Source organism: Oreochromis aureus, linkage group 11, assembly GCF_013358895.1.
Source record: "Oreochromis aureus strain Israel breed Guangdong linkage group 11, ZZ_aureus, whole genome shotgun sequence".
NCBI classification, from domain to species: Eukaryota; Metazoa; Chordata; class Actinopteri; order Cichliformes; family Cichlidae; genus Oreochromis; species Oreochromis aureus.
In genome coordinates, this window is record NC_052952.1 from 32,297,180 (window position 1) to 32,441,358 (window position 144,179).

Genomic DNA, 144,179 nt, shown 5'->3' on the forward strand with positions numbered 1-144,179 from the left:
AGTGAGTGATATCCTTTTCATTTTATATTTAGTCTGAGTTATGCAAAGTCACAGATGACGCATTAGATGCACATGTGCAGCTATTTCAGATATGCTTAGAACATGTGCCGGCTTCACGTGTTTATAATTCTTCATATAGCGAATGAACAGCTGCCTCTGTACCAGTGGGCATCGTGAGATCACAGTACATGCATGCCTTCTGTTAAAAACTAGATGATGTGTGAATATTTTAGACTGTTTTCTTGAAGTTAATATTTGGTTTGAGGGTGGGGTCTTCTCTTAATTAGGAAAGTAGTCCTTTTAGGATGTTTAAATAGATGATAAGCGTTCTTATACTTGCACTGTCAGTTATTCTAAATGCAGTACAGTAAAGGGTGATGACTTGGCTGTAGCACAACAGCTGAGACATCTACACTGAGGCATATTGGGCATAAAAGGTAAAGTTGAGGACTATGCCATGCAACAGGTTGTACATTTGCATTATCATGGTGTACACCTTGGAAAGGTTTTACTTGGAGGGGTCTTAAAATCTGGTAATGGGTTATTGTAAAGGGCAAGGAATTCACTCACACAGACCTCAAAAGGTTCACTTTGCAGGACATGGAAGGATGTATCCAGCCTGACTAGTATCAGCAGATCAAGTGATGGTATAATGGTGTGGGGGATATTTTCTTCAGTTTGACAAGTAATGCTTTACCCAGTCAAAGATCAAACTTGACTGTTTGCTTATGGTTAGAGTTAAGGGAAACGATGATTTAGAAATGTACATTACTCAATTAAATTGGCTTAAAATATGAAAAATGTTTACAAAGTTTAAATAAGTGCCTGTTTTGTGTGGCACACAAGTCTGGATTATAAATGATTTACAAATATTTTTCCTTACAAACAAGAGTTATTTTTTTTAATCCCAGTATTAATTTAAATATTAATTTATATATTTTTATATGCCAGTTCAGTTCAGAAAAGATGAATTTAGGACTTAAACAGTCTCCTCATGAATGATAGGATTTAACTGTTTAAACTGACATGTTTAAACACACTGATTTTTAAAGAGAAATGCAGCCCAACTACAAACTCCTTAACACGTTGGCATAAATGCAAACTGGAGGTTGTATTTCAAAGATGTGGTTGTGGTAGAGCCAAAAAAACAAATAAATGAATCAGTTATTCTCAATAGTTGGGTATGGGAGATTTGGATGTTGGCCTCAGTGCCTTTTGTGTATCCCATGTAGTACTTTAAGTTTCTACCAATTCAGAACGATAGTCTGAGATGTTTATGATGTAGTGCTGCCATCTGCTGGTACTTGGTGGCATCAGGATGATGCTTTGTAGTGCAGTGCATTTATCAAGGTCTGGTCTGGGGGAGAGAAAAAACTGTCCTCAAGAAACTAACTGGGTGCACATCAATATCTACACTGTAAGTTGGTAATGATATGCTTAAATACCCACATGGCTGAGTCAGTTTAAAATCGGTTTAAAAACAAAACTCCTGAATTTGTTGTGTACCTGGTATTATAAAGGATTTTCACTGATTATATAGGAATGTCAGCGAGCCAAATGCCCCATGCCACTTGTACTGTCTTCATGGGGTATTATAGGCTGCCTTTTAATGCTTTGGCTTCGATGATGCAGTAATTTCCCTACTTCATGTATGAGGGGGTTTTTTTTGTTTTTTTTTAACTTTATAAGCAGCTAGTTCAGGGGTTATGAATCTGTAGCTCTTTTGAGCCTCTGGATGTATGCAAAAGTTATATTAATTATCATTGCTGCAAGTGACTCTTTAAATTCTTCAGTTGTCAATTTTACTGAATTGCAAACCGTTCAAAATCAACTTTTTGTCTCATTGGTCCACAGCAAGGTTAAAGTGCATAATCAAAGAGGCATTTAGATGACGGCCCCTCCCGAGGCATTCTCGGGAGGGGCCGTGCTAACACCTGCTGCTCTCTGGCAGCAGCACCATGCCCTCCCTTGTTTTAAATGCACTTTAGAACAACACGCAGCAACACTACACTACACTACACACTACTGCAACTCGGTTCACTCTGGCACAGCTGGCTGTCGGCAGAGCCGGCGGGCACGCCGGTGCAGCCCCCTCTGGCTTCTGCTCCGTGGCTACTGGGTGACCCCCTCGTCTGGGGATCTCCTCAGCCCTTCCCAGGAAGGTGGCACGGATGCCCCTCCGGTGGTCCTCCTTGGGCTCTTGCACTCTGGGGCCTCTGGATGTCTGGAGCCTGGATCTCCTCCATGCCTGCTTCATGCCCTGGGGGACGGGGCTATGGGCCTCCACACCCTCTAGCAGACCGTTACATGGGGAAACCTTTTGTATACAAGCGCGTTGATCCACACAGGTGTACACACGGGTGTTCACTGTTCGTAGACAAACTACACCTTTCTTAGCTGCTACCTCAAAGCACATTGTGCGCTGTCTGTCCTGCGTGCTGCACAACAACTTTCAATATTTAGTATTTACTGCTGTTCACACTTAGCTAGATTAACGTGATGGTGTTGTGTTTAGTATGTTGCTTTGTTTTTGTTTGGGGGTGTTTTTTTGCTTGTCTTCTCCTTTTTCTCTCAACAGGTGATCCAGGAGATTTTTTTTTTTTTTTCTTTCTCTTTGTCTTTGTAAGTGCCCTTTCTCACTGTCCCTTTTCCCTTCTGTTTTTCTTTTCCTTCCTCTCTTTCTTTCTCCCTTTCCTATCCCCCAGTCATGTCTGTCCCATCTGTAACAACTGAAAATAAAATAAATAAAAATAACAAAGTTTGATCAAATGGACCAATACGGCAATGCCATGATGATCCATTTGGCAAAATAAATCCATTTGGTATCCTTGTTGGTCTTCAGACAACAATTCTGACGGCTAAAGAACCAAATGGGACAGGCAAAAAAAAAAAAAAAAAAAAGAGGCATTTAGTTATTACTAGCTATAAATAAAATGTTTAACAGTGTGTTGTATATTGAAAAAAATCTTTTGGGTTGTTCCTGAATATGCCAGTAGAGCCCTTTGCATGAGTATTCTTTCTAAATGGAGTGTACAAATTGTGGCAAAAGTAAAGAAAGTGTGTGTAGGTTCTCAGTCATCCAGGTCATAGTGGTCTAAGGAGGTTAGAAAAAAGAAAACAACTGAACTTCTGTAAGTTAAAGAAGTTCTAACCTAATCCTAAACAGTTGATGCAAAACTTTGCATTAAAGCACATAAAACTAAAGCTGAAAGTCATCACTCACACTGATTGATTACACCATGGCGCTGTTCAGAGGCTAACAGAAAAACTATTTCCAAGAAATTTATAGACCTTACTTAACATATTTTAATTCTTTAAATTTTAATCTCCTCAGCATCAGGACCAAAGCTATGCTGTAATGGAGTTATTTGATATTACAGTCTTGAATTGTTGTTGACTTTGAGTGCAAGACTTCCCAGGGAAGTTTTGGGCAAAACTAAACAGGTTCTATATTACAGAGAGCTTAAGTAAGGACTGTACTTTGTTATTTTGTTTTGTTTTTTAGGCTGGATGGAAAATCTGTTGTTTCTTTGCGCCATTTACAGCCCAAGGATTGGCGATACCTCATCCAGTATCTCCCGTCACTCACCAGCATTGTCGGTATAAGGGGACGACAGCCTTACACAAGTAAATATTTAGACTACTAGTCTGATTTCCCCAACCTGCAGGGTTTTGGAATATGAAATGCTGTCTGGGAAGAACCAGTGCTACAGGAGTGTCAGATTGAGCCTCTATCAGAGCGGCTGACTCAGCTGAGCATGTGCAACATCGAGATCCCAAACACTGCAGAGTTCATCAACACCGTGTCACACTTGGTCAACCTCCAGTACTTGCTATTCCACCAGCTTGACTGTGAGGGGCTGGGGATGTTGAAGCTGGTGCCCTGTGACGTCTTCCACAACCTGCTGTGGAAGCTGAAGAAGCTCAAACACTTATCCTGGGGAATAGAATAGAATAGAATAGAATAGAATAGAATAGAATAGAATAGAATAGAATAGAATAGAATAGAATAGAATGCCTTTATTGTCACTATACAGTTGTACAATGAGATACAGAGCATCTCCTACTCAGTGTAAACATGCTGGGGGGTACAGTTCTGCAGCGCTATATACATATGGACAGTATTAACATATGGAAGAAGATGTGTACATATATATATAAAATGTACAATTTACAAGCCGTAAGTAATATGTAATAAATAGTGTTATGTATGTACAGTTGAGTTATTGCACATGGAATTGGTATAAATAGTGTTATGTATATACAGTTATTGCACATAGAATTGGTATAAATAGTGGTGGTCCATAGAGGAAGTGGGAAGTGGGGGGCTGTGTTATCGGTGCATGTGTGAGTTCAGGGTGGTTATGGCTTTGGGGAAGAAACTGTTTTTGAGTCTGTGGGTTTTTGTGCTGATGCACCTGTAGCACGTCCCTGAGGGAAGCAGGCTTAACATGTTGAAGCCAGGGTGGGAGCTGTCCTTGATAATGTTTGCTGCTCTGCTGAGGCAGCGGGAGGAATAAATGTCCAACAGGGAGGGGAGAGGGCAGCCGATGATGAAGGGGGGGCCACTAGTAGTACAGTTGCCTAATGATTACTTCTATCCCTTGGACCCAGAAAAACCAGGTAAGCCTGATCTCAGTTAGCTCATGCAGCGGAACACTTCTGGGATGCCTCCTGATCCAATTTATCATATAAAGGCATTGTGTTCTGTGTACTGGTTCTGATGCAGGCTTATAGTCACCTTTTACACTTGAAAAGCTACTCACAAGAAAACACCATTAATTTGTAGAGGTTTATGTTCCTGTGTGCACTCTTGCTCTCGACACAAAGAAATCAAAGGTTTACTTACTACCAAAGCTTTGCGGTTGAACAGTCTCATCAGGCACTGTCACACAGTCTTAGTGAGTCACGTCTTTTTCTTTGGTTCTATAGGAGCATATGATGGCCCAGCACTGACTGCTCTGGAGCTGATGAATTACCCAGAATCCGTACTGTCTGAGAATGTGCTGAGGGGCCTGACCTCGCTCAAGTCCCTGTTTGTTCGCTATGAGAGCCTGAGAGAGAGCATCCAATGTCATCTGCAGTCCTGGGGCCCGTTCTTCGTACCTCGCTTACTACATCCAAGATCAAATGACACATCCAAGATCAAATCATCGCGCTAACCGTGAGCTCGCTAATCCGGTTCTCCGAACGCACCTGTTGTTGACGATTAGTATAGCTGGATGAAGTAATCTGAGATCACTGGGTGGCTTAAAAGGGGCTACGCATCGATAGTAGAAACATTGATCGGCAACCCTGTGATTGGTCGGCGAAGATGTGGAAGGAGCGCACTCAGTGTATTACGGCAGCAGACCAAGAACTCTTGAGTTTGGGATATCAGGAGTTTCAGAGTTTAATTAAAACGCAGGGGAACACTGCAAAGGCTGCAAAAGCAAGGAGAGAGGGCTGGCAGAAAGTTGCTGACAAATTACACTCGTAAGTGATCCATGATATTACATTATATCATGTGATATTATATTATACCACATTATATTATATTACACCATATCCTCTTCCACATTAGAGCCACAACAGGACCCACTAGAACATGGGAACACGTAAAAGTGAAATATAAGAATATTCTACAGAATGGTAATATTTATCACTTATATTGCTTTTAGTCTATGACAAGAGACCCTGGAATAATCTGTTTGTTTGTTCATAACAGCAACCAAGAAAAGGGCAGAGCACATAAAGACAGGTGGTGGTCCTGCACCCCCTCGTCACACCCCTTTACGTACTGTGCCATTTATTGAGATTGTGGGTTTTTTTGTGTGTAGTTTGACATAACACTCCATCACTTTTACCTGTTCCCATGCAAGGGGTGACTGAAGCATGCACAGTAAGTTGGGAGATATATATATATCGAGAGAGAGAGAGAGAGAGTGAGAGAGAAAAGTAAATAGTACCCTCACGGGAGAATCGATATCTCTCTATGAGCACACTGTCGCGCTGAGCTAAAGGATCCCGTCTATCCCGCAATCTACGCTGAATTCTGTAAACTCTCCTTATCAATCTTGCACCTTCCGCAATGGGTTGCTCGCGTACAAACGGACAGGACATGGCTGCGACAGACTTCCCAACTCCACCTTCGCTTTTGTAGCGTGGTCTCTGATCTTGATTGCACGTAGTAATTTACTATTACTACTCTAAAATATGAATTACATCTGACATGATCTACTACATGTAATAGAATGATTAATAATACATTTCCCTTTTTTTCTGAAATGACCTGTATGTATCTGTATGAAATCAATAAAGCATCAAATACTGCATTATCTTTAGTTACATTGATAATATTTATTTATGGTAAAACAGTGGCGAAATATCGCTGTTCCTTTCGATAAATGCAGCGGACATACCTGAGTGGCGCGATCTAATCCTGTTTACATAAAGTAAACCTGCTCCCGAGCAGGTTTACGCCACGGATCTGTTGCTATGACAGCAAGTCCCAGATGAGCTTCGGAGAACCGAACGATCCAAGATCACGCGAAATCGTCAACATTCAAATCCGGCTAACTTACTTAGCGAGGTACGAAGAACAGGCCCCTGGCTGAATCGTATGCAACAGCTGAAATCACTCACAATCATTGGTGAGTCACATTGTTCTTGTTTTTTAATTTTGTCTACACACTTGACCTGTTATACAAAATGAGTCATGTACATCAGCAACGGCTCTAACAAATCTAACATAAATTCTAGATTGTTTTTTGGGGTTTTTTTGTTTGTTTTGTTTTGTTTTTCTTGCTTCATTGAATGCATACTTATGTTATCCTGTTATCACTTGGATCTGCATGTTACCCTTGAATATTTATTGGTTTATGTTATTTATTTATTCATCCATCCATCTTCTTCCACTTGTCTGGGGCCGGGTCTCAGGGGCAGCAGCCTAAGTAGAGCAGTCCAGACCTCCCTCTTCCCAGCCACCTCCTCCAGCTTGTCCGGGGGAACACCAAGGCATTCCCAGGCCAGCCAAGAGATATAACCTCTCCAGCGTGTCCTGGGTCTGCCCCGGGGCTTCCTCCCAGTGGTACATGCCGGGAACACCTCACCCATCAGGCACCCAGGGAGCATCCTTATCAGTTGCCCAAACCACCTCAATTGGCTCCTTTCGATGTGAAGGAGCAACGGCTCTACTCTGAGTCCCTCCTGGATGGCTGAACTCCTCACCCTATCCCTATCTCTAAGGGAGAGGCCAGCCACCCTTCGGAGGAAACCCATTTCTGCCACTTGTATCCGTGATCTCATTCTTTCAGTCACCACCCACAGCTCGTGACCATAGGTGAGGGTAGATTGACCAGTAAATCGCTTGTACACTCAGCTCTCTCTTCACCATGATGGACCGGTTCAGCTACTGCATCACTGCAGCTGCAGCACCAATCCATCTGTCGATCTCCCGCTCCCTTCTCCCATCACTCATGAACAAGACCCAAAGGTACTTGAACTCCTCCACTTGGGAGAGGAACTCGTCCATGACCTGGAGTGGGCACTCCACCCTTTTCCGGCTAAGGACCATGGCCTCAGATTTGGAGGTGCTAATTCTCTTTCCCACCGCTTCACACTCGGCTGCAAACCGTTCCATTGCAAGCTGGAGGCCATCACCTGATGAAGCCAACAGAACCACATCATCTGAGCTCTATACACAGTGCAGGTAGAGCACCGCTTTCCCCTCCTGAGTCGCCTGACGGTTTGCCAGAATCTCTTCGAGACAGTCCGAAAGTCTTTTTCCATGGCCTCTCCCAGCACACCCTCACTAAACGTTTTGCTTCAGCCACTACCAACAAGTTAAAAACAAAAAACAAAAACCACTACATCGGCATTAAAGTTGGTTAGTGACCAAATTGTTGAACTGTATGTGGTGCAATATCCTGGTGTTAATTCAGAATGGTTTTCTCCAAATATGTTCCACATTATGATGAAACATTTTCAGCTTGTCAGTTGCAATGTGAGCTGCATTTATTGTCATGTACATGGATTTTAACCCTTTTTTGGTTAACTATTTTATTGTAATGCTATACAAGCAAAACTGTCTTATATACGAATGATAAACCCTTCATGTATTACCCCATTTTCTAAGGGTCACAATTACACTTTTTAAGCTTAGTTTTTTTTTTATTATTTTGTGTGTGTTTGGTTTTTTGGGTTTTGTTTTTTCTTTCATTGACTCAATAAATCTGACTTTGGACATTAATTTATTTTTGGTCTTTGTAGTTATTGGCCTACTGGGTGAAAACCCTCTTCTTCTTTTAAAAAAAAAAATATATTTAAAGATTTTATCTATACACTATGATCATGACATCCTGGTAAAAGCTGTGGAAAAACAAAATGAGCGTTTAAACCAAACTAATTTCTGATATGCATTTGAAGAAACGTTGAGAGAGGAGAGAGAATAAAAAGCCGATGCAGTGTTTAAAAAAAAAAAAAAGTTTTTAGACATTTTTGGACTTACGTTGTAAAAAATAAATAAATAAATATAACAAAGAAAATTCTGATAACTCGAGTTCCTGTTTAATTCTTACTGTAGCGTGTTTTTTTTAATGATAATAAAAGTAATTTTCAAAATTCCTAAGCACATTGTGTGAGGAACTTTTATTGAATTGTTTAATTATTTTGTAGTACGAATAACCATGGGTGAGATCTAGGATGCTCGTGATCATGACTATCTGGGCAAAGCGTAAATAGAATTGTAATTAAAATCATGCAATACTGTTTTACTGTTAGACACTTGGACAGCAGGTAAGTAAACATTGTTTATTGTATATTGTTTTACACTTCAAGTCGCTTAAAAATGGTAAAAGTGCCTTCAGTTGTCTGACATATGGTTAAGAATCCCAAGCATCAAATCTGCTCACTTAAGAATGAATAGTTTATTTTCCCCCCCAAAAAAGGGGGGAAAAAAGACTGAATTCATGGAAGCATTATTCCATTGAGCATGTGATTTCACAATCCACTCTCTCACTCATCACATCTGGTTAGAAAAAACAACAACATGGCAAAAATGCTCATTTCTACGATTCATAATGGAACTTCACAAACCCCTGGAGCATGTCATGATGGTTATAATCCATCCTTTATAGTGTCTATATTCCAAATGCAGGATGCCAGCAAAAGTGGGGCAAAAGAATTTTTCTGTGACTTCTCTGAGCAGTTTTCTGATTTACCGTTAGTTATTTAACTGAAGCAGTATATTGCTCCTTTATTCCTGCTAATCTGCATATTTTGCATTTTATTGTGCTCACTTCTTGAATACAACCAAACCATTTTCTGTCCCTTCTCCCATTGATTTTACCGTAGTGAACCAAACAGAGACCACTTCAGCATCACTGAGCTACAACAACTAGAGCAGCTGGAGCTGGGGCGCTTTCACAGAGACTGTCAAGGCCAAGGATGACCAAGTCGATCTCTGCAGAGGCCAGTCAGGGAGCTGTCTTCGAACAGCTTCAGGATCAACAATATGATGCACCAAAAATATTTTTTTTTAAGACTGTGACTGTGTTTGGGGGGAGTAAGGACACAGGACTAAAAACAATACTGGGATGTAAACATTTCAGAATCAACTGGTTGAACATTTAGAAATGCCGTGAGGAGGTAAAACAATTTTTATAACAGATCAGTTATTTTTAGAATGCCTTTGTTGACAAAAAGGGAATGAAAACAAAGGAAACAAGAAGCTGCTTCTTTGTTTTTGAAGTAAAACATTAGACGTGGTTATAATGATGTAATAGAATATCATAGTGTGAATTCGGTGTGCTTATTTTTTAATCATTTGCTCCAGCTGTGTTATCACAATTTTGGGGGGTTTGTGCATTTTCATCCAGAGTTGTAACGTTTTACAAATTTAACAAAATAACCATTGTTTTTAATATTTGGATGAAAAGCCTTGAAACCTCATTGAAAGCATGAGCTATCCTTTATCCATTTTGTCTGTGAAGGTCCATCTGATCAGTTTTGCAGCATTTGGCTGAATCTGAGCAGAGAGTACAACCCTGTGCACAATTCATCCTGTTTCCGCTGTCAGCAGGCTTATCATCACTAAACTAGTAACCTGGTTCACTTTCAACCATGCATGCTCATGCTATATCATGTCACATATCTCATATCGTATTTGATCATCTGTTTTATTTTCCATTTCAGAATAAGAAAATAAAGAGCAATTCTGGCTCATCCAGGGAAACACTGACTTTTCCAGAAGCTTAAATGAATTCAAATACCTGTCATCTGTTAAACAACAGGAGCTAGGACAAAACAGTGACCACAAAATGAAAACCTCACCTTTGGAAAACATGTTTGACTTATTTCTGCAACGAAAGCAATAGCACCTGTCCATTTTTTTTTAAACAGTTACAGAAAAATAAAAAGTACAGTCCTATATCACATCTCTTTGTGCAACACAAATGCTCTGTGTAAAAATAATATCACAAATACTAAATAAAAATGGGTTTGGTTGAGCAAATTACACTGGGAAAAAAAGTGCAACTGTAGTTAAAAAACTAATAATACGTGGATATTAATAAAGATGTAGCTTGTAGAACTTTAGGTTGTATTGAAAAGAGTTCAGGTTATTAACAACTTGGTATTTCTGCAAAACCAAATCAAATCCTCAGAACTAATAAATACATCATTTAAATTTGCTGGATGCACTCTTGATAGAAGGAGTCCACAGAGTGAAGCTGGAGATTTTCCTCAGTTTCAGCTGGACCCAGTTTCAGTTGGGTTACACTACTGTAAAATATATGGAATATGTATACACAGTTAGATACAGTGCATTATAATTAGATATTTTTTTTGTCTTATTTCTCTAATTCACCACTTTATTTTATGTTTTTTTGCTTTTTTTTGCTGTTTTCTCACCTCTTTATTCACTTTCTAGCTTGGTCGACCACCACTGCTCACTTTGTATGTTTTCCTGTGAGCATGAGTGATAAACTGCATGCAAACAAAACTGGTCATTGGAACTTAGATTCTGCAGATTCAAGGAGAAATGCATTTATAGAGGGTTAATAAGGTAATCAATAGCCATTTTTGGAGTTTTATTACGCCTCATTATTATTCACCCAGGCCCCTGAGTAACTTTCACCATATGGGTCGCTTCAACCAGGTGAGCTATAGTAGCAGCTACTTTGTACTAAGCGTTATTTTTTGATTATTTGTTCACAAACTTCTACACTTGCTCGATAATGCAAGCAAGTGCATTATCAAGCAAATGAATCAAATGCTAGCTTCTTATCAAGCCTTTGCCAAACTTGATGGCAAGCTGAAGATGTATTCCAATCATCTGATTCAGCTGTGTTGGAGTAGGGATGCATCTAAAAGCTGCAGGACAGTAGCTCTCGGGGACTGGAGATGGACACCCCCGCTCTAGCTGCTACAAATGGATTTGGAAGAAATTCTAATCTAAAGATTAGATCAGTTCTCACTTTAATTGGACTGTTTTTGTAAGTGATCATGGATAAAGTTAAAGTTCATAACCAAATAACCTACTGCTGAAAATAACTTGTGCTAAAAACAGATTTTTCTTTTAAATGGTAAAGTTTCCTGGCCTCTGAGTTAGCAGATATACAGTGATGGACTGCAGATAAGATCTGTGTAACTCTGATGTGATTACAAAACCTTTGGTGCTGTAGAACATTCAGTTAATACACGCTTGAAATAAACTCTTTTAAATGAAACATTGAAATATTCTTTACTTTGATTTATATTTAGCTAAGAAAAAGGGACAAAATGTGTGGCTCAGTGTGACTGGTGTTGTTTTCTAAGTGTGCTAGTTTAGCCGTTTTACACAGGAATTCTTCATGAACACATGCAACAGCAATATGTCATGATGGGCTTTCAGATGCATATGAGAAAGAGAAAGGACATGAAACGGTGAGTGGGGACTGGAGACATGTAAGTGATGTGATCAAGCAGTCTGGAACACAACAATGGAGTGATGAACTTCAGCCTCAAGTCACGTTTGATTGACTTATTGATAGTTGTTGAGGTGTAAAAGGAGTCATTGACACACCCCACTTGACTGATGATGTCAACAGCAGACAAATAACAGGATATACAGGGATTATTTTATTGACAAAGTCACATGTTAATTAAGTACCAGCAAGCTTTTTAAGGGTCACAGACCAGGGATAGTCACTCTGCTTTGGCCCTGTGTGTGTGCAGGCTGGAAGAGCTTCTCCATCTGCTTCTTACTGGATTTGAACTTTTCAGAGACTCCTGCAAGGTAAGCATTATTCTCTGCCACAAACTATAATTTGCTATGTAGTTCAAGTTTACCTGTTGTAGCATCTCTGCTGGTTAGATGTACTGCAATGCTGTTTTCGTCAAGTTAAGCATTTAAAGTATGGATAAATCTTTACTGACCTGTTTTAAGTGATTTTGGGAGGGAAAGTGGTTTTTCTGTTAAAACACATCTCAGATTATCCTTCATTTGTTTCTTTTTGGCTGGCTGTAGGGAATTAACATGTGCATCAAATGCTTTGTGAAAATAATCTAGGATTATAATGATAATATTACTTTTCATATCCACATTTCATGAAGCCAGACTGAGTCAGCGATTGATTTATTTGTTTAGCGATAAATACAAGGAGGCCATGTTTTCAGTGACTCACAGGCTTTAAAGCAAATTTCATATTTCTAACCACCTCAAAAAGCTTCTTTAAATTCACATGGCAACCCACAAGGACGTTGGGATAGTGAGGTGTTCTTCATTTTTTGTTTAGTCTGGGTTGTAAACTGTTGTTGTTCCCTTTCCAGGTGCTCCTGCCTTTCAGCGAATCAGTGTGATTACTCAGGGGCAAAGGACTATTAATTGTAGGTCTGCAGCTTCTGCATTGGTTGAATTTGTGTAAGGAATTGAGGTGCAATGGCTCAAACAGTCAACATGAAGGTCCAGGAGCTACCATATCTGCCACCTGAAGTTTGGGTTTTGGTGTTCGGCTACTTGAACACTGAGGAAAAGCACACAGCCCGCCTCTGCTGCAGACACTTCAGAGATCTCATCGACCACCCGTCCCTGTGGAAGGATTATACAGCAGGACTCTCCAACTTTCCCCGCTACACGTCTGGATTCTGGGACACCGTGCAGTGCCGTGGGGTCAGCCGTGCCACAGTGCAACATTTACGACCCAAAGATTGGAAAATCCTCAGCAAGTCCCTCCCATCGCTCAACACCATTGTCTGTGTGAGGGAACGGCGATATTACAAGATGAAATACTTAGACAACCTGTGTGAATTCCCCAACCTGACGAGTCTTGGGGTACGAAACGCCACCTGGGTTGGGCCGTTACTGGTGCAGTGTCAGAGTCAGCAACTAGCAGAGCGGCTGACTCACCTGAGCGTGTGCAACATTCAGATGTCCTACGAAGACACTGTTGAGTTCATCAACAGCGTGTCACGCTTGGTCAACCTGGAGTACTTGCTGTTCCACCAGCAGGGCTTGTGGAGTGAAGGGCTTGAGAGGATGAGGCCAGTGCCCTCTTACATCTTCCACAACCTGCTGCTAAGCCTGAAGAAACTCAAACACTTATCCTGGGGAATTAAAGGGGAGCCACCAGAGCCACTGCCCGACAACTACTTCTACCCACTGGACCCAGAAAACCCAGGTAAGCCAGTCTCCTGATTATATTTTACACTTGCATGCATCAGAACCAATACAGTCACTTTTTACACCTTTGACAAGAGCTTTTCATCAAGAAAATACAATATTTTCTTTACATTATGCTTTAATATTGGAACAAAACCCATCATATTGAAGTCAGTTGAGCTGCACACATGCTGCATGATATATATTTCACCTCTGTAATATTCTTGATGTTTATAATTGAGCGATTTGTATATATTAGTGCTATTTCTTGAAACTGTATTGTACTTGTAATATATTGTATTATTTAATTATTTTAGTCTATTACTGTTACTATCTTGGACGAACTGTAACCCACATAATTTCCTTAGGGATTATTATTCTGATTACATACATACAACATATTCTGATTAGTATTCTGATCACACAGTCTGTTGTGTAGTATTGTGTGACTATGCTAAACTTACCCGACAGAGACTAAATGTTTAACTAACTACCTCTTTTATCCTGTAGGAGAGTACGGTGGCCCAGAACTGATCTCTTTGGAGTTAGTCAATTACACAGAAATCATCCTGTCGGAGTACGCGCTGAGGGGTCTGACTTCGCTCAAGTCGCTAGCTGTCCACTACAGGTACCCCTGGGATGGTATCCAGTGCAATCTCGATTTATGGCTCATTCATCTGCAACAGCTGGAATCACTCTCAATCATTGGTGAGCCAAAACATGCATTTAATCTTTGTATTGTGTGTGTGTGTAGTAAGCAAAAATCTGTTGTCTTGCATGCATCCTTTTTTTTTTTTTTTTTTTTTTTTTTTTTTAAGTGAAGCTGTGTGAAGCTCCAGGCCAAAACTGTTTCTGTAACTTCTGTCCTGTCAATTCTTTCCTTATAGGAGGGAATTTTCTTGCCTCTTATACGGAAGCCCTTCCACCCCAGGTGACCAGTCTGACACTGCGAACATCCATATGCGCGTGCCAGATGAACTCCATTGCATTTCAACTCAAGCGAGTTGAGCATCTCGACATAGATCAGAACCGCTTTGCCGATAGTCTCTGCAAACAGCTTCCTACACTGTTTCCTCAACTCAAGACTCTCAGGATACGGTATGCCCAGCAGAGTTTTATTTTTATTACTGTTACGAAGTAAAAGTTCCATTTGATGGTTTATGTGTGACCTGCAGCATCAAATCATCTCACCTGAGAAACTGACGTAATTTACATTTTACTTTGGATGAAGCTTTTTTCTGTCTTGATTTCAAACACTACAGAAAATCTTGTCAACAATTTCCCATTATGGGCCTATCGTTGCCAACACACAACTAGAGCTGACGTTTTTTCCTGTCCTGTCTTCTGTAGATTCTACCGTGAGGAACCAAAAAGAGACCTGCTGTTCCTCAACAACCTGCGACACCTGGAGCGACTGGAGCTGATCAAGAGACAGACATACATTCTTATAAGTGACGAAAACAAAACTTGGCCGAGTCCATCTTTGGAGAGACTGATCAAGGAGCTGCGGCAGATCTCCAGGAACAGGTTCAGCATCATGACCACGATGCCTGAAAGGGTCGTTTTTCGAGAATGCGACTGCATTTGGGAACGAGAGGAAACACGATTCTAATCCTGAGCAGTGCAAAGTGAACAATACAAAAAAATTATATCATTATACAATTTTTTTTCCTCCAGTGCCTCATGTGACTAACTGATATGGACTTTCATGTAGATGCAGCAGGTCCTCAGTTCTGTAACTGTCAGTAAGCCAAGGACTCGCAATGCATGCAACACTACCTTTAAAATTAATGGAGGTCAGAGCAAGAAGCTGCTGCTTTGTTGCTGAACTTTACACATAGTTAAAATGATGTGATGAAATATTCGACTGTTTTTTTTAAAGGTTTGGTTCAACAATGTTACGATGAGAAATTCTCTGGTTCGCTTTTGTTTTTTCGATCAAATAAAAACTAGTTTTCATGAAGAACTGCGTTATTGTTTGTCAGTGAATTTAGTTTATTATTTCATTTAACAGCTTTCAAATCAAAAGAGGGAGAAATACAATGGATCTGGTATTGTGTTTGGAACATGAAGTCAGGAAAGCACAAATAAACAAAGAGGGTCGTGGCAGTGTTTTTTGATATAGAAAAAGCCTATATGACATGATGTGGAGAGAAGGCCTACTAATTAAAATCAGTAAATTGGGTATGAGGGGGCAGATTTTAAAGGGAAGACAAATACAAGTGAGGACTTCTTAGTTATTTTCTTTAATGATAAATGATGTGTTTAATGATATAGAGGGTGGGATAGGGCTTTTGCTTTTTGCTGATGATGGAGCAATATGAAAAAGAGAAATGTAGAGTATATTGTAAAGAAACTGCAGGGAACAATTGGAAAAGTCGAAGAGTGGTCATATAAGCCGGGTTTTAAATTCTCAGTTGATAAGGACAAGACAATGTTTTGTTTTTTTCTTTTTTTACAAGGAAAAGAGTTGATGAGGATGTCAAAGTTATATGTTGACCTGGCTATTAGTTTTGGTCAGGCAGAGATAAAGAGTATGTTCTCCCTGTCACAGTGACTCTGAGGTCTCCACCTCATATCTTCACTTTCCTACAGCTTCAAGATTCCTACTCTAGATATTACCCAGTGCCTGGTTCCCCCATTCCTCGTCGTTGACAGCTCAAAGAGTCCCTCATAGGACCCCCCACTTCCCTTTTGTGACTTTGAGCTCGAGCCCTAGCTCATGTGGTGACTATTGGTGCTTAAACTTTTTCGTTTCGTTCAAAGCAACACAAGGGTGGCCCAATCTCAGACAGAATTGTGAACTCCACTCTGTAGAGTTGGCAGTCATAATGAAGCAGTACACCTTAATTTGTCGATTCAAGCTGTTCTTCATATTTTTGGCCACCACATGTCACCAGAGAAGACTGTGTTGAAAAGCTTCAAGTAATGAACCATTTTTTAACCCAAGCTTCAGTGCTTCAGAAAGCTTCGTTTGGCCATCACTACCTGTGGGAGCCAAGTTAATATAGCTCTTGTGCATGTAGTACTTTAAGTTTCGACTAACTCAGAACGATAGTCTGAGATGTTTATGATGTAGTGCTGCCATCTGCTGGTACTTGGTGGCATCAGGATGATGCTTTGTAGTGCAGTGCATTTATCAAGGTCTGGTCTGGGGGAGGAAAAAAACCTGTCCTCAAGAAACTAACTGGGTGCACATCAATATCTACACTGGAAGTTGGTAATGCTTAAATACCCATATGGCTGAGTTGGAATTATATAGGATTGCCATTGATTATATAGGAATGTCAGTGAGCCAAATGCCCCATGCCACTTGCACTGACTTCATGGAGTATTATAGGTTGCCTGTTAATGCTTTGGCTTCCATGATGCAGTAATTTCCCCACTTCATTTATTAGTTGTTGTTGTTGTTTTTAACTTTGTAAGCAGCTAGTTCAGGGGTTAAGAATCTGTAGCTCTTTTGAGTCTCTGGAAGCTGCTGCTTTGTTGCTGAACTTTACACATAGTTAAAATGATGTGATGAAATATTCTACTGGGTTTTTTTTAAGTTTTGGTTTAACCATGTTACGATGAGAAATTCTCTGGTTCGCTTTTGTTTTTTCGATCAAATAAAAACTAGTTGAAGAACTGCATTATTGTTTGTCAGTGAATTTAGTTGGATGTATGCAAAAGTTATATTAATTATCATTGCTGCAAGTGACTCTTTAAATGTGGACGCTGGCGCGTTTGGCTGCCGCTGTGCTCTCTGCATACTGTCTATACTTACTGCTTAGTATAGCTAGAAAAGTTTGTTTGTTTTTATTCTCTGAACCTATACTGTCTGCCAGGTAAAGTGCTTCCCTGCCTTACCTGTTTGGCTGGCGTGCTTTGGACACATTTACAGTCAGCTGTTGGCATCAGCTGTTAGCCGCTGCGCTGTCTTCGGATAGCCGGTTTCCGGACTGTATCACATCATGACTACTGCTAAGGTGCTGCTCTCCCGGGCTCTTCTCGCTGGGTTTGTTCTGCAGTCCATACTCCGGCCCGTCTCCTCCACGCTAAGGTACTCGACATCAGAGCTACTCTTTCTGCACTTCCAGCACCTCTCGACCCTTCCGCCGGCTTCACTGCTACACCCTGACATCGCCTGGCGCCCACGTCGAAAGTATGTCCACCGCGGATCCAGATGGAATTACAGGATGGACAGCATGAACCCGATACCATCCCTGTGGTCATCTCACCGCCGCTCCGCTAGGAAACCTGGTGGACAGACTGCTGACCGTAGTGTGTTGACCGTAGTGTGCTTGCTAGCCCTGCCCGGTCGGCTTGCAAAGCTAGTGGCGACTGTCCCGTTTCCATCGAATTGCTTAATGTCCGATCCCTCTCCAGCAAGGGACCTCTTGTCTATGATATTCGTAATGATCATAATCTGGACTTTCTATGTCTGACGGAGACCTGGCAGCGCCCAAATCATTTCGCCGATCTCAATCTGACCACTCCGCCTGGATTTGTTTACACCTGCCAGCCCCGTGTGTCGGAACGTGGGTGTGGCCTTGCGATCCTGTACAACAGCAAGTATAAGGTATCCTCTCTTTCTGCTCCCGCCTACTCCTCGTTTGAATCCATGCTGATTCAAATTAATGGACCAACTCAGTATTAGTTGCTGTTTACCGTCCACCTAAAATTAATTCTGACTTTTTAAAACTTTCTCACTGAAATCCTACTCTTATCTCCAAATATACTACTGCTGGGTGATTTTAACATCCACATGGACAACACATCAAATTCAGCCACAAGAGATTTTATATCCTGTCTGGACAATTTTGGCTTACACCAATATATGGACGTTCCCACACACTCCAAAGGACACATTTTGGATTTGTTTGCTGTACTGGTGTCACCCCAAAGAACTGTGCTGTATTGGACATGCCTTTTTCAGACCATAAATTAATTTTATTCAGCGTTAGTCTCCCACTATACAAAAATAAACAAAACTGCTCAATTACTTTTAGAAATATTAGGGGCATTGATCTATCAGCTCTTTCCCATGGCATTAGTAATTTACCTACCATTGATGCCTCAGCTTCCATAGACGACCTGGTATCTCACTTTAACAATGAACTTATCAACCTCTTAGATACCTTGGCTCCCTAAAAAACTCGAACTGTGTCTTTCTCTCGCTCTGCGCCATGGTATTTATCTGAACTTCGCCAACTTAAAGCTACTGGACGCCACCTGGAACATCTCTCCAGGAAAACAGGACTTACTATTCACAAGGACATGTATCTCAGTCATATACAACATTATAAAGAAGCTATTCATCATGCTAAATCTGCTTAATACACCTCTGTTATTGAATCCGCTGAAGGAAACACTCGCACGTTGTTTACTACATTGCATAATATTGTTAAACCCCCAGATACTTTTGCCTTACATACACACTCTGCAGCAGTTTGCAACAAATTTATGGACTTTTTTTACACCAAGATTGAGAATCTTTATCAACAATTGCCCTCGTCCTGTGATATGGTCAATTGTTCTATCTGCATTTTTTGTCCTTCTTAGCTGTCATCCTCTCTATCCGATTTTGAACTTCCCACAATAACTCAGCTATCTTCCATAATTACTAACTTAAAGTCATCATCGTGTAAACTTGATCCACTGCCGACTAATCTTGTTAAACTCTCATTCCCGTCTCTTGCTCCACTGATTGCTAATATCGTACACTCCTCTCTTATATCTGGTTCTGTTCCTCCTTCTCTTAAAACTGCAATAATAGCCCCAATACTGAAAAAGAATGGTTCAGATCCCTCCAATCTAAATAATTTCAGGCCAATTTCAAATCTCCCTTTCTTAGCAAAAATTCTGGAAAAGATAGTGGCTGCACAGGTTCATCGTCATCTCACTGGAAATAACTTGTACGAACAGTTTCAGTCCAGCTTCCGTTCATGTCACAGTACAAAAACAGCTCTAGTAAAAATCACCAATGATCTTCTGCTTGCAGCTGACTCTGGATTTATCTCCATCCTCATTCTCCTTGACCTTACAGCAGCTTTTGATACTATCTCCCACTGCATCCTTCTTCACAGATTAGCATCTATTGGCATCAATGGTACAGTACTCGCCTGGTTTACCTCTTATCTCTCTGGCCACTCACAGTTTGTTCAATTACTCCCTCACAGATCAGTATCTACTCCAGTTAATTCCGGTGTACCCCAAGGCTCTGTCCTGGGTCCTTTACTTTTTATCATCTATCTCCTACCCTTAGGTAATATTTTTAGGAAGCATAACATCCAATTTCACTGCTACGCAGATGACACCCAGCTCTACCTATCCTCTAAACCCACAGCTACTCTCCCACCTACATCCATTTCTGACTGTTTAAGTGAAATCAAGGTCTGGTTTACTCACAACTTTCTTAAACTTAATGGCAATAAAACAGAATTAATTTTAATAGGCACCAGATCAAAACTGACTACAGTTCCAACCAGTCTTTCATTATCCATTGATAACTCTGATGTCACACCCTCCCCTCAGGTTAAGAGTCTTGGTGTCATCCTCAATAGCACTCTGTCCTTCACAGCACATATAAATAATATCACTCGGTCTTCCTACTTTCATCTCCGTAATATTAACCCTTTAAGTGGGTTGATTCAACATGCTGGACATCTGCACTACACAGATGCAGATGCAAAGGTACACCAACTAATCAACTCAGTCACTTTCAAACATAATGGTAAGTATTCACATCTCAACAGAAATACATTTTAATTGAAGTGATACAAACATAACCCGGGGCCTTCAAGGGGTATAGAAGCGCACCGACACTCCTTCACAAGCGCTTAACCTAATGAGATTGGTCCGTAATGTGGCCGTTTGTAACAGGTTTACAGGTAAATAACTCAGGCGAACTGCCTTAACCCCTCTCTTTACATTAACATGAGTGACAGCGATAACATCAAACAACATTTTTGGTTTGAACACCGTTTACCGACCTGTAAAAGCAGGTGAAGAGCGGAGTAATGAAGACACGATGCATCTCTGTTTTCCCCGAGAAAGTGAGGAAGCAGTGGAAGGTGAGCTTCCTTACAGGACCCCGAATCCCTGGAGCAACCACCAACGTTCCGCCCCACAGCTTTCCAACATAAAAGGACCGCCCCCCCTTTCATATGGTTTTCTATTTTTTTAAATAAACTGAAAATAAATACATATATTAGTGAAAAGTTTCCCCCCCAACTCATCTGTTTTACACAACTAGTATTAATGTGGCCATTCCCTCCCCGGGGTGCCACGGATGGAAAATCTGTTGTTTCTTTTTACAGGTGCAGCCAACCTTTGAACAAATCTGCATTTGAGCTTTTCATTACTTTCAACGTAAAGCGCTACTGGCTGGAAAGCTGCAGCCTCACCAGTGGTTGAATTTGCATAAACAAGTGGGGAGCTAGGCCAGAAGAACCTCAGACCCGCAGCTAAAGCTCAAACGGTTAACATGAAAGATCTACCACATCTCCCACCTGAAGTTTTGATGTTGGTGTTCAGCTACCTGAACACAAAAGAAAAACATTTAGTCTGCCTTTGCTTCAACGACCACAAAAACTCATTGACCAACCATCCCTATGGAAGAACTACACAGTGGTGCTCTTCAGCCTCCTACACTACACATCTGGCTTCTGGAACTAAACCAGCGCAAGATTACCCGGATTGCAGTGTGCCATTTACAGCCCAAGGATTGGCAATACCTCATCCAGTATCTCCCGTCACTCACCAGCATTGTCTGTATAAGGGGACGACAGCCATACACAAGTAAATATTTAGACTACTTGTATGATTTCCCCAACCTGCAGGGTTTTGAAATATTCAATTCATTATATAAAGGCGTTGTGTAACCCTTTACAGGTTCTGATGCAGGCTTAGTCACCTTTTACACTTCTTCTTCTTTATTTATTATTTCACACGTGGTTCAACAGTTTCAACAGTTTTGTCCTTTCATACACACAAACCATGCTTTTTCTCGGTATATCACTGCAACCATGCGTGAAAAGGAGCAGGAAGAAGAAAATATTCTCATTAAACCCTGTCCCCTCTCTGCGATCCAACTAAAACTACAAGTGGGCACGATAAACCAAGAAACACACTAACATTCATCTCCAGATCCTAACGCAGACCAAACATCAAATTTACATTCAGCAATATACCACTTCACATAATAACAAGGAGAAAAAATAAGTAAATAGAATAAAATAAGGCGAGAGAAAGCGGGAGAGAGGGGAAAAAAAAAATCCTTCTTCAATTAACTCCAATTTTGATCATATTCTTCATATTGAATTATCGTTTTAGACATATAACACTTTTTAAAACAATGTCAATTTGTACAATTCTTTAGATTATAATGAAGAGAATTCCACAGTTGTATACCCATAACCGTTGGACTCATTAATCTTTGTGTAGTCCTAGCTAGTTGTTGCTTAAAATTAAATTTCCTTCTGCTGTCTTCACCCCCCTAACACATTGAAAATAAGCTTTTTAACTTGAAAGGTAAAGTATTTGGGCGATCGTGGCTCAAGAGTTGGCAGTTCGTTTTGTAATCGGAAGGTTGCTGGTTCGAGCCCCGGCTCGGACAGTCTCGGTCGTTGTGTCCTTGGGCAAGACACTTCACCTACCGCCTACTGGTGTTGGCCAGAAGGGCCGATGGCACGATATGGCAGCCTCGCTTCTGTCAGTCTGCCCCAGGGCAGCTGTGGCTACAACTGTAGCTTGCCTCCACCAGTGTGTGTGTGAATGTGAGAGTGAATGAATAGTGGAATTGTAAAGTGGTTTGAGGGTCTCGAAAAGCGCTATATAAATGCAATCCATTATTATTTTTAGCCTTAAACATAATTAATGGTGTCTGTAGTTTCACTAAATCTCCTAATTTCAATCGTTTTGATTTTATAAACAATTTATTTGTATGTTCACACACTTGAAAAGCTACTCACAAGAAAACACCATTAATTTTGTAAAGGTTTATGTTCCTGTGTGCACTCTTGCTCTTGACACAGAAATCAAAGGTATACTTACTACCAAAGCTTTGTTGTTGGACAGTCTCATCAGGCACTGTCACACAGTTTTAGTGAGTCACGTCTTTTTCTTTGGTTCTATAGGAGCATATGGTGGCCCAGCACTGACTGCTCTGGAGCTGATGAATTACCCAGAATCCATACCATCTGAGAATGCATTGAGGGGCCTGACCTCGCTCAAGTCGCTGTTTGTTCACTATGACAACCTGAGAGAGCGCATCCCATGTCATCTACAGTCCTGGCTGAAACATATGCAACATCTGGAATCGCTCAATCATTGGTGAGTCACATTGTTCTTGTTTTTTAATTTTCTCTACACACAATTGACCTGTTATACCAGGGGTGTCGAACTCCAGGCCTCGAGGGCCGGTGTCCTGCAGGTTTTAGATGTGTCCTTGATCCAACATAGCTGATTCAAATGGCTAAATTACCTCCTCAACATGTCTTGTAGTTCTCCAGAGGCCTGGTAATGAACTAATCATTTGATTCAGCTGTTTTGACTCAGGGTGATATCTAAAACCTGCAGGACACCGGCCCTCGAGGCCTGGAGTTGCCTACCCATGTCATACAAGATGTTAAGAAAACTGAGGAAAAATCCTGTGAGTTCATTTTCTCATTTCATTTCACAGTGTTCTCTGATTCACTGCGAGTTATTTAACAGGGGTACTATCCTGGGTTGTTTTGTTTTTTTGTTGGTTTTTTTTTTTCCTTTCTTGGTTTCTAGCTGCCCCAGCAGTACCACAGCTGATTATCAGGAGTCTAAAATGGGAGTTTTCTGTGTGGTCTCCTGTAGATTTCACTGTGAGGAACCAAAGAGAGACTTGCTGTGCCTGAAAGACCTCTGTCAACTAAAGCATCTGGAGCTTCTTGTAGAGCGCTCGAACATTTTCAATGACCACAATAGCTACATCTGGCTGAACCAGTCTTTGCAGGGACTTTTTTCAAGAATGTGGCTGCAGGAAGGGGTGAACTGTTGGTAATCTAAAAGTAAGAAGGCAAAAATGCTTTGGGATGCAGACATGTCAAAGTCAATGGTACTGAAAACAAAATGTGCAGCTGTTACAGCAGTGGGGCTATCGGACAGTCAGATTACGAGTTTAGAGTAGGAGTTTATTTCAGTGCCTGAGATGACTACTTCAGTGTACTAAAATTTAACACAAGCAAATGGCAGAAAATCCTCTTTTGAGGTCAAGTTTCCTTTTAGAGAAGTGCACTGGTATATTGTGTGGATCTCTGTAATGGTTTATATTGACATCAGCAAATAAGACATTTTAGGCGTTCTTAACCTGTTATCACATTAATGTTGCTCTGACGGAATATTTAGAAATCACATGAAGAGGTCAGTTATTTTTTGCTCTTCTCTGGAATGGCTAGAGAAATGGAAAAACAAAAACAAGTCAACAAGTAAAAGAAACAACGTCAGCATTAAGTTGGTTAGCGACCAAATTGTTGAACTGTATCGGGGTAAGATGACAGTTGAGGGCAGAAGCTACTTTGTCAGTGCAAAGAAACGACACATGGTTAAAACGATGTGGTGCACACGATGTTACACACTGAAGGAAGACAAGGTTCATCCAGGTGCACATTGAGGTTTAATGCGCTGAAACACAGTAAAACAGCAGTTCTGTGTTACTGACAGCTTCCATTACAATAACTGGCCTGCAGGTACTTTTGTAAGGGATTATTCTGCCAGTCACCTGTTTATCTCAGCCGCCACTGTACACCTACAGAATTGTTGTCTGAAGACCAACAAGGATACCAAATGGATTTATTTTGCCAAATGGATCATCATGGCATTGCCGTATTGGTCCATTTGATCAAACTTTGTTGTTATTATTTACTTTATTTTCAGTTGTTACAGATGGGACAGACATGACTGGGGGATAGGAAAGGGAGAAAGAAAGAGAGGAAGGAAAAGAAAAGCAGAAGGGAAAAGGGACAGTGAGAAAGGGCACTTACAAAGACAAAGAGAAAGAAAAAAAATCTCCTGGATCACCTGTTGAGAGAAAAAGAAGAGAAAACAAGCAAAAAAAACAAAAAAACAAAGCAACATACTAAACATAACACCATCACATTAATCTAGCTAAGTGTGAACAGCAGTAAATACTAAATATTGAATATTGTTGTGCAGCACGCAGGACAGACAGCGCACAATGTGCTTTGAAGTAGCAGCTAAGAAAGGTGTAGTTTATGTCTATGAACAGTGAACACCCGTGTGCACACCTGTGTGGATCAGCGCGCTTGTATACAAAAGAGGCTCCAGACATCCAGAGGCCCCAGAGTGCGAGAGCCCAAGGAGTACCACCGGAGGGGCATCCGTGCCACCCTCCTGGGAAGGGCTGAGGAGATCCCCAGACGAGGGGTCACCCAGTAGCCACGGAGCAGAAGCCAGAGGGGGCTGCACCGGCGTGCCCGTGCCCGACCCAGGGTGATATCTAAAACCTGCAGGGCACCGGCCCTCGAGGCCTGGAGTTGCCCCCCTGTTCTAATGTCATACAAGCAAAACAGTCTTATATACCGATGATAAACCCTTCAATGTGTATTAAGCTTTTTATGCTTAGTGTTTGCCTTTTCTATTTTGTGTGTGTGTGTGTGTGTGTGTGTGTGTGTGTGTGTGTGTGTGTGTGTGTGTGTGTGTGTGTGTGTGTGTGTGTGTGTGTGTGTGTGTGTGTGTGTGTGTGTGTGTGTGTGTGCCTGTGTTTTTGGTTTTTGGGGGTTTTTTTCCTTTTATTGACTCAGTACATCTAACTTTGGACATGAATTTATTTTAGGTCTTTGTAGTTATTGGCCTACTTGGTGAAAACCCTGCACAATACTTTATTATTATTATTATTATTATTTAATTTGAAGAATTATTTGACCTATTCACCATGAAGTCCTGTTAACTTGTGAAAACAAATTGAGCATTTAAACCGAACTGATTTTCTAATATATATTGGAAGAAAATTGGAGAGGGATAAATATGCCCCAGCACTGATAAGTGAAATTTCAATAGCAAGTTGTTTTTTGTTGTTGTTGTTGTTTTTCTTAATCATGAAAAGGAGAGAGAGAGAAAGGATATAAAGCCGTTCAGGGTGCTGGATAGTTTCTGGCCCCCAAGCATTATTTTTATGACAACCCTGATAAAGATGTTAATTGCTCTGACAATGTTTGTGCAACGTTTTGTTTAGATTGGTTCATTTGGTCTTTATCTCACCGTTCTTGACTTGCCCACCCTAACGTAACGTAATATAATGATTGGACACTGGGAAAATAACCTGCTAGAAAACAGCAGAATCTTGCAGGATGTTCAACTTAAGGCAGACTTGCATGAAAAACATTGATTTTAGCCACCTCACAAATAACTCAGAGCCTGTTATTGCATTAAATTCTATTAGGTTCAGAAATCTTTGAAACTAAATCTAAACAGATTTTTGTTGTTCAGATCAATAGCCAGATAATTTTAATCATGATCATTCACATTATTTTGCTTAGTTTAGGTTATTCTGTTAGTGTGACAATCTGTTGTTTATGTAAGAAGTCTCTTTGTGTGTCTGTTTCCTTTGTTTCCCTCTTTTATGATTTTTCTGCTCCACCCTCATTAGTGTCAGAACTACAGGTGACACTAATGAGGGTGGAGCTGCTGAAGGTCTTAAAGGTTGTTAACGATTGTTTTCACCTTTCACAGTTGTTTTCATCTGTGTCCAATCACTGGTGCATATGGTCTCCACCTTATTACTTATCACTCAGTCTGTTCTCCTTGTGCATGTTTACCCAACTTTTTATTTTTGTTTTAATCAACTCTTTGCATTTTGTATATTTTTTCAAGTTACTTCTGTCACTAAACACTTTATTTGCGTTGCTTAGGAATTCTTACAATACACAAGAATGAAAGTTTTTAGGAGTCTTTAGAAACACGAATTGAAAAGGAAATCGAAGAGTTGCATTTTCTGGTATTTATGGCCTGTGTTACGGTGAGGTGGAGTCGTCCAGACACACCTGGTCCATTGCACAGAGTATGTTCACATAACGACCAGCTTTTCTCTCCTGGCTTGTCTCACAGTTGATTCACATTCTAAAAATCAGCAGTGTCGACTCTCATGTTGATGTACAGTAACACAGTGATATGAGGACAGCTTACCTCACTGTTACGCTTCCTGGCCAACTTCACTTCTTCAGCTTAAAGTAGGTCAGACGGCGCTCAGCTGCACTCGAACAAAATGAATAAAAATGACCAAACTAGAGTTAAAGTGTTGATTTTTGATTACGCTGATGCAAACTACTCATCACTTCTTTGATAAAACAACAAAAAAACAAACTTTTTACAAACATTACAGAACATTACCTTTTATATTCACTTTTTAAAAGTTGATACGACTTATCATCAATGATTGATTCAACAATATGCACGAGTTTATTCTTTGTGTTTCAAAGTCTTTGGGCATCTTCATGTGACAAATCTATTTTGGTACATCGAGCCAGTAGAGATTTGAATTAAGCTAAATTTATGCTGTAAGATTTTTTCATATAGAATTTATTTTTGGTTGCCCCCAAAAACATTTTAACAAACTGACTGTGATTCAGATTTTAATAATAAAAGATAATATTAAAATTATTTTAACCATTTTGTTTAATTTAAATTTAAATTTGTTTTCAGGTATTTTTTCCAGGTAAATTTGTCAGGTAACTGATTAATTTTCTAGTACACAGATCGGTCATGCTTAAGAGGATAGAATTGCCCATAAATACTGATTCTGAGCCACAAGTGATTTTTGTTAAATAACACTTAAATAAATTTGAATTGTTTCTGACTCTGGTACTGCTTCTTTATAGTTTCCTTTAAATGGCACCTATTTTTTCCCATAGTTTTTCCCATTCTCACATGCACTTCTGTCCTTTAATGTGTAGAACAGTGTGTAGCTTTTTTGCATGTCTGAAAACGGCTGACTGGTTTAGACCAGGCATGAACTTCAACCCCTCTTTTGGGGTCTTTAGCCACAGAGAGCTGTTGAGACTCGTTGACCCCGCCGCCCCTGAGATGAATACATGTAGGTTGTAAACAGCAGATAAAGGTTATGCAGGTTTTGTTTAATTCACAGTTGTGTGACCTCTCGCGTCCCTGCTCTCTCTGTTTCTTTGTTATGCTAGTGCATCATTAAAAAGATGTCCGCAGTGGTTTTGGTGGGAGAAAGTGGTCGATACTTCTGTTGAACCCATCTCACATTTTCCCCTCATTTACTTTTTTCTAACTGGCTCTGCGGGGGAGAATCAGTTTTCAGTTAGATGTGTGTTATAATGTTAAACTGTTATTTTGTTATTATGTTATCTGTAATACTTTTGTATGGTTTCATGGGAGAAATTAATTAGAGAGCATTAAGCTTGTTATCGTATTTCTATTTAGAACTTTTATTCACTGTTGAACAAAAATCCCCCAGACCTGTACAAAACGATCACTGAGCCCCCTCAGCTGAAATTTACTGACATGCTGACATAAAATATTTGGCACAAATTTTACGCATGTATCAACTGTGATAGGAAACGTGAAGATCTTTATTGCTGTTCTTCAGTCTGTAGAAACGATCCTCTAGCTCTGTAGTAGGTTATTTGTTTATGTGCTTTAACTTTATCCATGATCACTTACAAAAACAGTCTAATTAAAGTAAGAACTGATCTAATCTTTAGATGATGATGAATTTCTTCAAAATCTTTTTGGAGCAGCTAGAGCGGGGGTGTTCAACTCCAGTCCTCGAGAGCTACACACCTGAATCAAATGCTAGCTTGTTATCAAGCCTTTGCCAAACTTGATGGCATGCTGAAGATGTATTCCCATCATCTGATTCAGCTGTGTTGGAGTAGGGATGCGTCTAAAAGCTGCAGGACAGTAGCTCTCGGGGAATCTAGTTGGACACCCCCGCTCTAGCTGCTACAAATGGATTTGGAAGAAATTCATCATCTAAAGATTAGATCAGTTCTCACTTTAATTGGACTGTTTTTGTAAGTGATCATGGATAAAGTTAAAGTGCATAAACAAATAACTTGTGCTGAAAACAGATTTTTCTTTTAAATGGTAAAGTTTCCTGGCCTCTGAGTTAGCAGATATACAGTGATGGACTGCAGATAAGATCGGTGTAACTCTGATGTGAAATACAAAACCTTTGGTGCTGTAGAACATTCAGTTAATACAAGCTTGAAATAAACTATTTTAAATGAAACATTGAAAATATTCTTTACTTTGATTTATATTTAGCTAAGAAAAAGGGACAAAATGTGTGGCTCAGTGTGACTGGTGTTGTTTTCTCAGTCTGGAACACAACAATGGAGTGATGAGCTTCAGCCTCAAGTCACGTTTGATTGACCTATCGAGAGTTGTTGAGGTGTAAAAGGAGTCGTTGACACACCCCACTTGACTGATGATGTCAACAGCAGACAAATAACAGGATATACAGGGATTATTTTATTGACAAAGTCATATGTTAATTAAGTACCAGCAAGCTTTTTAAGGGTTACAGACCAGGGATAGTCACTCTGCTTTGGCCCTGTGTGTGTGCAGGCTGGAAGAGCTTCTCCAACTGCTTCTTACTGGATTTGAACTTTTCAGAGACTCCTGCAAGGTAAGCATTATTCTCTGCCACAAACTATAATTTGCTATGTAGTTCAAGTTTACCTGTTGTAGCATCTCTGCTGGTTAGATGTACTGCAATGCTGTTTTCATCAAGTTAAGCATTTAAAGTATGGATAAATCTTTACTGACCTGTTTTAAGTGATTTTGGGAGGAAAGTGGTTTTTCTGTTAAAACACATCTCAGATTATCCTTCATTTGTTTTGTTTTTTTTGGCTGGCTGTAAGGAATTAAATGGATTCAATGCTTTGTGAAAATAACCTAGGATTATAATAATGATATGACTTTTTATACCCACATTTCATGAAGCCAGACTGAGTCAGCGATTGATTTATTTGGAGATAAATACAAGGAGGCCTTGTTTTCAGTGACTCACAGGCACAAGCAAATTTCACCTCAACAAGCTTCTTTAAATTCACATGGCAACCCACAAGGACGTTGGGATAGTTATTTCATATTACAGTCTTGCTGGAGGTGCGAGGCTTGCCTGAATAGTTTGGGGCAAAAATAAACACCTTTTACATTTAAAAAAAAAAAAAAAAAAAAAAAAAAAGCGCTTAAGTGAGGTCTTGGTCATTTTTTGTTTAGTCTGGGTTGTAAACTGTTGTTGTTCCCTTTCCAGGTGCTCCTACCTTTCAGCGAATCAGTGTGATTACTCAGGGGCAAAGGACTATTAATTGTAGGTCTGCAGCTTCTGCATTGGTTGAATTTGTGTAAGGAATTGAGGTGCAATGGCTCAAACAGTCAACATGAAGGTCCAGGAGCTACCATATCTGCCACCTGAAGTTTGGGTTTTGGTGTTCGGCTTCTTGAACACTGAGGAAAAGCACACAGCCCGCCTCTGCTGCAGACACTTCAGAGATCTCATCGACCACCCGTCCCTGTGGAAGGATTATACAGCAGGACTCTCCAACTTTCCCCGCTACACGTCTGGATTCTGGGACACCGTGCAGTGCCGTGGGGTCAGCCGTGCCACAGTGCAACATTTACGACCCAAAGATTGGAAAATCCTCAGCAAGTCCCTCCCATCGCTCAACACCATTGTCTGTGTGAGGGAACGGCGGTATTACAAGATGAAATACTTAGACAACCTGTGTGAATTCCCCAACCTGACGAGTCTTGGGGTACGAAACGCCACCTGGGTTGGGCCATTACTGTTGCAGTGTCAGAGTCAGCAATTAGCAGAGTGGCTGACTCACCTGAGCGTGTGCAACATTCAGATGTCCTGCGAAGACACTGTGGAGTTCATCAACAGCGTGTCACGCTTGGTCAACCTGGAGTACTTGCTGTTCCACCAGCAGGAAAGTGAAGGGCTTGAGAGGATGAGGCCAGTGCCCTCTTACGTCTTCCACAATCTGCTGCTAAGCCTGAAGAAACTCAAACACTTATCCTGGGGAATGAAAGGGGAGCCACCAGTGCCACTGCCCGACAACTACTTCTACCCACTGGACCCAGAAAACCCAGGTAAGCCAGTCTCCTGATTATATTTTACACTTGCATGCATCAGAACCAATACAGTCACTTTTTACACCTTTGACAAGAGCTTTTCATCAAGAAAATACAATATTTTCTTTACATTATGCTTTAATATTGGAACAAAACCCATCATATTGAAGTCAGTTGAGCTGCACACATGCTGCATGATATATATTTCACCTCTGTAATATTCTTGACGTTTATAATTGAGCGATTTGTATATATTAGTGCTATTTCTTAAATTTTGGAAACTGTAATGTACTTGTAATATTGTATTATTTAATTAGTAACAGTATTAGACTAAACTATCTTGGACCAATAATTTCTTTAGGGATTATTATTCTGATTACATACATACAACATATTATTCTGATTAGTATTCTGATCACACAGTCTGTTGTGTAGTATTGTGTGACTATGCTAAACTTACCCGACAGAGACTAAATGTTTAACTAACTACCTCTTTTATCCTGTAGGAGAGTACGGTGGCCCAGAACTGATCTCTTTGGAGTTAGTCAATTACACAGAAATCATCCTGTCGGAGTACGCGCTGAGGGGTCTGACCTCACTCAAGTCGCTTGCTGTCCACTACAGGTACCCCTGGGATGGTATCCAGTGCAATCTCTATTCCTGGCTCAATCATCTGCAACAGCTGGAATCACTCTCAATCATTGGTGAGCCAAAACATGCATTTAATCTTTGTATTGTGTGTGTGTGTAGTAAGCAGAAATCTGTTGTCTTGCATGCATCCTTTTTTTTTTTTTTTAAGTGAAGCTGTGTGAAGCTCCAGGCCAAAACTGTTTCTGTAACTTCTGTCCTGTCATTTCTTTCCTTATAGGAGGGAATTTTCTTGCCTCTTATACGGAAGCCCTTCCACCCCAGGTGACCAGTCTGACACTGCGAACATCCATATGCGCGTGCCAGATGAACTCCATTGCATCTCAACTCAAGCGAGTTGAGCATCTCGACATAGATCAGAACCGCTTTGCCGATAATCTCTGCAAACTGCTTCCTACACTGTTTCCTCAACTCAAGACTCTCAGGATACGGTATGCCCAGCAGATTTTTATTTTTATTACTGTTACGAAGTAAAAGTTCCATTTGATGGTTTATGTGTGACCTGCAGCATCAAATCATCTCACTTGAGAAACTGACATAATTTACATTTTGCTTTAAATGAAGCTTTTTTCTGTCTTGATTTGAGCTGAAGTACAACTCAAACACTACAGAAATCTTGTCAACAATTTCCCATTATGGGCCTATCGTTGCCAACACGCAACTAGAGCTGACGTTTTTTCCTGTCCTGTCTTCTGTAGATTCCACCGTGAGGAACCAAAAAGAGACCTGCTGTTCCTCAACAAGCTGCGACACCTGGAGCGACTGGAGCTGATCAAGAGACAGACATACATTCTTATAAGTGACAAAAACAAAACTTGGCCGAGTCCATCTTTGGAGGGACTGATCAAGGAGCTGCGGCAGATCTCCAGGAACAGGTTCAGCATCATGACCACGATGCCCAAAAGGGACGTTTTTCGAGAATGCGACTGCATTTGGGAACGAGAGGAAACACGATTCTAATCCTGAGCAGTGCAAAGTGAACAAAAATTATTATACAATTTTTTTTTTATTTTTTTTTTTCCTCCAGTCCCTCATGTGACTAACTGATGTGGACTTTCATGTAGATGCAGTAGGTCCTCAGTTGTAACTGTCAGTAAGGACTGACAGCAGGGACTCGCAATGTGTGCAACACTACCTTTAAAATTAACCTCCTAGGACCTGGCGTCCACATATGTGGACATCACATTTTGGGTTATTTAGACCAAAATACTCAATTTTGCTCTACAAGGGCCTGATATCCACTTACGAGGACATGATACTGCTGTTCTATCAAAATTTTAAACGAATATCCTCATATGTGGCTCTGATTTTTCATAAAAACAAAAATAAGGTAAAAAAAAAAAAAATCTGGTAATTCTTTGTTTTTACATTCATTGGGCCCCAATATGCCCAAATATCAAAAAGAAATTAAAAATGCATGTCGTGGAAGAGTTCGGGTCTTAGGAGGTTAATGGAGGTCAGAGCAAGAAGCTGCTGCTTTGTTGCTGAACTTTACACATAGTTAAAATGATGTGATGAAATATTCGACTGTTTTTTTTAAAGGTTTGGTTCAACAATGTTACGATGAGAAATTCTCTGGTTCGCTTTTGTTTTTTCGATCAAATAAAAACTAGTTTTCATGAAGAACTGCGTTATTGTTTGTCAGTGAATTTAGTTTATTATTTCATTTAACAGCTTTCAAATCAAAAGAGGGAGAAATACAATGGATCTGGTATTGTGTTTGGAACATGAAGTCAGGAAAGCACAAATAAACAAAGAGGGTCGTGGCAGTGTTTTTTGATATAGAAAAAGCCTATATGACATGATGTGGAGACAAGGCCTACTAATTAAAATCAGTAAATTGGGTATGAGGGGGCAGATTTTAAAGGGAAGACAAATACAAGTGAGGACTTAGGACTGAGGACTTCTTAGTTATTTTCTTATGTGTTTAATGATATAGAGGGTGGGATAGGGCTTTTGCTTTTTGCTGATGATGGAGCAATATGAAAAAGAGAAATGTAGAGTATATTGTAAAGAAACTGCAGGGAACAATTGGAAAAGTCGAAGAGTGGTCATATAAGCCGGGTTTTAAATTCTCAGTTGATAAGGACAAGACAATGTTTCATTTTTTTCTTTTTTTACAAGGAAAAGAGTTGATGAGGATGTCAAAGTTATATGTTGACCTGGCTATTAGTTTTGGTCAGGCAGAGATAAAGAGTATGTTCTCCCTGTCACAGTGACTCTGAGGTCTCCACCTCATATCTTCACTTTCCTACAGCTTCAAGATTCCTACTCTAGATATTACCCAGTGCCTGGTTCCCCCATTCCTCGTCGTTGACAGCTCAAAGAGTCCCTCATAGGACCCCCCACTTCCCTTTTGTGACTTTGAGCTCGAGCCCTAGCTCATGTGGTGACTATTGGTGCTTAAACTTTTTCGTTTCGTTCAAAGCAACACAAGGGTGGCCCAATCTCAGACAGAATTGTGAACTCCACTCTGTAGAGTTGGCAGTCATAATGAAGCAGTACACCTTAATTTTTTTAACCCAAACCTCAAATCTTCAGAAAGCTTCGTTTGGCCATCACTACCTGTGGGAGCCAAGTTAATATAGCTCTTGTGTGTGTGCGTGTGTGTGTGTGTGTCTGTGTCTGTGTGGCGTTTGTTTGTTTTTGTCTCTCTGTATGGACATATTGCAAATCAATTTCCCATTGGGGACAATAAAAGTTACCACACCATTGACAATATATATTTAGGATTTATATTTGTTGTTGCTAAACTTATTTTGTGTAATTAGTAATTTAATAAGTACATTCATGGTTATAGTTGAACTAAATTTATTTTATTGGATTAATGTTGGCTTGGTTAAGTAAAGCTGTGAATACCTGTGCCTTAAAGGTTTGGTTTATAGTTAAAATCCCAGCATCAGGAATTTATGCAAATGAGTGCATTCGGTGCGGGTGGGGGGAGAGAGAGAAAAGGTTAGTATAGCGTAGGTAAGACGCTGCAGCAGAGGAGAACAGGATAAGTTAAACCTGATTACTCCAGTAAGAAGATTTGCAAGCTGTGGAATAAATGGCTTAAAATATGGAAATTGTTTACAATTTTTAAAAAAGTGCTTGTGTGGCACCCAAGTCTGGATTATAAATGATTTATAAATATTTTTCCTCACAAATAAGAGTTTTAAAAATTCCCGTTATTAATTTAAATATTAAGTATTAATTTATATATTTTTATATGCCAGTTCAGTTCATTGCAATAACATAAGTGCTCATTCTTTCAGAAAAGAAGAATTTAGGACTTAAACAGTCTCCTCATGAAATGTTGGGATTTAACTCTCTAAACTGACATGTTTAAACACACTGATTTTTAAAGAGAAATGCAGCCCAACTACAAACTCCTTTACACGTTGGCATAAATGCAAACTGGAGGTTGTATTTCAAAGATGTGGTTGTGGTAGAGCCAAAAAAACAAATAAATGAATCAGTTATTCTCAATAGTTGGGTATGGGAGATTTGGATGTTGGCCTCAGTGCCTTTTGTGTATCCCATGTAGTACTTTAAGTTTCTACTAACTCAGAACGATAGTCTGAGATGTTTATGATGTAGTGCTGCCATCTGCTGGTACTTAGTGGCATCAGGATGATGCTTTGTAGTGCAGTGCATTTATCAAGGTCTGGTCTGGGGGAGGAAAAAAACACTCCAGAAACTAATTGGGAGCACATCAATATCTACACTGGAAGTTGGTAATGATATGCTTAAATACCCACATGGCTGAGTTGGTATTATATAGGATTGCCATTGATTATATAGGAATGTCAGTGAGCCAAATGCCCCATGCCACTTGCACTGACTTCATGGGGTATTATAGGTTGCCTGTTAATGCTTTGGCTTCCATGATGCAGTAATTTCCCCACTTCATGTATGAGGTTTTTTTTTTTTACCTAATGAGCTTGGTCCGTAATGCGGCCGGGCGGGACATCCCTCCCTTTTGTAACACGTTTACAGGTAAATAACTCAGGCGAACTGCCTTAACCCCTCTCTTTACAGTAACATGGGTGACAGCAATAACATCAAACAACATTTTTGGTCTGAACACCGTTTACCGACCTGTAAAAGCAGCTTCATATGGTTTTCTATTCTTTTAAATAAACTGAAAATAAATACATATATTAGTGAAAAGTGTCCCCCCAACTCGTCTGTTTTACACAACTAATATTAATGTGGCCATTCCCTCCCCGGGGTGCCACAGATGGAAAATCTGTTGTTTGTTTGTTTTTTTTACAGGTGCAGCCAACCTTTGAACAAATCTGCATTTGAGCTTTTCATTACTTTCAACGTAAAGCGCTACTTACTGGAAAGCTGCAGCCTCACCAGTGGTTGAATTTGCATAAACAAGTGGGGAGCTAGGCCAGAAGAACCTCAGACCCGCAGCTAAAGCTCAAACGGTTAACATGAAAGATCTACCACATCTCCCACCTGAAGTTTTGATGTTGGTGTTCAGCTACCTGAACACAAAAGAAAAACATTTAGTCTGCCTTTGCTTCAACGACCACAAAAACTCATTGACCAACCATCCCTATGGAAGAACTACACAGTGGTGCTCTTCAGCCTCCTACACTACACATCTGGCTTCTGGAACACACTAAACCAGCGCAAGATTACCCGGATTGCAGTGTGCCATTTACAGGACAAGCTGTCTGGGAAGAACCAGTGCTACAGGAGTGTCAGATTGAGCCTCTATCAGAGCGGCTGACTCAGCTGAGCATGTGCAACATCGAGATCCCAAACACTGCAGAGTTCATTAACACCGTGTCACACTTGGTCAACCTCCAGTACTTGCTGTTCCACCAGCTTGACTGTGAGGGGCTGGGGATGTTGAAACTGGTGCCCTGTGACGTCTTCCACAACCTGCTGTGGAAGCTGAAGAAGCTCAAACATTTACTAGCAGCTACCACCTAGAAGTACAGATTCCTAATGATTGCTTATATCCCTTGGACCCAGAAAAACCAGGTAAGCCTGATCTCTGTTAGCTCATGCAGCAGAACACTTCTGGGATGCCTCCTGATTCAATTTATTATATAAAGGCATTCTGTTCTGTGTACTGGTTCTGATGCAGGCTTATAGTCACCTTTTACACTTGAAAAGCTACTCACAAGAAAACATCATTAATTTGTAGAGGTTTATGTTCCTGTGTGCACTCTTGCTCTCGACACAAAGAAATCAAAGGTTTACTTACTACCAAAGCTTTGCGGTTGAACAGTCTCATCAGGAACCGTCACACAGTCTTAGTGAGTCACGTCTTTTTCTTTGGTTCTATAGGAGCATATGATGGCCCAGTACTGACTGCTCTGGAGCTGGTGAATTACCCAGAATCCGTACCATCTGAGAATGCATTGAGGGGCCTGACCTCGCTCAAGTCCCTGTTTGTTCACTATGACAACCTGAGAGAGCGCATCCCATGTCATCTACAGTCCTGGCTGAAACGTATCCGACATCTGGAATCGCTCACAATCATTGGTGAGTCACACTATTGTTGTTTTTTAATTTTGTTTTTTAATTTTTTCTACACACACTTGACCTGTTATACCAGGTGTCGAACTCCAGGCCTCAAGGGCCGGTGTCCTGCAGGTTTTAGATCTCACCCTGGGTCAACACACCTGAATCAAATGATTAGTTCATTACCAGGCCTCTGGAGAACTGGAGGCACCTGTGTGTTATACAAAATGAGAACATCAGCAAGATAATTGAATTGCATTGCAAATGTTGCTCAAACTCTGTTTACAAAAAAGGTTGGGGAAAATTGATTTGCTGATCATTACCTGGGCAAATGATGTACATTAGTATGAGGAAGCAAACATTCTCTAAATCCATGGTTCTAACAAATCTAACATAAATTCTGCATTTGTTTTTTTTTTTTTTGTTCTTGCATCATTGAATACATACTTATGTTATCCTGTTATCTCTTGGCTCTGCGTGTCATCCTTGAATATTTGATTTCTTTTAAAATGTATTTTTTGTAAAATATTTCTCACAAATCCTTCAGCATGCAACAATCACTGCTAAGCAGGCATAGACATTTAACCCAGGGGTGGACAACTCCAGGCACTCAATTCCGATGTCCTGCAGGTTTTAGATGTGTCCTTGATCCAACATAGCTGATTCAAATGGCTAAATTACCTCCTCAACATGTCTTGATGTTCTCCAGAGGCCTGGTAATGAACTAATCATTTAATTCAGTTGTGACCCAGGGTGATATCTAAAACCTGCAGGACACCGGCCCTCGAGGCCTGGAGTTGCCCACCTCTGTTCTAATGTCATACAAGCAAAACAGTCTTATATACCGATGATAAACCCTTCAATGTGTATTAAGCTTTTTAAGCTTAGTGTTTACTTTTTCTATTTTATGTGTGTGTGTTTGGTTTGGGTTTTTTTCTTTTTCTTTTTCTTTTATTGACTCAGTACATCTAACTTTGGACATGAATTTATTTTAGGTCTTTGTAGTTATTGGCCTACTTGGTGAAAACCCTGCACAATACTTTATTATTATTATTATTATTTAATTTGAAGATTTATTTGACCTATTCACCATGATCATGAAGTCCTGTTAATCCTGTTAACTTGTGGAAAAACAAATTGAGCATTTAAACCGAACTGATTGTCTAATATATATTGGAAGATAATTGGAGAGGGATAAATATGCCCCAGCATTATTACCATAAGTGAAATTTCAATAGCAAGTTGTTTTTTGTTGTTGTTGGGTTTTTTTTTGGGGGGGGGGGGGGTTAAGATAAGATAACCAGATAAATCATGAAAAGGAGAGAGAGAGAAAGAATAAAAATCCGTTCAGGGTGCTGGATTGTTTTTGGCCCCCAGGCATTACTTTTATGACAACCCTGATAAAGATGTTAATTGCTCTTGTAACCCACCTAAAATTTGCCTCGTGAAAATGAACTGCTGTTCCCAAAGAATGTCAGTAGGTGGCACTATGAGATTGTTTAGTGCTTGTGAACTTGAGTTGATGTAGAGAAGGAGAATAGCGCTAAGGCTACGTATGCTGGTCGGTGCTACTCACAGAGTTTTTCTTTAATCCTTGTTCAAGAAAAGGGTTATGTGTGAAGACACAAATTGGATTTTACTCTTCCGCTTGTTGGGAAACACGGACACTTTTTGTTGATGCCGATGTACCTCTGCTTTTGTGGTTTTTGTTCATTTCCGGTGAGTTGACTAACTGCGCTAGCATAGCAAGCTAATCATTAGCTTAGTATAATGTAAATTTCATGTGTTCCTTTTGAGTGCTGTATTATCTTTTTATTTCTTCACTTGTGAATGTTTTAAGCCAATCGGAAATATTTCTTTGGAAGCTAGTAGGTAAGTTTTATTTATTGTAATGAGATGATAAATATGAGCAGTCTTTGGCTAAATAGTACTGCGACCACGTTTTGCACTTTCCTCATGCATCAGTAATGTGCTTTCTCTCAATTCATTGGATTGATGTGACTGCTGTTCACAAAATATGAGATTTGAGTTAAATTTGTATGATGTGGAAATTGTTTTAAGGTTCGTTGAATAATTTTTTTTATTGATTGCATTAAGTCGTTATATACAAAGAGTGAGAGGCATTTGGTCACTAGTGTTGATTAAGTTGTTATATGATATTCATGTAAAATATGTTCACTGCCCTGTGCAGGTTGCTTTTTTTGTTGGAGTTTGAAGTTGCGAGCCAGGATTCCGGATCCCCAGCTGCAATGCAGGAAAGGTTTCCAGCCTACTTAGAAGTGACAACTGCGTTACTTCTTGACAGATAAGCTTATGAGATCTCAGAACAATACACTAACTACCCGGGTAGTACTACTAACATTAACACTATACACACTCACACACCTGAACTGAAAAGAACACTGAACACTGAACTCTGAACACACGGACTGACAAATATGGACTATTGGAACTGTTGAACGACTGTTTTTGGTTTTGTTTTGAATAAATGTTGACTGCTCTTTTAGCTGTGTGTCATTCGCTCCTTAGTCGATTCCTAGAGAACGTAAGCCCAAAATCCTAACTTTCTCCACATTCAGCAGTGGTAAAGTATCGTGTGTTACACTCTGACAATGTTTGTGCAAAGTTTTGTTTAGATTGGTTCATTTAGTCTTTATCTCACTGCAGTTGATGACTGCCCACCCAAATGTAATATAATAATCCCCCCTTTGTAAATGGGAGAATTTCCCCTCCAAATGCTTTCCAGTCTTTAAAGCACAAGCAACACACTAGTTGTTCCACATATTTTTTTCAAACTGCTCCCATTTGACAAGACTGGCTTTGCTGGTAGACTGAAAGTTTGATGCTGCACACGGGATGCCAGCATGCTATAACTGGTCAACCACATTTCAAAATAAAAATCATAATGGAAAACAGTTAACAAAACGTTTTGTTTGCCTTGGACCCTGGAGCTAAAGGTCTCAAAAAATTTACATGTCGATCAAGGAGCTACCATATCTACCACCTGAAGGTCAGGTTTTGGTTTTCAGCTGCCTGACCAGAGTAAAAACACAAAGTCCACCTCTGCTACAGAGACCTCAGAGATATTATCAAACACCCATCCCTATGGAGGGACTGCACAGTGGTACTCCAACTTTCCACACTATAGGTTGATTATGCTAAAATTGTCACACATTGTGACATATGGTTAAGAATCCCAAGCATCAGGTCTTCTCGCTTAAGAATAATTGATTTACTTAAAAAAAGAAAAGATGAGGGGAAAAAAGACCCAAATCATAGGATTATTCCACTGAGCATGTGATTTCACTATCCACTCTCTCACTCATCACATCTGGTTAGAAAAAACACCAACATGGCAAAAATGCTCTTTTCTATGATTTATAATGGAATTTCAAAAACCCCTGGAGCATGTCGTGATGGTTATAATCCATCTTTTGTGTGTCTATGTTCCAAATACAAGATGCCGACAAAAATGGGGCAAAAGAATTTTACTTCTTTGAACAGTTTTCTGATTTACAGTTAGTTATTTAACAGAAGTTGCTTTCAGTGGTACAAAATAGTCGTGTGGTTTCTAATAATGATAACATTTGCAAATCTGTTGGTGAATTTTCTGATTCTGACTTGGTCAATAATAAGCTCATTCATGACGTTAAAAATGTTATTCTACAGACTGTTTGCTGCACTGCACAGGACAATATCTCCAACTGTTGAATCTGAACCAGAACTTATGGACCGTTTTTCTGCCCTGTTTGCTAGCTTGGAGAATATCATTTCATTTGACGTTCCTGCTGGATTCCCTCCTCTGCCTGTAAATACTGAAGGTTTTCAACTTAAATTAGATCACACACCATCACCTCAGCTAGTAAAAAATAAAACTGCATTCCCCTTTCTAAACTGGCTAAAAGACTAGGACTAAGTGTTTTAGAGCTGGCATATCAGGTCAAGTTTAATGTTCCATGGCCTCCTCTGTCCTCTCCGTGAATCGCTACCTTATCGTGGTGGAGGGGTTTGTGTGTCCCAGGGATCCCAGGGGCTATGTTGTCTGGGGGCTTTTGCCCCCTGGTAGGGTCTCCCATGGCAAATTGGTCCTGGGTGAGGGACCAGACAAAGAGCGATTCGGAAGAGCCTTATGAAGAGAATATCGAGGGAACAGTTTACCCTGCCCGGGATAGGGTTACCGGGGCCCCGCCCTGGAGCCAGGCCCGGGAAGGGTGCCCGAGGGCGAGCGTCTGGTGGCCGGGCCTTAGTCCATGGGGCCCGGCCGGGCACAGCCCGAAGAGGAGACATGGGCCCATCCTCCCACAGGCCCACCACCCGCAGGAGGCGCCATAGGGGTCGGGTGCATTGTGTGCTGGGCGGCGGCCAGGAGCGGCGGCCCTGCCGGACTGATCCCCGGCTGCCAAGACTGGCAATAGGGACATGGAATGTCACCTCTCTGGTGGGGAAGGAGCCTGAGTTAGTGCGTGAGGTTGAGAGGTACCGGCTAGATATAGTCGGGCTCACCTCTACGCATGGCTTGGGCTCTGGAACCAGTCTCCTGGAGAGGGGCTGGACTCTGTCTCAGTCTGGAGTTGCCCCTGGTGAGAGGCGGCGGGCTGGGGTGGATATTCTAATATCCCCTCGGCTTGCTGCTGGTACGTTGGGGTTTTTCCCGGTGGATGAGAGGGTTTGTTCCCTGCTCCTTAGGGTCGGGGAACGGGTCCTGACTGTCATCTGCGCTTATGCGCCGAGTGGCAGTTCAGAGTACCCAGCCTTCTTAGAGTCCCTGGGGGTGCTGGAAGGTGCCCCATCTGGAGACTCTGTTGTCCTGCTGGGAGACTTCAATGCTCACGTGGGTAACAACAGCGAGACCTGAGGGGCGTGATTGGGAGGAACGGCCTCCTGATCTGAATCCGAGTGGTGTTTTGTTATTGGACTTCTGTGCAAATCACAGTTTGGCCATAACGAACACCTTGTTCGAACATAAGAGTGTCCATAAGTGCACGTGGCACCAGGACGCTCTAGGCCGCAGGTCGATGATCGATTTTGTAATCATATCACCAGACCTGCGACCATATGTTCTGGACACTCGGGTAAAGAGAGGGGCTGAGCTGTCAACTGATCACCACCTGGTGGTGAGTTGGATCAGGTGGCGGGGGAGGACGCTGGACAGACCCGGTGCACCTAAACGTGTAGTGAGGGTGTGCTGGGAACGTCTAGCAGAGGCCCCAGTCCGTGAGATCTTCAACAGCATTCCGAGGGAGACTGGGGACATTGAGTCTGAATGGACCATGTTCAGCGTCTCCATCGCCGAAGCTGCTACAGTGAGCTGCGACTGCAAGGTGGTTGGTGCCTGCCGTGGTGGTAACCCCCGAACCAAATGGTGGACACCAGAGGTGAAGGGAGCCACCAGGCTGAAGAAGGAGTCCTATCGGGCTTGGTTAGCCTGTGGGACTCCGGAGGCAGCCGACAGGTATCGACAGGCCAAGCGGAATGCGCCTCGGGCAGTGGCTGAAGCAAAAACTCGGGTGTGGGAGGAGTTCGGAGAGGCCATGGAAAAAGACTTTCGGACTGTCTCGAAGAGATTCTGGCAAACCGTCAGGCGTCTCAGGAGGGGAAAGCGGTGCTCTACCTGCACTGTGTATAGTGCTGGCGCAGCACTGCTGACGTCAACTGAGAAAATTGTCAGGCGGTGGAAGGAATACTTCGAGGACCTCCTTAATCCCACTGACACGTCTTCCGAGGAGGAAGCAGAGTCTGGGGATGAGGGAATGACCCGCCAATTTCCGGGGCGAGGTCACTGAGGCAGTTAAACAACTCCTTGGTGGCAGAGCCCTGGTGTTGATGAGGTCCGCCCGAGTTCCTGAAGGCTCTGGACGTTGTAGGGCTGTCCTGGTTGACACGCCTCTACAATGTTGCGTGGAGATCAGGGGCAGTACCCCTGGACTGGCAGACCGGGTGGTGGTCCCCATCTTTAAGAAGGGAGACGGAGGGTGTGTTCCAACCACAGGGGATCACACTCCTCAGCCTCCCTGGGAAAGTCTATGCCAGGGTGCTGGAAAGGAGAGTTCGTCCGCTAGTCGAACCTCGGATACAGGAGGAACAATGCGGTTTTTCGTCCTGGTCGCGGAACACTGGACCAGCTCTTTATCCTCTCAAGGATACTTGAGGGTGCATGGGAGTTTGCCCAACCAGTCTACATGTGTTTTGTGGACTTGGAGAAGGCATTCGACCGTGTCCCGTGGGAGGTGTTGCGGGAGTATGGGGTGTCTGGCCCATTGCTACAGGCCATTCGATCCCTATACAACCGTTGCAAGAGTTTGGTTCGCATTGCCGGCAATAAGTCGGACTCGTTCCCGGTGGGTGATGGGCTCCGCCAGGGCTGCACTTTGTCACCGGTTCTGTTCATAATTTTTATGGACAGGATTTCTAGGCGCAGCCAAGTGGCGGAGGGCTTTCGCTTCGGTGGCCTCAGAATCTCATCTCTGCTTTTTGCGGATGACGTGGTTCTGTTGGCTTCATCAGGTGAGGGCCTCCAGCTCGCACTGGAACGGTTCGCAGCCAAGTGTGAAGCAGCGGGAATGAGGATCAGCACCTCCAAATCTGAGGCCATGGGTCTCAGCCGGAAAAGGGTGGAGTGCCCACTCCGGGTCGGGGATGAGTTCCTGTCCCAAGTGGAGGAGTTCAAGTATCTCGGCGTGGTGAAGAGGGAGCTGAGTGTAAGCTCTCAATTTACCGGTCGATCTACGTCCCTACCCTCACCTATGGCCACGAGCTGTGGGTAGTGACCGAAAGAACGAGATCGCGGATACAAGCGGCAGAAATGAGCTTCCTCCGAAGGGTGGCTGGCCTCTCCCTTAGAGATAGGGTGAGAAGTTTGGCCATCCGGGAGGGGCTCAGAGTAGAGCCGCTGCTCCTCCACATCGAAAGGAGCCAGTTGAGGTGGTTCGGGCATCTGACAAGGATGCCTCCTGGGTGAGGTGTTCCGGGCATGTCCCACCGGGAGGAGGCCCCGGGGCAGACCCAGGACACGCTGGAGAGATTATATCTCTCGGCTGGCCTGGGAACGCCTTGGTGTTTCCCCGGATAAGCTGGAGGAGGTGGCTGGGGAGAGGGAGGTCTGGGCTTCTCTGCTTAGGCTGCTGCCCCCGCGACCTGGCCTCGGATAAAGCGGATGAAGATGGATGGCCTCCTCTGTTTGGATCCTTTCACCATGTTTTTGAGCCAGTTTTCTTAGACACAGTTTCTGCAACTCTCCATGCTGCATCTGAAAAGACTGGGTTTGGCTTTGCAATTTCTTCTGCTTCAGTGACTGTTTCTGAGCCTTTTCCTCTGCCTCTCTGTGCTCCTGTTCACAGGGCAACTGCAGTCTTGTTCTCCTGCACCCTTATCAGTTTCCCGGGTGGGGGGGCAGTTGGTCCCTGGTCCGGTTCCCAGGCTGGCTGAGGATCTGCTAGTCCCTGCACCCATACCTGTAACTCGGGTGGGGACAGCAGACGCCCAGCCATTGCCGGTGCCTGTCTTGGCTCACAGGGTGAGGACAGACGTGAACCAGCTTCCTCCTGCACCCATACCTACTCCTCGGGTGGGAGTGACTAGTGTCCGGTCTGCCCCAGCACTCGTGCCGGTCCCTGAGGTGAGGCCTGCCAGGACACAGCCGACCTCCGCACCCTTACCTACTCCTTGGGTGGGAACAGTTAGTGTCCAGCAGGTGCCTGCACCCATGTCTGTCCTCGCTGGAGGCTCGGGTGATTCTGTCCAGCCGTTTTCTGGAGGCTCAGGAAAATCACAACAGCCACCACTACAACCTCAGTCTTCAGCTCAGCCAGGGGTCTCCATACCTGCTGCCGTCTGTCTCCGCTGGGGACTCCAAGGAGTCTGTCCTGCTTTCTATCTTAACAGGGGGTTCAGGAGAGCCCGGCCATCACCACCTCGCGTCCGCTGACGGCTCTGGTGATTCCGTTTAGCCCCCTCCTGCTACAAGCCTGCAGCTTCAATTCCGTTGCCTGCAGCACCATCGCCTGCGGCTGCCAAGCCACCATCTGGTCCTGCGTGCCTGCTGTCCACCAAGCTACCAGTGAGTCTTCTGGTTCGTCCATGGCCTGGTCATCCACGTCCATGTCCAGCACGGCCTGCTCGTCCACGTCCAGCACCACCGGACACTTTCCAGGCTGTGCCATCATGGGCGGCCTACTGAACGTTGTTGCTGCCGTTTTCCACTAGCCGGACTCATCGCTGCCGCTGGCTCCATGGTTGGCCTCCAGAACTGTGGGTAGAACTCAGTGCCGTCAACCTCTGCATCGGCCCCCTGAACTGTTTCTTCCTGGACTCCTGTGCTTGGCCCTCCAGGTTCTGAACTGTTCCCTGAGCTTCAATGGCTTTTTGTGAATGTTCTGATTTGGACTGTTTTTGTTTTGAGGATGGGATGTAAACATTTCAGAATTAACAGGTTGAATATTTGTCACGGTTCTGGGTCATTTTGACCCAGCGTTTTCAGTTTCTTATATTCCTTTGTATTATGGTTTGTATTCTGATGCTTTTGTTATGCTTTGTTGTTTATTAGTTCCAGTTTATTCTGGTTTAAGGTTTTGTTCTTAGGTTTTATGTCTTGTGCCCTCATATTTAGTGTGTGTCAAGTCTGCATCTTTGTAAATTATTTCCTGCTTTATTTTAAAGGTTTGTCTTATGTCAGTGTTTCTAGCTTCGCTCCCCCTGTCTTGTTAGCCTTAATCTCTCCCAGCTGTGTCTCCCTCCTGTTTCCCATTCCTTGATGACTTCCTCAGTGTATTTAAGCCCCGTGTTTCTTTGTGTCAGTGTCGCTTCGTACCCTCAGATTTTGCCTGTGTGTTCCAGTTTGTGGTTTCCTCAGTTTGATTCATGTTTTGTTTCGTGCCAGTAATAAAGCTGTGGTTTTTGAGTTGAATTCAGTCTCTGAGTCCTGCATTTTGATACTCACCTCTGCCTGCCCGCACACAGAGCGCTGACAAAACGACTCGACCCGCATGGATCCAGCGGACTCACGTTTCGCCTCATAGGGGGAGTATCTCGCTCAGCTGTGGGATTATTACCGGAGGATAATCCGCGCTGCAAATCCCTACAAGAGGCAACTGGAGGTAGTGTTTCTTGATCACCTCTTGTCATCCACTACCTCTGCTGTCAGTTTTGTGGATATTAAAGGACTAAAGCAAATAATGACAGATTTGAGGGCGAGGCTCTGTTTTGAACTATTTGGCATGGGCGGTCCGGGCAAGGAAAATTCAGCTGCCCTCCTGGAAGCCCTCACCTCTTGGTATTCTCGGCATCAGCGGCCTTTCCCGTCGTTGTTTATTGCCAAATCGCTCAATCCTCCCTTAAGGGAGAAACGGCGCCCTCGCCATCTTCACCCCACCACACCTCCACTCTCTCTTGAGGCGGCTGTTATTGGACCTGCAGCACAGAACGCCGCAGTGAGTAAAACACTCTGCCATCAGAACTAATTCACTCACTAAGACCAGGAAAGTTCAAGAGAGTTCTTCTATGTTGACTGGCAATTTTGAGACTGTTTTTGCTGCCAAGTCGCCTCTCTGAGAAGAAATCTGGTGCTTCTTTTTTTCTTGATTTTAAAACTGAGAAGACAGATCTGTTCCGCTATGTTTGAGACTGTTAGCTCAGCCACAGTTAGCTTAGAACCTGTGAGCTTAAAAACTGTTAAGCCCGTGTCAGTTAATGTAACAACTCTGATTTCTGAGTCAATGGACTTTGAGGATGTTGACCCAGAGTCAGTGGCCTCAGAAGTATTCAACCCTGTATCAGGGAGCTCAGAGTCTGGAGGTTTGGAGTTAGTCGACGCACAGTTAGTAGACCTTTTGGCCCAGTCAGGCTACACAGAGAGAGATTCTCCCCAGGGCTTCCCCAGAGGCTGAGTTCGTGACTGTTGCCACCTCTGGACCCTTGGAGAAAGTAGAGCCTGCTGGGCTTCAACCCTCAGTTCAGTCCCCTGTTCAGTTGCCGCTAGCTCAGTCTTCCACTCCACCACCTGCTTTACAACCATCATTACTGCCTTCAGCTAAGGTTATAGCTCAGTCAGCCGCCCAGCCTGCAGTCCAGTCAACCACTCCACCACAATCAGCCCCGCTACCTGTAGCGCAGTCTTCAGCCCCGCTACCTGTAGCGCAGTCTTCAGTTCTGTCAGCCACTCAGCCACCTGGTCAGTCACACACTCAGCCAGGGATCTCAACGCCTTCTGGCCCTGCATCAGCTCCTGCTGGAAGCTCTGGTGAGCCAATCCAGCGCTTCACGGCTCCTATGCCGCTGTCTGTCTCCGCTGGCAGTTCAGGAGAACTGTTTCAGCCGTCCGCCTCCACTGGAGGGTCTGAGGGGCCCGTCCAGACTTCGTCTGCCTCAGTTGGGGGCTCAGGAGAACCCAGCCAGCATTCTGTCTCATTAGCTGGGGGTTCTGGAGAGCCCGGCCAGCATCACGCCTCGTTAGCTGGGGGTACTGGAGGACCCAGCCTGGTTCCACTTTCAGCCATGCATGCTCATGCTATAACATGTCACATATCTCATATCGTATTTGATCATCCGTTTTATTTTCCATTTAAGAATAAAAAATTAAGAGCATTTCTGGCTCATCCAAGGAAACACTTTGACTTTTCCAGAAGCTTAAATGACAAATTCACCTTTGGAAAACACGTTAGAGGGACATTTCTGTCTACTTTTTTTTTAAACAGTTACAGAAAAATAAAAAGTACCATCCTATATCACATTTCTTTGTGCAACACAAATGCTCTGTGTAAAAATTTCATTACGCATACTAAATAAAAATGGGTCTGGTTGAGCCAATTACACTGGGGGAAAAAACTGCAACCTTAGTTAAACTAATAACTCATGGATATTAAAGCTTGTAGGACTTTAGGTTGTATTGAAAAGAGTTTAGCTTATTAACAACTTGGTATTTCTGGAAAACCAAATCGAATCCTCAGAACTAATGAATAAATCATTTAAATAAGCTGCACGCACTCTTTATAGAAAGAGTCCACAGAGTGCAGCTGGACCCAGTTTCAGTTGGGTTACACTACTGTCAAATAAATTGAAAGGGAATAAGTCTACACAGTTTTCTGTCTTCTTCCTATAAGTCACCACTTTGTTTTTGCTGTTCTCTCACCTCTATTCACTTTCTAGCTCAGTCGACCACCACTGCTCACATTGTCTATTTCCCTGTGAGCATTAGTGATAATGTTCAACAAACATAACTAGTCATTAAAACTTAGATTCTGCAAATTCAAGAAGAAATGCATTTATAGAGGGTTATAAATTGACTAAGCAATTTGTTTTTTAGATTTCTGGAAATTAGGCCTCATTATTATTCACCCAGGCCCCCGAGTAACTTTCACCATATGGGTTGCCTCAACCAGGTGAGCTGTAGTAGCAGCTACTTGTACTAAGTGTTATTTTCTTTTCTTATTTGTTCATGTAGTTTTACAGTTGGTTGAAAAACGTCTTGAAATAAATTTTGCATTATCAATTTACATGAAAAAAAGAACAACTAAACATGAAATATTTTGTGCTTTTCCCTCAGTGAAAAACTTTTTCATTTCTTGTAAACAAAGACATTCTAAACTAAGATGTTTGTGTATGTCATGGTATGGCCGTGTGGCAGGCAGGATGTAGGACCCAAACACAAAACACTCAAACAGAGGAATTAACTTAAAGAGGCTGCTTTAATGCAGTGGCATAATTTTCACAAAAATAAACTTGCAAAAACAAAACTAGAAACTGGGAACTAATAACAGAAACACTGGGAAACCTGTAAACTAGGGACAGAGCTCACAGGGAGCATGGAAGGAGAAACACACAGCACGGTGAGGGGACGACGCGACACTGACAGAGAGAAACACAGGGCGAAAATGCACTGAGGGAAACGAGGAAATGAGGCACATGAGGGGAGCACAGCTGGGAGCAATCAACATGAGGAGACCAGGGTGAAGCAAAACTAGACACACTGACAGTCCCTTGTCTTATGTCAAAGTAAAGCAGGAGTTGTGGACTTGACACTAAACTAAGGGAACACGGAACACAGAGACAGGAGTGACATAAGACACAACTGACCAGGGAACAAGAATAATAATAATAATAATAATAATAATACAAAAATCAAAGACACTGGGTCACCGTAATTTAGAATGTGTTTAACCAAAACAGTTAAATCCTTTTTTCCTGTACTTCAGAAAGTGAGTGCTGCTCTGCCAACAAAGCAACAAACATGTGTTTGCCCATCATCTCTAAACTGGTGCAAAGAAGAGAAACCTCATCAGCTAGTTGCATGTAGAGAGGATTTGCCTCTGCAATCTGCACCTATAACTTCAGATTTCTCATCTATTCATTTATTTCCTGCAGCTGTTGTGCACTCTGCAGTACCCCAGGGCCTCCAAACATTTGCCTATGCCCGCAGCCTCTGCTGCCAACAACTATTACTTTCAAACCTTCAGCCTTATGTGAATGTGGGTGTGAAGCAGGAAATTGCTGAAATCGAACATCTTTGCCCTGGAGAGCAATTTGAACAGTTTTGAGCTTCTCTGATATGAATTTATAAAATACTAAAAATCTGCAGCCACTAAAATATTTATGATTGGACACTGGGAAAATAACCTGCTAGAAAACAGCAGAATCTTGCAGGATGTTCAACTTAAGGCAGACTTGCATGAAAAACATTGATTTTAGCCACCTCACAAAGAACTCAGAGCCTGTTATTGCATTAAATTCTATTAGGTTCAGAAATCTTTGAAACTAAATCTAAACAGATTTTTGTTGTTCATATCAATGTATTAGCCAGATAATTTTAATCATGATCATTCACATTATTTTGCTTAGTTTAGGTTATTCTGTTAGTGTGACAATCTGTTGTTTATGTAAGAAGTCTCTTTGTGTGTCTGTTTCCTTTGTTTCCCTCTTTTATGATTTTTCTGCTCCACCCTCATTAGTGTCAGAACTACAGGTGACACTAATGAGGGTGGAGCTGCTGAAGGTCTTAAAGGTTGTTAACGATTGTTTTCACCTTTCACAGTTGTTTTCATCTGTGTCCAATCACTGGTGCATATGGTCTCCACCTTATTACTTATCACTCAGTCTGTTCTCCTTGTGCATGTTTACCCAACTTTTTATTTTTGTTTTAATCAATTCTTTGCATTTTGTATATTTTTTCAAGTTACTTCTGTCACTAAACACTTTATTTGCGTTGCTTAGGAATTCTTACAATACACAAGAATGAAAGTTTTTAGGAGTCTTTAGAAACACGAATTGAAAAGGAAATCGAAGAGTTGCATTTTCTGGTATTTATGGCCTGTGTTACGGTGAGGTGGAGTCGTCCAGACACACCTGGTCCATTGCACAGAGTATGTTCACATAACGACCAGCTTTTCTCTCCTGGCTTGTCTCACAGTTGATTCACATTCTAAAAATCAGCAGTGTCGACTCTCATGTTGATGTACAGTAACACAGTGATATGAGGACAGCTTACCTCACTGTTACGCTTCCTGGCCAACTTCACTTCTTCAGCTTAAAGTAGGTCAGACGGCGCTCAGCTGCACTCGAACAAAATGAATAAAAATGACCAAACTAGAGTTAAAGTGTTGATTTTTGATTACGCTGATGCAAACTACTCATCACTTCTTCGATAAAACAACAAAAAACAAACTTTTTACAAACATTACAGAACATTACCTTTTATATTCACTTTTTAAAAGTTGATACGACTTATCATCAATGATTGATTCAACAATATGCACGAGTTTATTCTTTGTGTTTCAAAGTCTTTGGGCATCTTCATGTGACAAATCTATTTTGGTACATCGAGCCAGTAGAGATTTGAATTAAGCTAAATTTACGGTATTAGATTATTTGATATAGAATTTTTTTGTTGTTGTTGTTGTCCCCAAAAACAGTAGCTTTGTGTGTAGCTTTTTTGCATGTCTGAAAACGGCTGACTTGTTTAGACCAGGAATGAACTTTAACCCCTCTTTTGGGATCTTTTGCAACAGAGAGCTGTTGAGACTCGTTGACCCCGCCGCCCCTGAGATGAATACATGTAGATTGTAAACAGCAGATAAAGGTTATGCAGGTTTTGTTTAATTCACAGTTGTATGACCTCTCTCGTCCCTGCTCTGTTTCTTTATGTTAGTGCATCATTAAAAAGATGTTTGCAGTGGTTTTGGTGGGAGAAAGTGGTCGATACTTCTGTTAAACCCATCTCTGTAGAAAACGATCACTGAGCCCCCTCAGCTGAATTCTACTGTCATACTCCACATAAAATATTTGGCACATATTTTATGCATCTATTAACTGTGATAGGAAACATGAAGATCTTTATTGCTGTTCCTGGAGAGCTCTGTAGTAGGTTATTTGTTTATGCACTTTAACTTTATCCATGATCACTTACAAAAACAGTCCAATTCAAGTAAAAACTGATCTAATCTTTAGATGATAATGAATTTCTTCCAAATCCTTTTGGAGCAGCTAGAGCGGGGGTGTTCAACTCCAGTCCTCGAGAGCTACACACCTGAATCAAATGCTAGCTTGTTATCAAGCCTTTGCCAAACTTGATGGCACGCTGAAGATGTATTCCCATCATCTGATTTGTTTTAGTAAGTGATCATGGATAAAGTTAAAGTTCATAAACAAACAAACAAATAACCTACTGCAGAGTAGTCACACTTTTATGTGGCTCCATGGAGATTTTGGGCTACTAAAAAAATTGTGCTAAAAACAGATTGTTTTTTTTTTAAAATGGTAAAGTTTCCTGGCCTCTGAGTTAGCAGATATACAGTGATGGACTGCAGATAAGATGTAACTCTGGTTGTATTACAAAACCTTTGGTGCTGTAGAACATTCAGTTAATACAAGGTTGAAATAAAATATCTTATTTAAATAAAACATTGAAATATTATTTACTTTGATTTATATTTAGCTAAGAAAAAGGGGCAAAAAATGTGTGGCTCAGTGTGACTGGTGTTGTTTTCTAAGTGTGCTAGTTTAGTCGTTTTAAACAGGAATTCTTCATGAACACATGCAACAGCAATATGTCATGATGGGCTTTCAGATGCATATGAGAAAGAGAAAGGACATGAAACAGTGAGTGGGGACTGGAGACATGTAAGTGATGTGATCAAGCAGTCTGGAACACAACAATGGAGTGATGAACTTCAGCCTCAAGTCACGTTTGATTGACTTATTGATAGTTGTTGAGGTGGAAAAGGAGTCGTTGACACACCCCACTTGACTGATGATGTCAACAGCAGACAAATAACAGGATATACAGGGATTATTCTATTGACAAAGTCATATCTTAATTAAGTACCAGCAACCTTTTTAAGGGTCACAGACCAGGGATAGTCACTCTGCTTTGGCCCTGTGTGTGTGCAGGCTGGAAGAGCTTCTCCAACTGCTTCTTACTGGATTTGAACTTTCAAACTCCTGCAAGGTAAGCATTATTCTCTGCCACAAACTATAATTTGCTATGTAGTTCAAGTTTACCTGTTGTAGCATCTCTGCTGGTTAGATGTACTGCAATGCTGTTTTCATCAAGTTAAGCATTTAAAGTATGGATAAATCTTTACTGACCTGTTTTAAGTGATTTTGGGAGGGAAAGTGGTTTTTCTGTTAAAACACATCTCAGATTATCCTTCATTTGTTTTGTTTTTTTGGCTGGCTGTAAGGAATTAAATGGATTCAATGCTTTGTGAAAATAACCTAGGATTATAATAATGATATGACTTTTTATACCCACATTTCATGAAGCCAGACTGAGTCAGCGATTGATTTATTTGGAGATAAATACAAGGAGGCCTTGTTTTCAGTGACTCACAGGCACAAGCAAATTTCACCTCAACAAGCTTCTTTAAATTCACATGGCAACCCACAAGGACGTTGGGATAGTTATTTCATATTACAGTCTTGCTGGAGGTGCGAGGCTTGCCTGAATAGTTTGGGGCAAAAATAAACACCTTTTACATAAAAAAAAAAAAAAAGCGCTTAAGTGAGGTCTTGGTCATTTTTTGTTTAGTCTGGGTTGTAAACTGTTGTTGTTCCCTTTCCAGGTGCTCCTACCTTTCAGCGAATCAGTGTGATTACTCAGGGCAAAGGACTATTAATTGTAGGTCTGCAGCTTCTGCATTGGTTGAATTTGTGTAAGGAATTGAGGTGCAATGGCTCAAACAGTCAACATGAAGGTCCAGGAGCTACCATATCTGCCACCTGAAGTTTGGGTTTTGGTGTTCGGCTACTTGAACACTGAGGAAAAGCACACAGCCCGCCTCTGCTGCAGACACTTCAGAGATCTCATCGACCACCCGTCCCTGTGGAAGGATTATACAGCAGGACTCTCCTACTTTCCCCGCTACACGTCTGGATTCTGGGACACCGTGCAGTGCCGTGGGGTCAGCCGTGCCACAGTGCAACATTTACGACCCAAAGATTGGAAAATCCTCAGCAAGTCCCTCCCATCGCTCAACACCATTGTCTGTGTGAGGGAACGGCGGAATTACAAGATGAAATACTTAGACAACCTGTGTGAATTCCCCAACCTGACGAGTCTTGGGGTACGAAACGCCACCTGGGTTGAGCCGTTACTGGTGCAGTGTCAGCGTAAGCAACTAGCAGAGCGGCTGACTCACCTGAGCGTGTGCAACATTCAGATGTCCTGCGAAGACACTGTGGAGTTCATCAACAGCGTGTCACGCTTGGTCAACCTGGAGTACTTGCTGTTCCACCAGCAGGAAAGTGAAGGGCTTGGGAGGATGAGGCCAGTGCCCTCTTACGTCTTCCACAATCTGCTGCTAAGCCTGAAGAAACTCAAACACTTATCCTGGGGAATGAAAGGGGAGCCACCAGTGCCACTGCCCGACAACTACTTCTACCCACTGGACCCAGAAAACCCAGGTAAGCCAGTCTCCTGATTATATTTTACACTTGCATGCATCAGAACCAATACAGTCACTTTTACACCTTTGACAAGAGTTTTCATCAAGAAAATACAATATTTTCTTTACATTATGCTTTAATATTGGAACAAAACCCATCATATTGAAGTCAGTTGAGCTGCACACATGCTGCATGATATATATTTCACCTCTGTAATATTCTTGATGTTTATAATTGAGCGATTTGTATATATTAGTGCTATTTCTTAAATTTTGGAAACTGTAATGTACTTGTAATATTGTATTATTTAATTAGTAACAGTATTAGACTAAACTATCTTGGACCAATAATTTCCTTAGGGATTATTATTCTGATTACATACATACAACATATTCTGATTAGTATTCTGATCACACAGTCTGTTGTGTAGTATTGTGTGACTATGCTAAACTTACCCGACAGAGACTAAATGTTTAACTAACCACCTCTTTTATCCTGTAGGAGAGTACGGCGGCCCAGAACTGATCTCTTTGGAGTTAGTCAATTACACAGAAATCATCCTGTCGGAGTACGCGCTGAGGGGTCTGACTTCACTCAAGTCGCTTGCTGTCCACTACAGGTACCCCTGGGATGGTATCCAGTGCAATCTCTATTCCTGGCTCAATCATCTGCAACAGCTGGAATCACTCTCAATCATTGGTGAGCCAAAACATGCATTTAATCTTTGTATTGTGTGTGTGTGTAGTAAGCAGAAATCTGTTGTCTTGCATGCATCCTTTTTTTTTGTTTTTTTTAAGTGAAGCTGTGTGAAGCTCCAGGCCAAAACTGTTTCTGTAACTTCTGTCCTGTCATTTCTTTCCTTATAGGAGGGAATTTTCTTGCCTCTTATACGGAAGCCCTTCCACCCCAGGTGACCAGTCTGACACTGCGAACATCCATATGCACGTGCCAGATGAACTCCATTGCATCTCAACTCAAGCGAGTTGAGCATCTCGACATAGATCAGAACCGCTTTGCCGATAGTCTCTGCAAACTGCTTCCTACACTGTTTCCTCAACTCAAGACTCTCAGGATACGGTATGCCCAGCAGAGTTTTATTTTTATTACTGTTACGAAGTAAAAGTTCCATTTGATGGTTTATGTGTGACCTGCAGCATCAAATCATCTCACTTGAGAAACTGACATAATTTACATTTTGCTTTAAATGAAGCTTTTTTCTGTCTTGATTTGAGCTGAAGTACAACTCAAACACTACAGAAATCTTGTCAACAATTTCCCATTATGGGCCTATCGTTGCCAACACGCAACTAGAGCTGACGTTTTTTCCTGTCCTGTCTTCTGTAGATTCCACCGTGAGGAACCAAAAAGAGACCTGCTGTTCCTCAACAAGCTGCGACACCTGGAGCGACTGGAGCTGATCACGAGACAGACATACATTCTTATAAGTGACAAAAACAAAACTTGGCCGAGTCCATCTTTGGAGAGACTGATCAAGGAGCTGCGGGAGCTCTCCAGGAACAGGTTCAGCATCATGACCACGATGCCCAAAAGGGACGTTTTTCGAGAATGCGACTGCATTTGGGAACGAGAGGAAACACGATTCTAATCCTGAGCAGTGCAAAGTGAACAATACAGAAAAATTATTATTATATAGTCTTTTTTTCTCCAGTGCCTCAGGATACTAATTGATATGGACTTTCATGTAGATGCAGCAGGTGCTCAGTTCAGTAATGGTTACCATGAGGTACCATAGCAGCTTTAAACATCTGTATCACCCCAAGGACTCCCAATGGGTGCAACACTACCTTTAAAATAAATGAAGGTCAAAGAAATAAGCTGCTGCTTTGTTGCTGCAGAGAAACTTTACATATGGTTAAAATGATGTGATGCGATGTGAAATATTCCAGTGTTATTTTTGAATGCATTGCTACAAGCATGTTACAATGGGAAATTCTCTGGTTGTGTGAGTATTTATAATTTTTTTGTTTTGTTTTTTGATCAAATAAAAACTAGTTTCATAAAGAACTGCATTATTGTTTTTCACTTTATTTCAGTTTAAATTTAGTTAATAATTTCTTGTAGCAATTTGCAAATCAGTGAGTGATGAAGGGTGAGAGGTGAAAGACTCAGTGCATCACGGGAAACCCCCAGCAGCCGAAGTCTATTGCAGCATGAGCGAGGGAGGATTTAGAGAAAGAAGCGAATGTGTTGAACCTTGTGAAGCCTGAAACATGAAATCATTGCAAGAAAATTCAAACTTTTTGAAACTGGTTTGTTTATTCAAATGTTTATTAAATCTTCTGATAAGTAAATAGGAAAACATCACATTTGCTACATCTGGCTTCTGTGTGTAGCTAATTGCTTAAAAATGTATTGTAAAAAGAAAAATCACACTGATGATGTAGAAGTCTCAAAAACTTGGAGCTACAGGGCTAAAGGAAGACAGAGAGTCACGGCTTATTTTTCCAGGTTCTCACAAGTTTCTCTTCCACACGGTCGAGGAAAGCACTGTACGCTTCTCTTCTTCGTTTGTGTCTCTGTGAATGAGGAGAAGAAGCGATAATAAAGATGGAGCTTTACACCTTCTAAACTGTTGCAAGAAATAAAACAAAAACTTTGACACAGTGTTTTTGTGAATGTAACGAGAAATAAAAATAGTTTAATCGAGAAAAAGATTCAACATGAAATTATAAATTCCCCCAATATGTTTAGACACTTTATCAAAAGGAAAATGACGTATTATTATCAAATCATTATTTTCATGCATCTATGTGTAACTGGTGCTTTAATGTTATTGTTGGTCAAGCCATCATTTATCTAGATCAGGTGTCTCAAACTCGCAGCCCAGGGGCCACTTCCAGCCCACGTCACCCCTACTTGCAGCCCGTACATTGATATGAAGAAATATAATATGATTTGGCCCTTGAAGTTACTTTTCTTGTTGAGGAGGATTTGTTTGTTTTTGAGTGCAATGTTAAAATAAGTTCTTTAAAAAGTAAAAAATAATTTAATATGAAGGCAATATGAGCAGAGAGCACAAACATGTTGAGAGATTGGCTGTGGTACTTCAGTGAGAGAAGTATTTGTAAAGAAAACAAGTTTTACTAGAAGTCAAAAACTACAGTGTACACTTATGTCTGCATTTTTATTTTGTTAAATAAGAACAAAATTAAGAGAGCCAGCAAGAGAGTACCAATTTGTTTGTTTGGTAGTTCAATGAAAGGCTTCAGTTAGTTAAAAGTGAGAAAAAAAATTGCATTCACGTTTGCAGTTTTCTCTTGTTATACAATATTTGAAATAAAAATAAAGAAAACACTACATTTTAGTAAATATTTGTGGGTGTTTTCTTGTTTGTTTGTGCTGCTTGAACACTAAAGTCTCCTTCACATGAGATGACAGTGCCCACAGATCATTTAAGTTTGAGACCCCTGATCGAGTTTAAACTTGTCCTGCAGAGGGCTGCAATCTAAAGAAAAAGTGTATTTTCATACTTTGTTGTACTCACATGGCCTTTAAGCCTTCCCACAGAACATATCTGTGTAACGATTACATGATTTTAGTTTGTTTTTTAGACAACAGCCCTCTGAGACTTGAATATAATTAGCTACTTTACAGCGCTAAAATTGAGAAACTACTGACCGTGTAGGAAGCTGATTTTGGAGGCCAGGGCAGTGGAGGGAGAAAGAGTTGGGCATCCCATTTTGGCTCTGCAGGTTTATAGGTGTCCATCCGTGTGTTGGTGTCTCGAAAACTAAAATCTGTCTCAGATCTGATCCTCACTAGAAGAGAAACAATATTAATCAAGAGAAAAGAGGCTTTTGATCTTGTCACAAATCCATTTGTTTCACTAAATGTTGCTACCTCAATAGAAAAGCAAGATAAAGCTGCAAATCAAACTCAAGAAAACTACTCACAAGTGTCCAAATGCTTTAATTTTAACTTCAGGTTGCCAGGATCTCTCTCATGTGCAATTATCATATCTGGAAGCTCCTCGTCAAGCTGAAATCAGTGATTTAAAGCAAAAAGTCCAGCGATCATGTTAATGTTTTGTCTGCATCTTCCTCTTGTGTTTAAACCAGATATTGTGCTCTAAAACAGACTGCATTGTCTGCAGTTTACATGTGTCTGTGTTTCAAAAAGGTACAAAATCCATGGACTGTTTGGGGACACTTACTGGTCTGAAGTTGTGAGGTTTGGGGTTCTTGTACGTCCCAGAATGATACTTTCCAATCTTGACAAACATCAGTTCAGTCTCCAGAGCATCAGGAGGCTTGTGTGAAGCGATGAACTTTGGAGGTTCTTTTCTCTTTGGACTCGAGGACAGAGAATTTGGTAGAAATGTTCTATATCTCCTCTTCATTTCTTTGGGCTGAGGTGCAACTATCTTTATATTTTTCTTTCTTTCCCTTATTTCTGAAGCAGACAGACTGCTGTACAGTTTCACTGAGAAATCTGGTGACCTGTTGCTCTGCACATCACACTCCCTGTCTGTCTTTCTTAGCCTAAAATATTTGCTTCTTGCAAAGGAGAGATCTTGACTCGCAGCAAATTGTGTTTGTCTTTCAAAAGAAACTGAGGACAATGGCTGTAACAACTCGGTTGGAATCATTTTGATTTGGTGATGAGGCTGATTTCCAAATAATAATGGAAGTTCTTACCCTGAATTTCAGGAAGATTTCTCATTACGGACCTAAAATATGAATCCTCAGAGTTTGAGTGTAATGTCCTTGTACCGGTTGTGCAGATGTCCAGAACCCAGTTTTAGCCTAAGAAGAAGGAAACAAAAAGGCTGACTGCAGACACATAAAACAAGCTGCTTGGTAACCAGTGCCTTTAGCCTTCTTAACAAAAAGAACAAAGAGTGGGCTGAGCTCAGCAGGACATTCAACAAAACAGAAAACAGGAACTTGGCAACGCTGCAAACAATGTGGCCTCTGGATTACAGAGACCATGGCACCCTGCAGTCCATTTTATTTGTTTTCTATAATGCAGTAAACCTTCAGTTTTACATTGTCAAATACAGTATTTTAAAGTCAAATTCAACTTTGTCAATTTTGTAAAATGTAGAGGACATACACAGGCTCAAAGTGTCCTTTCCCCCAACCAACTGTGTGCAACTAAATAAATAAGTTTAATTGAAAAATAAAGCAGAGAGCTATGAAATTATGAGATATGATTAATTAAGTATCAAGCATAATATGAATTGCATGAGATATATTAACGCCCATGTACAATTATTATTATATATAATTAAAGTGCCCGAAATCTGAAGGATGGACTTGTGGATCCCAAATTCAAATACATCTAAATGCTCTTTGTTATGGGGTTAATTACTGGTCTGAGGCAACTACATGATCCTGTGGAATAAACTATGTCTATTTTAGTTTATACAGATACACTGTGGAGGTTTAAGACTGGTTTTAATTGCTGTAGTTTTTTATAAATTTAAGCTTGTATATAATTTGGACCTAATCAGTTATGTCTAAAGCCCCTGTATCTCACAGCCTTTGAATCATTATAATCTTATTAAAATTGTTAAGTAAGACCTTGTCAAGTTAACCAAAAGAGTGCAGACAATGTCCAGTAAAGGTGAATGAAAACCAAGAGTACTTGATTGCAGATTGTTATTATTTATTATTACTTTAGGTTCACTTCAACTAACCAGGAATTAAAAATCACATTATTTTACAATTTAAAAACTGTGACTATATAACGATTTTAAAGCACAGATCTTAGATTTCTACCACAAATAATTGTATGTGATATCTGAATGACCACTAGATGGCAGCAGATATTGTGGTCTTGCAGCCGCCAGCAGAGAACAGCTGATGTTCACAGGTATGAAACGCTTTTTCATTCTTTTATCAGGAGCAAACTCTTCATTCCTATCTTTCATTTCCTGTCCTGAAGTACTAAAGTTCATCCTCAGAGAAACCCAAAGATGTGAACACAAACCGATGTGGTATAAACCGTTCAGATGGCTTAGAGCACATACAGAGTTAGAGGAAAGCCAGGATGTGACAAACAGTGATGCATCTTCCAGATTCAAGGTGCAGTCAGTCTGTTAGAGAATACTGCTTGAAAGTTTATGGCTGCTACACAGCAGGTTTTTATTGACTGAACCACACAGTGGAAAGGAAGCCCACTCTTTTGAGATGAGATGAGATGAGATGAGATGAGAGATGAGATGAGATAGCCTTTATTTGTCAGTTGCAAGTCTTTTGCCCACAACCGAGATGACAGACCTTGCCGACCGTACATACAATACAAACATCACATTGGGGAGACAGGTCAGGCCAGGTAGCGAGGAAAAAAACATCGAAATATGTAACACAAAAGGATAATACAGGAATGCACAGATATCAACACACCATAACACAATAAACACAGACAAGCACCATGGGAAAGTGTTCCAGTGTGTACATCTGATCTGGGACCGCTGCAATCTTCGACTGCGCCTCCAACTGACCCGATGTCCACATCAGAGGGGAGGTAAGCGTTGGAGGTGGCGTTGGGTAGGGAGGGTGATGCGTCAGTGAGTGCTTATCAGTATCAGTATATGTATGTGTGTGCGTGTCCATAGTTCAGTTGAGACAGTGTCCTTCGCCCTGCCAGGCTAAGTAAACAGTCTTCCAGCCAACCCAGGTGGCCTTGTATGGAATGGGAAGGAACAGACTCAACACAGTTGTTATCAGGGAGTTTTTGTTCAGCTCCAGCCTTGAGCCCACAGCTGGCGCCGAAGGGGTAGCCGCATTATGATGGTGATTTTTCCTTCATGCCAGACGTTTTGTTTATTAGAACCAGAACACCAGACTTCCCAAAGTGACCACAACTCAGTACATAAAAATAATATTAGATTAAATTATTGCATTCATGTTTTGTTGTTTTATCTTTATAAAAGGTTTTGACTATAATTCTTATCAAAATGTCTGTTTCTATAGTAGTATTATCATTAATATATTGCTTCATGTTCAAGCGTTTAATCTTTATTTAAGTTTCACAAACATAAAATAAAACTGTTGAGAAAATTTAGTTTGTCATCTTGGTCTACCTCTTCTGAACATGTTAAATCTTTCCCCTGATGATTACCCTCCAAATCTGAATAAGTCCAAATCCAAATCCAATTTATTTATATAGCACATTTAAAAACAAAAGGTTTGCCCAAAGTGCTGTGCAGAAACAAAAGGGTAAAACACAAGATAAAACCACTGACACTCACATAAAAACATAATAAAACATATAAAAAAAACATATCAACTCACGCCAGTCTGAACGCTATCGAAAAAAGGTGTGTTTTCAAAAGCGTTTTAAAAACAGGAAACGAAGATGCCCGTCTAATATTTAAAGGCAGCATATTCCAAAGTTTTGGAGCCATAATTGAAAAGGCTCGTTCTCCTCTGTATTTGAACCTTGATTTTGGGACAACCAACAGCAGCTGGTCAGCTGATCTGAGGGTCCGTGAAGGAATATAAGGCTGAAGTAACTCGGAAAGGTATCAGGGAGCAAGACCATTAAGGCATTTATAAACCAGCGTTAGGACTTTGAAATTAATTCTGTGATGAACAGGAAGCCAGTGAAGAGAGGACAGGATAGGTGTTACATGTTCATGCCTGTGGGTACCAGTCAAGAGGCGGGCAGCAGCATTTTGAACGAGCTGAAGACGAGCAAGAGATCCTTGGCTGACTCCAACATAAAGTGCATTACAGTAGTCAAGCCGTGTTGAAATAAAGGCATGTATTACCATCTCCATGTCAAGTCTTGACAAAACTGGCTTCAGCTTTGCTATTTGCCTCAGCTGGAAAAAGCTTTTTTGCAACACCAAACTAATATGTTTAATAAGTAAAAAGACTAAAACTAACAGCGAACTAATAAAAACTGGACTGAAAAAAGCAAATCCTGTGCAAAAACATCTAAAACTAAAGCAAATGTTTTTAAAAAGTAATTTAATTGAAAAATAAATGGAAAATTTCATACTACTGTGTAATAATAGTGGTATGAGATAAGAAAAAAACTAAAACAAAAATCTACTTTCGTGGCTCTTAGAACTTTAAACCCAAAACCTGGAAGATTTTTTTTTTACTATATTTCAAAATTAACTCATCATAACAAAAAAATACCCATTTTATTCTCTTTTCACAATAACAAAAAAAGAAACAATAACATCTGTTGTGTTTTAGAAGAGGCTGACAGTAAATAGAAGCGATCCCGTCGGGTAAACACTGATCTGTATGCAGCACCACAGTTGTTGCAGCAGCCACTTTGTTTGTAGCTACTTGGACAGCTGACATCAGACAGCAAAGGCAACGGGAAACCTGAGCTGAGACCAAACAGCGCTTGTGAAGGACCTGACCTTACTCAGCCTGTAAAATCAGGAGCTGCCACCTTCAGAGGCTCCGGTCAACCTCCAGGCCCTCGGTCCTGTTTCTGAACAGCCATACCACTGAACCGAGTAACATTTACACCTGTCAGGTAATCAGTAGTTCCAAAGAAACACTTACAGGATCTGGTGGTCAGACATGACACCTTTTATCTCCAAGTCACTCAGACAATATGGCTTTGTTGTTTTAACACCAAGAGAAGACGTAACACAGATAAATTCAGAGAGAGAAGCCTGCAGATGACAGATGTGTAATTGCTTTTAAGGAAAATACTGATGTAACATGGAGTTTCTCATGTTCCCATCCCAACGTCTGACTGAGTTTCAGGGCCTCCATCTGTTTTTACGCTTGTTCGAGCACTGCAGCTGAAGCAGGAGTTTAAGGTTTCTGTCATTGCTGCTTGTCCCATGAGATCAGTCTCTCTTCCCTCGTTTTCTTCTTTGTGTTTATCTTTGTTCACATAGAATAATAGGGTGAGGAGTGTGTTAATGTGGAGGCAAATCAGTGAATAAAAAACGTCAAATTAAATACAATCAGTCAGAAAATTAGAAGAGGTTTGAATTTATGAATGATAATGTGGAGGTCGAAAGGAGCAAAATCAGGTCCCTTTAAGGTTTTATAATGTCACTAGTAAAATCCTGTATTTATGGCCATGTAATGTTTGTTTATCAGTTCAAAAGGTGGGCTCACACACACACAAATATAAATATCTTTTTTTATAGATATTATTGATTGTTTATGTATGTTTAGCATTTTAGGGTTCCATATCAACTGGTCTTAACTTACAGCATGTTTGTCCATGATGGGATTTAGGATTTTGGTTAGCTGGATCAGAGACTACACAAATATAGTTTGAATTGTTTTTGGGTGGTGTTGATTGCTCCACCTTGGTCGGGGAATGCGACGGGAGGTTGGATGTCGGGAGCTGAAGCAGGAATAGTTTGTGTCATCGTGACGCAGCTGCTCCAAAGTCGCATCTGCTCCTCACAAAGCAGCTCCCTTTGTAGCATGAACAATTACAGCAGATCTATTGTTATACAAGGCTTTGCAAATATTTATGAACCACGTGGACAATCTGTGTATTGAATCTGCAGTGTGTTCTTTTTTCTTTAATGTGATCTTTTTTTGGTTTTGTCTATAATATCTGACTCTTTGATTTCAGTTTTCTACTTTTGTTTGTAAAATGTGTTTTTACAGGCACCACATAAAAAAGTTACTATCATTTACTCTGTTATAATTAAGGTGATCTAAAATTTGACAAGCTAACACTGTTAAACAGGAAATTTAGACTTTTTACCCAAATCTTTTGGCTCTGACTGATTATTTTTTACTGATTCTTAGATTCAGATTCAAATGCGCATTTCGAGAAGGTGAATGTAAGCCTTTGACTTGCACATCTTTTTTCCAGCATATCAGTGCATTGTACCAACAGGGTGACTAATAGAACTCTTTTCCTCTGAAATCTTCTTCTAACACAAATAATTGAACACTTGTTAGTCAGGACACAAGCTCAGGAATCATGATGTGGACAATGTTTTCCAAATCTTCTCCACAGGAGATCAGCACAGGCAGCAGGGTGGTCCATCACCAGTATGCTCGGGCCTAAGTCAGCAGCCTCGCCCTCACCCAGGCTGTAAATCGGAGCACAGACTTTCAAACTTACCTCTTTCTTTTTACTCGGTCTTATTTCACTAACTCCTGATGTTGTGCTGTTTATGACTAACCATATTTGTCTCATATTTGTTCATATTTTTTTCCCATCAGTGGTGAATGTTACAGTAATTATTTAGTTTACCTGCATAGTGTATATCACATTTCTTGAAGGGACACTGCAGTGCAGCCATTTTTGCATTATTACTGATTGTAATGAGAGAAAATTGAACAAAATTAGCTTGTATGATTAGCTTAAGCTATTAGGCAATTATGCCAATTTTCCTTTCAGTTTTTTCTTCCCTCAATGTAATTTGGCAGTTACACAATCAAACATGTCATGCAAGTATATATGTATGCTTGACACTGATACAGGTTTTCCCTACCTGATCGAGTTGAGGCAAATTTGCTTCAAAATCTGTAAAAAGAAAAAAAAAGAGCCAAAAATCATAAAGTTAATTGTAATTAAAAGCCAAAAAGCCAAAGTGAGAAAAACCCCACTATCATTATAACGGTCATGAACAACCTCAGTTTCTGTATTGAGGTTTAATCGCTGGTTGTGTAAGACGAGGAGTGAACAGAGGGAAAGTAAGTGGGTTTTTACCTAATGGCTATTCCAGGCTTTTACCAGGTTGATGGTCCAGGAGATTTATGAGGGAGGGCTTATGTCCTTCAAACAGACGAGCGTCTCAACAAGACAGTCGGGCAGCTTCATGTTGGGCAGGGGGAAGAGCGGAGGAGGTGTGGTCCACAACCTGCTTAGCTGTTAGATATCCACTGCTTCTGGTTGGCTCTGCTAGACTACTTATAATTAATCACAGACCTTTGTCTTCCTGCTCTTAGTGAGACTTTACAATTTATTAAAACTGGAAATAACCTTCCTGCTGATACTTGAATTTTAAAAATGTGAGACTACAGCAGTCCTGCAGATGTATAATAACTTAGTTTAACAGCTTAAACTGCTTTTAGAAAGGAAAGTAGGAACTGAAACAAACAGTTTTGTTTTATTAATAATTTGTCTAACTCTTCAAGCTGATATATCAATCATTTGGTGGGAATAATTTGTAAGATTGTAATCTTAACCTTTCTAAATTAGGGTGGATGAACAACACATTTCTAGATGTCCTTCAACAGTTTTATAGAAGAAAGAATTGCAGCATCGCTTCTCTTCTTGATGCTCTTAAATGTTAAAAAAAACAACAGCCCCCCACATTTTCTTTCCCTGTTTCTTATATTATGTCTTCTTTGTATATTTTGTTTTGAGAGCCATCGATTTTTTAACAACTAGAATTGAGCTATCACTTCCTCTTTTTCATATTTTCCCCTGAACAGATCAGTTTCAGGTCTTTTAACAGAGCAAACAGCTTCTCAGCTCCTGCCGGCAAAACAATATCTGAGGCACACAGCTGCAGTAAAAGCATGAGAATGGAAGCAAGCAGCTTGGAAAAAAGATGTTAATGTGATATCTGGTTTATACAAAATCCCACTGTTTGGCGAGGATCAGTTCCCTGAAAAATGGAGCACGGAGGCCATCTGTTTTAGCAGTTTGGAGTTGTGACTAATGAAATACCACTGACTGGCCAGTAATAAACTTCTCGTGATTAGTCCTTTGGTCCTTTTCTCCCCGTTTAGAAAGACAAGAAAAAAAATGTGGTGCAGACAGTTTTACAAGCTTGATCTGACTGAGATTACCATTTTTAACATCCATTTCCCTTCAAATAAAAATATGAAAGAAACAAAAACAAGTTGAATTTCATTTTGTGTCTTTGTTAATTTTCCATCGTAAATTGTTGCAGAAAAAAATGCAGAAGTTTCTGACCCACAAAACATCCTGGGGAAGGATTCCATCTCTGAATAACAGCAGTTAGACTGATGAAGGTTTGCCTTTAAAGTTTACCCAATAAAATATATATATTGATGGATTTTCCTAACATTTGTTAGTTAAAATAAGTTAATATCTAGTTAGTTGAAATAATTCAGACTTGTGATGTTTTAAATTTAAAGGTAGGTAAAATTAGTACAAAAATTACTATTAGCTGAAATTCTCAGTGGATATTCTGATGAATTCTTGATAACTTGTTATACTTTGATAGCTTTTCTCTTGGCCTTCATTAAGCTCAACGAGAAAACTGTATTGTTAGATTTTATTTTAACCGCCTTATTGTCTACAACCCTTTCTTATCTCTGAATGACTTAGAAACATTGATGGGTTTTACTCCTCTGGATTTATCCACTTGAGGGTGCCCAGGAGTTTTCCAGAGCCCGGTGGAACAGTGTCCTCCTGTTTTGTGCCTTGGTCATGGAATGATGTTCAAACCAGAGTTAAATATTTTTGTGTTGTTTGTCTTCTGTACAGTATTCAGTGCTGTTCCCGAGCTGCACTTCATCAGCTCAATTACTGGAAATAATCAATTGTTTCGGTTTTGAAGAAAAAAACCACTCACATGCTGACGGAGTGGCTTACATTTTTATGCTCATGTTTAATTTCTCCATATCTCCTGATGTAAGATGATACCTCCTGAGGGGAAATCACTAGAAGATTATATGACAATGCATCAGTTTTGAGTTGCAGCACGATTCCGCTTAATTTGGATCTTTCAGCATCTGAAACAACTCTTTTTCCATTCGTGCGGGTATGTGCAGAGGTTTGGGTCGTCAGCAGGTTTGCTCCTCCTAACACACTGTAGCAGTGCAGCGTGCAGCAGTTTGAGGTCAGCCGCTGCAGTCCAGCATCACGATCAGCTTCTTCTTCTTTCAGCCTGAAGCACCTCCGGATTTCCTGCTGGTTCGTTCGTTTTTGGCCTGAAAGCCGAGAGAGAGAGAGGGAGAGAGAGAGAGAGAGAGGGAGAGAGAGAGAGGGGGGTCTTTTGGCACAACAACGGGGCCAATCGCGCTGAGCGCTCGCGCTGTTTGGTGGCAGAGTCGCGTGCTGGACACTGAGGGACGATGAGACCTGAAACTCTTTCTAAACTTCTTCTCTGTGTTGCATTTTCACTGCCCAACGCAGTGCACGTTCAAACAGGTAAGCTCACAGCTCTAAAGTAATCAGAGACACCGTCTTTGAGTATTTCAAGTATTTAAATGTTATTTTGCAATTTCATATTTCCACATGCAAATAACTTTTAAGACTATTCTCGGTTTAGGGGGATGCAGGAGGTTTTCAGGAGGGTTAATATAAAGACAGCTAGCTTTAGTGATGCTGCAGGACTTCTTTAGCAGTGTCAAAAATAAGCTGACGCCTTTCCATCTATTATGAAGGTATCCAAGGCCACATAACCTCCAAATATCCCACATGACGTATTCTGCTCTCAGGCTTCCCCTCAAACAGGCAAACAGGATGTGGATTCTCTAAGTTCCTGTTCAGCTGACGAGGACTGTAGTGACCAGGTGTTGATTAGAAAGGATGCTTGCTTTGAAAGCTGCTGTCCTGGCTTTCAGCGGCTTGTCTGCCTGTCACTGCTGTGCAGGCTCTTTGAGGATATTACCTTTCACTTTGACCACTCAGGTCAGGAAACTTTACGGTGCCAAAAACAAGCTAGTTCCTCTTGGTTACAGCCCGCCCCCTGCTTTGTCTGTTTGGTCTATTTTGCCTCCCAATAAAGGCATGAACAAAGTCAGACCACCAGTACATGCTGAATTTCACCCGGTGTCTCTGTTTGTGTCTCACAACAGCAGTCGCCTAAAGGTGCTTTAGATTGTAAGGTGGATATGAATAATTACACAGATTGATTGAATTAAAATCCAGTGTGGTGAAGTCGAAATTACAAAAAATTGAATTGTCCAAAAACCTATAGACACAACTATATATATTTAAAAGGAAATGTCTTTATTATCTTTTGAAATGTTTTGCTTGGGAAAGAGTTAAAAATCTACCATTGCTATTAGGTGTTTGCAATCACATTCAAGTCTAATGGTAGCTGACATGTACCCCAGTGATTTTTGAACAGGCCTATAGAAGTACCCATCTTTGAAAGTAAAGAGAGGCCATTCATCAGCTGAAAGTATGACCTCACTTGAATTAAAACAAAAAGAAAATTGGTTTTGGAGATTCTGCATTCACAGATGTTTACTGCAGCTGTGCTTGTGTGTGTTCAGGTCAACAATCCACCAGTGCACCTTGGGAAAATATCTCTCCAAAACTGGACACTATGTTGTTTAAACTAACTACATTTACAAAGTGGACTTTGCACATACATAATTGTAACCATGCATAACAGTTTATGATGAACTCTTTTTTGTGGACATCTGGTCTAAACTTCATGAGACAGCAATGCACTGGCTTCTCATTCTACATTGGCTCAAGATGTCCATAGAGTTTAGTGAGTGTGTTATCACCTTTCAAATTCACTTTGAAATGTTTCTGTTGAACACAGGCCAGCTGGAGAGTTGATGTCCACAATGCAACATTTGGCCAGCAGAAAGCTTTCCGTATACAGTATTTGAACATTGCTACTGACAGTCTTGGTGAGAATCCAGTCCTTATGTTGTCTCTCTGGCTGTGCCTTCAGTGCTTCCTCCAGAGTGTGCCCCAGGAGGCCACTCGGTCCTCCAGAACCCCTACCGTAGCACCACCTTCAGCTCCAGCTGGCTGCAGCAGTCATCCCTGCAGGACTTCATCTGTGACCACTCCCTCACACCGGGCTGGTACCAGTTTCAGATTTTTGACAAGCCAGCGAGTATGCCCACCCAGTGTGTGGAGGTAAATGATGTTTTTGTAAAAGATTTTTCAAAGAGAGTGAGATCTGTTTACAAGTGTTGTGTGTCTTATAAATGAGCTTCCAAGGATGTTGCTGCTGTGAGGAACTATTCTATTCTTTTTATCTGACTATAAATTATATTTCCTTCATCTACTTCTTCCCATGGAACTCCATTAATTTGATTTTGTTCTTCAAACCATTTAGCTGAGTCCTTACATTTTTTGAGTTACACATAGTCCAGTAGTGTCAACATACTATAAGATATGTTAAATGTACATTAGAGGAGGCCTATATGCTCATTTCAAAATGCATATTTTTATTCTTGCATTCTAATAAAGTAGCTTTGTGTGAGTCAAAGTTCAAAATAATCTTTATTTATGCTTCACTGGGCTTTGGTGCATGCAGGTTTATTAACTGCCTCGAAATATCCACTCTTAGTCACACCATAGAGATCCAAGTCAGAAAAACTATATAAAACTAAGCATTTAGAGCAGTTTGAATCCTGAGCTTCAGGCTCCCAGGGATTACTTGCATGTACTGGCCTAATTATTTGATGTATCGTCATTATGAGCAACAGTCATTGTTTAGAAATTTATAGATATCATGTAAGGTCAATCAAAAAAACTGCATTTAACTCAAGTGCACAATCTTTTTTCACATTGTATAGACCTGAGGTAAATCAGCTTTATTAAAAGACTGCAGCTAAAACTCCAAAATGATTAACTGTATTTGAAAATTTCCTATAAAAACTTCAAATATACCAATGAGAAGCTGTAAAAACACTCCAACCATTCCCATATCCATCTAGTGCAAGTAATTAACTGAACTTCATTTAGGTTTGCTGAATCGTAACCTTTCTATTTCTCTATCAGTTTGTATAAGTTGTTAAAACATTGATTGTTCTAACTTTGAGGCTTGAATTCTATATGAAAGTCATTTTTTTAACCAATGTAGGAATTTTTACACCAATTTTTAGAACAATTTCACAGGTATACTGCACAAATTCAGTCACTCAATGTGACCTCTATTAAAGGTCATAAAAAATATAATAGAATTGTAATTACCTCAGCCATGGCAGCTTCCATCTTATTTCTTTTTTTAGATTCATGTGGTAAACTTAAATTTATATGTATATAAATTATATGTTTGTTTAATTAAAAATATAACCTGATAAGTTTGTGAAAGCCCTTGAGACCCCATCCATGTCCTCATGAGGGGAAGCTCTGAGGTAGCCTGCCTGTCATGCAAGTTGTGTGTATACACATATTTATGAAGGAGAATGAAAGGAGAGTTGGAATATGTCTCATGTGTTGTGGTTGGCCTGCTGTGAGCCTGCAAGATCCATCTAAAGTGTCAGCCTCTCAGCCTCCTGCTTTCCCGGGGCATCGCTGCTCTCCCTGGGTGATGGATAACTACGGGAGTGGGCGGAGGAAGGAAGAGAGGATTGCTGTGAACATGTGTTACATAACAACGCAGTGTCTTTTTGATGATGTTAGCAAATAAAGAGTTAGATGTGTCAAAGCCAAGAACCTTTTGTCTTTAAGGAGAACCAGGGTATAATCTGTAATGTTATCAGATATCTTCTTTTGGACATTTTCTAAATTATTCAGTTGCAAAGTTATTTAAACCATTTCACTCATTGATTGATTTCAATTTTGGTGTCTGTGGATGTTTCAAACTCAGGTTTACAGGGCATGTGTGGCAGTACTGTGCTTACTTTGTGGCATTTGTTGTTTTTAGTAGAAACTTCCTATTTCTCTATATTCCAAAATAGCTTTTACTGGTTTTCCTCCATTCTGGAGGATTAGTTTTGTGAAAGAATGACCATAATACATCCATACATACTGATTCCCCCTGCCCCCTCTGTTTCCAAACATCTAGGTAAACCACTGTGGGACTCAGGCTCCGGTGTGGCTGTCTCTGGGTGAGGGTGAGTCCCTGCCGGGGCCGCTGGAGGTCAGGCAGTTGACAGCCTGCGCTGCCTGGCAGTTTTTCTCAAGCAGCAGCAAAGAGTGCTGCATGTTTCGCATCCCAGTCACTGTCCGAAACTGTGGAGACTTCTATGTTTACCTGCTCCAGCCCACGCAGGGTTGCATGGGTTACTGTGCACAGGGTAAGTAACAGTAATTACTGTGTGACTGTAATGTAAAGCATGATTTTTGTGCCAATACACTGCTCAAAAAAAATCAAGGAAAGACTCAATCATAGCAGCATAACAGGAATTCAGTTTAGTGTTAGTGGCCGTATGATGCTTAAAGAACAGGGAACAGATGCTGCATAGCTGGAGGCTTTTTGTGTGAAGTTTGTTTTCCTTGTGCCTTTGTGGATTCTCTTTCTCTTTCCACAGTCCACAGACATAATTTCTCAATCTAAATTTGCTGTAGCTGTGAATGTGACGGGCCAGGGTGTACTGTCTCTCGCCCAGTGTCAGCTGGCATAGGCATCACTGTCCTTTGATTTCTACATTACGTGCTAATTTATAATGAAAAATGAAAAGGGGAAGAAATGAAATGTGGAAGCATGGATGTATATATAAAGTGCAAAAACATAATCGTTTTGAAGCTGCTATGTTTAAAAAAAGACAATATTTATATACAAGTCATGCTGTTTTATAATGATCTGTTATAAATCTCCTGTCTCCCTAACAGAGATGTCAGACGCTTTGCCCACATCATCGCTGCTCTGCGGTCCTGATGAGGTGAACGTCGGTGGATCGTGTAAAAGTGAGGATCCCGCTGTTGTGTTTTTATGGGTCTCGCTTGTCTCCTCATGTTAGATTAAATACCAAAACACTTTGGAGGTCAGGGAGGTGCATATGGTCAGGAACACAATAATGCCACCCTCACCTCTCCTCTTAATGACCTGAGCCCGTGTCCCGCTGTCCTCTGGTCCAGGTCTCCAGTAGTGTCTCAGACTGTGAATTATGCCAAGGTAGGCTTTAGGAAGCAGAGGTAGAAATTAGGGGGAGAAAAAATTACAGACTACTGAAAATGTTCATCAGTATGCTTCAAATAACAGTATAAAGCTCAGATTTCTGATAATTAAGAGAATTTAGAATTGCTAAATTAATTCATCTTCCTGTTTAATTCTTTGCTGTTGTGGGATGTCTGTAATTGTTCTTGCCTTGAAGAACTCGCACCCAACAGGCATCCCATGTAAATAATGGAGCACATAAAATGCCAGTGCATACTTTTGTCTTAGTCTATTTAGCCTTGATTTCTTTAAATCAACCATCTTCTGATTGGCTGCCCTTCATAACAGCAGATTTAAAGAGTAAGTGGGTGTGTCTTCTATGTCTGAGATGACATATGGCGTATGTTCAAAAATATTTAAAATTAGAGAATGATGATAAAAATGTGGATAGAAGTACCTCCACATTTTTCAGAGGACCTTAAAAGTGCCCATTAGGCCTCAATAACCTGCCTCGTCTTTCTGCTCCTCCCCCAACAGCTAATCAGCCCCCGACTCCGTCAGTGCCAGTGATCGTCTCAGAGGTGACAGGTAACACCGTCTACCTGAAGTGCAGCTTTGAGAGCAGATCTAACAGCTCCCTGGGTTATGTGGTGGCCTGGTCCCGCCTCTCACCTGAGGGCCGGAAGGAGGAGCTCAAACAGGAGACCACAATCCAGACCTTCGCCTTTATCGAGCTCGACGGCTTCAACCTCCGATTAGGAGACAAGGTGTGCATGTGGGTGAACTAGTCCTTTAAAGAGTGTAGTGGGACTGCTGTTTAGCCACTCTGTGTTAGAGGGAGTTTTTTTTAAACCAAATCTCAAAATGATTCAAAAATCTAACAAAGTATGTCTTCAGAAACTGTTCAGCAGGTTTTTGCTGGGTGGGCTTCTCTTATTTTTTGAGAATTTATGCAACCTTCCACTCGTCAGTCTTCTGCAAATAAGATCTGCTATATAAACAAAGACGAGGTTCCTGGATTTCTAAGGCAGCAGGGACTGAAGGAATTACCGATGCCTGTCAACATGCCATTTTATTTTACTGTGAGCTGCTCATGTGTTTAACTGGGCCAAAAGCCTTCGACACAGTCAGGAGTTTTTCTCTGCTTTTATTTCCTATCTCTATTCTCCTTTGTTCAATTCATTTTTTCTTTATTACCATAACATTTGCTTAGTGTGGTGCTGTCAAGGCCTGTTGTATGAGGACTTTGACATAATACGCTTAAAATAAGGAAAGAGTGCCTGGAAATTGCAATATAGCACACTATATTAAATACTTCATCTATAAAAATAAACTAAAATGGAAGTAATTTATGTACATCTCCCTCCCTCTGGCTCAGATTTACTGCTCCAGCTCCAGTTTCTTCTTGGACTCGCCCAATGTCCGGGGTATTTCGGTGGAAAGTCAGGAGTTCTTTGCTGGGATCAGGGTAAATAATATTTATCTGACATTTATATTTGTGATCTCTCTTGCTAGTAATTTTTTTGTTGGTCATTAGTCTGCAGACATGTACAGGTTTAGACAGAAGTTACAGTGTTTTGAGCTTTCTGTCCTACGAGGTAGTCTTACTCGAGCGTCAAGGAAGGCGGTAGGTGAGCAGACTCAGCAGACATTTTGGGTTCCCAGAGATGAGCAATTTATTTACAGCGAAACTTAACAAAACTCCCCCAAATTAACTTAAGTAACAGAAGTCAAACATAGCAACACAACTCAGCTCTCCTCCCTTCTCTGAATCAAGCAGAGACTGACTATATATAAGGCTATCAATTTCTTTTCAATTAGTCTAGCCAATACCACTAGCTTGAGCTGAGGAATCTAAAACTCAACACAAATGACTGAGAATTAAATAAAGCTCCCAAATCTTCTGATTAACACATTTACACAACTACATGGCTCTATATAAGAAAAAATATTCAGCAAATCCTTTTGTATCCTGAAACAAACAAAAGGAAGCATTCCTATGGTAAAAGAAACCCCTCCTCTTGGTTTAACCTGCTGATGTCAGACATGACATCATCAGTACTTTAAAAATCGGGAAATACTGGGCGGGCCTTTCCCCACACCTGACCTACATGAAGACTGAAAACAAAAAAAAACAATGTAATTATGCACAAATGACTTAATTCTGCTACATAATAAAATATAAAGCAACATGTAACTGAGTGCTTGCTTTAATTTGCTGAATGTTTGGTTTGCTGGCAACGTAATGCTTACACAAACAAACCCGGGATAGTCAGTGAGCAATGTTACTTTGACAATAGCAAATCATAGCAAATAAATATATAGAGAAAATAATGTGCATAATGTGCAAAAAGTCAATACTTCTGGGACAAGTGGAGAGTATTACAACTGCTCATCCACTTTGTCACATGTCCATGTAAATAAAAATTAAGAGACGTGTACACAGACATAAAACATATTAAAAAAGAGAAGATTATGTTTTCATTTAGATTTTGGTTGTTATTTTGACTCAGATCACTTAAATATCAGCTTATCTTAACTGTCTTCTTCTAGATGAGTTGTGGATAAACACTCGGTATAAAAGACCTGACCACCCTCTCTTTCTAAAATCATGTTTTTGTGCAGTTAAGACCAGATGCGAGCAGTGTATCTGAGGATGGCAGATTGTATGAGATGGTGGTCGAGAGCACGGTTCCTCTTCCATGTCCAGAAGGGTCTCCAGCTTCTGCAGAGCAGTGCACTCTGTCCCTGCAGCTCAGCACAACAAGTGAAGGTGACCTGGTTGATCTGTAAATAATGACAGTGTGTACTGTTGCTTTCCAATAGCACAGGCTGGACTGTAGGCAGTTTACAGTGAACTTTAATGCAGTTTATATGCTTAAAATGCATTTTTAAACAGCAGGTTATTAACTTGCAGTAATCTCTTAAATAATCCAATATGTGGATTTGATTATTAAATATAGCATATGATGCCATGTTAATTCAATGCTGTGCAGTGAGCCTAACATTAGGGTCAAATAAAAAAATATGATATATGTAGTAATTTGATTACTTTTTGCAATACTTAAAAGATATTTTACCTGTAATATGCTGTATAACAATAAATATTTTTTTATAAAAATATCAAATTACCCACTGAAACATTCACAAATGCATTTCAGGTTCAATTCAATTCAATTTTATTTATATAGCGCCAAATCACAACAAAAGTCGCCTCAAGGCGCTTTATATTGTACAGTAGATAGCACAATAATAAATACAGAAAAACCCAACAATCATATGACCCCTATGAGCAAGCACTTTGGCGACAATGGGAAGGAAAACTCCCTTTAACAGGAAGAAACCTCTCGGCAGAACCAGGCTCAGGGAGGCGGGGCCATCTGCTGCGACCGGTTGGGGTGAAAGAAGAAAAACAGGATAAAGACATGCTGTGGAGAGAGAGACAGAGATTAATAACAGATATGATTCAATGCAGAGAGGTCTATTAACACATAGTGAGTGAGAAAGGTGACTGGAAGGAAAACTCAATGCATCATGGGAATCCCCGGCAGCCACGTCTATTGCAGCATAACTAAGGGAGGATTCAGGGTCACCTGGTCCAGTCCTAACTATATGCTTTAGCAAAAGGAAAGTTTTAAGCCTAATCTTGAAAGTAGAGATAGTGTCTGTCTCCGAATCCAAACTGGAAGCTGGTTCCACAGAAGAGGGGCCTGAAAACTGAAGGCTCTGCCTCCCATTCTACTTTTAAATACTCTAGGAACAACAAGTAAGCCTGCAGAGCGAGAGCGAAGTGCTCTAATGGGGTGATATGGTACTACAAGGTCATTAAGATAAGATGGGGCCTGATTATTTAAGACCTTGTATGTGAGGAGCAGGATTTTGAATTCAATTCTGGATTTAACAGGAAGCCAATGAAGGAAGCCAAAACAGGAGAAATCTGCTCTCTCTTTCTAGTCCCTGTCAGTAACCTTGCTGCAGCATTTTGGATCAGCTGAAGGCTTTTCAGTGAGTTTTAGGACATCCTGATAATAAAGAATTACAGTAGTCCAGCCTGGAAGTAATAAATGCATGAACTAGTTTTTCAGCATCACTCTGAGACAGGATATTTCTAATTTTAGAGATGTTGCGCAAATGGAAGAAAGCAGTCTTACATATTTGTTTAATATGTGCGTTGAAGGACATGTCCTGGTCAAAATGACTCAAGGTTCCTCACAGCATTACTGGAGGCCAAGGTAATGCCATCCAGAGTAAGAATCTGCTTAGATACCATATTTCTAAGATTTTCAGGGCCGAGTACAATAACCTCAGTTTGATCTGAATTAAGAAGCAGAAAGTTAGCGGCCATCCAGGTCTTTATGTCTTTAAGACATTCCTGCAGTTTAACTAATTGGTGTGTGTTACCTGGCTTCATGGATAGATAGTTTGATGGTAGGTAGGTTGATGTCACATGAAACTATTTTACAGCTGTGATCTAGTAAAGCTTTTGTTCTTGTGTTCAGAGATGCTATGTTGTGCCTCTTGTTTGTGATCAGTGAAGGGCTGCTCCCTCCCTCAATCTATGTGCATAAGAATAATTAAATCAATGTTGGGAGAAGCTTTAATTGTGGTTTAAGGCATATTTAATGAAATTTACTATGCTTCATTTATTTCAGCCCATAGGAAAGTCTCCACCACTTTTTTTGCATAAATCTGTAGAAATAAATGAAAGGAGAAGGGGCTGATTACATGTTAATAAATCTTTGTAAATGTCTCTAACATCAGGACCATTTAAATGCTGTGTTAGTCCTATTTAGCTGTAAAGAAATGTCTGTGCAGTACTTTTTTGGTGTTCTTTAATCCTTCAAATGAAGTGAAAATAACTCCTTGTATTGCAGAGGATGGTTTGCTGGGTGCAGATCTGTCCCTGTCTTCCTGTGTCGTGGATCTGTCTCAGGGTCCCTGTCGCGAGGGCATTTGTAGCCGGGCTGTGATCCACTTCAGTCCTGTAACCGACTTTGTTAAAGATGGCAACAGGACAACTGAGATCACTGTTAAACCCATCGTCACACAAAACTTTCTTTGGAATGGATACTCACCAAAACCTGTCCAGGTGAACACGTCAAACTTTTAAACTCACACTCCCTCACCTCATCATGTATAATTTCTTTTAAGAAAGATTGAAATTGATTTCTATATTTCAGATAACAGTTAAGGATGTTCCCTCAGCCTACTGCTACTCCTTCACTGATCCTCACATAATCACATTTGATGGCAGGTACTTTAATTCAGTTAATATGGAAGCTTACTGTGTATTATGCTGTGAGCTGTACTCTAGTGAAATAAACTCTATTACTTATGGAAGTTTTAAATTGTCCATAATAAAAGATGAGCTTTCTTTCTCGTTTTTGCACCATACAGATACTATGACAACTCCCAAATAGGCACCTTTGTCCTGTATAAGAGCAGCTTTTGGCCTTTCGAGGTCCACGTCCGTCAGTGGGAGTGCGGCAGCGTTGTGCATGCCGCCTCGTGTGTGTGTGGCTTTGTGGCGAGGGACGGGGGAAATGTTATTGCTTTTGACATGTGCAATGGGGAAATGGGTGAAACCAAGCCTCAACTGACTGTGAAGAACAGAGACTTGAGTAAGAGCGGCATTCGGATCACAGAGTCCTACCAAGGACGCAAAGTCACTGTGAGTGAAAATGAGTTCACAAGCTAAATAATTTCACAATTTAAGCTACCTGGTAAACTTCTTGCCTTTCTTGGTTTTAAAGTTATATTTTCTTTTCTCAATATTTGACTTTTTGCAGATGACCTTTTCTTCTGGAGCATTTGTTCGTGCTGATGTATCTGACTGGGGAATGAGTCTGACACTGAGAGCCCACATTTCCGACTGGAGGCACACTGAGGGTCTGTGTGGGACCTATGATGGACAATCAGACAATGACTTCCACTTAGCAGGGGGCGCCAAACTGGAGGATCTACATGCTTTTATCTCCGAATGGAGGTCAGGCATTCATGTTCTAATTGCTGTAAGCAATAACAGCTTGTAAGCTACGTAGTGCTCTAGCTATGCAGGAAGAAGAAATCCTCAATCTATATATACAGCTCCATATATCAAATGCTTTCCTAGAAGTTTTTTTTTTTTTTAAAGGCCTGTCCACTCATTTTCAGCCCATTTTTCACACATTGAAAGGCAATGTTTGATCATGGATATTCCCAAAACTATTAAAGATACCCACTGTGGGATTGTATTTAGTAGCAGTGGTTTAGGTTAGAAAATGTTAGAATTATTTGACTTGGACTTCACATCCCAAAGGCTTAAACAAACTTGAAAACGCTGCAGCCAGCAGGGACCACAATACTAAAATTGCCACTATGAACAATTTATTACGACCATGCAGAAAAACAGTTAACGACATTTGTTACCTCTTTACTGACATTGTTTCCTTCTCTCTCAGGTTACCCCCAGGCAATAGCCTGTTTGACACTGTGCCATCCCATATTAGTACACTGAACTCCCGCAGGCACTGTACCTGCCAGGAAGAGATGCCCCGCTTCTCATCTCCCAGAGCCCCGTCTCAGCCAACTAGCTCATCCGACCCCAGCTGCTCTAATCACGGCAACATGCATTTCCCCGGTGTCATCCCAACTCTGGACGTCACAGCCGAGTTCATCACCTCTGTGGAACTACTCAGTGAAAATGAAAGAGAGCCACTACCCTCAGATCAGTCCGGCTTTCCCTCGAGAGCCTCGAGAGTTTCAACCTCAGCCTATCAACAACCCAGAGGCAGGCGCAGTGCCCAACGTTTCATTTCTAACTCCCCACATCAAAGTCTCAGTCAGTCTGATCTGGAAGGCTTTACCTACTTTTTCCCAGAAGACCATGAACCAGCAGTTCAGCCAGAATCTCCCCTAACGTGGCCCACACCCTCTGGCCTCACCGAGCAGCAGGCCCACGCCCAGTGCCGGCAGACTGTGGCAAACTCGAGCATAGTGATGGGTTGCCGGCACCTGCTGAAAGAATTATTTGTTAACCATGCCGTGACCATGTGTGTTACTGACCTACAGCTAAAGGACGAGCAGTCGTGGTTGAATGCGACTATACCGCTGCTGGAGAACGAGTGTGAGAGGAGGCTGCTGGAGGAGGGGGAGGGAGAAGAGAAGTACCAGGATGCTGTGGCCATCCTGAAGTGTCCAAATCTTTGCAACGGGAACGGCCAGTGCTCAAACTGGGGTTGTGTCTGCTTCCCAGGATTTAGCTCCTATGACTGCAGTGTGCTTTCTGGTAACATATCCACATGAAGACACTCACATATAGTAGACAGATCTTAGTATTGTGATAATGCCCTACTCCCACAACACGATATTGTAAGGTATCCCTATGTTTATAGCGTAGTTGTAATACAGTTATTAGTTATATACATTAATCTTCCATTGGAGGTCCGTGATGACAGACTTATGATCGTCAGACATGTGGTTTATGATTTGGACTGAACTCCCAAGGGTAACATTTCATGTTCATCTGCACTTTTTGTTAATGTTGTGAAGACCAGATCCCAGAGATCACTACGCTGCAGAAGGATGGTCTATGCGATGTCCATCAGGGAAACTGCACCACAGTCAACATCCATGGTCAGGGCTTCAAGGACTCCTACGAGCTCAAGTGTGAGTTTGTTAAAGAAAAGGTAATTTTCCTGCTTCTCTTTTCCTTTTATTCTTTAGTTGATGTACATCTTTTGTTCTGTAGTACCACCTTACAAAATACCACAATATACTTTTTCTCTGTCTCTTCTGCTCAGATTTGCAAACTCTGTTCAGTTTTCACTGGCAAAATGACAAAAGAAGTTCAATTCAATTTCATTTCATTTATCCAGCGCCAAATCACAACAACAGTCACCTCAACGTGCTTTATATTGTAAGGTAGAACCTACAATAATACATACAGAGAAAAGCAATCATATTATCCCCCATGAGCAAGCACACTGGCAACAGTGGGAAGGAAAAACTCCCTTCTAACAGGAAGAAACCTCCGGCAGAACTCAGGCTCAGGGGCGGCCATCTGCTGCAACCGGTTGGGGTGAGAAAGGGAAGACAGGACAAAAGAGATGCTGTGGAAGAGAGCTAGAGATTACAAGACGTCAATCACAAATGCAAGCAGCAAACACTCTTGTTGCTTCTGGTTCTTCTTTTAGAGAGAGTGCCTCATTCCAAACGGCCTCTTTAGATTGCTTAACATTAGCAGAAGAATAGAATAGAATAGAATAGAATAGAATAGAATAGCTTTTTATTGTCACTGTTACAAGAACAGTGAAAGGCAGTTTGGCATCTCTCCATGTGTGTGAAGTACACAATAGCGTAAGTATTTACACAATGACAAATTTACATTTACACAAGAAAGATATGTACAAGTTATACATACACCTGCAAACATACACGCACATACATACATATATGTATATATACATATTTGCATCCGTACATGCATACACACACATATTTCCACATACACGCTTACATCTATATACATACACATACATGCCATCTAACTAGCAGGTGCATTGAGAGGTGCAGTGTGATCAGTGATATTGCACATTGAGTGGGGTGGGGGGTGCTGTTGGAACTATACTAAATAATGTTATAATAAATACAGTTTAAAGAGGTAGGGGTGTTGTTTGCATTGAAGTATAAACAGAAATACGATTTATAAATAAGGTGTAATGTCCATGAGTGTTGGCAGTGCAGTTATCCTCCAATCAGGGTGGAGGTAGGGCATGTTTGACAGCCTGTGGGTAAAAACTTCTGTTGAGTCTGTTTGTCTTCGACCTGATGGACCTGTAGCGTTTACCAGAGGGAAGGGGGGAAAAAAGTGAGTGTCCAGGGTGCGAGGGGTCTTTAATGATGATGCTGGCTTTCTGCTGAAGTCTGCCAGTATAGATGTCTCTGAGGGGGTTAGTGAAGTGCCGATTGCCCGCTCTGCTGCCCTCACCACCGCTGCAGTTTCCTCTTGTCCTCCCGCAGTGCAGCAGTTGAACCAGAGTGTGCAGCAGTAAGTCAGAAGGCTCTCAATGGTGGAGCGGTAGAAGTTTACTAGCAGTCTTTGGGGTAATTGAGCCTGACGTAGTTTCCTGAGGAAGTACAGCCTTTGTTGTGCTTTTCCTACCTGGTGGGAGATGTTTGTGGACCAGGTAAGGTCGGCCGAGATGTGGACTCCGAGAAACTTGAAGCTTTCTACCCTTTCTACCTCCTCCCCATCAATGTAGAGGGTAGAGTGCTCAGATCGCTTTGTTCTTCTGAAGTCGATTACCATCTCCTTGGTCTTGGCTGTGTTCAGATGCAGGTTGTTGTCGTCACACCATTGCTTCAGATGCTGAACCTCCTCTCTGTACGCTGAATCATTGTTGTTGTCGATCAGTCCTATGACAGTGGTGTCATCAGCAAATTTTATAATGGTGTTACTGGTGTGGATAGGTGAACAGTCATGGGTGAAAAGTGAGTATAGGAGGGGACTGAGGACACACCCTGTGGGACACCCACATTCAGAATGAGGGTGGAGGAGGTGTGCTCTCCCATTCTTACGTTCTGGGGTCTGTTGCTCAGGAAGTCCAGTATCCAGCTGCACAGTGAGCTGCTGAGTCCTAAGTTGCTTAGTTTATTAACCAGTTTGTGGGGTTGAACTGTATTGAAGGCAGAGCTGAAGTCCACAAACAGCATTCTCACATAGGTGTTACTACAGTCCAGGTGTGTGAGGGCTGTGTGAAGAGCTGTTATTATGGCGTCCTCTGTCGACCTGTTTGCCCTGTATGCAAACTGGTGTGGATCGAGGTTTGCAGGGATGGCAGCTTTAATGTGTGACATGATGAGCTGTTCGAAACATTTGGCAATTATGGGTGTTAAAGCAACTGGACGATAGTCATTCAAGCAGCTCACTGTGTTCTTCTTGGGCACTGGAACGATGGTGGCTGACTTAAGGCAGGATGGTACTACAGACTGTAGCAGTGAGAGGTTGAAGATGGTGGTGAAAACCTCTGCTAGTTGGTCTGCACATGCTTTAAGCACTCTACCGGCTACACCGTCAGGACCAGCTGCTTTCCTCGCGTTGACTCTGCGCAGTGTGGCTCTGACCTGGTGCTGCTCCAGCTGGATGGGGCGTCGTCCCTCTCTGTAATGGCAGGATGGGTGATGGTGTCCCTGTTTTCTTGGTCAAAGCGGGCGAAGAAATGGTTTAGGGTGTCAGGTAAGGTGATGTCTGGGGAGTTGGTTTGTGTGCAACTGTCTTTGTAGCCAGTGAGTGTCTTGATCCCCTGCCACATGTCTCTGGAGTTCTTTGTGTTAAAGTGTTCCTCGATGCGCTGTTTGTATTTGCGCTTGGCTTCTTTTTATGCCTTTAACCAGAGATTGGCGTGCCTCTTTGTAGACTTGTTGGTCTCCTGATTTGAAGGCGCTGTCACGTGCTCTTAGTAGGGCTCTCACCTCACTGTTGAGCCATGGCTTCTGGTTCGGGAACACTTTAACAGTCTTTGTTGTTGTTACGCCTCAGTACAGAAGCTGATGTATGAGAGTACGGCAGATGTGTGGCCCTCCAAGTCTGATCCTTCTGCAAATACACTCCAATTCGTGTTATCAAAACAGTCTTGTAGGGCCGTGGTGGCTTCCGCGGTCCACACTCTTACTGATTTTTCAGATGGTTTTTGTCTTTGAATTAGAGGTTTATAAGCAGGGATCAGGGACAGAGAGAGATGATCAGAGAGTCCGAGATGAGGCAGGGGGTGGCCTTGTAAGCATCTGGGATGTTGGTGTAGACCTGGTCTAGTGTGTTGTTTTCCTCGTCGGAAAGCTCACGTTTTAAAGAATCCAGGCAGGACAGATTTCAGGTTTGCGTGGTTAAAATCTCCTGCCACGATCACGGCGCAGTCCGGGTGCGTTGTTAGCTGTTTATTAATGGAGCGCTGGAGTAGCTCCATGGCTGACTTAGCGTTAGCTTGCGGCGGCACATAAACTGCTATTATTGTGATCGCTGTGAGCTCTCTCGGCAAGTAGAAAGGTCTACACTGAACCATCATGTATTCTATGTCCGGGCAGCAGTGGACAACTTTAACTGTGTTGTTGGTGCACCAGTTATTGTTTACAAACACTAGCAGACCTCCCCCGCGTTTCTTACCGGACTCTTTGTTCCTGTCCGCTCTGAAGGTAGCGTGGCCCGCTAGCTCAATCGCAGTGTCTGGGGTAAAAGAGTCCAGCCAAGTCTCTGTGATGATCATAACACAGTAATCCAGACAGCGTGAGGTGATCCGCAGTCGTAGCTCGTCCATCTTGTTATTAAGTGACCGTGAGTTGGTGAGGAAGAGGCTCGGAATAGCCGGTCCGTGTGGGTTAGCACGTAGCCTAGCCTTCAGCCCCGCTCTCTTCCCTCTCTTCTGTTTCCTGTGCCTCCGTCGCCTACGCCACTTCAGCGGTGGTATGGTGAAATTAGAGTCGGTGACCCTCCGGATCTCAGGGGGAATTGAGTCCCAGTCATTGTCAGCAAAGGTGTGGAGGTTTTTGTGGTTTAGAACCGCAAGCAGTTCAGCTTTACTGTACTGCATATGTGCTCCTGCATATCGGAGTAAAAGTGAAACAAAAATACACAAAATAAAAAGAAAACCGCTAAGTTGAGGAGAGCGCCGGGCCACTAACTTCCAAAGTCCACTGAAACCATGAGATTGGTAGCTTTAGCATTGCTTTCTGACACTGACATATTTTTCTTCTTCTTTCCTTTTGTTGATGGCTCTTACTGTTGGTTAGTTGTGGTTTGTTCCACACTAGAAATGGTTCTATATTTCCCTCAGTGATTGAATTAATCCTCCTCACTGTTGTTCAGAACTTTTAGATTTGTCATGCTCTCATAAATCCCACCAACCAGTGACTGAGTGATTAGGTTTCCCTTTGACCAAAGACTAATCACAGAGATCTTTAACTGGATTATTGACATGAAGTCCAAAGATCCAGTTTGTTTTCCTGAGTCTAATCAGGAAATGAGACACATTCATGTCCTTTGTATTAAACTGACATTAACAAGCTAACCAAAGTGTGCATGAATGTAATCAATGTAATTTTACATACAGTAATTGGAAAAGATGTATCAAGCTGTAAACATAACAATGGCACTGGAACAGTTGCTTGTTAACACATCCACATATGTAGTGCAAGTCCAGTAATCCACCACCTTTTGGCATCTTACCATACGTTTAAAAGATGTGATATATGTCTTTAAATGTGCTGGTGAATATTGCTGGATCAATAAAAAGTGGCAAAGCTGCACGTTTTGATGACTGTAAGAATGCGAATTACAGCCAGATGTTGCAGAATTCGGCTGACCTCTATCAGTAGATTTTTTTAATATATTTATACCAAGTTAATGTTGTTTTCATTTTTTATCCATACATCTGTTTTTTTTCTACATTACCATACTACCTTACACATCCTACCATGTTCTACCTTAGTTCTTCTTCCCCTGTTTGTCGCATTTATAGTTTGTGGATGGGGAGTGGGTTCTGGACGAGCCTCAGTTTGTGTTGGCCACCTTTCTGAATGACACGGCTTTGGAGTGCCAGCTCCCCCTGGAGGACAGCTGGGTTTCTGCAGGTGTGGACTTGGAAACGGTGACAAACAGACCACTGGCCCGCTGGCAAATTAAAGTAAGTCATGTTTCCAGGCATTTTATGAAGAGCACACTGTGAAATTATACATTTCATTAGGTCCTGCCTACCCATTTCAAACTCATCTTCTGCCTCTCTTACAGCATTTGTTTGTCATTTTCTCTCATGCTCCTGTCCGCTTCTCAAAACTAATGATAAATATGAAACTATATGCTTATTTTCTGACATATATAACAATCTAACAATGCATCAGCAGCAAATTTGCAGTAGGATGTTTAAATTGCATGGATGCAGTAATAGAAAGCGTGCACTGAGTGCAGCTGGAGGTTTTTCTCCAATTTCTGTTTGGCTTAAAAAGGAAAATGAACCCAGTGGAATAAAAAAATAGTTGAGTTACACAACTGACAAATATGTTTCCACAGTTACGTTTAGTGAAAATGTATTACAGAGTACTTTAGCGTTTACAACGCAGTGAGATCACAGAAGAAGTTATTCTTAGTCTACACTGGAAATATTTATTTTTCCATTCAGACTACCGAAAGCCTTTTTTTTTTTCCAGGGAGCTATTCGTATCATTCAGACCACTGTTTGTCTGCATTTCCACTGCAGTGAAGATCTACTAAGATTAGACCAATTAGTCCACTGACTCATCTGTTTTTACTCACTTTTCTGTTCTTTGTGTCAGGGTGACCGGTGCAAAGACAAATACACACCCACACACACATTCTCACACTCACAGTACTCGTAGGAGACACGGTGAAAGCTAGTTCTTTTGGCTGCAAAATCCTGACAATGCAGTGCATACCTGCAGGAATGTACGGGTGCATTTGTTAGTGCTTTCAAATGTAATGGCTTTGATCAGAAACAACATTTTTTTTAGTGTCTTTATTTCTTAGATTCACCACTTTGTGTTTTCACTGAGACATCTTCCTCTTTTTATACATTTTCTAGCTTGACCATCACCACAGACTCACTCTGTTTCTGTCTTGCTTTTTTTTCTTAAATCTTTTTTCTGTTTGGTCCGCTCTTCTTCGTCTGGCTTCTGCTAGGTTTTTAAACTGGCACATGTTGGGATTGTCTTCTCTGAGTTTAAACAAACACTGTCAAGTCCAAACACGAGATTTTTAGGATCACTCAGAAGTACCAAACTCAGGAGAGGCCAGCCTTATCCCCTGAAAGAATTCCCAGAGCGGTGGTTTTCCCATGGTGAGAACTATGGGAAAATCCAGAGGAAAATGGCCTTTTGACTATACAACCCATTGTTTGTGATGACCGTTCACCTTTTTCAGCCTGTTTAACGCCTTTTCCCAGTGATTCTCAGTAATCAAGCTTCTGTTGATGGCAGGTTTCCAATGACGGTTACAGCTACAGCAATGCAAAGATACTAACTCTTTACGATGGAGCCTGCCAGATGTGCAGCCTCAGGACTGAAGTCGTCTGTACCCTGAGGGTGAGCTATCTCAAATTATTTTTATAATTTACTTCATAGTTGGACAAGGAGTGAATTCTTTTGCTCTTAGGCTACTTTATATGTTAACTGTGAAATTTCTAATTGAACTAATTCTTTCTAGCAAAGCTCAAGAACAGATCCAGGTGTAGCAAGGGCTGCAGAGTGTGCCTGGTATGCAAGAAATTGTAGACTGTAGATGGCGTGCACATGCTTGCTGCTTTTATGATGTGTACATAAAATAAACTATATTAAGCAGCAGCTATTAGAATAAACCATTAATTAAACCACTGCAAGTATTTAAAGGCATTAGCATCAACAATTAAAACTGCTCTAATGAATTTTCAGCTTCCCCCCCGTTTTTCTTTCTTATTTTTAAACTGAACACTACTCTGTATTTTGCTTAAAAACACTTTATAGGCTCAATAATTCAGCACTAAACAAAAACAGCTGGGAAACACATCAGCTAGTCTGCTGACGGAAACCTTTAGAGGCAACAGCTAACTTTTAGGGCTTCTGTTTAGCCAGGATCAATATCAGTTTTAAGATAGCACATTGCAGATTGAAGACTTCCTGTGCAGCAGCCATTGTTTACAAATGCAAATAAATTTTTTAATTTAAAAGGTGACATTTCATCACTTGATAGGCAATAGCTTTGCAGTTGTATTTCATCAAATGCAGTCCCTGCTTTGCTCTCCACACAGGCTGTTTACCTGCATGTACACAAAGTTAGTTTACGCGTGATTGGCCAACAGACCTCAGATTCTGCACATGCATGTGAGGAAATCTGTTAATAGAGATTTAAGAAAACTTAATTAGCAGGTGTTGTTAGAGGCAGATCTTTTGTACACGTGGGTTTAGTATTGCTAAAACCAAAACCTTTTTTTCAATATTAGTTAGTTGCTCGCATAATTTTACAGTTATTTACATAATTTTTAGTTATTTTAAATGTCTTTGAAGCAATTTTTCTATCTACATGATAGAAATCTATCTAAACATCTCAAAAAACTGCACTAGTGTAATTTCATATCTATTTTAAAATGTGCAGAAATCCAAAAAACATTTTTTCTATATATTAGAATCTGTGATCCCTCTCTCCAACAAGCCAACGAACAGGTGCTCTAAACAGGTGCAAAAAAGGGAAAACCCACCAGCTGGTAACATGTAGGGAGGATTTTCTTCTGCAATCTGCACCTATAACTGCAGATTTCTCATCTATTCATTTATTTCCTGTGGCTGTTGTGCACTCTGTAGTACCCCGGGGCTCCCAAACATTTGCTTATGCCTGCAGCCGCTCCTGCCAACAACTATTACAGTCAAACTTTCAGCCTTATGTGAATGTGGGTGTGAAGCAGAAAGATGCTGAAATCAAGCATGCAAGCCCCGGAGAGGAAATTTAACTGCTGCTGTGCTTTGATATTACTTATACAACTACAATACACTAATAAAACACTAATTTTAAACTTCAGCCAATAAAATATCTCTAATTAGATATTTGGAAAAAAAACATTTAGAAAAGCAGACTTGCAGTCCAGACAATACCTTTTTTAACACAGTAACAACGACAGTGAAGGACAGAAAGTTTGGTCATCTTTAAATGAAACAACAAATCGATATAAAAGACGAGTCCTTCTCCTGCCATGGATTAGTAAAGGTATAAATAATTTTAAGGTGGATACACAGTTATAGATCCTTTGGCAGCTTTCTCTATCCTCCTGTTGTTTTCACCATTGCTGTGTATATATAGTCCTGTCTACTGTTACCAGCCTACGTGTTCTGTCTCTCATTTGACCTTGTTTTTCATTTTTCATTTCCCGTCCTTTTATTTCTGTTTTAATTTGGTGTTTGTAGTTTGTCTGATCCTGCGTTTTGTTTTAGTCCCTAAAGCTTTCCTTTGTTGTTCAGGCTGCAATCAGAACTGTGCAGAAATCTTCATTAATTATCTATTATTTCATTTTTAGACATTCTAATAATAATGAAGAAGAGAATGAAGACAAGTCGGTGTGTTTTGAAAATGTTGTAAAAGCTTAATTTTAACTGACATGGAATAGATGCGTCTTCCAGTGGGTACATCATCAAATACATGCTGTTCATGATCTGATAGTGATGTAAAACACCAAAAATGCTGATTAGAAGCCACTGTTTCGTTTGCAAAAAGGCCTTTAATTAAGAGACCTTCAGTCTTTTGTGCGACTATATGTAAAGTTACTCTTTTCACAGGCTTGGGCGGACACAATTAGGGCTTGACAAACAATTGCAAATAAGACAGGAAGCAGAGATGGATAATGTCTGAAATACAGTACACTAAACAAAAACCAAAACTGTGAATCTAAATCTGACACCACGGGTGTTTTGGACATGCACACACATTCCCCACTACCGGTAGTTTTGGATAATTGGCTTCTAAACAACATGTTGTGTGTTATGAAAGGCATTTTTAATGTAAATAATATATGTTTGTCATTTCCAGGAGAAAACCTGTAACATTGATGGCCTGTGTTACAATGAGGGGGAGTCCCTTCCCAGCAGCCCTTGCCTCGCATGCCGTCCGGACTCATCCAAACACACCTGGTCCATTGCAGAGAGTATCTGCTTTTCTTTCTTACTTTGTTTTGCAGTTTGTTCACATTTTAAAAATTATCAGTGTCTACTCTGATGGTGAGGTACAGTAACACAGTGTTAGACTGAAACTCCTCATAAGAGCTGAGGTTGGATACTCATCACTGAGTTTTGTAGCTGGTAGTCACTCGGGGCAGTTTTGATCCTTCGTCAGCAGATTGGATCCACTGAAGTTGCTTCTGTCCCCCAGCACTGATACAAGGACAGCTTACCTCACTGTTACGCTTTGAGACCAACTTCACTTCTTCAGCTTAAAGTAGGTCAGGCGCAGCTGAGCAGCTCAGCTCCACTCAAACAAACTGACAAAATAACCAAACAGGAGTCAATGTGTTGATTATTCATTACGCTGATTCCACCAGTTCATCAATCATTTATCTGTTAACACAATGAAACAAGAACATAAAACTGATTTTTTAAAATCTTTTTTTAAAAGATTTTTTTAAATAGTTAATATGTTCTATCAACGGTAACTAGTTCATCATTATATATGAATTTTAACTTTGTGTTTGTGTTTGGGCACAAAGAGATTTAGATTTAGATTTAGAGAGACTTTGAGAGATTTGTCTGAATGAAAATTTTGTCTGACATAAGTTAAAACTGCCCACTCTTGCAGCTAAATGGTGTAAATGGTGCACGAAATGCCCTCTTTATAAAGGCTACTTCTGGCTACTTCCTTTTTCACAGGCATGTTTGAATTGCTGGGTTTTTACCCCAGATGCCCTTCCTGGACTTGTGTCTCCTCTTGTAATCAAACTGGGGATCTTGTAATGGTTACAAAAAGGTTTGATCAAAAAGTTCTAATCTGCTTTGAATTTGGCCAATTTTCCATTCAAGGTAACCTTCAAGGGCATGTACAGAAAGCTTCCATGTTCGCTGCGATTCCACCGCGGACCTCAAACTTGCACAAAAAATAAACATCAACTTCTATTTAAAAGTGTCCTCATGTTGGATGAAGGGTCATAGCTGCTGATTAGAGCTGGTATCAAAAATCCACAGTTTCCAAATCCAGCAGCAGTGATGAGGTGGACCTGTTATCACAACATTATATAAACATAAAACATTTTTATGTTTATATTATATGGAAAAATATATATTTCCCAAAATGTTTTCCCATAAAAACGTCTAAACTTTGGCACGCAGAAATGCTGTAATATGGTGTATCTATTGGTCTGGCATCATCAAACCAAACTGTTTTTCCAAGTTAGTTATGAATTTTATGAATTTTATCTGCACAGTTTTTTTTATCCTTCCTGCCACACACCACCTTTTCACACCCACCTTTCAGCCACTCTGAGCCAGTCACACGTAGGTTTATTTAGTACCTTATTTCGAGTCCCTTCTTTTCTATTTTCCCTCAGACAATGAGCCTCCGCTGCTCCAGTCGCTGACTTTGCCTCTGCAGTCCTTTCAGGGGGAGAATTTCATTTACCAGCTAAATGCTCGAGACCCTGAGGGCTCCCCGGTTCTTTTCACCCTGCTATCAGGGCCTGAAGGGGCATCTCTGTCTCCAGCTGGTCTGCTGATGTGGAAGGCCACAGCTGAACCCACCAACAAACACACTTTCCAATTCACAGTGACTGACGACTGTAACGCTGAGACCAGAGCCTCTGTAGAGGTAAGACTGGGCTCATTAATGTAAATGTAGTGTTGATGGTCAGTACAGATCTACATGCATGTCATGCAAAAGAATTATTCATTTAATAATTTCAATTAAATTTCATTTAAAGTTGGTTTAGCTCTATAACTGAGTGTAGATTTGATGCCAATGCTTAAATTCATCCTTTTTGAATTTCAAACAGAGAAATTTTGATCTGTAGTCCAGTTTCAAATAACACAAAGTTGTGGTGTTGATCAGATTTGCCTTTGGTTGTCAGCCAACCTTTTTCACAGAAGACATGCCAATAAGCCACGACAGTAAGCAAGTACAAGCAACATTTAGTGTTAATAGCCTGTGGTTTTTTTTCTGCTGTAAGATGTTGAAATTTTGGAAGTTATTGTGCCGTTATTGCTGCCTTCTCCCACTAGAGGGAGATACTGGTGTACAGTATGTAGTTTGGGGCCTGAGGTTTCTCTGTAAGGTGTAACTGCAGTACACACTGAGCAAGTGTTTCCACCAAAAAACTGCACAAAGGTGTCAGCATGTAGACTAAATCAGGTTTTTTTTTTCATTTTTTTAATATGATGTTGCACAATTCAGCGTACACAGAATAACTGATTAACTAACACTGATTTTTTGTTTTCTGATTTCTGTAACTACATTCATGTGTCTCGTTCAGTGTGTCTAAGAGAACAAACTTGTGTGACTGAAGTTCAGATGTGTAGATGATAAGAAACCTTTTCCTCTCTAGGTGTTTGTGCGCTCCTGTGAATGCCTGAACGGTGCCTCATGTGTCGCCAGCGTCAACCTCCCTGCCGGCAGTGGGGAATACGTGTGTGTGTGTCCTGATGGATTTACAGGGAAGAGGTGCGAGGTGGACATCGATGACTGTAAACCAAATCCCTGCAGACTGGGTCTCTGTATAGATGGGCTCAACTCCTTCTCCTGTGTATGCCCACCTGGAATGACAGGTCAGCTGTTTCCTTTAACTACAAGGAGGATTAATCTTTTCAATATTATTCTACCTGTGGTCCTTACCGCACTAACTTTACTGTAATTCCCGGATAATTGTGATGCCCTTTTATTGCGTTCCACTCTTTCAGTCCAGTGCTGAGAAATGTTGTAACATGACTGCGAGACACTCCTTTAGGTGTTTACAGTTCTGAGTGCTCACAATAAAACCTTATCTGTCCTCGGAAATACTATAAACTGAATGCAGATACTTGAGTTTTGTGCTGACTTTCCCTTGAGAACCTCCTTTGAAGACAGACTTATATTACTTCCGGTTACAGCTTTGACTTTGTGTTTATACTCAAATAAATGCTTTAAATTAGTCACTAGTGCTCACTAACTCACTCATCTTACTGAAATGCTTTGAAAATACTTTGAAAAATCAGGACCTACAGATTTAGTCACATCCTGAGCTTACTGTGTTCAAAATGGAGGCCAACACGTAAGCCGTTTTCACATATAAACTGAAAGTTCAATCTGTGCAGAATTCTTAAATCCATGCAAGAAAGAAACAACTTTTCTTTTTATTTACTTTACTTTATTTATATAGCACATTTAATAACAACAAAATGTTGGTCAAAGTGCTATACAAAGATAGTAAAAAAAAATTACACATTTACAATTACACATAAATAATTGTTTATTTATTGAAATTGATTCCATGTTTCCTCATAAGGTGTGATGTTTCATGTGTTGTCAGGGCGTACATGCAGAGAGGATATAGATGAGTGTGTCTCACAGCCTTGTTTCCCTGGGGTGGGCTGTAACAACACAGTAGGCTCTTTTTTTTGTGGATCGTGCCCACAAGGATACAGTGGTGATGGGAAAAATTGCATACGTAAGTCTACATTTTATTTGTATAGTTATGTGTAGTTCTACCTTAGAGAACATTTATACATTTCCATCCATTTGTTTTGAAGGAGAGTCTGTGGCTGAAGCGGTGGTGAAACCAGTGAGGGTACCACAGGTTTCGTTGAGGTCCAAACCGTCGGGTTTGTCTCCGTGCTCCAGAGGGCCGTGTTACCCAGGGGTGCAGTGTTTCGAGAGCATCCATGTTTCAGCAGGCTTCGTCTGTGGACCCTGCCCTGCTGGTCTGCATGGAAATGGCCAGAAATGTACATCAGCAGGTGAGAGTGGAGCAATTTATGCACCTTAGGCTTTGTGCACCTTGTAAAAGAATGAAATAAGTTGGGTATACGTGTATAATTTGCCTCCATTTCTTCATCTGATTTTGTTTACAAAATTGTTTAAATGCGTGTCTGTGAAAGTAAGACAAGTCTAAAGTTTTTCTGGATATTATTCAGCAATATATAAGTGGAATGTTTTGAATAATGTTGACAATAAAGCCTGTATTTCTATGACTTTGTAAGTCACTTATTTTCAGGTCACCAGATCAAATTCCACTTCCACCTCTTCCTCCTCAAACAGACGACCTCCTGACAGGAGGACGAGACCAGAAGCAACAAATATCAGGAGACTTTCTCCTGCTGACAGAAAAAGCACAGCGACTCCACAGGATCACACCACAGTCAGACCATTTGCTCCCACTGTCCACAAGGGTCAGCCCAGTGGGGTGGAGTTGACCCCTGACCTCTCCACAGGGGTCAGATGGGGGTCAGCAGCTCCCCATGCAACCTGTGCTGACTCTCCCTGCTTCCCTGGTGTCTCTTGTGAGCCTGTGCCTGGGTCCTTCAGGTGTGGCCGCTGCCCGTACGGTTACACCGGAGATGGAGTCACATGTAAAGGTAGAGTGCTCTTATACTTCTACTTTTCATGACAGAATAAATTAAACTGACAACAAAAGTGCTAAAGAAATGATTTTAATAACAATGTTGATGAATTTTCCTTTGGTAAAAAAACTCTTGCAACTTTGGCTCTTGCAAAAAAAAAAAAGTGAAGGTGAAAAAGTGATATTTTAGTACCACAAAATGCTTCAGTATTAAATGTTATCTCACAACTGTACCTTATAGTCATGGTGGATTTTGGTTAGCTCTGTGTGGTCTTGGTCTGAAATGATGAAATGAACCCTCAATTGGGCAACTTTTGTTTGCCCTTCTGAAACATACAAATGTACTTTGTTTTCAGCTGTTTGCAGGTATCCATGTGGGCGGAACATGGAGTGCACTCTACCAAACACCTGTACCTGCAAAGGCGGTTACACTGGATACAGCTGCCACATAGGTGAGAAACAGAGCGTGAGCTAATGAATTCACACTCGCCTCTGGATTTGGCTCATATATCTCAAGGTCTGGTTGTATTTTTTAAAGCTGACAGTTTCCTTTCCTCCCAGCCATTTGCCGGCCTGACTGTAAAAACCAGGGGAAGTGTGTGAAACCAAATGTGTGCAAATGTCCTGCAGGCTACGGAGGGCCCACCTGTGAGGAAGGTAACCTGGAGTCATAGTCGAACCAGTCAAAACTGCCGACTGGTTTACATTGCTTACATACTTGCATTGCTCGCAGAATACTGAGGAGTGTCACTGTTTGTGTTCAGCGAGCTGTGAGCCACCCTGTCAGCATGGAGGTACCTGCCTGGCTAGAAACCTCTGTACCTGCTCCTACGGCTACGTGGGACCACGATGTGAAATCAGTGAGATGTGACTTAAGTGTTTTTGCAGTGTTTTTACATTTTACATAAACCTCCACAATGCATCGATCAGTCCCTCTTTTGTTTAAGTGGGTCAGTTTAATCTAGGATTGCACTACATGATTTATGTCTGTCAGTGGTGTGTAACAGGCACTGTGAAAATGGAGGCGTGTGCGTTTCTCCTGATGTCTGCAAATGCCAACCTGGCTGGTACGGACCGACGTGCAACTCAGGCAAGAAACACGACCTGTAGCTAAGCATGCATTCAGACTGCAGCTTCCTTCTGTTGGAGTGTTTAATTCTGACAGCATAATTAAGTGGCATAAAACTGAATCTGACTTGCACATAAGCACTCAAATATATATCAGTACTGCAGGAACCTTTTCTCTTATTTATACTGTAAATCTAAAAGTACATATGTTGGCTCTTAATAAAGCTTTTTGTACCTTACGCCACCTGCAGCGCTCTGTAAACCCGTCTGTCTGAATGGAGGAACCTGTGTTAAGCCTAACGTATGTGCCTGTCCCAGTGGTTTCTTTGGCTCCCAGTGTCAAATTGGTAAGCTTGAGATGAATACATACAATGATTAATACAATGAGAAATTATACTCAAATATTTCCAGCAATTCATACAGACTGACTTTCATTTTTATTAAAACTAGCAAAAGCCTGAGGCTGCTTTCTGTTTGAAACAGCAAAAAGCACTGACATACATTTATTAAACTGCAGAAATCTCTGTAGGTTTGTCTCTCTTCTCTGCACATTGCAAGTAATGTTAATGGCATCTACTAGTAACTTGCAGACAGGAGTGAGAACTGTGCAGTGTGAGGTCATTTAAATAAATGAGTATCATATTTTTGCTAATATTTCAAACCAGCAGCATACATATTTTACACATTTAGCACACCCACTGGCAAAATGCTGCCCCATGGTAGAGAGTAACCAGGGTTGCAATCTCTGTGAACAGGCTGTGCCCTAGTTACAAACATATTCAGCTTACTGAGATTTCAAATAGTTTCTTGACTCTGTTTATCTTTCATAATAGCTAACATCTGTTGAGAATGCCTGAGAGAAGTGAAGTGATGCTTTTTCAACAAAACACACCTAAATGTTGCATTTCCTCTCTTTTAAGTCATATCAATGTTGCTATAAAATCCAATCTCTAAGCTTCAGTCTGATTGAAATGTCCATTTTCTGGGTTCCTCACAGTTTAATATTGCTGTCTTTCAGCTGTTTGTAATCCTCCTTGCAAGAATGGAGGTCAATGTATGAGAAACAATGTGTGCTCCTGCCCTGAAGGCTACACAGGAAAAAGGTGTCAAAAGAGTAAGTGATATCACAGCCTAAATATTTGAAGTACTGTTCAAAGTAACAGCTCACAATTTAAACATTTGGATTTTAATTTGTTCCAGGTGTGTGTGAGCCTATGTGCATGAACAGAGGCAAGTGTGTGGGACCCAATATCTGCTCCTGTGCTTCTGGATGGAGAGGGAAGAGGTGTAACATACGTGAGTGATGCATGGATGTCTTCATACACATAAAATACACAACAAATAAAAAATTACCAGCTACAGTTCCAAAAAACATGTAATTCAATCAGCTTCATTTCTTATACTTTGGTTTAGGTTTAGGTTGGGTTGGGTTATAACACTACACAATAACAAAGTGAGGCTACAGCAGAGAAAATGATGCCATAAACATGAAGATAAAGAGGTCATACACTAAGTAGTTGTTGTAAGAAATTATCTTAAAAGCACACAATTGTCTCCTATTTATATTTTAATATTCATATGAATATTCATATGCTTGACATTTATTCATGCAAATCTTTTAAATCGTCTTGCCTTCAAGACGGCATCCACTTTTAACAAGAACTACATAAAATGAAGGACGGTGAGATACATTAAAAACCAAAAAATGTTCGCTTTTTTTGCCCAGAATTCAGGCTTCCAGGCAAACATTATTTATTTATTTATTTATTTTTTGGTTCTTAAAACTTATTTTAGTGGCTAGAAAGTCATATTTTCTTTTTAATTTAGCACAGCTAAAGATCTTTTCTGGCTGACCTGCAAATGCCTAATCTCAGCACTTTGGGTTTTAACCTTTTACCTATCTGTTCAGTCCAGTCAGGGATTCTGAGATAAAACCTTTTAGAAGCTGCTTTGGTGTTCATGCCTCCCTCACTGTTCTTATTTTAGCTGTGTGTCTACAAAAGTGTAAAAATGGTGGCGAGTGTGTAGGACCAAACACCTGCCACTGTCCCGCTGGCTGGGAAGGCCTTCAGTGTCAAACAGGTGAGTCTGTTCCTCAGATGTGATAATATCACTAACAGCTGCAGTAACAGCTCAGTTTTTTTGTTAGGTAAAATCTGGCAAAGGTACATACCAAATTCTTTAACTTGGACTACTTTATAACCAATTTTCCTGAACTATTGCTGAACCAAATTAAACTGTTCCTCTGCCAAAAGGAGAACTGCTGTCTCCTTAACTCTCAGGATGAATACACAAAAACTAATGTACCAAATTACAGGATACTTCTTGGAGAGATGAACTCGAGCAAAGGAAAAACACACAATTTGATGAAGATTGAGATTCATCCATCCATCAATTTCCTTCCACTTGTCCAATTCAGGGTCGTGGGCAGGCTAGAGCCTATTCCCAGCTGTCACAGGGCAAGAGGCCGTCTGCCCTGGAGAGTTTGCAGACTGAAATCACTTTGTTTAAAATAGCGAAGCAGAAGATATGATTGTTGCTTTTCCTTTAAGTTCTTTTTTGCAGATAATTGTTTTGATCGTGTGTTTCAAGTGTTTCCAAATGACAGTCAAGCAGACCCCCTGAAATATAATAAAAGACTTAAAAGAAGAGAATTAAGGGTGAGCAAAATGTGTAGCTAGCTTATTACAGCTACCCTGTTTTACTGAATAGAAACACAAATGGATTTCACCAGTTTGTTCACAGCAAACACATATAAAACACATTTTTTTCACATATAAGACACTGCATTAATGAGCATAACATGAATGTGTCTTACTGTCTTTTCTGATTTTAACAGGAATCAACCATGAAAAGAAAAACAATAAGAGATCAAATGTTTTAATTGTGACTTTCTCTCCAGCGGTGTGTAAACAGCGGTGTCTGAACGGAGGCAGGTGTGTGCTGCCTGACTACTGCCACTGTCGGAAAGGCTACAAGGGACTGACTTGTGCAATAAAGGTGAGAAATGGGGTCACGGTTAACATATCCCGGTGGGAAAAGTCATAAAGAGCACTGATAACTCCAGGGTTTGTAGATTTATAAGATTTACAATAGAGTCATAGAACAAAGCTTCATTAGATGAATATTGTTGGTCTAGATGACTGAAATGTTTAGTTCTGTTTTAATATTGCAGGGTATAAAAAGTAAATCCAAAACATATAGCGTCTGTAAGAGAAATGTGATATTAATGACACACCAAAAAACTAATAGGCGCCTTTTGTGCATCTCACAAAAATGCACAACTCAGTATTTTTTTCAGATTTTTTTTATCTTCTGTTCCTTTTTTAAAAAAATTTCTCTGTTTAATTCTTTCTGACTGCTGATAACCACTATTCAATTCAATCTCTTTCTACTAATGTTAAGATATATTTTTAAAAAGTCAGATCAAATATACATCAGAAAAACCTCGAATTTAACACACTGCTTTTATTTTATAACCTCTTATTACTTTTTAAAAATTTACATTTTTTTAATCATATGTATTTTATGGTTATTTCAAATTTATTTTTTAACTGCAAATAGCCCCGTGGAGCACATGCAGTACTTTCATGGCCCACTAGGGGGCTGCAGGCTACATTTTGGGACTCATTGCATCAAATAAAACGGCACCAAACAAATTAAATATTTTTTTTTAAGTGAAACCTGAATTATTTTTTTTTGTGCTTCACAGGCATCACAAGCATGATGGGGAACGAATCGGGAATGTGACTAAAGAAGCCACAAAGAACAAAGAGAGCACCATAACCTGTGGTGTGTATGAGTGAGACTGTGGATACTGGCATGTGCTGTAATGTGTGGCTGTGTGCACATTAGAACAGTAACAGAGCGATTTCATATATTGCACTTGTCTTTTCCTGTGTAGATCACTACCTCAAGGCTCAAAGTAACACCCCTCTCTTAAATGTATTGACAGTGTATTTTATGCAGGCCTGTGTGCCGCTGCACAGTATTTTGTTCAGAAAAATAACATGGTGGAGGTTATTGCCATCAAACATTTTAGGTGTGCACTGTTGCTTTCTTTCTTATGAAAAAAAAAAAACAGCTTGAACCTGCTTCTTCAGTAAGCATAATAAAGGCTTTGATATGAATATGTTGCAGATTAACAAAAGTTGCATTTATTTAGTTTTCTTTATTTGCTGTCATTAATATATTGCCTGATCAGGCCTGTTTGAGTCTGTTATACATTTATTGGCAAATATGGATGAAAGCAACGATGGTGTTGAGGTTGTATATAGGGCTTGTTTTCTACGCCTTCTGTACTATATATTAAGCCCTATATTTTTCTCCACATTACACGGTGGTACTATAATAAAGACAATGTCTATAAATCTCTCTTTTTTTTTTAATGAGCTTCAACAATGCATAACATTTTTTCTTCATTTAATGACAAATTACAGTATATTGTGTGTTTAGACAACATAAAACACATTCAATATTTAAAAATTATATAGCAAATGTTAAAAACAAGCTAAAACGGTACACTTTATATAAAAAGAGGGATGAATGTTTTGTCTGAAATGTGAAACCACTGCTGAAGTACCTTAAACCAGCCTCATTTCTAATGAACAGCAGGGGCCAACTGGTTGCAAAAAAGTAAGTTAAAGTAAAATTGTTTTTATATATAGCACTTTCAAGATAAACATTACAAAGTGCTTCACAACAAAATACTAGAAATAAAGACATAAATGCTACCCAAAAGGAAGTTTGAAAAGATGACTTCTTAGCTGCTTTTTAAAAGAGATCACTGAGACCACCAATCCCACAGTCTGACTGTATATAAGTCTATAGAAAAAACATTTATTGACTACAGCATGATGTTAAATTTGCAAGTTATGTTCACATTTACAGTAAAATAGGTGAGAAAGAGGGTACATTTCATGGTGTTTCCAGCCTGTTTTTAAAACTCCCAAGACGGGTCTTTACTAACTTTAAGGGTGACATCATAGTGGCTACATCCATCTTTTCCACACAGTTGCTGTAAAACTAACTACGTTCCAGGTATAAAAACGTAATCACCCCACAACCTTGTTTGATTCTTGGGTGCACTAGTGGGACTTTTTCCTCTCCTCGCAGCGAGGTCCAGAGAAAGGAGGTCGACAGCGACATTTGTTGGGAGAAATGCACTTCCCTCCATGCAAGCAGGGCTGACTGCATACAGCTACAGACAAACGGAAACAAAAGCACAGGCACTATTTATAAAACCAGGGGAATGGGAAATGATTGAAGAGCTTGTCAATTCTAGCATCATAAACTCCAGCAGCTGGTCTCAAAGGTGTGAAGTGTTGTGACATCTGGAAATACACTAAGCTGAAAAGCAAATCCAAGGTGCAAAGAGAAAAATCGGGTATGTAAAATGCACTGGTGTGAGAATGGTGCAATGTAGTCAAGAGAGCAGAAAGTACTGGAACTGGATGAAATGAAAACGACTGTTTATCATAAGGAATAAATGGTCCCAGTGGAGGGCCAGCCTCAGAACTGGGGTCATAACACGACTCTGTACATCTGAGACTCCTCAATTATTCTTTAAACTGGTCTCATCAAATGTGCACAGCAAAACGTTATCGGTCTTTGGGAAAAGTTTGTACTCACCCGTATGGCAGGCACCACCCAACCATCCCTCCACACAGCTGCAGATTCCTGGAGCCACACACAGACCTCCATTCCTGCAGCCCTGGGGACAAATTGCTGCATGGGAAACAAACCATAGAGGTTCACTCAGCGTGGAACAGAAATATGAAAAAGAAAAACTTACAATAAAAGTTTGTGTTTTGTGAAAACATGAAAATATTTTTATTTAATTCAGACAAAAGTCAAATGTGAAAATTTAACTTTGGTCAGACCATACAGTGGCAGTAGCGGCTGTAATGTACCATTGGTACATGCACATGTGACGTTTTTCAGGCACTTTCAGCCTTTATTGGACGGTGACAGTAAAGAATGGACAGGAAGAGATCAGGCCTTCACTATATTATCCACAGACCCCACCGAGCTTTGCAGGTCCCTGCAGCACTTCAGCATATGGCTCACTTGCTCAAGCATCATCCTGGCCTTTATGATTCCTGCTTAACTACATATGTAACTATGCTATGACATTACGTTTAGCATGTGATTGGTCTGTTTTGTTGGTTGCTAAGTTAATTGTGGTTTTATGCTGATGCTGTACTAGTAAAATTAGTGCCATGCATATAAGAGAAGGAGTTCATACTAGATTTAAGCCCTCCCAGTATCACTGACCCGATGTGTACAATGTGTATGCTAGCAAATAAGGAAAATGAGCTTAGGAAGTCATCGAGTCAGCTAATGAATGAAACAGCTTTAATCCTAGAAGAGCAGCAAGGCTGAATATTTAATCTAGACCACAGAAGATGGATTGCTAGAGTCCAACTGATCCTTAATTTCACATGGAGAATGCATGCAGTCTAACGACAGATTTGCAGGACTCATCACTAAAAAGTCAAGTCTGAGTTTCTTTTGAAGAAAAATCTTGGTAGACATAAAAAAATGGCTTTTCAATCTTTCCTGTTTTTTCCAGTTCAAACTGAACTGTAGTTTTCTGCCAATATTACAAACTTCACCACAGCTCTCCAGCTGTTACACCTGCATGTCTGCCTCATCCACTAAGTCAGACTGACTGTTGCTTCCCTTGGTGACAGCAACTTGGAGCCATAAAAAGCCTTAAACATCCACTAATGTCTGCAGCTGATGAACAGCTCCAGCTGAGAAAGCAGCTCCATTTGGCACCTTTGACCTCTGTGTTAATTGGGTAATTAGATACAGCCATAAACGAACCCTCTTGGCATTTTGATCCGGCCCAGCTTGAAGGGCAGATGCACTTGGCCACGCCGTTGACAGCGGTGCATTCTCCTCCGTTCCAACATCCCCCATCACACATCACTGCAAAACACACACACACACACACACACACACACACACACACACACACACATAGACTTATGCATTCATAAACTTAATAAGACACATTTAAAAAAATCGAATCCATAAAATGTTTTAAGAACTTAGACAAACAAATGAGGCAGTACGTGAGCAACAGCTGAATACTGTGTGTAGCATTCTAGCTGAATAATAGTAAACTGAATACAAATGAATAGAGCAGGAAAATACACCAAAAGCAGAGAACAACTGTCATCATGACACACACATGTTAATACACTTAATGTATTAGAACTGTCCCGCTCCCATGAACTCGTTTACCTTTGTGACAGTATCTTCCTCCAAATCCAGGAGGACATCTGCATTTTCCAGGGCGAAGACACACTCCTCCATTTTTACATTTGGGATAACAGTTGGCTGCAAAAACATCCACCACAGGTTTTTTTTAATAGGCTTCAAAGTTTTGACCTTCTTTCTCACAAGTCTTTGTCACTTTAAATGAATTTGCAAGTACGCGCAGATAAAAGGTTTGTCACGTCACCATACTGGCAGGTCTCTCCTTCGTAGCCCCGGGAGCAGAAGCATGTGTTGTTGCGGATGCAGACTCCGGCGTGTTCGCACGGCGGCTCGCACTTCGCTTTCAGGTCAAAGACGAAGCCGACCGCGACGCCCCGGGGCGCGTCCGAGCCTCCGGAGCACACACCGGCGAGCGACATCAACGAGGCAAACAGGAGAGGTGCAAACCCCATGGCCGGATGTGCTTTGTTGCTCAAATGAGGAGTGAAAAGAAGCGAAGCGGTGGATGGAGATGGAGGAGGAGAAAGTCTCCTGAAGAAACAGGGAAAACTTCTCGGCCAGGATGGTGGTGGTGAGGCGGAGCAGGGAGAGCGCCTTGGGGTGGGGGCTGGGGCTGATTTTGAAGACTTTGGATCAAACCTATGCAGTCCATATTTGCATGAAACATATTGGTTAGACCACCGTGCAGATTACGTAGTGGGGTTACATGAAGTAAAAAGTTTGACTCTGCCACAACAAGTTTCCCAATAGTTTGTCTGGAGTTACGACAGAGATGCTAAGGATACCAATTAAATTAGGCCCTAAAACATGTATACCCAAAAGAAGTATTTAAGAGTAATCTGATTGTATTTGCAGTCTGTTCATTGTACAATAAATAAAAAATGCAATAAAAAGCACCCACAAAGAAAGTAATATAACTGCTCCAGAATGCCTGGTCTAGGATTGTGGAATAAATAAATAAATGAATAAATAAAAAAAATCTGTAGTGTAGTTTGTTTTGATTTTTTTGCTAACCATAAAATAAAACTGTTTCAACAACCGTGAGAGCTCACCTGTATGAAGTGCAGAAAGGTACACACTGCTAACTGCTGTTGAATCCTGATCGATCCTGTTTGGGACAGTCTACCATAAGGTGGCTGGATGAAATAAATGGACAAGTTTCTGGTACATAGGCACATTTGTTGAGTAACTATACTCACTATACTTGGTATTTTCTAGTACAACATTTGCTCCGCAAAATGAGACACAAAAGATGATGCACAACTGATTTTTCTAATATTTATACTCACATACAGGAAGCTCACTTTACCCAAATATTTAACTTTATTCAAGTTACAGTACCTATAACTAGTGGTATTTAAACAACATCTCACTCACTTCTGTTATAACAGCAAGGATTGATTTCTAAGGCACATAATTCATAATTTGTGCAAAGTATTATTTTTCATGGCTACATATCTAAGGTTTTATTTTGATTTAAAGAAACTACTGTGAAATATGCAACAAAAGAAAAGTGCAGTATTTTATACTGAGTACATATTTCACAGTGATTTTGACAAGTTACATCTAAAAGACTGTAGAAACACTTTAAATGTCTATGATTATATTTGTCAGAAAGACAGAGTTTGGGATGTCAGTCTATGTAGAGCACATATGGAAAAACCATTTCCTCTTGTTTGGTGAAAAGAAACCCTGGGCCTATATGAAGGACGGGGTGAGGGGGAAGTTCTGTTGTAATGACAATAACACAACCAGTCAGTAGCGGATGTGGTTCTTCTCTCTGCTGCCTTAAAGCTGTTCAGAGACCAAACAGGAAAAGTAGCTTTCTGTTTGATTCTCTGTGTTTTGCATTTTTCAGTAAAAGTGAACAGTGCTTCTTTATTCTGAGTTCTGTGAGCTCAGAATAAACAGAGTTTGCATAATACTTGGACTACTCCAAGTACAAGATTTAAATTTCTTTGGTAATAATATTTTTTCTGAAACTGGTGATAATGTGTTGAGTCACTCTTTGTACGGCTCTAAATCAATATAGTCCTGTGGAGGAAAAAAAGGGTTGATGCTTATTTGCAGAAGGATACCTTAATGTGGTTTAGTTGATAATGCACTATATTCAACCTGCTAATCAGCAGTTAGCCTGCGTAACCACCAAAGAAGATAAAGAATAATAACAAAGATGAATGCCATCGTGTTAAAAATCCAAAGAGGAAATCACTTGTTTACCAATAAAGTACTTCCAGAAGCAAATATAAGAGTACAGTGCTGCCCAATCAGTGTAAGCAAAATACATTAGCGATGGGAGCGAGAGGGTTTTTTCTCTGTTGTATGTATTCCAGCGTAGCTTTGGTCTAGACCTGTGACCTGGATCCTGGAGTGGAAGTGAGCTGGTGGTTTAATGACTGCAACAGATGTGAACATACCATGATACACAAGGGGCCTGTGCCTCTCACTTTAGGAAACAAACAGAGGATAACACCAGAAAGAAGTTTTGAAAGCAGACAACAAAATTAGGTTCTTTTAAAAAATAATAAATATTATTATTATCATTAATAAATAGCTTAAACACACAGCTTTACAACCATAGCCTCAATTCTAATCTATTATGAGCATAAATGGAAGTTAACAGATGTGCTTCAGCTCTGTGGATAGCTGCTGGAGTGAAGAGGTTCGTGACCGGATCCCAACAACATTAATGAGTGTGTTTGTGTGGGACAATGTGGGACACTGTACTAATGCTAAGAGGCAGATAAACATATTTGACATGAGGAATATGAAGGACAGTTATACTAAAGTTTGTCACTGGTCTTCTGCAATATTACTGCAAATTTGCAATCTTATTTCCAATTTTCATCTCTGGGTTTCAGTAGGAATGCACAGATAACAACAAAGAGAAGTTATTTGGAGACACATGTTCGTGAACTAGACCAGAATATGGGACACTATTTCATTATGTGAGAAGAAAGAACAGGTTCCAGATTAAAGTACAGTATCTGGTCACTCTACAATAGCTGCAGCCCCCTGGTGGGTTGTGAGGATACTGCAAGTATAATCGTTTTGGTGTAATACAATAAAACCACCCTGTTATCCTCAATAAAAGGAAGATGTTTGTGTCGGGTACATTTTCCAGACAAAATAATTTATGGACAACTAATTTATGATCAGATGAAATTCGTTTTCGCACATTTGTAAGAAACCTGCCAATTTTCTCTCTTATTTAGTGCTCAAACATCTGCATCAAGTCCACTGAAACCTTTCACCACAATAGAAAGGTGAAACTTTTTCTTGTCTTTTGAAGGTCCAGTTTCAAGTATTAATGTGCATTAATAACAATGGAGTAATGAAAAGGTAAGAATTTGGGGACCTTCATATTTCAGCTGAATGAGACATTTGGCACCACTCGGTGTGTACACAGTGTATTACAAGCACACCAAGAAAACACAAGAAACGCTCAAAATGAATTGATTTTATTGTCACCGGCATGCATGAAAAACACAAAACCACTGTTTAGATGTTAGAAAATAGCTGGGAAACTTTCACTTTCATGGAATATTACAAAGAGCTTGATTTCGGCTTACTTTCTTCAAAATGACGTGTAGAAATGCGCAGATTTTGCAGTGATTTAAACTGTGAAACTTTGCATGTTGATTTAAGAAATTATATTTATGTGATCAAAACAGCAAATTACACCATGGCCCACAAAAATAGGATTAATTTAAATTTTTAAAAAAAGGTGACATTTGTATGAATAAGCCTATGACATAAAAATATTATAAGTTATTTTCTTATCAAGTGAAAAGTATTTTATTTTTCTGTAAAATATGCTCATTAAGGTCTTCAGAGTAGTCACGCATACCTTTTAACCTGATGATTAACAGAGTTACACACACCGCACAAAAACTAAAAGTTTAGAATAAATCAGTGATGACATGAGTCTGCTGTACTGCTCTACACACTAACAAAATTCATGAAACGAAAAGAGAGAGGCTGTTTGTAGAAAGGAGTCAAATAAGAGCAGAAAGGAATGATTAGGAACACCTCAGTAGTTTTACTTTCAAAAGTCATTTCTCTCTCACACGTTTTAGAAACTATTTCATAAAGTGGTGTAGAATGAGAGGGGCTGTGAGCAGCTTTCCCCTTCTATTTAAGCAATATTCACATTACCTTCTCTTCAAAAGGCCCAGCTAAAGTGCATCGTAAGTAAAGCTATTGCTTCCAGTATTTCAAATACAGAGGAGGAGTGATATTGAATAATGTGCTCTGTTTTTACCAGCCTGGAAAAACTACAAACCTCTCGTCTGTGGGCCATCAGAAGGATTTACAGGTCTGGTTCACGAGGGATAAACCATCGTTTGGTGGTTTTATTGCAAAACGTCTATTCTAAACATCATGTTTGTCCTCTAAACAGAGTAAACTATTCAGGACTTAAAAACTGATGAGCCACTACGACTAAATTAAAAGCAAAGATGTTTTGTATGGAGGTCAACAGCAGTATCTGATGCCTAAGCTCTTTTGTTTCCCTTATTGGTAGACCTGCACATGCCCGTGCAACGAGGTGGTGTTCCCCCCACAGTCCACATACTGGTACATCTCCTGGGAGACCTGCTCCGTGTGGCCAAAGTAAGACGTCGTCACCATCACCCTGAAAAGCAAACAAGAGTCAAACATGATCAAAGCGCAAGATGAGGTAAGTGGAAATAGTTGTGCAGCAGTCTGATATCACTGATATCATTAAGTACTGTAGCTCAGAACTTACATCAGTGCATTTCCTCCATCTGTAGATCTATCACACCTAGACTCAACATCTTGTTCTGGCCTAAGCTCTAAATAAATTCTGTGCAGCGTTCTTGTGAATTGAAGTGGAATAAACCACTATGTTATTCTATGTTACATATCAAGTCTTCTCTGCATAGAGCAGTTTTTCATATTTTTTCAAAAATTCAAGCAAGGGGAAACATTATCATCTGAAGCATCCATGAAGAGCTTACAACTTATGATTAAAAGTCAACTATCGCAGCCATGTACCCTATAAACAGCTAAAAAGATTAAATATCTTGAAAATAGTAACAAATCTGATCAATCTGGATTCAGGACAGTAAAAATCAATAAGAAACAACACATTTTATCTTCAAAACAAACAACTTCTGAAGTTGACGTTTTGACTGCTGGGTTTGGACAGCTTATTGTTCTGATCCTCACTTGAGGGGCAGACTACAAACAAAATTCAACACAGCCAGGCTTTCTTTATGCTAGCTGTCCTAACAAAACCCCAAACCACAGCTGGAGATAACCGTTATCACAGTTACGAACAGGGTTTATCAGCTTCCTCTGTCAGGCAGGGGATATGCATCAGGCTCTGTGCGTGCTCAAACAAAACTGGGCGTTTTGCAAGTTATGCGACTCTTCTTCTGCATGAAAGAATCCTAATAGGTGCTGTCTACTCCAATCAGAAATATTATCAACTGATGATGATGATAAAATTGTGATTAGGAGATAAAAAAAAAAAACATCACTGCAAATAAAACAAAAAAATAATGTTGCAGAAAATAATTAATCTGGTGATTTCGAGCACAGAGTAGTCCAAAACATTTGAATTCAAGTTATTTTATCTCTGAGCACGCTCTCTGTGCTGCTGTTTAGTTGCTGTGAAACTGTAAACTGGATCCATTTTAACATTAAAGCTAAATTAAAATTGCTGCACGTTGTCAGCATATCAAAGTGAAAACAACTTTATGGATTGAACAGGTATTCCTGCTGTGTGTTCTTGTAGCGTCCAGCAGTGTAAAGGAGACTAAGCAGTAGATTAGAATCAAGTACAACAACATTTATACAATTTCAGCATAACAAAATAAATCAGTGCACATTTCAGGTGCTTCAATCAGTGGTTTAAGCGGTGGTACGGCTTAACGACTTGCACATATAAAACATATTCCCCCAGTAGATAATCTACATAGCATTTAATACATGCTGTAAATAAAAGAATCAGTGAAAACATGGTGCTTCTAGCTCATTTTCAACCAAAACATGAAACACAATCTGATTAGAAGCAGGTTATCTGTTCAGTCTAAGTTACCACTGTGACTTAGTCAGATAAAAATAAATCCACTTTTGTGACACAGAAACCTTTAGACTGGACCTAAGTCATAAATCTAGCTTCATAGTACAGGCCTCAGGTCTATGTTATTCTGCATTTACTACAACATGCATTAGCAGCAGGAGATCTGAGATAGCATAGAGCAAAGTGTCAGCAGTTAGCTACATCAACAGTCAACCACAGCTTTTCAGGTGAGTCATGCTGACACGGCTGAAAAGCTCAGATAACACCCCGGCCCTGCTGACTTCTCTTTCTTGCTCTTATTACAGTCAAAAACTGGTTGGGAGGCTTTCATTGTACATACAACATCACAAAATCGACTCCAAGGATTATGACTTCACAGCTATCAGTTCCACTCCTCACTTGACAAGTTTGCATGATAATAAGAAAACTCACATTGAGAGCAGGCAAAGGAGAAACTAGAATAAACAGTAGTTGTGAAGAGTCGCACAGTGAGCTGAAAAGAGATTGGTGCAAACAATGAGGACAGTGACCCCCCCTTCCCCTGTATTTGCTTTGGTCTCACTGGGATTTTTTAAATTTTACTAAGAAATGCCAATCAACTAAATTTACATTCTTGGACTTACTACAGTTATTTAAACAAAGCAGTGAAGCCAAGCCTGACATTGCCTTATGTATAAAATTAACTTCCAGTCTGATCCTCAGAGTGACTGTGAAAACAGATTATTCATTTAACATTAGTAACAGATAAGTACTTGACATTGAAAAATGCATGAAGCCAAGAGATCTGTGTCGTATCAGAGCTGGGAGAAGTTGCATTGGTGCATCGTTAGAAAGCTGTAGTTGCTGCCAAGGTGTCGAAAATCTTGCAAATAAAGCTGATAAACCCCCGTTTCCTCTGCACATTTAGACTGTAGTCTGATGGATTTTAAAATTTCCTAGGGGTAAAACTTAAATTTAAATTAGTCCATCTGAAAATCCAGTATTGCTAAAAGCTTTATAATTTTTTTTTTTTTATTGATATTACCTCATTGGCCTGACATTTATAATAATGAGATCAATGAGGTTAGCAGCCTTCTAAGCTGTGCTTTGTATGTAAGCTTAGTATGACAAGCTTGAGCTTGTTTGGTTTATAGGCTTTGGATGTGATCTTGACACATCTTATTTTGCAGAAACTGCTTTTGAATACTGAAGTGTCCAGTACAAATGTATTAAGCTTAAACGATTGATATACAAAAAAAGAGGTTTAACATGAAGAATGCAGCTTTTGAAAGTGACAGGACAAACTGAAGTAGAGAGTGGACATCTGGCTCTGTTGGAGCTGCAGAAGCACTCACAGGTATACAGCAGTCTTACAGAGCGGTGCTGCTTTTACCTTAAGATATTTCTGGCAGACTGCAGCGAGAGTAACACGCTTTTTTTCCCCTGTATGTCACTGCATGGTATTAATATAATTACTTATTTGCTTGGTATGCTTGTCTGTTTAAATAGCAGAAGTGATGATCAAACCAGTTTTAAACATGCACTTGCTTCCTAATTTTTTGAAGAGAGTCAATTACTAGTGCAAGCAAATAATTTCTCACAAAGACACGCCATCATTTTCACACTGTCAGCTGTGAGAGGCAGTGTACTAACACTGAAGTGGAGGGAAAAACACAAAACAGCCCAGATTGAATAACTTTGTTCATCATTACTTTTGTCAGAACTGACTTTTTAAAGGAAATCCATTCTATTCTTGGACTCTTTTAGAGTCATTCTGCATTCTTCACACATGGGGGGTGGGGGCGTTATTTAGCTTATACTGAACTTCTGCCTTAGGCTGTTGTAGCACCGGACTCTTTAAGCTCACCCTTTAAGCCAGCTTTCTTCTAACTGGTTGCAAACACAGAAAAAAAAAATACAGTATTAGTGACATCTTCCCTCACTAACACCATACTGAGGAAAGAGAAGAAAAACTATCTGAAGCTGACCCATCCCCCATTTTTACAAGCGTAATATAATTTTCTCTTATGCATACTATAGTTATTCTTATAAATCCATCTGTTTGATTCATCTTCCTAAAATATTCAAGACAGACTGAAGGGATTTTAAAAATAAAAGCCTTTTTAGAAGCAAATTAATGCAGTGATTTCTCTCAATTGCACCAAGACACTCCATTAGACAATCACAACTGGCCTTTATTGTATCATGGTCTAGATATAAAACCACTGAAAGGCTACATTAGGTTTTAGGGTATTGGCTGCTTTTCTCATCCTCATTTTTACTGGCATTCATCAGTGTAATGATACTTGGCTAGAGGCCAACGGTTTGCCTTCACCCACATTGGATTCAGAGAATTAATTAGGAGAAATGTTAACTGCTAAATTTACAGTCTGCTTCCATGTCAGATTTGACGTGTAAATGAGCAAAGCACCCAAAGCCCCGGGGCTTCTGCTGATCTGAACAGTGCCCCACAGCAGAAGGCTGTTTGCTCTGGGCAGATCTTCAGTGTGTATCTGTGTGGGTGAAGTTATGCGAGTGTGGAGGAGGAAGCTGAGAGAAAAGACTGATGCTCAGCTGAGCACAGTATTAGACATAAAAATCAAGAAAAATATTCAATATCTTGTCATACTTACTGCATCATGACCACTATGTTGTGAACTTTAATCGTTGGTAAGGTGCAGTAGTCACTGAAAGAGAGACAAGTAAGATTAAACATGACAGCGATCTGAGTGTAAATGCCTTATTAATAGGATTTCAAATAAGATACTCACAACATATAACTCAATTCATCAGCGATGATGGTGGGGACCATGTAATCAATCTGTAAACACAATTCAGAGAGAAAAGATATTAGATTTGAAAATCTATTTTCTTCCACTTATCCAGCGGGGGGCTGGGGCCTATCCCAGCTGTTACAGAGGAAAACCAGGGTGCACCCCGGACAGGTCGCCAGTCTATCACAGAGCTAACACAGATAACATTCACGCTCACACTCACAGCTATGGCTAATTTAGACTTGCCTGTCAACCTAAACCTATGCATGTGTTTGGACTGTAAGAGGAAGCTAGAGTATCTGGAGAGAAACCACACAAGCACAGAGAGAACATGCAAACGTCACACAGAAAAGCCCCAGCTGGACACGTTTCAAATCCACAAGCAATATAAAGAAAGTCAAGAAAAAAAAAAAAAAAAACGAACTGAGAGGGTTACTTTGTGCTCAGTTGTACATTTTTAGGGCTCACTGAGCTAAGTGATCAAGACAATCTCCAAACTACACCGCAACATTATAATACTGACACTGGGGTGCAGAAAAATGGTAACCTCCTATATGGCCTGCTATGATATATTTATCAGAACACCAATGCTGTAGTGATTTTAATGATTTAGCCTTTTTTTAAAAATTTATTTCATACCATAACTAACAAACCAGTAATGTGTGAAATGGTTTTGGTGAATTGTATATTTTTGAAGCATCTTCCAGAGCTAAACTTTGTAGATGGCCTCTGCACACTCATCTCACAGCCAGCTGCACAGAAAGACCTTTACTTTATTTCCCCATGTTTTTAAGGCCTCACTCTGTATTGTGTTTTCACAGTAAGAAGGTGCTGCAGTAGTACAATAGGAACGAAATAGTGAACTGACGCCAATTCCTTTAGCATCTACCTGGTCTTAGATGCACACATACACCTTGAATATGCCTGTGGGTTGCCAAGTTGTGCAGACAGGTAAGTGGAAATTGTATGTAATATATGTACGAGTGTTTGTGTATGTAGGCTGTTTCATAGAGAATCTGGAAACTTCAGAAAAACAAACAAAGCCGACTGATGCACAAACTCCATTTATGCATAATAAAGTTTGAGGTTAGTGCAAATCATGTGAGTTTCCTGAGAGAAAAAGCCACATCATATTTGATTCAAGAGGATTTCAACATTTAGGAGAACCCATATTCTATCTGAGAAAATATGTGAGAAGAAGTGCTCTCCGTGTGTAAACACAGAAAAAGTATATCAACCTACCTGCTGTTCATCCAGTGGTATGATCACTGTGCTGTTGCTAAGCCTGGCCTTCCCTATCACCGTCTTGGAGAACTGGACTTGGGCTGTGATGTTGGTCACAGTTATGGCATAGTAGTTATTGTTGGTGATGTTCAGTGTGTTCTAGAGAAAAGAAGGTAGTTATTATGGCAAACTTGTTAGCAAGCATTATTGACTTGGAGCTGCCCATGGCCATTGCCTGTCTAAGCATGCTAGCATCAATTTAAATATTTAAAAAAATGCGTTATTCAAAAATTAAAAATTAAACCATGCTATATTCTACTGATGCAATACTATCAGTAAATTCAGTTAGATTATTAATAAAGTTTTATTTTAGTATATATATTATGTATTATTTATTATAAAGTGCTCAAACTTACTGTAAGGTTGAGATAGACAGTTCGTTTGTCATGGTCATAGGAGACATAGGCAGACTTCACTCCCACATAGGAGACATCAATGGAGCGAGGGAATAGGAAGAAAACTGCCAGGCCAGACAGCAGCAGGCACAGAGCGACTGATATTGTGACATACAGCTTTCTGCAGGAGATTGAAAGAAGAAGTCAAAAGCTGAAACCAGCTGTTGACTTCAAAGTCTGTCGTGCTGCTGTGTGTTCATTTTGTTTCATCACACGCACAGCTAAGGCAGTTAATCTATAAAAAGAGCACACAATGCAGACTTACGTCCTGCTTGGTCTGAGCCTTTGATCGCTGTATGGAATCAGAGCCACAAGCTGATTCTCTTGACCTGTTGAATGAGTTTAAAAAAAAAAAAAAGTGTAACTGCTGGAATCGATTTTGCATCACTGCTTTAAAACTACATCCAAAGAAGAATCTTCGCCTAGTTGTTTTTTCTCACTTAAAATTGCAATTTTCAGGTCTTGACTAGATTTCTATTCCTCTTGATCCAGAAAACTTGGCCTTGGCAGAAATGTGCAATCCTGAGTTCCAGATCTGGTTTTAAGTAAACTGGGATGACTGATAAGCAAGTGTAGGCCAAGCCAGTTTTAATAGTTGCCAAGAAAAAGAACTGTGGTCTTAAGAACATAACTACGACTTCAAGTTATAACTTTCGACTTTAAGTTATAACAATTTTTGTAAGCAATATTTCCGTTTTTGTCCTTGCTTTTCTTACTGGTTGGAAATTGAGGCCACATGTGGAAAAGGTGATGCAAAGACAAGCAACACTTGCATGAAAATGTGCAAGCAGTTGGATTGCATGTTTCCTTATAATGCAGAGTTGTCAATCAAACTTGATAAAACCAAATGCATACAGCATTCATTAAGCCATTACTAAAGGTTTATAATAAATTAGGATGGTATTCTTGTAAATTTCAACTTGATTCATGAGTATTTTGTACAGATGGGTGCTTTGATATCTCTGCTTTTAAAAAACTCTTAACAGTTAAACATGTAACAGCTTTAAGTTTTACCACGAGGGATCCTGCCAGTGCCCTGGCATGTAGGGCAGGTAACGCTGTCCCGTCCAGTGAACTCCACATAGGGGAACTGAGACACATCTCCATTCTTTCCATCCTCTTCTGTGTGACTCCCCCCATACTCCGTCAGAGCGTCTTGACTCTCGTCTTTGTGCTTAGCTAAGAGTGACTGGGTCTTGCCCATAGCTGCAGCTGTCTGTAATCAGCAGAAAAAAAAGAACATACAGAGAGAGGAACTTCTGCACAAGTTCAGCACGCCATGCTGACTAACCACATGCCAGAGAGCCATTTGGATGTAAAATTAGATCTGGATGTATCCCAGTAAACACTTCCCAGGGAAACAAACTTCATCACAAAAGTCTTTTGTAAATCTGTTGGAATTCAAACATAGACTCTATTCTTCTCTATTTTTCAATGTTGTATAAAATACATTTAACTAACACATTTGTAAGTTAAATATTTAGACCAGTCTCATGGCAAAATGTGACAGGAATGAAAAAGTAATTGAATTGCTCATGGTCACGGAGACAAACTGTCACATTCTTTTCTCCACCGTCAGTATGACTTTACTGTCACAGTGACAACCAAGGAAACAGAGTTTTAAAAGAAGCGGGAACTGCTGTATTTTAACTCAAACCAGTCTTTTTCCTAAATCTAATGAGTAGTTTTTAATACCCAACCCTAAATGAGTACTTTCTAATAGATACTAATACACAGATAATAATCCAATCAAATTGATACAACTGAAGTACAAAAGTCTTTCCTGTCAGGAGAGGACGGGACGGGAGTTGGTGCAAACTATGGTGTCTACCACCTACCTCTCCAACCTCTAAATACTGACCTATTTGCTCTTTTTAAAGTATAAAATATTAATTTCTATAGACTGAAACAAACTCAGTACATGAGACCGTTGAGATCGTAAGCTGCCTCAAGTTAAGCTTGATTTGGACTACAGTGGGAAATCTATGCCGTAATTGGAAACTCCTTTTAACTAGAAGCGACCACGCCATTCAAGTTGTTGTGGGCTTTGTCGACACAATGTGTAGTTACATTTCTCACTAGGCGCACGTCAGGTTACATAGAAGTTTATGACAAAGGTTTAAAATGAGTTGCTGGTTACTATGCAACATAGACGCAATATAGTTACAACATAGATTTCCCACTGAAGCATAATTCACACATTATCTTTCAGTTATTTATGAATTGCTTTGAAGGACACAGATTTTCTAGTCATTTTTTAAAGTGGTCCTGAGCAGTAATTCTCCAGGCTTTCAAAGTCTTTCTTTGGATATTGGCCAGTCCTTGCAGTCCCCTTCCTTTAAGTGACCTTTGAATCACTCAAGATTTTAGAAAAAAAAGAAATGTAACTAAATTCAGGGATGACGTAGTGTTGTCTCTGTACATAACTGAGAACTTTAAGAACCAATTTTACACCAACAATGTTGTTTCCAAAGAGCTATTAGCCAAAAACTTCTGAGTATCTCGGCATGGTGTATAATGTATCCTTTAATAATGTTTAAGGAAACCAGACAAGTGGAAGACAAAAGAAGTGGTAGGCCAAAAAAATTTCAATTTCAATTTCAAAATCCCACATTCCCTCAAGTGTGACTTCTGTATCCACACTACCCATCCACCAGGCATGATGACAATACCCTTTTCATCCTTTTACAGCTGTGCGGAAAAAAACTGCCTGCAGCAGATGAACAGCATCTGAATCGAGTCATGTCCATTAGAAAAAAAACAAAAATCCACCAAAGACCTGTTACAGGACCTGCGATTGATCTAATGTTCACTGAAGCCTTATCGCAAATGGTCTCAGAAGAGGGGTGTCTGTCAAGAAACCTTTGATAAGGAATGGGAAAAAAAGAATGAGGTATGTCAAATTATACAAGACCTGGACTGAAAGTGAATGGTAACAGGTTATATGAAGTGATGAATCCAAATTTAAAATTTAAAATCAGTATGTGAGGAGGAGCTCAAAAGAGAAGTAAAACAGCGAGTGCCTAGTGTAAAATGGTGGAGGCTCTGTCATGGTTTGGGGCTGCATTTCACCAGTTTGTTGAAACTGATGGAATTATAAATACAGAAACTACAATCAGACTTCAATCCACCAGAAAATACCATCTGGAAAACATCAAATTGTTAACAGCTCCAAGTATTGACTTTCAAGCTTCTCAGAACTGCACAAATTCTGTTTTTGTCTTACATACTGTATTTCCATGTATGTGTGTGCATGTTTCAATAAATCGCTGGACCTATTTCCTATTTTTCCAACAAAATACGAAGAAATGATGGGCAAATTAACTTTTGCACAGTACTACAGCTTTACATTCATAGAATGCCATAACTAGGAATTAATAGTCATAATTCAGACATAACTTGAGGACTTGTAAATATGCTTTGCTGTGTGATGTGCTTCTTCAAGCTTATAAATATGTGAACAATCTGTTTTTTTAATGATATTATTGCTTTAAGACTGCTTTGTCATATCAATCTGACTCTAATGACTAGCAGACGTGTTCACTGAACAGGAAAAATCTGCTCCATATCTTCCAAAGTACATTTACTCCAATGTGAGGCATTTTTAGGGCTGTGCTCATTTAAAACAGATGCTGCTGGGCACTGGTACCGGTGCATTTTATTTTTCCCCACAACAACCAGTTTCAAATTGTCCAGCTCTCTTAGGTTATTTGCTCATTTTAGCCATGCTGGCATGGCTTTCTGACTATGTATTGTCAAAACAATGGCATCCAGTGGGGGCTTAGGACATGTAAGTCACACACTTGCCATCTGCCTGCTTTGTGTCTCTGTACTGTGTTCGGTCTCACAATTGCTAAAACAGTTTGGAATTTAGGCCCATTTCTATATGAGATTAAGCAACAGCAAAGACAGTGGTAAAAATATAATGAAATCTTGTTTTGAGGCAAAGTCAGTAAACTTTTTCAGCTGGTTTATCCGATTTTTCTGTTACTTTTATACATTGTTTTGTCCAGATAGCCATTTAAATTAAGGTTAATTTAAATATTGCTTGAAAAGTCCCCTAATAAGTGTCTGGATGCATTTCAGTTGCAAGTCATTCTTTCCCTATAGATTTTCCTATAGGCACGATCAATTAATGCCAATTAATATCCACCCTGACTTACATCATTTTCTGTGTTTCTCTGGTATTTAAAACACTACTTAATCAGCAGTTGTAAATAGTAATATAATGTAAATAAGCACAGTACCATATTCAAGTATAATAATATAAGAAAACGTGTTATATAAAGTGGCTAATATCGGTCTGTCATACAATAATATCAAAAAACTGCTTAAGTATTAATAAACCAGCTATAGTTTCAAGTATACTACGATTTCATGTGAGTACACTTAAGTAAATGAGCAGTAACTGGCAGTTCTGCTTGAACTAATATCCTCATAATAAAGAACTCTACAGTTATTTGTTTTAAACCGTAAAGTAGGCCGGTGTTTCCCAACACGTATAGCACCGTCATGTTTGAGTTGCCTTTTTCCACACCGTTGGAGATTCACGCTGTTTCATCTGAGGGTTGCTCAACATAAAACTATAAAGAAATGCTCCAGACTCATCCAGGCTGTTGCCGTTTGTCTACATAGATGACACACAGCCCAGGCCGCCATGCTGTTACTGCTGCTGCTGCTGCTGCTGCTGAGCTGTTAAGGCTAGCCGAGGACACACAGTACCGGCCGGAGGAAAGCGGGTTTTATGCCTTTATTCTTACAAACAGGAGGCACATTTAGCTCATATATTTTTTTTTTAATTTAAACACACTCCGAAAAACCGTATTCCGCGTCGACTGTAGGCTGCCAAACGTAATTCAGACATTTAATTAAAACCCGCACGGATCGACGGTTGGTACGTCGTCGAAGTCGTTAAATATCTAACAGACGTTCGTTTAACATTCCCCTAACCGCTTACCTTATGTGTGTTTTAGTCTGTTTTATTTGCCATCCGCTGTATCTCTGTTGTTTGTTGTGGTTCACGCGCCAGCGAAGAATAACGCCAGGAACGCCCCCCGCTCTTCTCATTGGGCAGGCCGGTGATAGTTGATTTATCCGTCTGCACTGTGTTCAAACAAACGGGATGCTGGGGGTGAAACTGCACTGGGGCACACCCAGTCATTACTCAAATAAGACATGTTTGTTCGTTGTGTAATGCTATGAACTATGAACTGCCTTTGTTCAGGTCATTATTACTCTTTCTGACATACTGCTGCAGCAACAGCAGTTACTTCCACAATTAGTGGCAAAAATATCAGTTGCAACGTGTGTACTGCGCCCCCTGCTGGGACCCGAAGATACTGCAACTTAAAGTGAAAAGTTGCAAAAAACATTAACGATTTAATAATCGTTCCCATCGGTATTCAATATTTAAATAAAAAACAACAACAATAAAACAAAATCCCTCAGATTAAAAATATATATATATTCATTTTCTGACCTGTTTTCGATTATGTAGCTGGCCACTTCATTAGTTACACCTTGCTGGTACTGCGTTGGGACCTTTTTTGCCTTAATAACTGCCTTTATTATTTGTGGCATAGATTGAAATGATATAATCATTGCTTAGTAGGCACTAACAGGCCCAAAGCATGCCAAGAAAGTATCCCCCACACATTTACACCACCAGCAGCAGCCTGAATCCTGCAGAATGGATCCATTCTTTCATGCTGTTTATGGGGCGATCGTGGCTCAAGAGTTGGGAGTTCGCCTTGTAATCGGAAGGTTACCGGTTCGAGCCCCGGCTCGGACAGTCTCGGTCGTTGTGTCCTTGGGCAAGACATTTCACCCGTTGCCTACTGGTGGTGGTCAGAGGGCCCGGTGGCGCCAGTGTCCGGCAGCCTCGCCTCTGTCAGTGCGCCCCAGGGTGGCTGTGGCTACAATGTAGCTTGCCATCACCAGTGCGTGAATGGGTGAATGACTGGGTATGTAAAGCGCTTTGGGGTTCTTAGGGACCAAAAAGGCGCTATATAAATACAGACCATTTACCCCAATTTTTGCCCGTTTCATCTCATGAGTCATCAGATCTCATGAGTCATCAGACCTTTTATTGTGCCGTTTTAGTGAGCCTGTGAATTGTAACCTCATTGTTCTGTTCTTGTCCGACAAGCTGCTGCTGTAATCTGTAATCTGCTTCAAGGTTTGACATATTTTACATGTTATGCATACCTCAGTTGTAACGAGTGGTTATTTGAGTTGCTCTTACCTGCCTATCAGGTCAAAGCAGCCTGGTCATTCTTACCTGACCATTGATATCAACAATGCATTTCCAACCAGAAAACTGCTGCTCACTGGGTATTTTTAATTTGTTTAAACCATCCTCTGTAAACCCTGTCATAGTCTGGGTGAGCTTCTGGTACCTTTCCATTGTTGTTGTTATGACTCACGGGGATCCGCCCTGGGGCGGGGCCCTCATCGTCTCACCTGTGCAACTCACCTGACCCTGTTTCCCAGTGATAAGTGAGCCGGTATTTACCAGCGTCACCATCTCCGCCAGTTCGTCAACTAACCACGCTGGTAACTCTTTGTGCCTCCAGTGTTCTCGTCACGTCACCACTCCTCAGCCACTCGCATTCTCTGGACGCTGGTCTCTAAGACAGGATTCACGCACCTCCGTTCGGCACCGCCGCTCAGGAATAACTCCCCCTTGCACACGCCTGCCTGTCCTCCTGCCACCGTCTGTCTCTAAGTAAGCCACTCTGACCCTGTAATCTCCAACACCTTAGGTTCCAGCCCCTTTTGTTTCCCTGTTAATTGCATTCTCATTTGTTCAGTTTCGCCAAGCCAAGCATACTTTCCTCGTATTTCAAGTTTGTCCCTGTGATAAAGAATAAGGCTTGTGAGAATTAGTTTGCTGTCTCCGTGTCTGCTCTGCACTGGGTCCACATCCAAGTACTAACCTACAGGCCCCCGGAAAAACCCAAGATAGCTGTTCAGGAAAATCCCCAGTGGATCAGCAGTTTCTGAAACTCAGGCCATCCCGTCTGGCATCAACAACAATGCCCCAATCAAAGTCACTTAAATCACGTGTGATTGTGATGTTCAGTTTGAATTTCAGCAGGTCGTCTTGATTGTGTCTGTATGTGTCATGCATCGAGTGGCTAAGTGTTGTTACATCTCATTAGATACTTGGATTAACAAGCACTTGAACATATGTGTTCTACTAATGAAGAATTCCCTTTAACAAATAAATAGTCAAACATTTTCCAGCAAGATAGTTATTTTAAATGAATCAACACCCCTGAGTCATTCTTACTGCCAGGATCCTTAAAGCACAGGGTGAGGAGGAGGAGTGGTAGCAGTTTTTTTTGTTTGTTTGTTTTTGTTTTTTGTAATAAACCAAGGATCTAGATAGTTATAAGCCAAGCCTTACTTGTACTCGCTAACTAAAATACACACATACACTCAAAAAAACAGTTGTTCAGTTTAACTCAGCACCAAATTAGCAATCGCCTCAAGGCACTTTATATTATAAGGAAGAGACCCTACAAGAATACATGTTGTTTTTATCTATCATCCTTACTCAGAGTTTCTGTCTTACTTCTCAGACTTTTTATCTGATTCATTACTCAGTTCTGATGAAATAATTACAGTGGGTGATTTTAACATTCATGTAGATGTTGGAAATAACAGCCTTAAAACTGTATTCAATTCATTATTAGATTCAATTGGCTTTTCTCAAGATGTAAATGAGCCCACCCACCACTTTAATCACACTCTGTATTTTGTCCTGACATATGGCATTTTTTCCCAGAAAACCCTCTTTTGTCTGAACATTTCTTAATAACATTTAATTTTAAAATAATAGATACATAGCAGTGGGGAAAAAAGATGCCTTTGTGAAAGGGTTGTAACAAAATTTACATAAGCGCTAACCACATACTATGAATATCTCTAGTAACACTGTTAGAAATCTTGGAGTCATTTTTGACCAGGATTTGTCCTTCAAAGTGCTTGCTAAACAAAAATGTCAGACTGTTTTCTTTCATCTGTGCAGTGTCTCTGAAATTATAAACATCCCGACTCAGAGTGATGCTGCTAGTTATAGGCTGGACTGTTGTAATTCAAAGCCTCCAGTTGGTCAACCAGAGTAATAACAGGGATGATAAAGAGAGACCATATTTCTCCCATAATAGCTTCTCTTCATTGTCTCACTGAACTGAATTTCAAATCCTTCTCCTCACATGTCTTACATGATTAAGCCCATCATATCTTAAAGACCTCATATTATCCTAACAGTGCACTTCATTCTCAGACTGTGGTAATCAGAGAGGCTGGGTTTTGTATAAACATTTATTATTGTGGATGTGCAAATGTTGAAATTGCATTTGATGGTATTAAGTGGCTGAAGTTAAGAGCATTTTACCAACTTACTATTTCAGTAGCACTACTGCCTTACTTAAAGTCTAGTAAGGTAACAGTATTTGTTAGGAAGAATGACATCTTTCCCGTCCATCCTAAAGTAATAGTATCTATTACTAGAAATCTAAAATTTAAAAAATAAAACATCCACTGCATATAATCAACCAAAATGTCAGAAGAGTAAAACCAAAACTATTATCCTCTCGAAGAAAATTATGTTATGGAAAACACAACTGAATCTTTTCACTTATGCTACCAGCAAGCTGTAAATATAATAGGCTGCAAGTGAAAGTCCTGTTCCTGCAATATTACATACTTAAACGTATATGTATGAAATTGTTTTAATAATATTCCATACAGAATACTGAACCTTGTGAGTTTTAGGCAGAATTACGTTATGAAAATATTATTACATGCGCTTTAAAGTTTAAGTAACATTGTTGTCAGCTAGAGAAACTGCTGCTTTTTTTCTTTTCCCATCACATTTTTGCACTCATGCAAGTGTATGACGGTGATCAAATGTCTGCTGTCGGCCACAGCTGATGTTTGATGTCTTTCATCTTAAGTGCAGATGTCACTTTAATCACTGTTCCTATTGAAACAGTGGCACGCTGAGCAGTCTTTGTGACTGAAGCTTTTGTGATAAAACATTGAGCCCTCTTTCAAAGCTCTTTAGATCTTTTCCTCTTGCCATCTTGACTCAAAATCAGAATCAACTGGGTCTGCTCAGCATTTTTATCAATGCCATAGACCATGATTGCAGAATTATAATGCAAGGCATCTCTGTGCCACTATTGATTGTGTTTCTAACCTTATTTATTTAAGTATTTTTTTCATCTTTTTGAATGTTTTGTCTTACAGCATGAAAATGTTAATATTATGTATTGTTGACATAGAACGAAGAAAGAAGCATCTCAAATTCATACTAAGTGCAGTACTACAGTAAATGTACTTAATCCCAGTAATCACTAATGTGTGTGTGTGTGTGTGTGTGTGTGTGTGTGTGTGTGTGTGTGTGTGTGTGTGTGTATATATAAATAAATATAAAAATCTATAATATGGTAGATTTTTGATTTGAATAATTCTAATTCTATAAACCAGGAAGAATTATTTGTACAGTATTACATAAACTGTTTAAACACTATGCAGTCCACATTTAGCACAAGTGGTCTGAGGAAAAGCCATCCCAGAACCCTTTTTCCAAACACAGTGACTCAGATGATATGGATGGAGTTCCTGGAAAATGTAAATGTAAAAGAAGTTCTGTGAGCAATTTTTCCCACAAGAGTCAAGACTGTCTCTCTTAATGAGCAAGAACTGACCATATAATTCCATTAAATCCATGAAAACAGATGCTTCTAAATGAAACCTGTATGCTAGATCACAAAAGGTGGTTTTTTTAGGGGGCTTTCAGGAGTTTATTAAAAGGACCTTCTTATTTTCTCAAGGTTTTTTTTTCTTTTTAAATTTTTGCTAACTATAATGTTTATTGTTGCACACCATGCAGAGATGTACCAAGTTCTTTGTGCTATGTTATGTTAGCGGTTGAGCTAATATTTGTTGGTACAAATATACAATTTTATGGCTGTTAGAATGTGTTATGTGTTTTATGTTTCAATAATTCGTAGGTCAGTGTTACAAAAAGCAACATTCATCTGAAAATGGTCATATAGAAGAACTGCAATGAAAATGAGTGAAAAAGCAGCCAACATCTAAAGATAAACCGAAATGGTTTTGTACTCTGCTGTAGGTGAAAAGATTGCTTCTACCCTTCAGCCACTAAAGGCTAAAGGGGTATTGGTGTCACCCTGCTGGGCAGGCAGGCAGATGGGGTGCATGCCTAAGTTTGTGAATGCAATAACTCGAGAACATAAAAAACATCTTCTTTTAACAGTGAAGGTTTTGATTGTAAGTAATGTGCAGTGCTGTTAACTACAGGAGAACATCTTTCGCTCCACCCGGGTTCACTGTTTTTTTTTTTTTTTTTATGGTGGTGCCGCATCTTTGCTGGCTGCTGTGTACCAGAGAGGAGAGGCAGCAGCTCCACCATAAACAACACCCCTGATGACAGTGTTGTCTTCACTGCTGTGTTGTGAACATTTTTACTAAGCAAAAATAGAAGTGTCTTGAGCTGATAGACCCACGTGTTCCTAAATTTTACATTTTACATTTTAGTATTTTTAGCTGAGCCCTCCACCCCCATGAACATCTTCCTGCAGTGTTAAATTCTTAAATTACTGACTGCAAGACAGAAAAAAAACCCCACTTGTTAGCCAAGGTTTGCTTCACCCTGTTTTCTTCAATGGGGAGCTTGATTGATGGAGAAGGCTGTCAGTGGCCCAAATACTTTGTTTAAAAAAATTCTCTCTTGGTTATTCTGATCCCTGCAACCTCATTCCAAATACATAAAAACCAATTACCTGAAATAATGGTCTCAGTGGAAACTCGAAATATAACTCTGCTGGACATCAAAGAACAAATGACGAAACGTCTCCTGTATCCAGACTCTAAACTCGCCTCATGAACCACGTTCAGTGATTTTACAGCTCTCCAGTCAACCAGATGATGGCACTGTGCTGCCATGTGTGAATGTATGATTCAGCAATAGTGAGGCTGGTGAATCCTCTTGTCAACAACATGGTCATTAATGCCAGAGAGCAAACATCAAATTATAGTGATAATAGATTTTATTTAATCTGTTTAATCTCCATGAGTTCAGAGCATCCACCCTGAATAACACATAACCTGGTAAAGTGAGGGAGATTTCAGAAATGTGCAGTAAAAATGAATGCTTTTGCACCAATTGTGCTGCAAACTGACCTGGGTCAAGGTTTAAAATACCAGTCAGTCTTTGTTTTGAATACCAGCTGGATCTGGGTTACTGATTTTAGGACAATACAGATTTTCCACGTATTGTTTCCGTGCTTGTGCTGCACACTTTTCTCTGATTGTTTAACTGAGTGACACTTATGAGTCATTGTACAGTGCCGTGTGCTGCAACCATCTGCTAGTCACATTCAAAATGTGCTAAAAATAAGCAGCAAATACTGTTTGACACAGGTTGGCTTTAACAACGACCTACTTGGCATCATCAACAAGTTTACCATAATGCCAGCGCTAAATGACAGAAATCAGCATCAACAGTGGCCCCGAATATCCGCCTAAATATGGATTTGGTGTTTTAGAGAAAATATGTTTTTAATGACGTGCATTCATGTCTATTTTCTAAATGTTCTATGAGCCATCTAGGCTGTGAATCCCCCTGATTTCCACAATAATTATGCAGCGAATGTACAGCAAGAGACAACGTTAACTTAATGCTGAGGACTGGAATAAATGTCTTCAGAAAATTGGAGTGCAGATCTGCTGCTGTTGCTGATACAAGAGTTTGGGATCAGAATACTTCCTCTTCTATTATTAACTGGGTTAGAAATTACCACCAGCTACTCTCTGTGCCAGTAGGTGGTGGTGGGTTTGTCAACTCACTCGGCACTTTGGCAGGAAACCAGCCATTGTTCCGAGCTCCAGTTGCATCGAAATGAGGCCATCACTGCATTTTTATTTTGTCTCTGATCCGATCCACTGCGGAATCGTTTTCTAGGTTTGTTAATCTTTCATCTCACCAGGTTAGAGATGTTGAAATTTTGATTTTCACTGACTCATGTTGAAGCCTGGCATAATGAAAAGCACTCCTATCTCCTCTGGTGTTCATTCCACTTACAAACGATATTGGAACATGCCACAAATTGAGCATAACTGCACGCTGTGTTACTCTGTGGTTTAATTTTTATTGTACTCTGCCTTCCAAGTGTGGGTAACTCCTGGTTATTAGATGTCAGTCTTCCTCAGCTTGTGTGGCATGATTGTTTCTTGCAGATAGCTTGCGTCACTTTCTGATTAACAAACCAAACCAGGCATGATTGTAACAAAATGTGATGCCATCACATACCCAACAATCTAAGCTAATAAGAAGATGCGCTGTCAACATTCTTATTATCAGTTTAATGCCTGCTAATAGGCAAACAGGCCAACATCCTGCCCTGTCTGTTGATGCAGAAGTCTGTCTACCCTAATCTCAGAGTCCTCTCCTGTAGCTGCAACTCACAGTACCAATACAGTCGTGTAGTACACAGAGAGGACTAATTCATTCAGAATCACCGTGAGGAATATGAAAACACCGCTGCGCTAGTCTGAGGAAGCAGGTTAAAAGTGGCAGCGCTGGTCCAGGCTGCTGTGTGAGGAAGCTGCCTGTGTGTCCCCGATAAGGGGGAGCGAGTGGTGAGGACATGTCAGCCTACTTCAGGTGTCAGCACTTCAAACTAGAAGCATGGCTTCACAGGGAATGTGTAAAACTCCATCTTGCAGAGGTGAAGTAGAGGATATTCTGAGTTTGTAGTATTTGATGTCCAGTGTCAGCTTGTTCTTAACCTAAAAAAGAAAAAAAGAGAAAAAGAAAAATGAATCCTTGAGTTACTCTGTGGATTTCTGCTCTTGAAAGCTTCCTGTGTCTTTTCATCCAGCGTGTCAAAACATACACACTTTATATTTGGCTGACAGCACCCTACAACAATATAAAGCCACTTTAGTTATTTGACATGATTGAACATATGATGCCAGTCTGTTCTACAGATAATGGGATAAATTCCCCAAATCTTACAGCTTACATGATTACAGTTATGAGCTGCTGTAAGGGTGAAACACTGAACAGTGACAGCAGAAATAAGCAACAAACACTGAACTGTTAAATCTCATTTAATTTCTGAGGAATACCAACTGGCATCCCAGAGGACTCCAAGAATAAACTACTGGGAGAAACGACTATCACAATAACATCTTATTTCCTAAAACATAAACATTATCCATTATTAGTTATGCATTTATTATAATCTGACAAAAACAACAGAATTGTTAATTGTTATTTTAGGAAACTTGCTAGTAATTCAAATTGTGTAAAACAGAAAAACATGTATATGCTTTTCTTGAATAGAAATTAAAACTGAAATCCCCAGAACAATTCACATTTGCATTCAAGTAGCATCCTTTGATTCTGGGATCATTTAACTTTCAATCATTTAAAATGTTATCTGTCGTATGTTTAAATGCTGATACCAACTGCGGGTTTATTATAAGGAGAAAGACAAACTGAAAGTGATTCTAATTTTTAAATTTTATTTATCTTTCACTTCAAAAGTAAATAGTTTGGTCTCAGTATGGCCCCCTCCCAAAATAAAGCCTACATGAATACAGTAAATGCCACTTTTTGGTAAGATTATATAGATTGTCATGACAAAAATACATGAATTAAGAGTATAACATGCATCAATATATCATGCCTGAATGCATGAACGTCCTTCTAAATGTCTGAGACACCCCTCCTGAAACTGTGTAATACTAACCCCCTAGGACCTGGCGTCCACGTATGTGGACATCACATTCTTTGTTGTCTAGACCAAAATAATAAATTTTGCTCTACAAGGGCCTGATATCCACTTACGAGGACATTATGCTGCCACTGTTCTATCAAAATTTAAAACGAATGTCCTCTTATGTGGATCTCATTTTTCTCAGAAACAAAAATCAGGTAATTCTTTGTTTTTACATTCATCAGGTCCCAATCAGCCCAAATAGCAAAGAGAAATTAAAAATGCATGCCATGAAAGAGTTTGGGTCTTAGGGGGCTGAATTAGTTCCCATGTCAAGTATGACCTGAGTTAATAGTTCAATCCATTAAAAACTGCATAAACAAAATCTGCCCCTGAAAGTTCCTATTCCCTGGGACTGATATATAGGGACAAACTGCAGAAGTCAGCAACATTTTAATGACGTGATGAAACATCTGTGGATAATGACAAAACGGATGCAAAGAAAATAAATACCTCCAAACAGCTCCAAAATAAAATTAGCATGTTTTCCCACTTTACTTAAATTGTTCAGCTGATCAGCTGTACAGATGTCTAACATCTCTAGAATATGATGGAACTGCACTTTTATTGCAATGCTTGAAGTGTCAAAAAGTAGCTTTTAAAAAATCAGAAGCAATGTATCTGTCCATAAAACATAACCTGCTTACTCAACAAAATCCAAAAACATTGTTATGAAAGGTTCGTGCATAAAGTATTTTCTTTCTGCTGTCTGCATTCACCACCCAAAGGCAGCATGCAGCTAGCTAACATTACAGCTGAGCTGCAGGGGGTACCATTAATGTCTACATCCTGTCACACTGTCACAAGCATGAACCTCTTGTCATGGGTAAATGGAGGTTTTTTCCACACATACAGTTCCTGCATGAAACTACTCAAAACAAGGCTGTGGGGGATTTTTATTTATTTATTTATTTATTTATTTATTTATTTATTTATGTATTTGAGTAACCATGTCTTGATTGCTGAGTTACAAAAACACTTCCTGGCTCAGAATGGGTATTTGTATTTAAGTATGCATACAGTTGTTAAGACAAGGAGTCTGTGGTACCTTACTCAAAAGAATTCTGTGCATTACCATTTTTGCTGTCATTTTGTTAGGTATATCTGTTCAACTGCTGGTTAACAGCCAATCAGCCAGTCACATAGCAGCATCTCAATTCCTTTAGGCATGTGGACATAGTCAAAGTAACCCACTGAAGTTCAAAAGGTGATTTAAATTACTTTTAACATGGCTTGGTTGTTGGTGCCAGACAGGCTGATCTGAGTATTTCACAAACTGATGATCTACTGGGGATCTTCCTGAACAAGAATCTCTAGGGTTTAAAAAGAACCGTATAAAAAAGAGAAACTGTCCAGTGAGCAGCAATTCTCTGGATGAAAATCTCAGAGATTAGAAGAGAATAGCCAGACTGCTTTGAGCTGATCGGAAGGCATCAGTTGGTATACAGTATCCAAGGTATGCTGAAGAGCATATCTGAATACAAAACACATTGAACCTTCAAGCCAATGGGCCACAGCAGAAGACCACACTGGGTACCTCTCCTGTGAAGTAAGAGCAGGAAATTGAGGTTATGGTTGACTGTGGCTCACAAAAGTTGAACAACAGAAGGTTGGAAAAATATTGAATGGTCGGGTTAGAGTTTGGCATAAACAACATAAAACATAGATTCATTTTGCCTTTAAGCAGTTGCGGCTGCTGCATTGTAAAGCTTGAATCATCTCAAACTGGTTTCTTTAACATGTCAGGGAGTTCACTGTACTCAAATGACTTTCACAGTCACCAGATCTTAGTCCAATAGAGCACCTTCAGGATGTGGTGGAGCAGGAGATTCCCATCATTAATTTGCAGTCAACAAATCTGCAGCAACTGTGTGATGCTATCATGTCAATATGGACCAAAATCTCTAAGGAATGTTCCCTGCACCATGTTGAATGAATGCCATGAAGAAATAAGGCAGTTCTTAAGGCAAAAGGGGGTCCAACCTGGTACTAGCAAGTTGTAACTAATGAAGTGACTGGTGTATACGGCCTGAGGTAACTCATCTCAATAATTACCATAAACTGGGATAACTCAATACAAAATCATGCTGTTTTGAAATGGATTCTTAGTAGGGATGCTAATTATGCAGTAACTACATAGAAATAAATGGAAGCAAAGGCCCTGCATCTGCACACAATGTTTGATTCAGCTACACACTGTGTGTGTAATTTCATTCACCATGAATGGAATTAGTAGGAATTTTGGAATAAAAATGGTCCCTGTTTTTTCTTCTTACATGGGATGTAATACAGATGCTGTCCATCAGAAAACAGATGCATCCTATTTCCAAACTCTCCACTCCCACCTAAGCACAGAAATACAAGAGGTCAAATAAAATAATAACGCAAAGAAGAATCAAAGAAAAAGGTTCACACATAAAATCAATATCAGGGTAGTGTCAGGTTATTGTTTTGGCAAGGTTCTTGTTCTTGAGGACAATTTATTTCCTGCTACATTGTAAAATGGTAAATGTTTTACATGGCAAATTTGAAGCAAAATGTTTTTACGTGGCTACATTTAACAAACATTTGTTGCCTCTAGTTTCCAGCAGAGCTTTGTTGATATCTTTGCCATTGTTGTTTGAAATGTTAAGATATAAAAACATCCATTGTTCAAAAACACACACACACACACACACACACACACACACACACACACACACACACACACGCACGCACACACACACGCACGCACGCACACACACACACACACGCACACACACACACACACACACACACACACACACACACACACACACACACACACACACACACACACACACACACACACACACACACTCATAGCAGTTCAGTTAACAAAACCTTGGATACTTTTTTATGCAATTTATATTTTATGTTTTTTGTATTTGAGAACAAGGGACTCCTGCCTTCTTTCTCAGAATAATTTCTTTATTATGAACCCAGGGGAAGAACAGAGTGATTGAATAATAGGCTCCAACTGGGCTACTGCATGCTTCCAGGCGCTTAACCAACTCTCATCAGTGCCAGTGTTGTGACACTTCTGAGGCCAGCTACACCCCAGCAGGGAGTCTGTCAAATAATTCGAAGGAGATCTGGTCGGGCAATTTATACCATCATTTTGATGCTGTTGTCTTGTGCAGCTGACCTCTGATTCAACTCTGGCCAGCTCAGCCAGCAGTGGTCACATCTGTCCCACTCTGGCAAAAAAACATCCTTCTTACACCCACTGAAGGGACCAGTCCTGCCGTGTTGCAGTTGGCACTAATATTTCATGAGCATGAAGTGCATAACTTCATCCTCCTACCACTAATGTATTATCAAGCTGACTGTCCAGACTTTTAGAATCAGAAATGGTATCATATAATGGTTGGGTGCCTGCCAAAGTGGCTGATTGATTTGCGTACCAGCTTCTGTCAGAATTTGCCGGAATTTTGTCTGGAGGCTGGAGACTGATGGTTATTTTCCATCTTGCTTATAGAGCATGACATCTTTGAGCAGCATGCAGCATTTCCGATTAACTCGTGTTGGAGTCCAATCTGACGCTCTAGTTTTTAAAACAGAAAACATCTTGGCTAGAATACAACTAAAAATATTTCCATATAAGAAAGATATTTTTATGAGGGTTAGGTGATAGATTGGGGGGGGAATTGAGCACATACTCATCTCTGCTGGACAAGGCTTTAGTCAGAATGTAAATATGGGGCTAAATTATGTATGTTTGCAGGTTATTCCTGATCAGCCACGGCCACAACTGAAAGGTGTAGTCACTAACACTGATAATCATCATTTTCATGCAATACTGGGGAATCTTGATTACTGGTATTCATGTCTACATCTACCAAAAAGCTTTTTGTAGAACATGCGCACTTAACACGTTTTTTTTCTCTTCAGACTTTACACAGAGTTTCTTTTGGAGAGAGAAGCAACACTGGGCACTTAGAGATAAAATCTTTATTTGATAGACTTACAAAGTTGATGTAAGGAGGTTGGAAGAGTGGCAGGCTACTGTTTGTGTCCTGTTCAGGTCACTCTGTTTTATAGTTGTTTTGCTTTTTAGTCCCTCTTGCTGTTTGTTTTACTTCCAGTTGCTTTTTACTTTCACTTTTATCCACTGCACCACAAACTAAAAATTACTTGGTTAGATTTAGCAAAAGACGGCTGTAATTTACATAAAAGAAATGACAAGTTGGGAGTGAGAGCCATAACTGCATACGTCAAGCACCATGGTCAAAGGAAAGCTTGTGTATCTTGATAATTTTTACAATGCAGCCTTTCTTCCACACCCTGAATACTGCTGGCTTCCAAATCTCTAGTCTACAAACTTGCCACAACCCAATCCAGTGGTTCATATCCCATTAGGTCCTTTGCACTTGCGTCACTTCTTTCTTTTTTTCTGCCTCATTATTAGTTTAATTGTCATTTGAATTCAGGTTCATAGACTTAAAGCTGCTTAGTTGAATTTAGAGAGAGATCATTTCCCCTTCAACACCAGTAGCCATACTCATTTAAACGTGACAAACTTTAAGTACTGCCACCTTTGGCATCACAAACACTGTCAAGTGATAATTGTTTGTTGGCCAGCTTCCAAACTTCCCAGAGCCCAGTCTGGTTCAACACATTTTTGTGACACAGTGCAGTAAACCCTGTCTGCTGTCTACTGTGGCCATTACCTGACACCACCAGATACCTTGTGTCCAAGACCCAGAGGGGTTGCACTTGACGCTCTGGCCGCCTCTATCGCGTTCGGTGTGAACACACCGTTAGAAGTGCCATTCTTTTGTTTGTTTGTGGTTTTTGGTGCCACACTAGAGACTTACCAACTCTAAACTGGGAGGTTTTGATGTTTGTCTGGATTGTGTGTACTGTATTAAGAACTAGGAATTACCTGATCAAAGGGGGAAATGGTCCAGTAATATAATTTCCTGTCTTAAGCTGTTTTTCAGTGCTCTAGGGAGCAATCACAAGTGCAGAGTAGTCTAATTAGGTTCCTACACAGGTTAAGGTCAATTACCCAGCCAATCATCCAGTCTGCACTGCATTACTCTTGCTGTGGAGCATCCAAAGCTATACAACCACTCCTAGAATAACACAGAGAAAGCTCCAGACTTTTGACTGCACTGCAAATTGTGGTCAAGGAGAAATTCATAATAAGCACGCAAAGTTTGCACCGAGTTATAAAACTCTGAGGTGACTATATTACTTAAAATAAATTTCATTTTCAGTTGCCAGTTTCAGTACCCGCAGTGGAGGATGAAATCAGTGTCTAGATCCACTCTGGGGAGGAAAGAAGAAAGTTATTATAAAATTAAGGTAGGTAATACAAAAAGTATTTCACTGATAAAGGGGGGGGGGAATCTTGAAGGTTTCTGTATTAAGACTGTGGGGATAAAAAATACTGCAAGTGTGCACCTGCATGTCACACTGTAATGACAAAAGACAGATGTTTTAATAAAAGGTAGATATTGAAGAAGAGTTGTAGTCTTTTTAAAAAATAATTAAATGTGACATATTTTCTTTATAGTATAGATTTACTGTAAAACATAAGAGAGAAGATAGCTTAAAGATCAAGAAGTAAAATGTTGTGAACCTAAAATACTGTTTCTACATCAGCTGGTTTAGTAACATTCAATAAAAGGCTCTTTATTCTGTCTGTGGGGCTATTTTGGTGTTAGTTTTGCAAATGGGATGTGACAGTCTGTAGTTACTCTAATCCCCTTGATCACCTTTTAATTTACCAAATTGCAGCTCGATCAGGGAACAGGAGAGGAGGAGGCGAAACAGAACACAGCACTGCTGCAAAGCAGGTTGGGTAACTGTCGGTCATGTTTGGGTTTTTGTGCACAGAGTTGTCTCGTTCCGTAACCTACAGCCAATTCAAATGCATTTATGTAATCTTGTTATTGTCATGTCTCTCCTGTAACCAGAATTTTTATTTTATTTTTTTAAAATATCCTGTAAAGTAGAGATCCACCGTCCTTAATAGGGATCAGGGATTACAGAGGCACAGAGAACGAAGCGAGAATTTTGTGTTGATACCTGATTTCTTGGCAAATTTAAATGCTTAACAAGGTTTTCACAGCAGTTTTTAGAGGATCTCATGTAAAATTTAGATGGAAGAAGTATTGCTTTGGCAGCAGTTTGTTGGGAGAAAAAAAATATAAGATCCCTATCTGTAGCTATGGTGAAAAAAAGTCTAAAACCAAAAGTGAAATGCACTATGCGTCCACTCTGCTTCATCCACTGATTCACACTTCATCGTGGGAGTAATCTTTTATTTGTTTCACAGCATTTGCTCTGTTAATGTAGCATGCAGTTTTACAAGAACAAGTAATATTGGATATATTGGAAAATGTGGAATTTACAGAACCGTTTAGAGGGGGAATTATGGCATTTCTTGTAATTGTGGACATTGTGAGTGTTTGCTCCATAAAGATTAGAGGACTGCAACTACAGGAAAACAATGTTTACCCGGGAAAGCAGCCATGGCCTCTAAAATCTTTTTACTGAAATTATTTTGCTTGTCTCTCAGTCAGAAAGTAATTTAGTCCCCTGGATTAGCAAATATATACTGCTGTAGCTTCATGGGGATCTATGTCTGGGGGAAGGGATTGCTTCATGAGGGTGGTTGAAAAGAGGTGCGAGTGCAGGCTTAGTGTCATGCACTGTCAAAAGGGTCACGTTCATGAAGCAAACGCCCTGCTTGAGAAATACAGGAGTCTCGCTTTTATTTGTTTGGCAGGCAGTAAATAAACTGGTTCTAAGTGGTTATTTATGGCAACTAAAGTAACGAAATGTAGATAAATATCTAACATAGGACCAAAGTATATTGTAACAAAGCCTATGGGCAATTGGTATGCTCTCCATTAATCAGAGCTTAAAAATAATAAGTCCACAGATGGAGTGGGGGTAATTATTGATCAACAACACTATCAGATCACTGGGAATACATTTGGGTCATTTTGTGCTGAAGCACTGGTTTCCATACTGTATAATTTTAAAACATGAACAAAAAAACTTCAGAAAATTGCAGCGATTGAGACTTAAGTGCAGCATACTCACAAACACTAACCTCGTGGGTGAGTGCGAGGACTAAGGGCTGTCTCCGCTCTCATTTTTGCTTAAGTCTCAGCTAAGAAGCATAGCAACGGCACATTGAGGAGTTAATGAGCTTTACATACAAACACAGGCATGCATGCACACTGAAACACACAGAGAACATGCACACACAGGAAAGTATGTACTCTCAATAATAAAAAAAAAAAAGGCCTCCCACACACATGCACACACATGCACACACACACACATTCTTCCCTGTCAAATCATATTAGCATCAGGTCAGGCTGCTTTTTTTTTAGCTGGTTGCTATGGCAGCAGCGAGAGGGTCTCTGGGTCGCTCCTACAGGCGTTTCGAACAACAGGGCTGCAGCAGCAAGATTGGTGTAACTACCAGAGATTGCTCCCCGCTGCTGTAGTGTAGGAAATGTAAGAGTGTGACTCAAAACTACATGAATAACTGAAGTGCTGTTGGTACATGTGAAATTACTTCAATTTGGTATCATAAAAAGGGCTCAAAACCTTTTAGGCTTCCACATTTATGCAGTAAAAAGTTAAGTTCACTCTCTTAATATTTCTCACTGGGGTTACCAGGGTGATCTCGTAAAGCAATTTGGAAAATTGAAGCCTAATATATTTTTTGTTTCCATTTCAGTTTTCTTTGAGCTGATTATGTTAAAATATTACTGATATAAAATATAAAATATATAAAAAATATTTCATCTGATATAACATGAAATTGGCCAAAATTCTTTAAATGCCAATAACAATGATTTAAAAAAAATCATTCATAGTTTTTAATGGAATGTCTAGCAGAGACATGGAGGTCAGCACTGTGTTCCAGTGGTCCACTGTACTACCTGATACATTAGAAAACCCTTTTTCCAATTATGCTATGAAACTGTTCAGATAGTTAAACGTGTAACCAAGGTTTTTTTTCTGAACCTTGTTAGAGCAATTGTCTTCTAAGAAATGTTTTTCTATGTGGGGGAATAAGAAATCTCAGTTAAATCTCTGCCCTGTGCTCACAGACACAAAGTGTCTAACAAGAACAAAAAGTCAAACTTAAAATTGAGCTTCATTAACGTGAGACTCATATCAGACAGATACAAGTGTAAGTTGATGAAAGGAGTCGTACTTTTGTTTGAAAACTTCAGTTTTCTGTTGAAAATTTCTCAGAGAAAGTATACTAGTTTTTAAACTTCAAACCCTCAAGTCCTTCAGAAACCAGACTAGCTAAATTTAATGATCCTTTTCAGCAGCTGTCAGCTTTTTTAATCAGTTTGTTATTTAACATTATACATTTGCATTCAGTGAGTCCATGAAACCCAGGAATGATGGTTGCTGATAATGAACCCATATAGATATTCAGTATATAAAAATCGCAATGTTTTTCAATTAATGGTCTAATTCAATATTAATTTTCATCTACTACTTGCATCATTTACTAGATGCATCTACTTTTCTGCAAAATTGAACATTTCCTGCAATGGCATGTGCTGCTCCCTCCACAGAACAGCCCAAACTGTTTCTAACCAGAGAAAATGAATAAGCTCTAGTGCAAAACTGAGCAAGAGGACAAACAGATCAGAAATGCATCTCTGATGAAAAACAGATGCCTCACAAGTCCTGACCTTTGTTATATCATGCCCATAGGAGGCAAATTGTTATGATTTGTTAAGGGAGTAGTACATACTGTTGTATGAAGACTTGAGTTTGTTGAGCAGTTACCTGCATTAAATAGCTTTTATTCCGTAGAAAAGGTCAGCTCATTTCAAGACTACAAGCAAACTCACAAAGAGTCATTCTCCTGACTCTAGACTGAAGTTGATGCTTTTTAATGCAGTTCTCAGCCATTACCATGATATATTTGCATTATGTAACACATCGTCCCACTGGAAAACAGGAGTGATGGACATTAACATCTTATTATCAACTCCATTGATCTTTTCATTGCACACAATGGTATGCACTGCTCACTTCACAGAATGGCAGCAACTGAGCAACAGCAAAAATGCATCAGAAGTACATCTCTAGTTTGAGAAATGGATGTCTCAGGGGTCCTGACCTTCATTAAATCAAACCTGATGTGCCACATAGTGCTGACTTATAAAGGGTGTCGTACATACTATTGCAAGAAAAACTCTTTTTTGTTTTAGTCTTAACATTCATTTCTTAGACCAAGAACAGTACTGGTGCATCAACACCAGACGCAGAACAACGTTTTTGCGTGGTGCACATGATACAAAATCTGTGCAATGACAACAAGTGGTACAAATTCAAACGAAATATAAATTTGTGCAAGATAAAATATTTCACCTCAATCTCATTTACAATAACCCATCAGCTTGGATTCTCATTGCACTACACTCTAGATAGATTAGAATCCAGATACATGATTTTAAAGTGATTTAACGTAAAATCCAATATATCAGTTAATATTTAGTTTTTTGTTTAAGATACACAAAACATAAACAGATTTTTTTAATATGTATATTTTATCATTTATTTACTCATTTATGCTTTTCAAGGCTCTGCTTGGATCAGCTCGTTGTTGTGTTTGTGGAGTTTGATAGTTCCTAACATCAACGTTGCAGAGTTCCCTCTGGTGGTAAAAATATCGAGCATTAACACTCATAATGTGATTGAAGAGTGTTTCTCATGTCTCTTCTTTACTTTTTAAATTTTCATTAAATTAGTAAATAGTTAATATCGGGTGACAACATCAGACCCCAATAAACTGGGCTTTAATAGAGACTGAAAAAAATAAATAAGGAGAGAGCTTGCAGAAGAATGGGCTAATTCGCACGAGTTTTTGGTAAATTCTGAAAATACCTTCCTGTGACTTATTGATTGGACTTTGGCACTGTGTAAAAGGCTTTGGCTTTTTGGTTTGTGAGGATGCATCACAAGTCTTTTTTATTTAAATTTATCTGTGTAGATATCTTTATAAATGAGAAATTATTTAGTAATTATTTATATAAGATAATAAAAAAGTGATCTTCTTCAAAACAGGGATATTTTGAAGAGACCCTATGCCAGTTGTCTTGAATGATAAGCTATTAAGAAATTTACAGCAAATTTCCTGTTTGCTCCAGTTAATTATGAATTGTGTGTTAGCTTTCTAAAGTCACACATATGGTCCTCTTTATACATTATACCCTCTGGATTCCTCCAGTCTAATTATATTAGTTTCATTTGGCAGATGTTGACATCATCAGTATCTGTCTAGGTCGAATTTTGCCAATAATGTTATAGACAACATGTGTTTGCCAAGTTTTTCTCTCCGCTCTGAAGTCAACTGCAGTGTGCCAAGTCTTTCTGCCATATCCCGAAAGCCAGAGTTGTTTACCACAAAGTGAGCATGAGTGGAGTTGAAAATTAAAAACGCCTCAGTCTGGTGTAGCTCATAAGAGGAATTGTATTTCACCCTGCACTGCCTGTTAACATAAAACGTCATAAATTCCAGGCAGTTGTAAAGCCCTAGTCCTACATTTTTAGTATATAATTGATAATAGGTGCAGTTTTGCTGTGTTGTAGAAGCTCTTCTATCAGCAGCCAGGAACCTATGTTGGCTTGACACAGAGGCAGAGATTGGGCATGTGGGTCGATTTTTAGTTATTTATTTACTCTTCCCTCTATTTTGAGTAGCTTGGCAGAGTGGCCACCAAAAAAGCAGTCCTATCTGACCCCGTTCTGCTTCAGCCCCTTTTTTGGTTGCTTCTGATAACGACACTGACCCATATTTGCTGTGACTCCTCATAGAGGAGTTTGTTTAGAGTACTAATAGAAAGGTGTCCACTGGAAATCAAATACAGTAAGACTTCCAGTGCATACCTCTACATGTGAAAATCAAAGACATTTCAAGCTTGATAAAAATTAATGAAACACTGATGAACATTTTTTTTATTATAAATCAGCATTTGAACTGGCAGAATTGATGATTAATTATATGACGATCACTGAACCACTGATTGTAGCAACCTTTCCCTTGAAGCATGTTTCCCTCATTTTTGTAACGCTAGGAAAAAAGAGATTGATACACTATAGCACGTTCTTTTAAATCAGCCTATTTGGCTAAAAAATCTGAAAACTGAGATATTAAAAATTAAAAGAATCTTACAGCCTGTACCAGAAAGTCGATTTGTTCATCTGGATGTAGTGTTTTCAAAAAGCTGATTCTCCAGATGAACAGAATCAACTTACTAGGATTTCCTTACCTGGATGATTATGCTTGTATGAAGAGGCAGAGCCTGTAGCTTCACAGGGTAGGCAGCTGTTAGATTAGACAATTAGATGTGCTTTGTGAACGTCTGAGACAGTCGTGTTTAGGGTTGCCATTTGAACTGTCTTATTTTCAGTGTTGGGGAGTAACGGAATACATGTACCGCCGTTACGTATTCAGAATACAAAATATGAGTAACTGTATTCCGTTACAGTTACCGTTTAAAAAGGTGGTATTCAGAATACAGTTACTTTGTTGAAATAAATGGAATACACGGCGGTACTTCCCTGTTTCATATTGTCGCGGGTCAGGATTGTTTGGGTTTGTTTGACAGCTACGTTCTGTTGTTCCAGGCGGCAGCGTTACGGTTGCCATGGTTACAGGGTGACGCGCTCTCTCTGCGTGTTTCCTGGGTGAGAGCGCTTTTTGTTGTTGTTGTTGTGCTAAGCTAAAGGCAGAATGCTACAGGCATAGCTCTAAAGCATGTAGCCTGATGGGCAGTGTAGTCCGTGCTGCAGGGAGAATGGACTACCATACCCGTTATGTGTCTGTGAGCGAGGGAGGGAGAGAAAGGAAAAGTCCGAGCTGTCACGGAGCAAAAACGGGAGCTGGAAGCATGTAAATATAATAATAACCACAGCAGCCAAGAAGAGTGCCTGACGAGCCCAGCTGTAAGTAAGCTATTAAGACTCAACTGTACACTGTGTTCGTGTTTTCCTCCGAAAAATAAGTTCCGTTGGAGAAGCCTTTCAACGCCTCTCTCTGTCTCCCGCAAGCAAAGTTGACCCAGACAACAAAGTAAAGCTAGTTTTCGCTACCAGCCCGACCACACGAACCCGACGTATTAGCCAGAGGTCCCTTTACTACGTTTGGAGCCGCGGACCTTCAGTAACAGTAATAAATCACAGCAATAGGACATTCATGTAGTTGTAAACAGCATGATAATATATTAAGTATTCCAAAGTATTCAGAATACGTTACTCTTATTGAGTAATGTAACGGAATACGTTACAGAATACATTTTGGGGCATGTATTCAGTATTCTGTAGTGGAATACATTTTAAAAGTAACCTTCCCAACACTGCTTATTTTACACCCACATGAGTGAATTAAGAGTTTTGGAAAATCTTGTTTGTAAATCAAACCCACTTTATTGACACACGAGAATGAAATATCTTTAATTCTAATCAAATTAATTACAGAAAATTCTGCTCGTGCTCAATATTTAATTCATTTGCCCTTTTCAGAGAAGCTTGAACTGCGTCTCCAGCTGCACATGCTGGTTTTGCCAAATCATCTACTGTACTGTAGAAAAAGTTATCCAAAAAAGCAGAGTAGATTTAACAGAGAACTTTTTCATGCACAGACATTAACTAATGCAGTGGTGTCAAACTTGCTTTAGTTAATGGGCAATATTTAACGCAATCTGATTTCAAGTAGGCACGATTGCATGTGTGCTTTTTTTTTCTTTTAAATGGTAAAAAGTACATGTAAAAGTAAATGTTCACATTTAATGAACGATCTATTTATAAAAGATGATAAACAACCAAGGATGGCTTAAAAAAGAAGTGCTATTTCAACAGTATGTCTCGTTAGACGTGTCTTACAGATCACAGTGGATCTACAAAAGCAGGAAACTTTCACAAATACATCATTTTAATCTCTATCATTTTTATAATTGTCTGGATCTAAAAATACTTTTAATTTTCTCTATGCATTTTTATGCCTGTGCAGTAATGCTGATAACTCACCAGAAGAGCAGATGCACTTTTCTGAAAAACATGAACTTCTTGGTCACACGTTTGATACACCTGAGTTTATTCAGCACATCATATTGTGTTGTTTTAAATTTTTTTTGTCTTAATGTTACATTTTTGTTCAACTGACATAAAATGAATAAAATGGATTTTATTTGTAGCAAACCTCAAACTAAAATAGTATTTGTTTTGAGTGTGTCCAAAACCTCAATAAGTATTCTATCATATGGCTTCCACATACTATAAACCTGTGCAACCATTTTACACTGCACAAGCAGAAATATCCCACTGTGCAAACCTCTTTATTTTAAGTGATTCTGATCTAAGTAGTACATGTGAAAAAATTAGTGCTGTCAGCGTTAATCTCGTTAAAATGACGTTAACGTCATAACCACATTAACGAGGCAAATCTCCATTAGCGAGTTAGCGCGGATCATCCCTGTGTGGGGCTGCATGGTGTCAACGCATTAGCACGGTTAGCTCGTTAACGTACAGATCTTAACAGGTGCCATTTGTGGTCCTTATACACACACAATACGATAATATTAAGTTGAAGCACAGTACGTTTTACTCCGCGAGGCTCCTGACTACAGTAGCCGTAATGCTCCGACAATCCAGCAAGCAGTGCGGCTTTGTAGCTTACCAAAGTCGTGTTAGCGCGGTTAGCTCGTTAACTTGTTGACGCTGTCCAGCCCCACGCACAGAGCGATCCGCGGTAACTCGCTAACATAGATTTGCCGCATTATTGCGGTTATGGCGTTAACGTCATTTTAACGAGATTAACGCTGACAGCACTAGAAAAAATACATATTACTGAAAATGTGTTTCTAGATAATATACATGTTGAGTCCAGAGAATGTGGTTTCGGACGCGTTTCGGACACCGTGTTTGGTGTCTGGTTTGCATGGTTTTTTTGTGAACTATTTACTTTATTAGAGATGCTTGTTATCATATTCGGAGAGTCTAAGTTTGCTAGAATTGTTTGTGCAGATAAACATCTTAAAGTGCATAGAATAAGGGCCTGTATGAATGCATGGCTTGTAGCGCTCTTGGTGGTAAGTAAGCTTAGGGGAACGCTATATAAATGCTAGTTCATTCTGTCTCAAATGTTAAATATGCTTTAACACCCACTTTTAGTTGGGTTTAACTTAACTGTAATGACCTTGGTCTAGAAAGTAAGCGGATTATTAAATGTCCTGGACAACCCAGAAGACAAGAAGACGGATGATTACAATAAAATTATAGAACAAGGGCTGTGAGGCTGATTGGCAGGTGGAGAGTAGTGATGTTTAATTTTCAAATGAGGTGATTTTGACAGTGAGGGAAAATGGAAATTGATTAAAAGAGACCAGTGCGCAAAGCCTATATCACCAAGAGACCACAGAGACTGAAAATAAGGGACAGGTCTTCCTTATTGATCTTAAACACAAGCATCATGTTTTTAATTTAGAAGCTTAGATGTATTTTTACTTTCAGCTTACTAAAGCTGCTTCCTTTGAGCTTCACTCACAGTTACACAGACTCTGATTTGAGGAATTCATATTGTAATGTTTCACAGATTATTTATATACAGGGTTTCTACCAGTGTTGTGTGGCCTGTGTTTTTTGTTTTAGTAACTTCTAACAAATTAACAGTCCTTATTTATAAAGAAGAGTGTTAAATAAATGTCTCTAAATGAGTGATTGCATTAATATTCCGGCTTTTCTGCTGAGGCCTCATTGCGCATCAGGGAGTTCATCAATTGATTAAATTGTTGTGTCTCATATAGGAAGGTGAAAGTCAAGTCTGAGTGGAACACTGCACCTAATCAATGGCAAGCTAAATAAAGTATCAGCCTTTTACACAGTGACAACCCTGTGATGGAAATTCTTCGTCTTCCTGTGTGTCATCAGACTAATTGGCTTTGGCCGGTAACCGCTTGATGAGGTCAACAGCGATTGATCACCTGGAATGAGTAAAATCTTCATCTTAAAGATTTCTTGCCTCTACATATCTTGTCCCATGTCCCGGTTTTAGACCAGCCAGCTATTATACATGTGTAGACAGATGAATCCTCATCCACTGCGACTCTATAAGGAATTTGTTTACTTTAAAAATGTCAAAATGTCAGCCTACTTTGAATTCTTTATTTCCTCAGTTGTTTTCAGAATTTTTTTTCCCCCAGCCATAAGTATCTACTTCATTCCTGTTTAGGTTGTATTCTGGGTCCAAAGAGACCATCAACATTGCACAAAAAATGTATGCACTCATATAGAAATATACTCTCTGGTGTGTGTTTGGAGCTTCATACGGTTGTAACACATGCTGACATTTCCTGATTGCCGAAGAAGGGGGGCTGGGAATGAAACCCCTCACCCTTCCAAGAAACCAAAGGGGGAAAATGAATTTATTTACCTAATTTATGCACATTTTCATTTCAGCACAGTGTATGAGTCTCTGCTTCAGTTTGCGCTCATTTGTGGTCATGTTAGTTTTCTCTTCTTTGCCTTCACTGCAGCGTGCTCAGAGAGAGTTGATCCTGAAGGGGAAGCTTTCAATTTGCCTCACCTGTGGTCACGAGGTCTGGGTAGAGGCTGAAAGAATAAGGTTTCGGGTACTAGGGGTCAAAGTTGGTTTCCTCCATAGGATATCTGGGCTCAGCTTTAGGTTGGGGTGTAAATGAGGAGCTTAGAGTCAAACTTCTGTTGCTTCATCTGATCAGGATGCCTCCTGGATGCCTTACTTTAAAGGTTCATATGATCAACTGGGAGGTGACCCTGGAGTGGACGCAGTACTCACTGGAGAGATTATATATCTGGAGGAACTGGAAAATGATGCTTGGGAAATGGACCTTGGGCATATTCTCCTTAGGATACTGTCAATGCAACTGGAGATAGATGGATGTGTTTGAGTGGGAAGAGATGGAGTGGTGCATGTAACACAGTAACAGAGTATAGATGGGTAGAAGAACATGTTAGCTTACTGTAAGTGAAACAAAAGCTTCCTGGCGGCAAATGTTAATTTGTCTAAAACCAGAGATGGAAAAGATATTGACCAAACCTAAATGTCTTTAAGTCTGAGGGCAGGGAAGCCCTTACTGGCTGTCTGGAACATAAACAGCTAGCTGCTAACATTGTAGCACAAACAAACACTGGGTTTAATCCTCACTTGCTTGGGAAAAGCTTGGGAAGGAGATGCAATTAATAATTGCCCTATCATCTATCCAGGTTTAAAGCAGTTAACCAAACTAAAACCAAGTTAAGCACAGTAACATGTTACCTGTTCCTGCCACCTACACATTTAATTTTAAAGGACATTTCCATTATTAAAATGGGAATTAATGCATTTGAAGGTCCGGTCTGTGAGGTATTATTATACAACATTATGGGAAATGTGGAAAGTGCAAACTGGTTTCGTGTTGGTCTACAGTATATACAGGTCAGTATGCTAGTAATGTATTGAAATCAGCGGTTGGCTGGTCCATCAGCCATCCAGTAACTGAGTTTACTGACATTAATGGACATTATTTGTCCCTAAAGGTTGGAGCATAATTTCTGGTGACCTAAAATTTACTCAAGAAGTAATGATTACGCTGATTCTAATTCATTTGTAGTCATTTGGATCCTGTATCAGTCTGTTGTGTTTAAAAAAGAGAGCTGAGAGTGAAAATGAAGCTGTTGACTAACTGGTTGACTACTCTTTCACATCGAAAGTACTCAGTTGAGATGCTTCTGGCCTCTAACTAGAATCTAACTATTTCAGGTATTCTGGGCATGTCCACCTTTGAATAGTTCTGCCGCTGGCCCACGGCACACTCTTGTCTGACTTTCGGTACTCTTGAACTGCAATTAGAAGCATAGGATGGATTATTTAATTAAAATAGAAAATGAAAACTAAAGCAGTGTATGCTAGAGCATGGCCCTATTTTGTGACTGATAAGTCACGTGCGGTCTCCCCCCGTTTCTTGATACACACCTCACTCATCAAATCCAGTTCCAAAATACCAAGATGGCCTTCACCGATAATGGCTATCATTATACCCTTAAACCAGGTAGCAAGACAGTTAGTTAAATTGGACAACAGTTGGATGGAGTATACTCAAATGTAAGATATGCATCCAGATTTTTCAGTATTTTGTTTGTTTTTTGTTCAACATCATAGACTGTGTTTCTTTACTTTGCAGCTATCTATTGACTTAGTTCTGTTGTGCTTGCATCTTTCTGAGTCTCTTGACTCTTTGGAAGTAATACTTTGTAATACTGCATCCTTTTAAATCAAAACAATTAGTAACAATAGGTAAACATTCACATAGCAAAGATCCACCCTATCTCCTCTCACACTATGATATTACTGTTGTCTGTTATGTTGCTGCACTGAGCTGTATTTGAGATGAAAGGCCTAACGATGTGTGTGTGGGCACACTCCCTGAATGGGTGTATTTAGCTCCTCTTAGATGTCTTAAACTTAAATGTTTAAAAGTTGACCACATAACTAACATGTGAGCCATGGATATGATTGAACTTCCTTTCTGTAAATGTCACATTAGGTTAAACAAAGTAACTTTTTGGTATCACTTTAAATATAGAATAAGTCTGAAGCAAATGGAAATAGATTATTGTGAACACTGCAGGTGAAAACATACAGTCTGTTGTTAAAAACCCCAGAAAGAGTCTGTCTAGCAACACCCTCAGACATCTTCAGCTCCTGTGCATAAACTCACTTTTTAACAAAATAAAAATTATGGAAATAATTTCGGAAAATAAGTGGGAAGATGTGCATGCTGTGATGTGTGGTGGAGGGGCCGGGGGGTGGGGGTGGGGGTGGAGCAGATTTTGCTGTCAAAAACAACGAATGATAACATGTGTACCAATCTCACTGATAGAAGTAGCAAACGGCTTCCTTTATTCTCATGATGATCACTTGTAACATTGTAAAGGCAGCGCTAAAATCATCAGTGAAACTGCCTGAGGGAGGATGTGAACTTGGAGTTAGGGGACTCTGTCATTTTAAAAAAATCATAACAACATTACTGGATTTAAATTTAACCAACCTAACCTTCAGGGTGGTGTTGCTGCTGTTTCAAGAGACTACCAGTTGCAACAGCTGTTTGGCAAAGAGCTACTGGAGCATGCTTATTCTTTATTTAACATTTATTTGGTGGCACACCTCGAGTCTTAACATAGGAATCTACTGTAACATCCTGAAAAACATGCAATGGAAACCAGATGAACTGCACTTCATGCCAGCTTTCCATCATGCTGTGCATGAAATTGAAAGTTCTCTTGCCAAACATATAAAATGTTCCATTACCATCCACCCTTCTCACCAGATTTGTCACCCTGTTACTTTCCTGAAATTATTAAAAATAATAATGATAATGAATAATTAAGAGCTGTTTAACACACCAGAGGAAATCCAGCACTTATTACAGACTCAAAAGTGCACAGTGATAGAACAGGACTTGAACAGGACTAAAATTAGCCCAGATGTGATGACCTTAAAGAAACGATCAAATTCAAATCAGTTAAGGTTTTTGATTGTTATAGTTGGAGTCCTGGTATTTCAAGACATCACCTCATACAAGCAGGGTTTTTACTGCATAGAAAAATTGGTTTGCATAGTATGGTTTGAGCCAGGAAAACCAGTATAAGTCACTGTGACAGTGGGGTGTGGTTTCCTGGCTTAGCTGTAGGAGGGATGTGGAGGTGTATGGTTTGGGAGCAGTGCCAGCTGACAAGGGTGTCTTTTCAGCTAATATTGCTCTCTTCTTATATAGTAGGTACAGGGATAGAGGCAGACACACAACTGAGGCCTGTGTTGCATTCATGAACAGTCAATGCTCCATGGCCGGGCATATTAAGTGGAGTACGGATAAACTGTGTATTGAAAATTTTGATAATAAAGAAGTATTTGCCCAAATGACAAACTCACGCTCATCCTCACTGAGGTGAACCCATAGTGGAGGGAGCCACTGCAACAGCCACCATCATCTTATAACGTGTCCCTCTATGCCTAAGAGCTGCTGGTGCTAAATATCGCGCCAGCATATGGCTTTCTGTAAATGTTCTGTCATGTCTTACTGTAGCTCTAAAAAGGCACATCTGTGTGAATGACACAAAAAGTAATTTTAAAGGCTTGACCATTTTGGCATTGTTACATAATCCATATCTGCATAGGTTTGGGGTGTATAA

The 144,179-nt window shown here is 40.2% G+C and overlaps 5 protein-coding genes across 5 annotated transcripts; 2 read left to right on the forward strand and 3 right to left on the reverse strand.

Annotated features, from left to right (window-relative positions):
• Positions 1 to 51,934: 51,934 nt before the first annotated feature.
• Positions 51,935 to 55,651, forward strand: LOC120442839. The gene is made up of 5 exons (XM_039620183.1): positions 51,935 to 52,250; positions 52,867 to 53,707; positions 54,191 to 54,388; positions 54,556 to 54,766; positions 55,034 to 55,651. The coding sequence occupies exons 2-5, from the start codon at positions 52,975 to 52,977 to the stop codon at positions 55,293 to 55,295; spliced, it is 1,404 nt and encodes a 467-aa protein (XP_039476117.1). The 5' UTR covers positions 51,935 to 52,250; positions 52,867 to 52,974; the 3' UTR covers positions 55,296 to 55,651.
• A 387-nt stretch (positions 55,652 to 56,038) lies between these two features.
• si:dkey-30e9.6 (uncharacterized protein LOC564083 homolog) lies at positions 56,039 to 58,363 on the reverse strand. Its single transcript, XM_039619117.1, has 4 exons — positions 57,864 to 58,363; positions 57,604 to 57,688; positions 57,329 to 57,468; positions 56,039 to 56,226 (listed from the first exon to the last, which is right to left on the reverse strand). Exons 1-4 carry the CDS (start codon positions 58,296 to 58,298, stop codon positions 56,140 to 56,142), a joined length of 747 nt encoding a protein of 248 aa, XP_039475051.1. The 5' UTR covers positions 58,299 to 58,363; the 3' UTR covers positions 56,039 to 56,139.
• An 8,054-nt stretch (positions 58,364 to 66,417) lies between these two features.
• On the forward strand, positions 66,418 to 97,560 carry vwdel (von Willebrand factor D and EGF domains-like). The gene is made up of 31 exons (XM_039619734.1): positions 66,418 to 66,739; positions 68,226 to 68,416; positions 70,296 to 70,527; positions 71,063 to 71,137; positions 71,865 to 72,094; positions 72,706 to 72,795; positions 73,953 to 74,100; positions 76,202 to 76,416; positions 76,508 to 76,581; positions 76,725 to 76,998; positions 77,117 to 77,313; positions 77,768 to 78,594; positions 78,858 to 78,994; positions 83,819 to 83,983; positions 85,290 to 85,394; positions 87,862 to 87,976; positions 89,369 to 89,625; positions 90,359 to 90,578; positions 91,319 to 91,456; positions 91,539 to 91,745; positions 91,989 to 92,363; positions 92,704 to 92,799; positions 92,909 to 93,004; positions 93,112 to 93,207; positions 93,342 to 93,437; positions 93,667 to 93,762; positions 94,434 to 94,529; positions 94,616 to 94,711; positions 95,402 to 95,497; positions 96,318 to 96,415; positions 97,128 to 97,560. The coding sequence occupies exons 1-31, from the start codon at positions 66,664 to 66,666 to the stop codon at positions 97,140 to 97,142; spliced, it is 5,229 nt and encodes a 1,742-aa protein (XP_039475668.1). The 5' UTR covers positions 66,418 to 66,663; the 3' UTR covers positions 97,143 to 97,560.
• Positions 97,561 to 97,785: 225 nt separating this feature from the next.
• Positions 97,786 to 101,534, reverse strand: vwde (von Willebrand factor D and EGF domains). The gene is made up of 5 exons (XM_031758549.2): positions 100,890 to 101,534; positions 100,670 to 100,765; positions 100,247 to 100,351; positions 99,047 to 99,142; positions 97,786 to 98,615 (listed from the first exon to the last, which is right to left on the reverse strand). Exons 1-5 carry the CDS (start codon positions 101,095 to 101,097, stop codon positions 98,503 to 98,505), a joined length of 618 nt encoding a protein of 205 aa, XP_031614409.1. The 5' UTR covers positions 101,098 to 101,534; the 3' UTR covers positions 97,786 to 98,502.
• A 2,551-nt stretch (positions 101,535 to 104,085) lies between these two features.
• On the reverse strand, positions 104,086 to 116,238 carry tmem106ba (transmembrane protein 106Ba). The gene is made up of 8 exons (XM_031758564.2): positions 116,087 to 116,238; positions 112,144 to 112,345; positions 111,395 to 111,458; positions 111,091 to 111,250; positions 110,693 to 110,833; positions 109,448 to 109,497; positions 109,310 to 109,363; positions 104,086 to 105,281 (listed from the first exon to the last, which is right to left on the reverse strand). Exons 2-8 carry the CDS (start codon positions 112,331 to 112,333, stop codon positions 105,161 to 105,163), a joined length of 780 nt encoding a protein of 259 aa, XP_031614424.1. The 5' UTR covers positions 112,334 to 112,345; positions 116,087 to 116,238; the 3' UTR covers positions 104,086 to 105,160.
• Positions 116,239 to 144,179: the final 27,941 nt, after the last annotated feature.

Coding starts and splice junctions, on each gene's coding strand:
- LOC120442839 (XM_039620183.1), top strand. CDS start 52,975: ATGGCTCAAACAGTCAACATGAAGGTCCAGGAGCTACCATATCTGCCA. Junction 54,389..54,555: donor GGAATCACTCTCAATCATTG/GTGAGCCAAAAC, acceptor CTTTCCTTATAG/GAGGGAATTTTCTTGCCTCT. Junction 54,767..55,033: donor CTCAAGACTCTCAGGATACG/GTATGCCCAGCA, acceptor TGTCTTCTGTAG/ATTCCACCGTGAGGAACCAA.
- vwde (XM_031758549.2), bottom strand. CDS start 101,097: ATGGGGTTTGCACCTCTCCTGTTTGCCTCGTTGATGTCGCTCGCCGGT. Junction 100,766..100,889: donor AGGAGAGACCTGCCAGTATG/GTGACGTGACAA, acceptor ATGTTTTTGCAG/CCAACTGTTATCCCAAATGT. Junction 99,143..100,246: donor CGGATCAAAATGCCAAGAGG/GTTCGTTTATGG, acceptor TTTCCCATGCAG/CAATTTGTCCCCAGGGCTGC.
- si:dkey-30e9.6 (XM_039619117.1), bottom strand. CDS start 58,298: ATGATTCCAACCGAGTTGTTACAGCCATTGTCCTCAGTTTCTTTTGAA. Junction 57,469..57,603: donor ATTAAAGCATTTGGACACTT/GTGAGTAGTTTT, acceptor TTTCTCTTCTAG/TGAGGATCAGATCTGAGACA. Junction 56,227..57,328: donor CAAAATCAGCTTCCTACACG/GTCAGTAGTTTC, acceptor CCTCATTCACAG/AGACACAAACGAAGAAGAGA.
- vwdel (XM_039619734.1), top strand. CDS start 66,664: ATGAGACCTGAAACTCTTTCTAAACTTCTTCTCTGTGTTGCATTTTCA. Junction 74,101..76,201: donor GCTCAGCACAACAAGTGAAG/GTGACCTGGTTG, acceptor CTTGTATTGCAG/AGGATGGTTTGCTGGGTGCA. Junction 89,626..90,358: donor AGACCAGAGCCTCTGTAGAG/GTAAGACTGGGC, acceptor TTTCCTCTCTAG/GTGTTTGTGCGCTCCTGTGA.
- tmem106ba (XM_031758564.2), bottom strand. CDS start 112,333: ATGGGCAAGACCCAGTCACTCTTAGCTAAGCACAAAGACGAGAGTCAA. Junction 111,459..112,143: donor CACTGGCAGGATCCCTCGTG/GTAAAACTTAAA, acceptor CTCATTCAACAG/GTCAAGAGAATCAGCTTGTG. Junction 105,282..109,309: donor AACATAGTGGTCATGATGCA/GTAAGTATGACA, acceptor TTTGCTTTTCAG/GGTGATGGTGACGACGTCTT.